The 144,179-nt window shown below is 40.0% G+C and overlaps 6 protein-coding genes, 1 long non-coding RNA gene and 1 other non-coding gene across 8 annotated transcripts; 4 read left to right on the top strand and 4 right to left on the bottom strand.

Moving 5' to 3' along the window:
* Positions 1–33,481: 33,481 nt before the first annotated feature.
* LOC135477155 (interleukin-17A-like) lies at positions 33,482–34,322 on the top strand. The gene is made up of 2 exons (XM_064757311.1): positions 33,482–33,487; positions 33,804–34,322. Exons 1-2 carry the CDS (start codon positions 33,482–33,484, stop codon positions 34,320–34,322), a joined length of 525 nt encoding a protein of 174 aa, XP_064613381.1.
* Positions 34,323–34,638: 316 nt separating this feature from the next.
* LOC135477297 (U6 spliceosomal RNA) lies at positions 34,639–34,745 on the top strand. Its single transcript, XR_010445184.1, has one exon. It is a non-coding gene; the product is annotated as a U6 spliceosomal RNA (small nuclear RNA).
* Positions 34,746–45,152: 10,407 nt separating this feature from the next.
* On the top strand, positions 45,153–54,309 carry LOC135476109 (uncharacterized). The gene is made up of 4 exons (XR_010445095.1): positions 45,153–45,248; positions 46,656–46,766; positions 52,588–52,673; positions 54,106–54,309. It is a non-coding gene; the product is annotated as an uncharacterized LOC135476109 (long non-coding RNA).
* A 19,194-nt stretch (positions 54,310–73,503) lies between these two features.
* LOC135477154 (uncharacterized) lies at positions 73,504–74,142 on the bottom strand. Its single transcript, XM_064757310.1, has one exon. The coding sequence runs from the start codon at positions 74,140–74,142 to the stop codon at positions 73,504–73,506; it is 639 nt and encodes a 212-aa protein (XP_064613380.1).
* A 1,363-nt stretch (positions 74,143–75,505) lies between these two features.
* Positions 75,506–75,859, bottom strand: LOC135477153 (uncharacterized). The gene has a single exon (XM_064757309.1). The coding sequence runs from the start codon at positions 75,857–75,859 to the stop codon at positions 75,506–75,508; it is 354 nt and encodes a 117-aa protein (XP_064613379.1).
* A 10,156-nt stretch (positions 75,860–86,015) lies between these two features.
* LOC135477152 (uncharacterized) lies at positions 86,016–90,283 on the bottom strand. The gene is made up of 3 exons (XM_064757308.1): positions 90,121–90,283; positions 87,710–87,916; positions 86,016–87,058 (listed from the first exon to the last, which is right to left on the bottom strand). Exons 1-3 carry the CDS (start codon positions 90,281–90,283, stop codon positions 86,016–86,018), a joined length of 1,413 nt encoding a protein of 470 aa, XP_064613378.1.
* A 10,221-nt stretch (positions 90,284–100,504) lies between these two features.
* Positions 100,505–104,883, bottom strand: LOC135477151 (uncharacterized). The gene is made up of 3 exons (XM_064757307.1): positions 104,721–104,883; positions 102,396–102,602; positions 100,505–101,655 (listed from the first exon to the last, which is right to left on the bottom strand). The coding sequence occupies exons 1-3, from the start codon at positions 104,881–104,883 to the stop codon at positions 100,607–100,609; spliced, it is 1,419 nt and encodes a 472-aa protein (XP_064613377.1). The 3' UTR covers positions 100,505–100,606.
* A 15,089-nt stretch (positions 104,884–119,972) lies between these two features.
* On the top strand, positions 119,973–136,248 carry LOC135476652 (uncharacterized). Its single transcript, XM_064756751.1, has 8 exons — positions 119,973–120,094; positions 123,254–123,479; positions 124,038–124,165; positions 124,807–124,909; positions 127,189–127,316; positions 128,051–128,150; positions 130,641–131,086; positions 132,640–136,248. The coding sequence occupies exons 1-8, from the start codon at positions 120,028–120,030 to the stop codon at positions 132,726–132,728; spliced, it is 1,287 nt and encodes a 428-aa protein (XP_064612821.1). The 5' UTR covers positions 119,973–120,027; the 3' UTR covers positions 132,729–136,248.
* Positions 136,249–144,179: the final 7,931 nt, after the last annotated feature.

The raw sequence follows: 144,179 nt of genomic DNA, 5'->3' as shown, positions 1-144,179 counted from the left end.
CTTTCTGGAAAAATGTACATTCGCATTAACATTTTGTGTCAAGCATTGAAGTAGCCAGTTATGAAAGGAACTTGTTAAATTTTGCAAGTGATATGAAACATTTGCGCTTCTGTAGTGATTCCCAAATAAAGGCGGCAGCATTATAGGTGTAATCGAGAATCGGGATCGAGCACGTGAGGAAGTATTCATACCGAAGGCTGATGCGTTAAAAAATTCGGAAGTTATTCAACAAAAGCAACTGGAGAATGTCTCCACTCGTTTTGAACGTTTTGAACATGCCAAGCTGATTGTCATAGGGATTGTGCGAAGCGATGGAGAGGTACGAATCAGACTAGGTCGACGGCTGGTTTGTCTGCATTCTTTGTGGTTTAGGTATCTCACAACCACTCAAGCTGTGAAAGAAATGGCGGGTCTAGGACGCCGATCAGGTTTTCTGTTACTTCGGTTCAGCAGGGGATGTACGCAAGTGCAGCCAACCGACACCGGCTCAAACATCTTTTTGTACTCAAACTCCATGGTTTCATTATTACAACCAATTTTACGGAGAACAGGCGTGTAGTAGAAAATCTTCCTACACTCAGCGAGATTTACTCCATTGGGCATCAAGGAAATACATTTCTCACATTTACAACGCGCCTCAACAATTGTAGCTGGAATGCGATCCGTGTTATGGGTGATGACGTAATAGGAAGGGCAAGTTGACCTGTCCAGGTACTTCTCACTCTGAGTGTTGATCGTCTTAGGACAAATCCGGTCACCAATGAAAATATCCGAGGACTCACGGCTATCCTCTGTGTGTCTGGCGGCCATCTCCTCCGGCTGGAAGAATGGCAGCCCGTACAGCGATGGATGAACGCTGGCTGGCGCTAAGAGTTCTCTCCTTCTTACATCCAAATCTTTCGGTTCTCGGCACTCTTGGATCTTTTTCGAGCTTTTCCGCGAATGACGAATTCTACCTCCGTTAACTAGTGGATATGTCAGCAAAAAGCAACACGCTATGAATAGGGTTTTCATCTGAAAAAAATACAATGAAACATATTGTCATGAAATTACAGGACCCAGGTAGTGTCTTCTAAAGCTATGCGTCGAAACAGACATTCGTATACCAGCCGTCAACCAGTATGGACGTTCCAGAGCAATATTCGCAAGCGACGAACTCCCAAAAGAACGTTTAACACAAACCACCAAAGAACAAAGAAAGTATATAAAGTACGAAAATATGACGTTCATTCAAGTAGGCATGCATTCTAACTTTGTATTTATTTATTTATTTAATTAGTGGTTTACGCTGTACTCGAGAATACTTATACGACAGCGCCCAGCAATATGGTGGGAGGAAACCAGGAAAAAGAAATACATTACCATCTGCGCCAGCACGCAAACCACGCGGCCACTGAGTTCCTACTTAATTTATTTGATTTATTTATTTGATTAATGTTTTACTCCGTACTCAAGAATACTTCACTTATACAACGGCGGCCAGCATTATGGTGGGACGAAACCGGGCAGATCCCGGGGGAGACCCACAACAATCCGCAGGTTGATGCCAGACCTTCCCACGTACGGCCGGAGAGGAAGCCAGCATGAGCTGGACTTGAAGTCACAGCGACCGCATCGGTGAGACGTTCCTGGGTCAATACGCTGCGCTAACGCGCTAACCAAGTGAGGCACGGAGGCCCCAATTCCTGATTAAGCTTACATGTTCATTACATTCACATGGTGCTTTTGTTAAAAACAGTTGAAATCACCAGCGTTACAGACAGGCATATAACTCTATCCGACCTTGGAATTATTCACGGAATAGGTTTTTTAAAAATTAGATGTCATCTTAAATTATCGACTGTCTTCCATGCATCATCAAAAACCTTCTGTCGATAATATGCTGTCACATTAATGTACTTGTTATATAAGTATTTCTGGAGTCAATGCGGTCGCTGTTAGTTTCCTCTCATCATAATGCTTGCCGCCGTCGTATATCAGAAATAAATCTTGATACGGCGTAAAACACTAATCAAATAAATAAGTAAATAAATAAATAAATAAATATAAGTATATCTTACACTTGGATTTAGGAACTGACTAGTGTTTTAGGTTGTATTGAAATGGATCTTGCGACTACCGATTTGGAGTGAGTGGAGTGAGTGCGTGGGGTTTAACATCGTACTTTATCGATTTGGAATGCGCATGTATGATTAGAAGTGTTATACGGATGTCTTAGAAAGACGTAGACTCGCCTATATAGTGATGACTTAACGTTAAGTGACATTTTTCTATCCAAGAAATGAAGTGACATACGTATAATAACCGTGACGCCAAAGTGGTGAACTGTTTTGTCTCTAACTTTGTACGATGCAAGGGATATAAAATTATCAATCAGAAATGTCTTTTCTCCATCTTGTGACAATGTCGCTACGATACTGTCATTTCCGAAAAGAGCCTTCATTCATCATCCTCTCCGGCCGTACGTGTAAAGGTCTGTCAGCAACCTGTGCATGAGCGTGGGTTTCCCCCCGAGCTCTGCCCGTTTCCTCCCACCATAATGACTATATTACTACTAAATAGATAGTCCACCTGTAGACTGTATTACTCCTAAATAGACAGCCCATCTGTAGATGTACTACTGCTGATTGGACAGCCCATCTGTAGAGTGTACTACTGCTAAATAGACAGCCCATCTGTAGACAGTTCTACTGCTAGATAGACGACCATTCCTCTCCGGTCGCAACCTGCGGATGGTTGTGGGTTTTTCCCGGGCTCTGCCCGGTTTCCTCCTAGCATAACGCTGGCCGCCCGTCAAATAAGTGAAATATTTATGAGTACGGTGTAAAACGTCAAATCAAATAAATCAATAAATAAATAGACAGCCCGTCTGTAGAGTGTACTACTGGAAAATAGACAGCGTAACTGTAGATTGTACTACTGCTAAATATACAGCCCATTCTGTATCTGTACTACTGCTAAACGGACAACCCATATTTAGACTGTACTGTTACTAAATAGACAGCCCGTCTGTAGCTGTACTACTGCTAAACGGACAACCCATATTTAGGACTGTACTGTTACTAAATAGACAGCCCATCTGTAGCTGTACTACTGCTAAACGGGTAGCCCATATTTAGACTGTACTGTTGCTAAATAGACAGCCCATCTTGAAACATGCCCGCAACAAATATGCATCTTATGTATGGAAAATCTGTGTATCAGTGACAAATTTTAAGCACGCCCTTTGCACGGGTACTGCGGAAAGACAACGTTCACCCTGACGAAGAAATCGACCAGCTTTGTGATATTATTTTGAAACATAAATAAAGGATTTAATCTCCATATTCACATCAGTTTTTTTTGAGTTTTATTTCAACGAAAAGAATTCAGACGGAGACTGTCTGTGAGATTATATCCCTGTCTAAACAGAAGGCTGTAAATATTATGATCGGATGACAATAAGAGCAAGTCATTAGAAGTCCACATTCACTGTCTAATTTTCCTTTTATATTTTCACCAGCCAATGTGCGAATAGAATGTGACATGTACTCGCCTTTCCCCTGTCTTAGGGATCGGAGGGGGAATCCCCGAAAACGTTTGTTTACCGCAGTGTAGAGTAGCTGTGAGCAGAAGATGCCATCGGGCACTTTACCCAGCAATAAAGAGGTGAAGAAACTATGACTGGAGAAATGATTGAGGGTTTAACGCCATATTAACAAGGCTGAAGTATTTCAGACATATTATGGGGTTAAAAAAAATTGAAACAGAGAGTGTCAATTTGAAGATTTTTCTCACACACTAGAACCAGATGATTAATGATTTTCAGATAATGAATAGCAAGATAGCGAGATAAACTTTCTGGGGAAAATTTAGTTACTTCATTTTTAAATTATTTATTTGATTGGTGTTTTACGTAATACTCAAAAATATTTCTGTTACAACACTTCAGCCAACATTATGGTAAGAGGAAATCGGGCAGAGCCCGTGGGAAAACACACCACCATCCGCAAGTTGCTGGAATGCCTTCCCAGGAGAGGAAGCGAGTATGAGCTGGACTTGAATTCACAGCAACCGCATTGGTTGGAGGCTCCTGAGTCTAACGCTCTCGGCCACGGGGACCCCTTCATACACGTAGTTTTAGCGTCTAATGCTTTTTTATATGTCGGTCACAGGTCAGGTAAAATACCCTACATATTTGGCCTAGTGCACCAACTTGACCCTGAGGGGCTTATATACCCCTTGACACATGTACGATGGAGATACCTTAAACATCCTAAAAATATGCTGATTGCATTAGCCCTCTGCGCAATCTCCTGCACACGTAAACCTGATCGCCACCATCTGAGTAAAACATTCCTGAGCGCGGCGTTTAATACCATTCAAATATATATGAATGACAAAAAAATATCAAAAGATTAAATTCTGAATTAATTCCTAAATAATTTCTAATGTACAGGACCCACACTTTACAGGCCGTCATGCACCAATACTTTCTGAAGGTAACCGACGCTCTGTAATAACCCAAACATTTAGCCTGCAGACACATTCTTTCACAGTGTCAACAACAACGACGCGCGTTCAAATACACGTAAACCTCGGAACTCAAACAGTTGCAAAAACACTTGTGCACTGATGATAGCATAATAAAAGGCTGAAATATTGAGTCGAAATTAAATTTTCGTTTTTTCGGAGTTACACTTGTGTATTACTAACAGCTGTGGCCCGGAAAAGGTAAAGGTTTTGTCATCTAGACATTTAGAATAATAGTATTCATGGGTGGCAAAAACTGGTGTGCCAGGAGCTAACCGAAATCCACAGCACAGGCTGCAGCGACATAACATCGAAGATGTCATAGTCATCGATACGAAATGTTTGAACGTATATGTGCAATGCCAAGTCATCAACACTGCAAGTAAGCATGCATGTTTGCGTTAATTTACATGCTTTTCCTTTCACTGCTGTAGACTTTTAACAATCAGATAGAGATGCAAAGCTTTAAGACAGTGCACTTTCCAGATAATATAAAGTTACTGAAGTATCCTTATATTACTTCTATATCACTTAACCTTGAACAGAATGGCTTTGCATGGATATTGATGCAGCGAATATCTCTAGTGCAGAGGCACTCACGTAGAGTGATGCTGTTTGCTTATTTATCATGGAAAACAACGTGGATTTATCACGCTGGTAAACCATATGTGATAAAGCACCTTAACAGCTGGTGTGCTCGTGATATTATAACGGATTATCCAAACAAATCCCTGATTTTCATCGGTGTTGAAGCACCTGTGATAAAACAACTGTTTAGGTTCAGACTAAGGTACGTCCAGGTAAACATTTCCACTTTCATCCTGATGTTCTTTATTTATCCTCAGCATGCACTTGGATTTGAAAGATGAAACCCCAAATCAGTGAATTGTTACGATGAGGTGAAGAAACAAGTTGTAATGTAAAAGAAGATATTTGAAATAATCTTCTCAGAAATTAGATTTTTTCATCTCCTACCTTAGCTGCTTCCCAATATGCACGTCCGTCCTGTCTGAAGAAATTTCAATAATTTAATTTCTATCATGAAGCAAAATGACTTTGTAAGGGCCCAGACGGAAAAAAAATATTTTCGGCAACAGAATATTGCGTTTGGTAATTCCACGAAAAACGAGTGATCTCGTGACGTGAAATTGAGGCACCGTGTGATCTGTTGACAAACCTATCAGCTGATTGGAGCATTTGTTTCTGTCCATCTTCCTACCTTTATTTATACTTCAATCTTACGTACGACGTGATTTTGCTACTTTATTTCCAGGTAGGTCTTATTCTATAGTGTGTTTTACACACACTGACGCATTTGACGGACAAGGATGTTTGAAAATGCATAAAGAGAGGGTGTGGGGGAGAATGTAAGTGGGGAGGAAGTGAGCTACGTCGGGTCGGGGATTTCACACAACTGGGGTGCCCTGACGAAGAGTTGGGGGTTGGCCGGGGGGAGGGGGAGGGGGGAGTTTGGTTGTTTTGCTTGTTTTGCTTGTTTTGTGTTTTATTTGATGCCCTAAAATTAGCCATCTCGGTTACATGTCTGTGCTTTTGTCACATCGCTGTTAACAAACCGGAAGTGTTAAGTTTGAGCTGGTATGGCGTTTTGGTTACCTGCTTGGGACAATAGCTAAGCATGCGTGTTTAAAAGGCAGAGATTGTCGCGCGTATCAGGTTTCAAAGTTAAATCCATAATGAACAGTTGGTAGAGTCTTAAAGTTTAAAACGTTTCGACTTTGTGTTTTAAGTCGAATGTTTAAACACGGATTAAATTAAATTATGGAACACTGATTCTAAACAAGAAAGTTCATTATCGTCACCGAATTATAGTTTTTTTTGAAAATTGAATCCTTCATATTTTTTCTCTCTCACTATTAGATAGGGCACTATTGTTTATTTTATTACTTACTTGTACTTTCCAATGTTATTTGTATAAAAAAAATGTTTGCCACTTTGCTACTAAGGCCTGTATTCCGCACCACTGAGAAAATTCCACTTCGATTTTGATTGGTCAGTGGCTCTGACTGCAATGCATGACACACTTTGGCGTAGGCTATGACGTGTATTGAGATATCAATTCAAACTTCTTCCCATTGGACTGTGCAAAATCAGGAAGAGGGTCGATTCGTGTGCACGGCTATCTGGCGCTAAAAATATATGGAAGCCGTGACGAAGGCGAAAAGTATTCTTTTGTAATAGAAGAAACGATTCGGGAAAACTGTAATTCCATTTACATAGGCGTATTGGCGGTGCCAATGACGGCCTGTAAATACTTACGAATTTCGGCTCTGCTTAACACAAAAAGTGTTCACCTCTCCACCCGGCTAGCATTATCGTTTTGATATGCATGTGACATAATGTACACATAGTAGGAACTTCCGGGTTTTATGGAGGTGACATATATGTGCATAATGTACCCAGGCTAGCATGCACATAACCTACATAAGTGCCAGGTGAGACAAATTGTAGAGAAGACGAGCAGGATTTTAGTTAAATAAAAACACGATCATTTCAAATACCACTTATATATTATCAATTCCAGTATGGCGGGAAATTACGATAAATTCCATCATGGAGCTGTAGGGATATGTTAAGGACATTTTCATAATGGGTTTGTAACCCATCCAGTCACAAATAGTCCGAAGTCGAATAAACTGCAGTCGTGCATGAAGTCAGAACAGTCCAAAGCCGAATAAACTGCCAGTCGTGCATGAAGTCAGAAACAGTCCAAAGCCGAATAAACTGCCAGTCGTGCATGAAGTCAGACACAGTCCAAAGCCGAATAAACTGCCAGTCGTGCATGAAGTCAGAAACAGTCCGAAGCCGAATAAACTGCCAGTCGTGCATGAAGTCAGAAACAGTCCGAAGCCGAATAAACTGCCAGTCGTGCATAAAGTCAGAAACAGTCCGAAGCCGAATAAACTGCCAGTCGTGCATGAAGTCAGAAACAGTCCGAAGCCGAATAAACTGCCAGTCGTGCATGAAGTCAGAAACAGTCCGAAGCCGAATAAACTGCCAGTCGTGCATGAAGTCAGAAACAGTCCGAAGCCGAATAAACTGCCAGTCGTGCATGAAGTCGGAAACAGTCCGAAGCCGAATAAACTGCCAGTCGTGCATGAAGTCAGACACAGTCCGAAGCCGAATAAACTGCCAGTCGTGCATAAAGTCAGAAACAGTCCGAAGCCGAATAAACTGCCAGTCGTGCATGAAGTCGGAAACAGTCCGAAGCCGAATAAACTGCCAGTCGTGCATGAAGTCAGACACAGTCCGAAGCCGAATAAACTGCCAGTCGTGCATGAAGTCAGAAACAGTCCGAAGCCGAATAAACTGCCAGTCGTGCATGAAGTCGGAAACAGTCCGAAGCCGAATAAACTGCCAGTCGTGCATGAAGTCAGAAACAGTCCGAAGCTGAATAAGTTGATAATCGTCCATTAATAACAAACATCTTACTTATGTAGGGCTTTTAGCTTTTGCGAAAACTGAGAAAAATTGTTGTAAATAAAAAAGACTAAAAAAAGAGTATTTCAGCGCAAACATGGCGAGATCACGTGACATCAGTTCGGCATTATTTCAGTGTTATCACGGCAAGATCATGTGACGTCACTTCGGCCTTATCGGCGTTATCAAGGCGAGATCACGTGTAAGTCAGGAGTGAGTGTGGTTAGCCAAGTTTTTCTGATAAGTCATTAATTAAGCGGCAGAAGAAAAACCCTTTTGTGGCCCAATGAGATTGATGACTAAATCTGAACAAAGGTAAACATAAGTCGAAATACAGTACATGTACGGGGCATGAATTCGCTATATAGCTTTTCTCGCAATGGTTGTTTTTAGCAATAAGCTATAATCAACTATTTCAGCAAATGACAATATCGTTATGGCTAATCCTAATTACACAACAGTGTACGAAGGTCATTAGTCCAGCCAGTTCTTTCTGACATATCATATATGCTCATTTATCGACATTTTTTAATAGGGTAAACATTTTGTGTACTCACTATAGAGTATAGTACACTCCGGGAATATTTATTTATCTTTAGCGTTTTACGCTCTTCTAATAAGCGAAAAGAATTCTAAATGAAAATTACAACCTCTATATAAAATACGAAAATATATTGATACACATATAGAAATAGTTAGCAATTGAGTTTCACTTATGTCTATCCTTTTTTCAAAATTGAACACCCCTCCGTCTTTATATGCACTTTTTATGACAATTACTAGCTTGCCAATCTTTAGGGATTCCCTTCTTTGACTCAGATCATCAAGTGACAACAATAAATGACCATTACTCATCTGACCAATAATACTTCCTTTACTGATTGAGCAACTGACCTACAAAGTCAGTTTACTATGGAATGTGGCTACGTGTTCTGGCACTGCCTCGCTAGGTGTTATTAGTATGTTTCCCTTCTTATCTAACCGGGAAAAGCCGATAAATACAGAACACAGCAAGTACATATTCCTGAACGTCACGCGGCACACACTCCTATAGTTCACCCATTCATAATTCATTCATCCAGCAGTCAAAAAAAAAAAATAAATAAAAAAAGGAACTGGAGTTTTCTTTCTAAATTAATCCCAGGAAGGAACGCCATTATATCTACACCAGCAACACGTGGTCCGCAAAATCTACAAAGCCATTATCTCGTACTAGACAATTTTCAGTCTGGAGATTTGTCATTTACATGCTGAAAGGCGGTGGTTTTACCCCTGGGCACTGTCGTTTCCTCCACCCATAAACATATCTGTGAAAAGTACCGCGTCTAACAGCAGTCAAATGAATATATAAAGAAATAAATATACAAACAAATAAATATAAATACTAATAAATAAATATACAAATAAATAAATACATTAATAAATACATATTATACATGCTGCCTACTTTTCAGTGTACTGTACTATCTCTATACCAGTTTGTACCACAATATATTATAATTTTAATTCTTTATTTGTTTTTTTCCCACACCTCTATAGCCACGAGGGGATCTCCTCGGCATAAAATCAAGGTATATACATAAAATGACATAGAAAACAAAGAGAACAAATGACATGTACATGTACAGAATAAAGTGATGGGAACAAAGAAAGATCAAAATCAAATCATATTACTGCTGGGCTTGGATGGTGAATCTGTTGGACATGATTGTAAAATTATGTACAGATTTTAAGATCTTAAGACTTTAAGATTATTATTCACGCTTAGTTTAGGTGAACCAAACAAGAGTATAGTACAACTAGTCAAAAATACAGAAGGGTGAACTCCAGGAGATATAATTCTAAAGATGCTTTTTAGCATGTGCTTCTTATGAATGGCATCGACAGGGCAGTCAAGGAAATAATGAGATGCATTTTCACATTTATGTTTACATTTACTACATGACTGATCGTCGATAATGTTATATTTGAAGAGGTCACCATGAAGAGCGCTCAGTCCCATTCTCATTCTACAGAGCATAAAAGAGGGAAAGGAGTGAAAGGAATTATACACAGATGTTAGATCACGGTTAATACTGTCTTGAGAGTACAAAAAGTTAACTGTTTCCAGTGAAGAGTTTTGGATATGAACCGGCAATGTTCGCCTGGCTCGACTAATCATACTCAATTTCATATTACTTTTCTTAACTATAGCTCTTACATGCAGCATACATTGGATAAGTTTCGGACTCAGTGCCGTTAAGGCAAACCTAAATTTTTCCGTTGAGGGTTGAGGGGACACTGGTCGATAATTAGAAACGTCATGTCTATCTCCTTTTCTAAATACAGGGCAGACTTGAGAGAGCTTCCACGCTGCTGGAAAGACAGCTGTCCGTAAGGAAATAATTAAAAAGATTTGTTACGGAAGTTGCAATACAATCAGCAGAATTTTTAAGCATGAAGTTGCTTACACCACACTGAGGCTTTCCGTGTATTCAGAGTCTCAAGGGAATTGTTTAATCTCATTTTCACAGTCTGTATACAACTGAGGCGTGATTCTGTAACATACGTAAAAAGATGGTAAATGTACAGATTTCATTATCTACCAGTATGTTTTTGTATCCAGCTGAGGGGCTGGAGAGTTTACCTTTTAAAAAAGTAGAGAAACCCAGTATTGCTTAACGTTTAGAATTATTGGCCTCCCTTCTAGATATATAATATCGAAACTTATCCCCATCTGACACGTGGTCTAATAGTGACTTTCTTATTCGGAATACATTCATTCCAACATGACAAAAACAAACTGTTCTAGATAAACAATTTGTCATTGACAGGAGAGAAAATATGACCAACGGTATCAAATGGTTGCGCAGACCATACAATTCGGCACATTTGAAGTCCCACACATGTCTTACAAAAGCCTTTGGTTTATCGTTACATAAGATGTTTGTAGTACAATAAATAGTACAATGGTGCAATGATTAGCCATTGGTGAGGCAACTCCGTTGTCAATTACATAACCAATACAATCCGTTATAATTAGTTCCAATCCATAAGCATCATCATCAGTATATCGTGAGGGTTCATTAATTAGTTGAAAAAGACTTTTCCCAGCTACCATTACCATAAAGGCTCATTTTCAATTCGCTCATATCGTGGTAACTTTTCCCAGTGTAAACATCTATCATCACTTCTGTCATGAGACTGAAGTTAAATTTTCTTCCAGATTACTTAAAAAAAGCTCATGTAAATGTGCCGGTTGGTTAGGTGGGCGGTAACAGCACGCTTTTGTTATTCTGTTTCACCATTATCCATAACATCTCAGTGCCATTCTTCTAAATCCTTAAATATATGCCCATCATCCTGTACTGATAAATAGTCGCTGTACCTCTGTGTACCACAATATACCATTATCCTGCACTGTGCGAGATAACCTCTGTACCTCTGTGTACCACAATATACCATTATCCTACACTGTACGAGATAACCTCTGTACCAGTGTGACCACAATACACGCTGTCTACTTTCCAGTAGTACAGTCTACAGATGGGCTGTACTATTTATTTTTTTATTTATTTGATTGGTGCTTTACGTCGTGCTCAAGAGTATTTCACTTATACGACCGCGGCCAGCATTATGGTGCGAGGGAACCGCGCAGAGCCCAGGGGAAACCCACAACCATCCGCAGGCTGCTGCCATACCTTCCCATGCATACCTTCTGGAGAGGAAGCCAGCATGAACTGGAACACACAGCGACCACATTGGTGAGAGGCTGCTGGGTCATTACGTTACAGTAACACAGTAACCTACTGAGTCACGGAGGCAACTTGCACTGTACTAGATAATCTCTGTACATCTGTGTACCACAATATACCCCTTATCGCCACTGTACTCGATAACCTGTCAACCAGTGTGTTCCACAATATACCCATTATCTAGCACCGTACTAGATAACGTCTGTACCAGTGTGTACCACAATATACCCATTATCGTGTGCTAGATAGACCCTCTATACTAAAATAATTGTATTATTGTAGAACATATTTTGTACTAGAACTGTGAGGTTTTATAGCAATCCATTAAGATGTATTAGCATCCATTAAGGATTCTTAGGACATATCTATTAAGGTGCATTAGAACATATCCATTAAGGTGCATCAGATCATATCCATTAAGGTGTATTAGATCATATCCATTAAGGTGTATTAGATCATATCCATTAAGGTGTATTAGATCATATCCATTAAGGTGTATTAGATCATATCCATTAAGGTGTATTAGATCATATCCATTAAGGTGTATTAGATCATATCCATTAAGGTGCATCAGATCATATCCATTAAGGTGTATTAGATCATATCCATTAAGGTGTATTAGATCATATCCATTAAGGTGTATTAGATCATATCCATTAAGGTATATTAGAACATATTCTTTAAGGTGTATTAGAACATGTTGCTCACGTCGTTCTACATGATGTTCTCAGTTTAAAAAAAAATTCATGATTTGCTTTCAACATGTACAAAGCAGTCGTTAGGAATTTAAATGCAAAGCGAGACAGTTGATCGCACTGACCGTAGTTTCTGATGCAGTGATGTTTATCCCAGCAGGTTTAGAGATATGCCAAAAACGAAAACAAAATAAAAAACAACAACAGATTACACCATACAAGCTAATGTGACAGGAACAAATACATAGAAAAATGTATCTGACTGCCTGGAAAATCGGACAAGAGCCACAGGATATGCAATCAGGGATAAGAAATTGTGGAAAGGCATGTTGCTTTACTTACACGCTGTTTGACACAAGTGTACTCAGTTGTTACGAACTAATGTCAGACTATAAATCATTCTCCTTCCTTACACGTGATTCTACAAAGTACCCGTTTTTTTTATCAGATATGCATTGTTACGTACATGCATGTACTATAACCATGAATCTAAACAATAATCAAGAGATCCTTGCTCAGGTGAACCACCATAAAAATATTGTCACTGTGGTTAACCTGACTCACACTTCAAAAATGGGGCATTTTTATAAGCTTTTATTGGACCTTTCCCTCAGTTTTCTCTAAATGTCCGTTTCTATAAAATCCCCAACATGACCCAGTTTTTTCTGATAGCGCTGTTAAGAAATTTCGGGGATGGCTGTAGAGGGACACAGTAATAGGGAGAAAAACTGAGCGTGCATACATGTATATTGTGGCACACTAAACACCCTGTAACACAGATTCACACACAGGGTACATGTATGAGAGACACAAACACCCCAAAACACAGATTCACACACAGGGTACATGTAGAGAGACACAAACACCCCGTAACACAGATTCACTCAAAAGGCACATGTATGAGAAACACAAACACCCCGCAACACAAATTCACACATAAGGTACATGTATGACAGACACAAACACCCCGCAACACAAATTCACACACATGGTACATGTATGAGAGACACAAACACCCCAAAACACAGATTCACACACATGGTACATGTATGAGAGACACAAACACCCCAAAACACATATTCACACATAAGGTACATGTACGAGAGACACAAACACCCCGCAACACAAATTCACACACATGGTACATGTATGAGAGACACAAACAAGCCGTAACACAGATTCACACACACAAGGTACATGTATGACAGACACTGTGACAGACTGAAATGACGCCAGAGTTCCATCAATCAACATGACCTGTAACGCAGATTCACACACATGGTACATGTATGAAAGACACAAACACCCCAAAACACAGATTCACACACATGGTACATGTATGAGAGACACAAACACCCCAAAACACATATTCATACACAGGGTACATGTATGAGAGACGCAAACAAGCCGTAACACAGATTCACACACAGGGTACATGTATGAGAGACACAAACACCCCGCAACACAGATTCATACACAGGGTACATGTATGAGAGACGCAAACAAGCCGTAACACAGATTCACACACAAGGTACATGTATGACAGACACTGTGACAGACTGAAATGACGCCAGAGTTCCATCAATCAACATGACCTGTAACGCAGATTCACACACAGGGTACATGTATGAGAGACACAAACACCCCAAAACACAGATTCACACACAGGGTACATGTATGAGAGACACAAACACCCCAAAACACAGATTCACACACAAGGTACATGTATGACAGACACTGTGACGGACTGAAATGACGCCAGAGTTCCATCAATCAACATGACCTGTAACACAGATTCACACACAGGGTACATGTATGACAGACACTGTGACAGACTGAAATGACGCCAGAGTTCCATCAATCAACATGACCTGTAACGCAGATTCACACACAGGGTACATGTATGAGAGACACAAACACCCCGTAACACAGATTCACTCAAAGGGTACATGTATGAGAGACACAAACACCCCAAAACACAGATTCACACACAGGGTACATGTATGAGAGACACAAACACCCCAAAACACAGATTCACACACAAGGTACATGTATGACAGACACTGTGACAGACTGAAATGACGCCAGAGTTCCATCAACCAGGATGATCGCTCAGACTGAAAGCTACTGTACGTTAGTTTCATTGAAACAGGTTAATTGTATATGTGCTGTTTGGATGTCTTCTTTTGCGTTAAAAACAACTTATATGACATAATTTCACGCATGTAGCACCCGTCACAAGACCTGTAGCACCCGTCACGCTGATGGTTTATTTTTTATGTCAAAGCTAATACAATGTTTCCAGTGATGGACTTTAGTAATTGTCTGTCATATTATTTCCTATCAATTGTGTCCAATAATTAATCTGTTCACTTCTTACTCTGAAAAGGCTTTGTCAAACGTATGAATGTCGCTATCTGAACTGTGGAAAACATTGAGAAATTACGATGATCTCTGGTACTGAATACAGTCCTATAGTTTCTATCTCTCGTTCTTTCTATTTGAAAGCAGCTATCTGTGCAACAGTTTTTTCAGGTTACAGTATACATACAGGTTCCTAGCCTGATTCCCCTCACCAACTGACCCATTTTTGACTGGCATATTTACTTCACAGTTCAGTTGTCGTTTTGGGGCATCCCTTCCTTCGTGCGCCTCAAAAGCATGTGTTCAGTATTCAAACTGGGTGTCATACGTGACACGCTACATCGCACTCTCCTATATCCATCCCGGGGACTCCTGTGAATGAGCTGAGTCGTGTGCCAGCGGGACGCGATGACCTAAGAGCTTTTCACCGATGCGCTCGCTGTGAGTTCAAGCCCAGCCCATACAGGATTCCTTTCCGACCGTACGTACGACGGTCTGCAGCAGCGTGCATATGTCCATGTTTAACCCGAGCTCTGCCTAGTTTTCACCTACCAAAATGCTGGTCGTCGCCATATAAGTGAAATGTAATACTGCGATCAAATAAATAAATAAATAATATGTCCAGCCTATTTTTTGGTGAAATCCTTAAGCCAGAGACCTATTTCACAACGAGATTTCGGGCATAAGGCTGAAATTATACTCTTACATATATAAATCAAATCGACAACAGTTTGAGCATTAAAATATACAGGTTATTTAACACTGTGGTAGTAGAGTGCTATTTTGCTGATTTAGTGAGTGAGTGCTTGGGGTTTAACGTCGTACTCAACAATTTTTCAGTCATATGACGACGAGATTTAGTGCTCTGGTAGGTAAATCTGCCATGTCTGAACGTTCCCCTTCATAAATGTAGTTTTATTGAGAAGGAAGGCCTTTAGTAAATGGCCTGTTGAATAGGGATATTTATGTTCTTGTTTTCATCTATTCATGCTGTTTGGTCACCTATACATGGAACTGATACAGTCGTTAGCGTGGGACTGATGGCGTTATGAGAATGGGACTGATGACGTCATCGGCGTGGGGCTTATGACGTTATGAGAATGGGACTGATGACGTCATCGGCGTGGGGCTGATGGCGTTATGAGAATGGGACTGATGACGTCATCGGCGTTGGGCTGATGGCGTTATGAGAATGGGACTGATGACGTCATCGGCGTGGGGCTTATGACGTTATGAGAATGGGACTAATGGCGAACGGCGTGGGCTGATGGCGTTATGAGAATGGGCCTGATTGTGTTATGAGAATGGGACCGATGGCGTTATTAGCGTGAGACTGATGGCGTTATTAGTACGGTAAGAATGGCGTTATTAGTACTGGACTGATGACGTTATGAGAATGGGACTGATGACGTTATTGGCGTGGGACTGATGGCGTTATGAGAATGGGGCTGATGGCGTTATTAGCACGGGACTGACTGGGCTATTAACGTGTGAATGAATGGGTTATTAGTGTGGGACTGATGGAGTTATTAGTTTGGGACTGATGGTGTGATTAGCACGGGACTGATGGCGTTACTAGAGTGAGACTGATGGCGTTATTAGCGTGAGACTGATAGCGTTATTAGTACGATACGAATGGCGTTATTAGTACTGGACTGATAGCGTTATTAAGACGGGACGGATGGCGTTATTAGCGTAAAGCTGATGGCGTTATCAGCGTGGGACGAATGACTATTAGCGTGAGACTGAATGCGTTATAAGTCATTAGCCTGGGACTGGTAGAGTCATTAGCCTCGTGCTGACAACTGCTATACGTGTACTATATTGACTTACAGTGGAATTACTTTCATGGTAGTTATTTTTAAGTCTTTGTTACGGTGCTTAATTTGCCTATAAACAGAAGCTAGACGATCTGCCACTGTCACAACACCTGGTTGATGTAACCACGCAATTCGTTGTAAATGTGATAAGGGAAGGGAGACTGAAAATGCACCTTAGCCCAAACTGACAATACATTATTCTTTAGAAATACACCCATTTTGCCTGATACAATTTTCTAAGGCGTGATGGTAATACTTTTCCTCAATAAGGAACCTGACCCGTCAGAGAAAACCCGGTGCTATCTTCCGTGACGTAATCTGGCACTAAATCGGCCAACGTGAAAATGGGAAAGTAAACGTAAAAGGCAGCGTATCATGACAACAAACGTACACGTAGTCATACACGTATCCGATTAACTTCCCCTCGTTATTAACTGTCCTGCTAAGACATTTTAGAATTGGGAAAACCCGAAAACAGTCCAATGAAACTTTAACAAAAATATTCGTATACTAAATTATTCCTGGTTACAACCAAGAAGGAAAGCACCCGGTGGTCTTTTTCACATGTCCATATTACACTGAATTAATTTCGTTTATAATTGTTAAAGTTCGCACTCAAAAATTGTCACATTATCGACAGCGATCAGTTTTACCCTCGGGTGAAACAGGTGTAGTCTCCCCTAGTGTAATAAAACCCCAAACATAATAATTACTTCACTATGGGTAGCATTTGCTATCCGTAATACATACATTATAAAGTGATGAGTAACCTTCACCTGTGCATTCTGCCGATCATTTATTTGTTTATTCCTCTGATAGGTGTTTTACGCCGTACTCAAAAATATTTCCCTTATACGACGGCGGCCAAGTCAGCAAGCCTTGCATGAGTGGGTAATATACCACAGCAAGCTGAGTGCAATCAAAACATAATCAATTTCTGTCAATTTTAAGAGAAAGTCTGTTGCCTGAGTGATGCTAATATGTATTCTGTTATTATTATTCTGTTACATTGACAGAATAATTTGTTGCAATCAAAGAATACGTTATAACATTCATCTAACAAAAACTTTTTGTTCAGAATATTGGTTTGAGAGTGCCCGTCGGAAGATATTTTAGAGCCGAGCTGACGGTGGCTGGATTCGACCAGTCGACTTCATAAGTCATGTGCTGATGAGGTAAACTGATGGTCTGCACACGTATACTTATAGATTTGATTGGTGTTTTACAACGTACTCAAGAATATTCCACTTATACGGCAGAACTCGGGGGAAACCCAGGACCATCCGCAGGTTGGGGCAGCCCTTCCCACGTACGGCCTGAGAGGAAGCCAGCAAGAGCTGAACTTGGCTGAACTCACAGCAACCGCCTGGGTGAGACATAACTATGTTAACAAGGCCAACAAAAGCTTTATTTTTGTTGCTAATATAGTTCACCTGGCTTCGTAATCTGTTTCAAAATATGCATTAAAGTGTTTACAACTAAATATCAACTGTCATATTTTAATATTTGTTTTAGCTGTAGCCTTTTTTATATGATTCGTTATCCCCTCCGTCTCAGCCCGATGTTTGACCGACAGATGGAGACCGACAGATCAACACTAAAGAAACATTTGTCGGGATTTTTAATGGCTGTTCATAAGTTTTCTATAATTATTAAGGTCATAAAGGAAATTGTGTACAAGGTTTTAATGAAGAATGAAGTGCCATCATTCTGACCGGAAATGCTGGCTGCATTGCGACGGACACAGGGTTCCAGGGTGTCTTCTACCGGCGAGTTTTCTTTTATCCCTGTGCGGCGCACGATGTTCGACGATTTACCCGGTTTGAATATAACCGACTGGTCCTTATTTCTCGGTTTGGATGAACGGTGCATTTGAGTTTATGTACACAGCGCGGCTGGCCTCGTCGCCTGGCATTCTGTTATAAAACCTGTTTTGTGAAATCATAACTACTTTCTGTTCGTTTCAGCGTAGCGAATTAGAATAGCATTGCGCCGCACCAGCTTACTACGTAGCCCCCTCGGCCACGGAGGCCCTATGGGCTGCAGACATCTCGGCCTATAAAAATGATAATACTATATATGCCACATGCCTCATTACGGGCGTCGACCTTCCAAGCGACACTGAATAGCATGTACACATGTGTGAACAAAGGTCAAAAACATTATTCTCATCAGTGCGGTCGCTGTGAGTTCAAGACGAGCTCATGTTTGCTTCGTCTCCCGTCGTACGCCTGAAGGTCTGTCCGGTTTCCTCCCACCATAATGCTGACCGCCGTCGTAAAAGTGATATATTTTTGGGAACGGCGTAAAACACCTATCAAAAAATATAATAATATATACGTAGTTATTGCCATGTTTAACAGTGATTGCCGAATCCCATTATCAATACTTCACTGTACTTGTCATTTCATTTCATCTGCACACGTTGAACTTTTTTGCTATTTTTCATTCTATTCAGTCCACATACTACACGAACATACAATAAACCTCTATCAAAAGGACAATCACATTATTAATCTCGACTGTGTTCATCAGTAAACGTTCTGTACGTGGATCTGCCAGCAAACCTGGGGATTATCGTGGGCTTCCACCTGGTTCTGCCCCTTTCCTACAACCGTAATGCTAGCCGCCCTCATTTTAGCGAAATGTTCGTGGGTACGGTGTATAACACCAATTAAATAAATAAATAAATAAATAAATAAATAAATAAATAAATATTCACAGCTCTTGTCCGCCAATCAGATGTTGGCAATAAAAATTTACATACAGAAAAAACCCCAGATAAAATACAAAAAATTTGCTATTTGGTTAGTATTAAGGTCATATGTGTTTAAGTCAGGAACACTTCGACTGTGTAGAATACCATAGATAAGGCTCACAATGGGAAAATGATAAGCAATTCAGCTAAGTAGACCTTTGGAAAACCACGGGAAACACGGACAATTACTTGACAGTGTGATTTAAAAAATGCTGTGTCAAAAACATCTTACCCATGCACAGGTGAGCTATGTCAACTCGTTTCAGTTCGTTATTAATTGTGAGTTAATTATGTTTGAAACAAAAAAAGGACATGTATTAATTTTTATTATTGCTACACAAGGCTAGGTGTCATGTTGCCATAAACTGCAAATGTTTAAAAAGTAAAAAATTCAGGACATGAAAGAACACAGACTGTGACTCGTACATCCTTCTGCTGTGTAAAATCAGTACACCAATTTTAAAATCTTACAAGAGCAAAAGGTGTTACTTCTGGCTGTGTGTAAAGTTTTGACTTTTGCCTTAAAGACGTTTGATAAATATGCCCCAGGAGTACCCTGTTTGGTTAACTGGGGAGAACGTGAGGTAATGATTTCGTCAGCGCCAGCTACATTCACCTGTAGAGCGTTTGTTGACAACACAGATGACTATAGTGAAGTACATGTAGTGCCTTTCTTCACACGTCCTCCCTAATCACTAATATTACCTATATAACTCGTATTTACCCAGGTGTATCCCTTGTATGAGGAAGCTACTTCCGTTTTCAGACAGGCTTGTAACAGTAAGCTTACAAAACCAACCAGAGACCTATTCGTATTTTATGACATACACCTAGTTTTATAGCTGGTGTTAAGCAATCTAAGACCCTATGTGGTGACCCACACCGCATTCTCTGGGCCTTACACAATAGCGTGAAAAAATGGGGCCGGCGGGGGGTAATCCCTACACGTGTCTCTCCTCGAGATTGGATATCCAGTCAAACAGTTTGATCCAATCTACGTCCGAAGCGCATGCGTGAGATATCTTGACCAAGAAAATAATAGTGGGTGTTGTGTGAGGCGTATACAGCATTTGTGTCATAACATTTACATTATGTGACAGGTCTGTTTTTAGACTGTAAATAAAGAGTTTCTTCATATTACACTATACTAGAGATAAATTTTTAAAGTGTATGTAACAGGTGTATCCTCATCTGCATTATGTTACACATCTGTTTTAGAGAGTGAACAACGGGTTTCTTGACATTACATTAGCAAGTATCTCCACATTTACTTTCTGTTACAGATCAGTTTTTAGAGCTTACATCAGAAGTGTCTCCACATTTACATTCTGTTGCAGTTCTGTTTTTAGAGTTTACATATCAAATTTCTCTACATTTACATTCTGTTGCAGTTCTGTTTTTAGAGTTTACATATCAAATGTCTCCACATTTACATTCTGTTACAGGTCAGTTTTTATAGTTTACATAACAAGTGTCTGCACAAATACATTATGTTACAGATCAGTTTTAGAGTGTAAATAAAAGGTGCTTCCACATTTACATTATGTTACAGACAAGTTTTTAGAGTGTAAATAACATGTGTCTCAACAATTACATTATTTTACGGATACGTTTATAGAGTGTAAACAAAAGTGCTGTCAAAGTTCGAGTGCACAACTCAAATTGTTTTCGTGTGTTAAATGAAGTATGTTTTACGGTATTGACTTATTGGCACTTCTCGAAATCATGCAAAAATTATACAAAAACGTAAAAGAAGAAGGAACACCGTTAGCAACCTCTCATTATAATCGTATAGACACACCGATACTGTGAAGGCATTTTGTATGGCACTGTTGTAGGTCACTTTCATTTGTCGCCGTGTCGAAAACGGCACACTTGTTGACCGCACTATGTACACTGCACGCATCTCTACTGCGCTTCATCTGAAATGAAAAGTGAAGCGAAGCGAATCGGAATAAATACTTGAGGTGTTTTCCAACGTCACGTGTCACATGCATACGGGCAATGTTCACGAAGCCTGCAATTATCAGTGCAAGTATAGATTTCATTGTGACCGCAGGCTGCGAGGACAAACCTACTGAATGTTTTTCTCTGGAAAAGAGACATCATGTGTAATGAAGAGCTCCGAATGACATAGCAATTCCGCACAGACTTAAATTTACTGAAAACCAAGACATAAATGAAAGAATGAATGAATGATAAGGGATTAGAGCCACATCGATATGCTTATTATTTCAGCCATATCGTGGTGAAAACATATTACAACCATGCTGGAAATACAAACAGGAAACAGACGGATAGATGCAGAATACCAACTACAATAAACTACAATCAGATGACATTCAAAAATCACAAAAAATAGTCCTCATACATTATACTTGTAGTTTAGAATATATTTCGCTACATTATCGATTAACTGTACTACTGTCAAATACCGTGCAATTTGCTACTAATTATGCATTTACATGATTAGTTAGAATAAAACCGTAAAATTGATTTAAATTGACAAGGGTCTGTGTTTCACCGGTTATGTTTGACCACTTTCCAGCTATCATACTGTATCATACTGTCGTCGCAGCTTTGGTTTTGCTCTCCATACTGTAACCGCATTTCACCGGTTACGTTTGACCATTTACCAGCTATCATATTGTTGTCGCAGCATGCTGTACGTCCATACATTTTAGCGGAACGACGCAGTGAATCTACGAATTAACAATATCTGTAAATAGACAGCTGAGTGGTGCATGTGCACAGGCTGTATGGGTGCCATGTTGTATTTATTTATTTATTTATTTGTTTATTTGATTGATGTCTTAACACCGTACTCATGACATTTCCACTAACACAACAGTATTCAACTTAATGCTTGAATAAAGCCGGGTTACTTAGGGTATAAACCACTGCTCTTTTATACCCGGTCATTCTCAGAGATTGAAGTCGCAATCGAAACAACACACAAAACAGCTGGATTTGGACACTCCATTTCATTGGTCAACGGGCTGACATTCAGGACGGTTCAACGCTTTAATGATGTCAGAGCCAGCTAGGGCCCGATTCACTCCTGCTAGGAGTTAAACTTATTGTTTGTGACTCCCTTCATAGAAACCGTCAAATATCTTATTACGGTTTATCACGCATATAGGTGAGACGCTTAACAATCTCACCCCCAGGGTTAACTACGTTGAAACATGAGAATGATGTCATCTTATAGATGGCTCTGGGGTAAGCCTAATTCGGTTGTAATAGGCATGTAAAACTTGGATGTCGAGGAACTCATACAAACTGGGAAACCACCTTGCCTGGCTGGAGCGATATGATTGGTCCTGTGTGCAGTTGGAGTGATCTGATTGGCCCTACGTGCAGCAATTACTATTTCTCAGCGCAGGGAACATGCTTCGACTCTCATTACCCACGTCCCTTACCCCAATTACTCTCCAATTAACTCAACGTTTGTTATGTATGCATGTATTCGTGGGGTTTTGCGTCGTACTTGATAATTTTTCACCCAACCAAAGCGATCACATTTTTGATGCATAATACTTCTAACAGCCCTTGCTTTTTTAACTCTTAGTGTACTTTCCATACAGCTACAGGAAACGTATCGGTCTGTGATGAGATTGTCCCTCAGGTGTCCAAGATTTTCCACAAATTGTTGGTGGTAGTTGATTTTACACCTCTAAATGCACACAGGGGTATTTCTTTGATCCACATGCGATAAATTGAAAATTAAAAAACTTTAGTATAGTATATAATGGGATAAATAAATGTTGATAATATAAAGCATATGAAGTGTCCATTTTATTGGACAGTCTATCTTTACGTCTGTAACTTCACAAATGAAATTCAAGATCGCTCGATTTAAATTTTCAGTCATGGAGCATACATCGCTGGAACTACAAATTTGTGATAATTTGTAAGATAACCGAAAACGAATGTCGTCTCATTAAGTTACAATCTCACGCTGCTGTTATCACCCCAGGGTTATGTATGTACTAATTTGATACCATGCAACTTACAACGATATAGAGTGTTGACAAATGCGGCAGCAATCAGATTCCTGCACATGTGGTCAAGACACAGGGGAGAATCACGGGTAAGATATGTACGCATGCGCGAAAAAACGTTCTGCAGTAAACCAACAGTGGTACACACATGTGTTGTACTCTTACAGGCGGCCTTGTTGATGAAAAAAGATCACGGATAAGCGTACCAAAGGAAGTATACTTAAATTCTGGAAACGAAGGAAAATTAAAGCCTGGGAACGAAGAATACGTAGCAAAGTCGGAGCAAAATTAGTCTTGGAACGAAGTACATTTGAACCCATGAAAAGAAGTAAGCTTAAATCCAAGAGACACGAACTAGACTTAAACCCATGAATATTCTTAAGTACGGGTGTAAAACCCAAATCAGAAAAATAAAAAAATACAGCGATGATCCGTCGAGAAACAGACCTCGATGTTACATTAAGTTACATACACTGTAACGCAAAATGTGACCATTTTCCTTACCTTACAAAATGCTCGGATGTAACTGTTCAACTGTTCAAAGTTCAAATCAAGATTTCAGGTGATAGAGAGCTGTGTTTATGGTCCAAACAGATATGCGGATGTCATCTTTTTAAAACATTTTATGGTATTTATAGAAGTACGATGACGTGGACAGTCATCAACAGGTTTTTAAGGGAATTTTACCAAGACACAAGCAGTATGTTGTAAGTTAACTTCTTATTATAACTTTTTATTATTTGAAAATCTTTTCTAAACAACACGAGTTTTTCACTCGTGAAGGAAAGATTGGAACATCAAAGATGGCATTGAAATGGGCATCACGTGGTTTACGTTCCAACCCCATGCAGGTCGAACTTTTCATGAACTTCTGTAAATCACTATCGAGTGGTTCTATGCTCACAGGGGAGTAACACGATCTCTCTGTATCTCTGTATATCATACTAAAGATGAACAAAAACGTATGACATTTTGAGACTGCGTGGTCAGACTTACCTTAATTTTTTTTTAAATTTGTTTTCCATCATTCGTTATAATCCCAATAATTCTCTGTTTATGTTCATAGTTTTTATAATGGGACAAACGAATAAATATACACGTGAACATGTCGAGAGGATCAGAAATCGCGTGTGCTTCATTCGTTTCCCCGCGTCACAAAAACACACATTGTGTAGTTCGCATCAAACACGTTGTCATCGAACACGCGTACACCAACCACGATTACATGAAGTACGTTTACATAAAACACGTTTAGATCAAACACGTATTAATAATGGCTTCGCTAATTAGATTTCGGGGCCTCCGTGGAAGAGGTGGTCAACACGCCAGCACGGCGGAATGGCCCAGGGGACTCTCACCAATGCTGTCACTGTGAGTTTAAGTCCAGCTCATGCGGGCTTCCTCACTGACCGTATGTGATAAGGTCTGCCAGGAACCTACGGATGGTGGTGGGTTTCCCCCGTTCTGTATTGTTTTCTCACACAATAATTTTTTTAGCCTTGTTCACAGCCAACTTCGCTGGCCTCGCTCATTAATCAACAGCCCTGACTAGTTGTATCCCAGGAGGACTTATGATTAAAACAGTTTTTACCCACTTTACATTTATTTATTGAATTTTCTTTTTATTGGCGTTTCACGCCGTACTCAAGAATTTCACTTATACGACGGCGCCAGCATTATGGTGGGAGGAAACCGGGCACAGCCCTTGGGAAACCCACGACCATCCGCAGGTTGGAAGACCTTTCCACGTACGGCCAGAGAGGAAGCCAGCATGAGCTGGACTTGAACACACAGCGACCGCATTGGTGAGAGGCTCCTGGGTCATGACTCTGCGCTATCGCGCTAACCAGCTGAGCTACGGAGGCCCCGCCCCACTTTACGAGGAACTTTTCCGTACCCTTCAGTTTACACGTTAGTATACGTCATAAACTAAATAAAGTTTACGTGGACAAATTAATGGAATTCTAGACACACACTGTACGTGACCTGAAAGCTAGTACACAGGTGCTCGTTTCTGTGGAAAACCCAAGGGATCTCACCATGGAGGTTGTTCGTTTGCTCTGTCATAAATTATTTTTAATACGTCGTAAATACCAACAAAATATAAAAATGCATAAATAACTGGGAGAAGTATGATTTGACAGAGAACAGGAGAAGCTTGCGTATTTATCAAGCAAATAAAATGTTATCAAAGCTGAATACCTAATACATTGGAATGCATAAACATTATTCGTAATAAAGTTGAATGTGCTGTTAATCTGTGACAACAACATGATGTGTCCTATTCAAACTTGACCAGGTCGTTATCAGTTTATAATTTCACAGTGTAGACCGTGTATGGCTAAATGATACGAAATAATAGGTCTGTATGCCAAAGTGACAAAATATGTAGCAAAAGTGAAATACACAATACAGAACACGATAATCTTATATGTGTGAAAGGCATTTAGACATTTTCGTGTTCCTTTTCGATACATAACTGCTAAAACGGCGTTTAATTTAACAACGCCATGTCAGTCGTGTTTAAATTTGAAGCAAATTTTATATTTTATTTTAAATACCAAGTAACTTTCCATGGAAACGAATAGGGATGGAGATAAGGAATTTCTGATGACGGTAACTTTACCCGTGCAATGGAGACACGGGCCCAAGCTGGACTTCCAATTGCTCGAGTATGCTAGTACCTTCTCAAGTTATCGACAGTCCAATCGTCATAGCTAAGACAGGAGGGAGGAATGAGACCGAATCACTTTAGGCGGGGAAGGTTCCACATTTCTTAATTATAAAATGAGGCAGTCTCAGAAATAAAAGCACACAGCAAAAACACATATATTAAAATTATCACTGTGTGTTTCACAGATGCGTTGGTATCCTAAGGCATCTTAGCAAGAGTATAATTATTGTGAAATACTCCATTAAAGCTAAAAAGACATTTGTGTTTACAAACACGGCCATAAGTGTAACACTACTCTTTAAACACACCATTCATGCTATGTACAAGTGTTTAATGGATATTCAAATTTGTTTATCATCCGCTGTGTTCAAAGGAAGGTTAAACAGCCCAGTTTATTTATTTATCTATTTACGTATCTATTAATTTATTTATTTATTTATTTATTTGATTGGTGTTTTACGCCGTACTCAAGAATATTTCACCTATACGACGGCGGAGAGCATTATGGCGAGAGGAAACCTGGTAGAGCCCTTGGAAAACCCACGACCGCAGGTTGCTGGCAGAACTAAACAGCCAAGACAATTGGGACGTTCACAAACAGTAACACTAACCCACCGTATTATGCCAGAAAGTGTAAACCTAACTAGCCCTAATACGGCGACTCAAAACCATTTTCTATATGACATGGACCAATGCAGGCCTAGATCTGTTCAGTTTTTTCTGTCTTCTATATATGAAGCCACTTGTTCGGGCTCGACCAGTAACTGGAACAGAAAACTCCATCAGACATCAGGGATATGCAGCGTGACCCACCCTAAATAGCCTCAATTTACAAACTATTTTACGGTGACTTCACCTGGATTACACTGTTATAAATAGAAACATGTAAGAAAAAATCTCACTGTAAATATATCACACACAGAGCAAATGAATGAGACGTACACGAGAGGTTTTTTTTTTCAAGTTCTTTTCCGCTGTGTTCCTGTGGAGGTTGTACATACAGCACGGTCACTAAATTTTCTTGCTGTTATATTTACTTTAGAGTCTTTCCACGGCTGCAGGGTTATAGTTGTTGTGAAATGTTTTAAGGAACAGGACAACTCTAGGCTTGACGTCACTGCAATGATGTTACACTCTCACCTGAAACACGCAAACTGCCACACGCATGACAAATTACTATGCCTGTATACAAATTTGACTCAACAACCCGTATAAAATTAGCTTTCAACTAACGTCAGTCTTTTCAAATCAGTTTATTTTCAGTATTCATGCGGAAATTTCGGACTCTGTTTTAATAATCAGCGGAAATATCGTAGGAAGCGATACCCTCCAAACAAACTCCTCTTTTCACTTGTTTAAATTTTTAATATCTGCTTAATATGTTCAATGTACAGGGGAATCCCCATCGTCTCTCGCCAGTTGTATTACACCTGAAGTGCCTAAATAACTAACTTCGTATCGTGTGATAAAACAAGTGCTAGGATTCATAACAGCTACAACATTCTGCGAGACATCCAATCCAATTTTTGTCTATAAGAGCTAAGAGACTGGCGGGCATATTATAATAAAGGATGGCCCTTATAGGACCGGTCTGTTGCAATTAGAGACAAACACCAGGCCACAACAGCAACACCTCATTGCAGTTGTGACAAAGGAAGTCGAGAAGCTTTGCACCTCAATAAACGAAACTGACCATAGTTGTGATGGCCAGCTGAAGACATCTTCGTACAGGCACCCTATTTTGTCAGCTTTGTTTTACCCTCTTTTCGTGTGATATGACAAGTGTGTGACTGAAAGTTCCAGGCGAGCACTAAAGCGAGTCTATATCCGTGGTAACGGTGTATAGGTCATAAAATCGACATAAGGTAGCCTACACTGAACAAACTGATATCTTTGTCTGTGTTAGACACTGAAGAGTTATGAAATTCAATGTACTACCACTGTAACTTTCTGAAGAATTCTTGAGTACCGTGTTAAACAACAGTCAAATAAATAAATAATATTACACAAAGCAAGACAAGTTAAAGGTTTCTGTGAATTTGGCACACGTTATGTATTGGCATACATAAACAATTATCGATTTTAATTCAAAGTACATCACGGCGCAATGACTCAGAAGCTCCTTCACCAACGCGGTCGCTGTGAGTTCAAGTTCAGTTCATGCTGGTTTCCACTCCACGGGACAGTCTGGCACAACCCGCACGGTCATGGGTTTTCTCCGTGAAATTACCCGTAATACATGTATACAACACTATTACATTAACGATAGCTATTAATTGCGTAACCTTTTTGTTATATTACACCATGAGTAGTAATTACCCACTTTGTGTCCATTTGATAATAATATTTTTTTGCTTACGTCTACACTAATCTATTTGTGTAAACTGAATCCTGTTTGTAGCCGAGTATCCAGCACCAAGTAGAAGGTCGAATTTCGGCTGGAGTGACTTGAGATCATCCAGACATACATTAATAATATTCCTGAGTACGGCGTATAACAGCTATCAAATAAAAAAAAAATTCATGGGAGGACTTCTGTGATACAATCTAACTTGTATCTTTACTTACTTGAAAGAAAAAAACCCTACAGGATTCGAAATGTATCTCAAAATTCTACGTGATCTGTAATTTCACTTCGTTAATTGCCTGTAATTGCCTGTAATTGCCTGTAATTGCCTGTACTGTGCTTTCACGACGATGGCAAAAATATGGACTTTAAACTTGCCAAGATATAACAAACCTGATCTCATTATAAAGTTTACGCTTATATATGAAGACAAACGTTAACCAATACGAAACTTTCACAGCTGCAGATGCACACACGTGAAAGTTTCAGTAAAACTTTTTTTGTGATCAGCGTCGATCGTCACACAGGTAAATTAGCAAGGTGTCTCGTTTCAGCCCAAAATTGGCGTTTTTATTGGAGAGTGCATTTTTGACGGGTTTTTGCTAAGCAACAATCTCCTCTATGGCCATAAATCTTTTGTTGGCGCTTCGAACAAATTTTACACTTCTAATATGGAAATTCACAAAATTGTGTTGGAATTTTTAAATTTGCCCCTTTTCATCGTATATATACCCCCTCTGGGGCCGATTCTCCACCTTACCACACCAGGTTATTTGACCGGCTGACCGACAGGCAGACAGACAGACTGTAAGGGTACCACTATCGGAAAATTTAGATGAGAAACAACTGGCTTATTAAACTCTCAGATCAGCGATAGGCTTTGCACAAGATCAAACACAAAGACTTGAATAAGTTCAATACACACATTCGAACAAAATAGACAAAAACATACAACCGACAATAATATACAAAACAATACAAATAATTGAGGTATTCCTCAGTCGACGGATGACGGGATGACACTGCCGACACAGCACGCTGACCATGGTTTATTCCCCAATTGCCTGTGAAGGTGTAACTTCTCCGGGCGAACAGGTTGAAGTTAGCGTCCGTGATGCCGAGCTGGCAATGTATGTTTAACTCCTCGGAAATATACACGAAGTCACTTTCAGGGTAAACTGGGATGAAATGTACATACTCGCATAAAGAGGCAATGAGCGATACAAGCTCCAAAATATCGTCTCAGAAAAATAGCAAGTGGTGAAACACAAGCTGACAAAGTCCTACGTACAGAAAATGGAGTACAAATGACGAATGTCGAATGGCGTGAAAGCCGATATCTCCAAACCCAGCAAAATCCTTTACAGTGTATGACAGTAAATATGACTGCTCTCAAGTGGTCTTGAGTAAATGACTGGTCTCAAGTGGACTTGAGTAAATGACTGCTCTCAAGTGGACATGAGTAAATGACTGTGAACTTCACAACTTCGTCGCTAATAGACTAACGTAAAGAAAATTTGGGATGGTTTGATCATAAACATGTTTACACCGATACATATTTCCAGGATGTACACTCTATTTACAATGACACTAAACTCATAAACACCAAAGCCTCGAGAACGCTCGACTGAATCACAGTGCAGGCCAAAACATACACATAGGGGAAAATGTAGATCAGACCATGACAAATAAAAAAAATAAAAAATATATAATACAATGTTTAAAGGCGTGGTTCGTAACACAGACAAATACAGATAAAACAACTTACACACAACTGTCTGTCGCAACTTAAAACAAAGGCAAATTTTCAATAGTTGCGACTTGTCAAAAAAAAATGTCCTGGCCGACTAACCACCCGACCAACCACCCCACCGTCAAACAAACGGATTTACATGAAGAAACTTTGGAAATACCAAACATTTGAAACGTTAAATTTTTGAAAAGTTGAAATTTGGAAAGGTCAAATTTTGAAAATGTTAAACTTTGGAAACGCTAAAATTTGGAAACGTTAATCTTTGGAAAGGTTAATTTTTGGAAACGTTAAATATTGGAAATGTTAAATTTTGAAAATGTTCAACTTTGGAAACGTTGAACTTTGGAAACGTTGAACTTTGGAAACGTTAATCTTTGGAAACGTTAAACTTTGGAAATGTTGAAATTTAGATATGTTAAACTTTGGAAACGTTAAATTTTTGAATGTTAAACCTTGGAAACGTTAAACTTTGGAAATCTTAAATTTTGGGAATGTTAAACTTTGCAAACGTTAATCTTTGGAGATGTTAAGCTTTGGAAACGTTAAATTAAGGAATCATTTAAATTTGATATGGCAATCTCTGGAATAGTTAAATTTTGGAATGTTAAACTTTGCAAACGTTAAACTTTGGAAACGTTAAAATTTGGAAATGTTATAATTTGGACATATTAAACTTTGGAAATAGTAAACTTTGGAATCGTTAAATTTTGGAAACGGTAATTGGGAAACGTTAATCCTTGGAATCGTTAAAACTTGGTATGTTAAACATTTACAATGTTAAACTTTGGATATGTTAAATTTTGGAAACGTGAAAATTTGGAAATATTAAATTTTGCAATTATAAAGCAACCGGAAAGTGTTAACTTTGGAAATTGAAACATTAAGCTTCAATGTATGAAAAAAGAAACTGTCAAATACAGGGCTGAAATCAGGTACATGCTAAAACAGTTTACAAGCTAATTTCTGAAAGAAATGTTGTGTATTTTTGACCGGTTGTTCAAACTGATGTACATATATCAGAAAAATTAAATACGCATATGCTTGGGTATGGGGTATGACTACACCAAAGAAACCAGCATGGCCACTGGTCCTCTTGTTTACAGTTTGCTCACTACATATTTCTTCGTAAAAGCGTCTAAACCAGACATGAGTCTCGAATACGTATGCAGAAAGGGTCATACGGAAGAGAAACAAAAGCTTATGACGATTCATATGTATGCTGCAACATCGCAGACTTTGGTGACGGCAGCCCAGTTATCAGCTCTGTTCGTTTATTTCAGTTTACGACTTAAAGGTATACTTCAAATCCATGCAAGATATTAGGCATTACAACGATTCCAACAAATTGAGTGAAATTTCTGGAGTTTTGAAAAGTTAAAGTATATATATACTTATATATATATATATATATCCTTTCTTGGCTTATTTAAATACGACTGCTACTATGTTTCCCTGTTTAGGGCATAAAGCTGGATTTCTATACCACGGATACTCCGGTCTCCTCCTCTCGTGAAACTAGCTGCCATTGTATAAGTTCAAAAATCTTAGTCTTATTAACTAAAAAGTAAAGCAAACAATAAATAAATAAATCTTCAAACCGGTTGACCCCGTGTATGCCGGAAAAAGTCTCAACTGCATTTCAAATTACTCACAGTCCTCACCCGACTCACCCTACTCACCCAACCCCATCCATCCCCTACCCCAAACCCCACCCCAAACAAAACCAATACGGAGCTTCTAATTTTACAAATCGATATTAATCCCATACTACCATCATGCTCAGCCCCTGATTTCTTTTGGTCGTGTTCACACTTGAAAAAGCTGATAACATGTCGGTTCGACTTGTCAAGCTATCAAGAAACCCTAGAGACTGTAACGGAAATAGATAGGCCAACACTCTGAAGTAAACGATAACGTGACAGTATCTCATAGTACATCTTCTTAAACTTCAAATTCCCCCAATACAAACGGTTGGAAAGAAATGTCCTAAAGTTTTACTTCAATCAAATGTGACCTTTTTAGGTAAAATTTGTGTATTTACTTGATATGCTTGTAGATGAAATTATAATTCACGTATAAAAATTCCCGCGGATTGGTGTGACACGAGAACAAATGATGTACGGAATCTGTGGAATGAGAGACAAAAACTAGAAATGTAAAATTCTGACCAGTTCATGAGGGCAAATACCTGGAAATAACGACCAATCAAAGTGCGCAAAGATAAACCCTTGTTATTTGTTTTTTAGATTTTGCGTCCTCTAAATCCTGTGCAAACTCATAGAAAATCTAAGACAGTATTGTGAGATTGAACCATGACAATGAAAATAAAGTTTCTACCGGAATCATGACTTCTGGTGGAAGGTTGATTATGAAAAAATCCCCTCTAACTCTTTGGGAAGAGTCTAAATATTGCTTAATTACAACGAATGAGTGTATTACTTCAAAATTGCCCACACATTTCCCAGCTTATACGAGTTACATTGAAACAACTTGAAATTCGTATATAAAGGACAAGCGATTTTTAACTCTACCGCTTCTCTCGATTTTCGTTGCCAAGTTTCTTGAACAGAATGACCGGTTTACAACATCAGCGTACCCATCACTGTCAGGTATGAATTTTCTTTAAAAGTCAAATTTCGTTTGTTTCAATTACAATCCATGGGAGAAGAACGGAAATGGTAGCACTAATGCTCTGAGGCCGATTCCTACAAAACCATTTTTGACTTAAGTCAAAATCTGAAGTACGATTTTAGAGCGTCTTTTTGGGCAGTAGAAACTAAAGTTTGGATGACCTCACCAGTGTTACCTTATGAAAAATGTGTCAAAATTTTGACTTCCACTGAAAAAAAATTAAGCATTGTGATGAGATTTTAAATAGCTCAGAAATGGCTTCGTGGAATCGGCCCCTCTCTCCACAAAGAAAGTTTTGACTTAGATCAAATTTGAACATTTATTTAAGCACTTATTGTTGGACCTCAGCATATAAAATATGGAGCAACATAATTATGTTAAGATATTATGTTAAATAAGCCCTAAATTGAACTTTATGGGCAGTAAACTATGCAAGCATTGGAACAATTATATTTTGACTGATGTCAGAAATCGTTTTTTTGAAACCGGCTAAGCTGATTATAGCAATATTTTTTTTACACTTAATCTTGGCCGGTACATAACTTTAAGTCTATATTCATTTTGTCGGAAAAGGACTATATACGCAAATCGATTATCATATAGTGTAAAAGTCATTTATGTATGGGACAATTCACTGATGCATGGAAAATTAAACTACCTCATGAAATATTAAATTTGAAAAAAAGAACAACTGTTCGTTTAAAAAATACACCTTGTATTTGAACAAAACATGTTTTGACATAGCGAATTTATGAAGGTAACTTAACTTCAATCTATGATTTACATTTTTATAATGATATCTCGGTAAAACTCTGCATGTCATATTTGGGGAATATCTTTCATAGTAAAATCTTCATAACAGCTTTTTTGTATGAAATATTTGTCAAATGTTTCCTTGTTTTCAAAAAATGGATTTGAATTGAAGGGAAATTTCAGGTTAAATCTCATGTCATAAGTATCGAGAAAAGACATAAAATTGACGAAATATCGCGAAAAAGCTACCAAAACAAAAGTTCAATAAGTGCCTTACAGCCTTTCTGTTTCCATAACGTTCTGTGTTGTTTTTCTTGTAGGCTAAAGGCCTGTTCCTTCTCTTCCTGGCGAGCCTCGTCCTGGAACTAACATCCGGAAGTTTCCCGCGCAACCTTATCAAGAGACTAGAGATTATGTCCGTGAATACGGATGTCATTCTCCCGGAGACAGGATTTATTGGCCAGTCACACTCGTTCATTCGGAATGTTAGTCAGATCGGTTTGGAACGACAGCCAAGCTCTCACCTGAGCAGACGGTCCATTTGCCCCTGGCATTACGTTAAGAATATCGACCCTACACGCTATCCAGTGGAATTGTTTGAGGCTCGCTGTGACCAGGCAGGGCCGTGTCATTGCGGAGGCGAGGCTCCAGGACGTAGCCGTTCCCGATGCACGGAGGTAGCCCTGCCCCACTTTGTTATCAGGCGAATCAAAAGGGACGGACAGACTGCCCCGGGGTACCGTCTGACCAAAGAACTTCTGGGTGCTGGATGTGCATGCGCAAGTCCGGAAGTACGTGAATCACAGCATTCCCACGGCGGTCTGCACCCGGACCAATAACACCTGTAGACGAAGGGTTATGAACTGTATCCTAGCCATCGGGCTAAATTGTAAATGATACGATAAATATAATTGAAGAAGTTTTCTGAAAGTGGCCCATGGTTGAAAGCTGTTCCGTAAATCTTCTTGGTGTTTGGCCGTTATGATGGGTACCACATCAGAATTGTAAATTAAAACTTCACAGTTTAAATCAAAACCTTTTGTCTTGTTTACTATTGTCGTTTGCGTTGTGGGTAAAATTCCGTTGTCAGCCGATATTTGACTTGTTTGTCACAAAAATCAAGGTGTTGTAGCTATTAGAGCAAAAAAATCCATGGTACTTGCTTCGGCAGTACATATACTAAAATTGGAACGATACAGAGAAGATTAGCATGGCCCCTGCGCAAGGATGGCACGCAAATTCGTGAAGCGTTCCATATTTTTTTCCGCCGTCGTATAAGTGAAATATTCTTGAGTACGGCGTAAAACACCAATCAAATAAATAAATCCCATTGACTGAAAAAAAAAACGAATTTGTTTTTGTTTCGGTTTTCAATAAATGTATCACGCCTTACGATGCTAAAGAGTATCCTGACAACTATATTGGGGTTCAGAGATGTGACTGTACCGGTATAAGTAGAGGAAACACCGCCTCTCTTCAGGTAGTTATTAAAACGCCTGATGTAAAGCTGCAGCCCAGTCAAGTTATTTTTAATCCCGTAAGGTGGTGCTGGTGTGAACCAGGACTTTGATCTATTGCAACAGCCAAATTTATCATCACGCAACTTCTGCAATGTTCCAAAGTATTAGTTTCTAACGTGTTTCATCATTTCTCTCATTCGTGCACGATCTCCTTTCAAATAGCTGCCAATGCGCATGCGTCTCCGGATCACATGATTTGGAAGATGGCGGTCCACAGCCAGATGATAGCAGACATCAAGAGAGGATAAGCTGTTGAATAATGGTGAGACTATCCGTGATTGTATGAGTGAATGTTTGAGTGAGTGCTTGGGGTTTAACGTCGTACTTAACAATTTTTCAGTCATATGACGACAAAGGAATCCTTAGAGTGCATGTAATGTGCCCCCCTTGATGCAGGACGGATTTCCACCGCTCTTTTATCTAGTGCTTCGCTGAGGCGCCTTACCGTAGGCAAGTAATTCGCCCCGCCCGAACTATTATACTGATACGGGTCAACCAGTCATTGCACTATCCCCTTCATGCTGAACGCCAAGCGAGGAAGCCACAGCAGCCTCTTTTCAGGTCTTAGGTTTGACTCGACCCAGGATTGACCCTGGATGTACCGCTCCCGGATCAGACGATCTACCAACTTTGCTATCTGGGGAGATCTGTTTGTATGATGTTCGCTCCACGGATTTCAAACATCGGGATAAAAGGACTTTGGTACAGAAGGGAATCGCTAGCAAACTTGGTCGAACAAGGTTGTTCTCTTTGATGGGTCACCTGCTATTATCATAAACGCCATCTTGCAGATCATGTGATTCGAAAACGCACGCGCATTGCGGACCATTTGAATGAAGATAGCTTTCGTTCGCACCGCACACGGCAAGGCATCGTAGATGAATGAAAGAAATCATCGTTACGTGCTTAATCCACGAATCAATTTTTCCTAAGCACATAGCTCTCGTTTGGGTCGGGCTTAACGTCGTTCTGTCCTTATTGTGACGTCATAATAATGAAATGGGAAACTAACGTTTGACGACATTAAAATGGCGCCAAGGTCCGACTGCCGGGCGTTTGACAGGTCCCCTCATTGACGTCTAACACGATATGAGTGGTCAAAGTCTCGTTACTTGCATCCAGCGTACTCACAGGGAAAATGTATTTGGCAATGACGTTGATATCATAGACATCAGCTAACCGTCGATGCGTCAATTTAGAGGGAGTGAGTTACAGCTGTGTGGTTGAAACACTATCAGTGGGTAAGATATATGAGGTGTGGGCTTAGGCAAGAAATTCGTACACACACACACCACCCCCGGCTCTCACAGTTCGTGGCGCCTGGGTGACAATAAGCCACCGGCGAAGTTTGTGTGACATGTATGACGGATTACGTTGGGTAACGTTCGTTGGCAACTTGTCTTGCTCAGTGTGCTGTGAATAACTGTACTTCACGCGTTGGAATGCTTGCCTATTGCTAGGTAAAACTCACCGCCAAATATTTTCTGACTATATACTTTTAAGCAACATTCAAATAATTGAGCAACGTTTTATGCTGAGGTATGTAGATTTGGCGTTTCTACTTCCACATTCACGAAAACATCTCAAAGCCAGTTGTTTACAGATGAGAAAGAAAATAAGTTCACAGGTTTCTTTTGTAAAAGAAATATACAACTGCATGGTATTTCATGTATGTAAGTTGTGACTGGAGTCTATATTCGTAGCTTGCATTATTCCAATGGTATTGTAACAAGAAAGCAACACTGATCGTATTTGCACTTTTAATATTACCAATCACTACGATGTTTGTAGAGCCCATATCTATAAGGATTTCTTTGATAGGCGTTTAACACCTCACTCAATATTTTTAAATTTTTTTTATATGGAGGCGGCCCGAATTTAACCACCGCCCTTCACCAGGAACATGTCAAGCCTACTGGCTTAAAGCTGCAGCTGAGGAGGCGAAGCGTGTATTAGAAACACGGTGCCTCAGGCAATGGAATTGCACGCATCTGGGATTAGCAGCCAGGCAATGGGAATGCTTGCAGCTGGGATCTGGAAATAAATGGCTGGGAAAATAGCAAGAAGTATTGAGTGGGGTAAAAATTAACAGATTTGGATTCGAATTTTTAGACAGACACACGGACGAATAGTCTAGCTAATATAATAAAACCACTTGTAGTTCAGTAGCCCATGACAATGGCAAGGTTGAGTGATCATACCTACATCAGGTAGAGTGAGTGTTTGGGGTCTCTTTTATCTAGTGTATCACTGAGACGCCTTACCGAAGGCAAGTAAGCCACCCTCCCCCACCAAGCGGACGCTCTGCCAACTGCGACATGGGGCTTGGTACATGAATATGTTGTTGTTGTTGAACGTGCACGATCCCCTTATACACAAATACGTGATAACCTGGGGCTGATTCACGAGGAAGTCAAAATTTGAAATGTGTTTTAAATGCTTGTTTTTTGGACGACGTGAGTTAAAATTTGGAAAACTTAACATGTGTTACGTTACGACAAATATATATATTTTAAATGTGTCTGGTGTCTTCGGCATGGTGTTTTAGTTAGGCAGTACAATAAATATTTATTTTATAACTTACTGTTTCAGATCAAAATCCGTTGAAATTCTCCAATGAGACGAACTAATTGCCTTCCACCATAATGGCATGCAAGAAAAGTTCCTCAGTCACTTTTTAGTCACTTTTACACTTGGCATGCACATCGGTCTCCGCCACTTCTACACAGATCACCTTCATATAAGTGAAAATTCTTGAGTATTACAATAATGAATAATCAGTCTGTCAATTTAATTGGTATAGGAGCGATAAACAATATCTAATCAATCAATGCCTTTCAACAGGTCGGTCATACAGCAGTCAGGCTGTTTAGTCCTCGCTTGAGCTGTCAAGCTTTCTCTTTTAAATTTCAGTTGCACGTAAATTCATGAGCTGTGTTTTCTTTTCAACGACTTAAAATGAAAAAAAAATTTCATCCAGGTCGTGTGTTTAGCTGACATTGTATTGTTGTTTTCATCACTTCTGTGAACGGTTTTATTATTCAGTTTTAAAATGTAGAAGAAAGGTAGAACTTTTCGAAAGAAATTAAAATAGCTATATATAAAGTAAGTTAAGATGTTTACATTTTCTTTTTTTGGAAGTTTTTGCGAGATGGAAAATTAAACAAAGAAAAAAATATTACAGAAATATTACGGATGAAATTTTGATTTCAAAGTTTATCGACTATGTTTCAATACGAAAAGTGCATAAAATTTTCGACAATTAAGAAATTGCTGTGACATTTCGTTTGAGAAATAGTTTTAACTTTTAATTAGCTTAAAATTATGTCACAAAGGACTTAAATTTATAATACTCCATGCTGTTATAAGTACAGAGTAGATGGCGTTAGATAAATTTTGAACCCGCCCTTCCCGCCTACAAGCCTTGATAATGACAGGGTCTTCAGCTTCTGATTTGAAGATAATCGGCGGCCTCGAGTTGTGTCCGGCCAATCAGCGAGCACTCCCTGAACTACTGACGTGTCGATTACAGCCGTTCACCACACAGCGCGGACCTCACAGAGGCTGGGCAGCGACATAATCATACGGCCCTTGTTTTGTCACGTCTGGTAACATATCATCAACGCCCAACGTTCGAGACCCCTGCCTACTGACTGGTACATTGATGACAAGGCTGCAGATCCGACATTGCCTTCTTCAATCGTAGAGACATTAAATTACTGCGGAACATTTTCACTCCGCGACCTGCGTCTTTCGGTTCGCCTTAGTTGAACTCCTCCGTACATAATGTTTAAGATTCCATCAACCCCGAGGGTAACGGTCTTGTTTGGCAGAAAACGTCGTCACCGTGAGAGCAACGTTAATAAACAGGTTTCTTTGTCGACCGGACACCAATCTAACACGTCAACAGAAGAGTTACTGGAAGATCGTCATGTTACCAGCGAAAGCCCAGCAACTTCTGTTCAAATATTTAAGTAACTGACCATTTTTTGTTGTTTTTTTTTCCTCTGCCATGTTTTCATGCTCGATTTTCGTGGACTTCGTCACGTTGATTTCAAGTTATTAAAGGCAACAGTCGCGTGCGCCGAAACTGATTAGCAACAGATGGACGTTGTTTGGGAGCGCCGAAGTTTAACTGAAAGCTAGAATACCAGTGGGCGCTGAGGCAGTAAATGAGCCTATTGAGATAAATAGGTGATCTTTGAGATAAAATATAAACTGCCGAGATCAGCTGCCAGCAGTGTTTGAACAACCGCCTAGATGTCACTGTGCCGTGCATGAGATAGGGAGCTAGTGAAGGTTTCACGTTAGTTAAACTAGCTGATACGTCCTAAGGCTGAGAACCTGGTATCTCTCACACAGCGACATGGACGCAGATTGTTTGCTGAAGGTGGGTATCCACTTCTCATTCTTGTGCCTCAAAAAGAGATAATAGATGTCTGTTTCTGTGGACATGTTGTCAGATGGGGGGTTTTCGTCCACTGAGTTTATCAAAACTCCCTTAATAGATGCGCGAGAAATGTTTCTAAATTTAAAATTGTTGCATATATACTAAAGTTAAAAATCATTGCTGTGTTTGAAACAGTGTATGAAGAAATGTGTGAACTAACGCAAACACAATCGCGTGCCCGTTTAAACTGAGCTTAACAGATCTGGTCACATTCTGTACCCGCTGCACAGTTTACTCACTAAGCACTAATTTGCATTAAACATGCAATAAATTGCAATAGCTACATTTGCAGCACTCTTTACAGTTTACAGTTAATTGTGAAAACATAACCACATAGGTGTCTTTCTGTACATTGTACGGTTAAATATGAAAGCAATAGCCAAATAGCTGGCTTTCTGTACAGTTTACGGTTAAATGTGAAAACAGTAGCCGCATGTGAAACTATTTGTGCAGTTTATGGTTAAATGTGAAAACAGTAGCCGCATGTGAAACTATTTGTGCAGTTTATGGTTAAATGTGAAAGAAATAGCCGGATTTGTATTTTTCTGTACAGTTAATATTAAGTTACGCTAGTTTTGAGACGCAGTCAGTTCATGACCAGAGAAAAACAAAGCCATTTTTTATGGAGTTGTTAAACCCGAAACCCAATCCATGGAGATAAAACCGTTGCAAAGCCAACGGCAGCTGTATTCGAACCCTGTATTCATTCATTCAGTGGCGTGTAGTACCCCTTTCAGATTACTGATGCGCAGTCTGTATATAGCGCACTCTGCGTCATGCTAAGGTAACCACGTCCATTACATCATACGTATATATCTATACAGGTTACTGGGATGGGGCCAAAATAATAGTAATTTCACGCCATCCCTTGACAGAATGACATAACAATTTGTTTTATTTAACCTGGGGTGTGAATCTGAGGGGGACAACATTATGCAGCTCACACAACACATAGACTTGCACAATGTGTCCATATCAACATACACTGTAGGCTATGATACTGACGGAGGAACGGTGATTAAAATGGCTGTATAGATGGAATCTCGAAATGTCAGACACTCTAATTAGAGGTATTAAAGCGATCAGGGTTAGATATCGGGGCATTTGGAATCGTCATCTCGCCTGAATGGGATGAGGGTAGGTCTAAATCGGATTACACCAGCCAGTGCGCACCTATATTACACATATCCCGGGCAAGAGCTGTAGAAGACTTCGTCGTTTACATTGACTAAATGCCGCCGGTCTATGCTGAGACATAATTGTTCGCTTATATTTTAGTACCAGTTTAAACGAAACAGTGTTGCGATAAGAGCAGAGTCACCTAACACGCAGCTGCATGCATGCAACAGTGCAGGTTATACGATAATGGACGTCGACATTTCTCACTCTTAGTAATACATACAGATGGCATTTCTCCAATTTCGTTCATTGATAAACTAAATGTAGGCATTTTCCCGTATTTTGTTTGATTTTCTCTTCGATTTGAAATCACTCATGACACTGTTCCTGCAAAGCTATGTTTTCCATCTATTCAGGAATTTGTAACTAATTAATATGACCGTGGTCAAGTTTATTTATTTATTTATTTCATTGGTGTTTCACGCCGTACTCAAGAATATTTCACGACGGCGGCCAGCATTATGGTGGGAGAAAACCGGGAAGATCCAAGGGGAAATCCACGACTATCCACAGGTTCCCGCCAGACCTTCCAACGTTCGGTTGGAGAATGATCAGTTTTATGGTTGAGAGAAACCGAAGTTTGCTATGAGGAAACCACTATCGTTATATGATCGAAATATTATTAAAACGACGTAAAATCTAAATCTATCAATCAATAAATCAATCAATGAACTAATCAGAGTTTCTGTTTCATTCCCCGTATTTCAGCTGGTATACTATGCTCTTGGTGCCGTCTTCAGTCTGGTCTCTGTCAACGGTTGTATGGACCCTCCAAATCTCTACCAACGCTTTCCCAGTCCAATTCATCGCTACTTCTCACACGCCAAGCCAAAGACCATCGAAACAGTGGGTGGACTGCCCGTCAGTGTCAACAACAACATCGCCAAACTCCTGGCCAGCTTTGGCCGCCGCAGTTTTGCGAAGCGTCAAAACACGGGCTGCGGGCCGAGTTCCCGCACGTGGCAAGGCGGTGACGTTGAGGACAGAGCGCTGTGCAACTGGCGTTACGTCCCCAGGTTCAACAACAGTCGGTATCCGAATATCGTGTTGGAGGCGGAGACGTCTTGCAGGGAGTGCTCCAGCTTCTTTTTCGACCAAACACTTCCGCTGGGTAAATGTGAACCGGTCTACCGAAGCTTTCCTGTCCTGGAACGCACCGGCTGCGAGGATGGCATCTACAAATACGACACGACATACGTCAGCGTCAAAGTTGCGTTCGTCTGCACGCGTCCGCGCATGGCGTCAGCGCCAGCAATCGTTGACAATGGCGTGGATATAAGCTTTCTGACAAGGAGGTGACGATATTGATACCGTATCGGATGACAGAACGCCCTGTATGTATGGATTAAGCTGACAGTTTGCGTATCTCTTTACAACTGAATGGATACACATACTTGCTTTTCTTTAATTTGAGCAATAGTAAGCATGATACTTTTAAGCTTCGCATCGCATATAGAAATAACCTGTATTTGTTTTTTTGTTTTTTTTCTCCTTTGGTCTTTACTTCTATCTTGTTATTTTCTTGAAAAGTAACAAATAACAAACTTTGTAACTAATGCTAACGTATAGCTTTCCGCCGTGTCATTCGCCACAGCACAGTGTGAAATTATGGGAACTGGACTGTACATGTATCTAATTAAAGATCGTATACTGGTGATACTGGGCAAAAAAAAAATCAGCGCACATCCAAACGAAGTTTAGATATTCTTTTGAAATAGTCCAAATAATGGCCTTACATCGCCAGTGTACGCCTTTCCGTTCAAAATCGGTAATAAAATACCTAAATTTTCTAAAGCTGGTTGCATAATATTTTTCAGCACTTCAGAATCATTATAACTGGTACAGATAAGAGTCTGATATTTGTGGAAAGGCAAAAATTTGTGACATTCTTGGTAAATAGAGAAAAGTCAATTTAACGAGAGAATATGAAGGCCCGATTTCATAAAGCCATTTATGACTTAAGTCAGAATTTAAAACCTCTGAACAATGCTTACTTTTTGGTCCTTGAAGTAAAAATTTGGTCCCTTCTGTCTTTAGCCAATAGTGATCAAATTTACAACATTTCTAAAGCCGGGAAAAAGATTTATAATCGTATTTCAATTAGTGACTTAAGTCAGAAATGGCTTTGTGAAATTAGCCCCAGAGAGGTTGGCCTATCCTCTTTTGATAATAATAAGACGCTCTGTAGGGATACTCAAGGAGATCCAAACTGTAGTAATAACTGCTCGTTCCTGCATAAACAAGGATTCGTCAGCTGGACTAAGCATCTCTGAAGACTGGAACCGATTAAAGCCATTTCTGACTTTGCCAAGATTTAAAAATGAATGATGCTTAGATTGTTAGTTTTTTTAACTGGAAATTCAAATTTGGATGCATTTGTCTTAAGATAACATTCATGAAGGGGGCGAAATTTTATTTTCTTATGGCCAAATGTAAGCTTTAAGATCGTATTTCAAATTTTGACTTAAGGCAGAAATGGTTTTGTGGAATTGGCCCCTGGAGGTGATTTTGCATTGTGTTTATTTTATTATTTATTAAATGTGATGACAACAAAGCATTTTGAGGAACTCTAAACCAGTTACGTCTACATTAACCGCAAGTATCATCACTGCACTTATTGTTTTACCTAATTCTGCTTAAACCATGGTGGTAGAGGACGTGTAATTTAGCACTATTTAAGAATTTCCATGAACAGTTACAATAAAACCCTAACTGAGGTAAACTGACAAGACACCGCACTTCACCGGTTACCGGAAATCATTTGCCAACTATCCTACTGTCTGGTTTTACTCTCCACCCTGTACTCTTTTGTAATGCACGTGAACTGTTGAATTGTTTTATGGGCACAAAATACACCTATAAGTATGACGTATTACAAAAAGAACTAAAGAGTACATAGCTTTTGGACGCCTTTCTTTAGAACAGATAGGACAGATAAGACTTTACGAGTTGTTACAGACAATGTTTTAAGGTAAAGAGTGGCCATTGCACTGTTTGCTATGATTCCAGAAAATCTGTGCTCCATCTATTGTATTAACGGCTCATGAAACATACTATAATAAATGATAATCTGAATGTAACGTTCTAAACATTAATAAAATAAACACTTTTGTAAGAATTGCCTTTTCATATTCTGAATCTATTCACGTGCATGAGAGCATGAGAGAAATTACACACCCTCATGATCTCTGACCTAGAAGTTAATGTTGAGTTTAGTTCAGTTCTCTTGGATCTTAACGTTGGTTTCATCATTTTGGGCCATGTACCAATGTCGTGTGTATTCTTACAACATGTTGTTCTAAGTGCTGCTTCACTGAAACAATGTATCAGATATCACAGACATGACACCATACCATGTCACAGAACTCTGATCCCAGGTCTACCAGTGCTGAAGCTGATGTGGACGACACGATTGGAAATGTTAACATATCCTTATTTAGTGGAAACATTTGGAAGATTCCAATTCGCCGTCAACGCAACAGCTCTTAAGAGGTGAATGCTATGAACATCGTAGCATGATCTCGAGTACAAACTAAACACGTTGTGCCCAGTTTTGAAAAGCGTCGACCAGAAAGCCTGTGAGTTGTTTATACTGTTATACTGTTTACATGTATATAAGGAGATTACACAAACATTTTGACTCGGTGTTGGAGTAGGTCAGATTATTTTGATTAACAACCACTGATTGGCTTTATTTACATATTCCTTTATATATAATAGTGCCTAAAGTTTGAACGAAGTGGCTACTTTGATGCGAGCGTGAAGATCGATAACTAATGTAAACATTTAAAACTAAGCGGCTCGGTTCGCACATTGCAAAGTCTGTAAGCAGCGTATGAATGGTCGGGGGTGTCATCCGGGCCCTGTCCGGTTTGCTCCCACCATACTGCTGGCTACTTTCGTAAAAGTGGAATATTCTTGAGTAGGACGTAAAATTCCAATCAAAGTAAAACTAAACGTTTGCTATAATAGTTAATAGATGGTATGATGATTTGCATTGTTTAAAATAATATAGCATAATGATGCATACATAAGCGTGTAGCCTGTTTGGGTAAATCTTATGAAAGGGCTATTGGCCGATTCATAAGGACGTCAATAGGAAGGTGGCATATTTCTTAATCCCGTAATTCTACTGCCAAGCGTTTGACAGACCTTCGTTGTTGACAACAGGTGACACTGCGGCGATTTAGGACCTCCACGTCATAAGTCTTTGGTTACACGACGTCAGATATGTTGCTTACTACTCACTGTGAGGTCGCGCTATAAAAGCTGAAGTGGAACGTTAAACGTCAGCAGAAATGACGTCGGAATTATACTGGCATCCAATTATTGCGTCGGTACGTTTTGCAAACTTGAAGATTGTCGAAATGACGTTGGTTTATCGGTATCTATGAGCGACGCTAACAATATTATTACACTGACGTCAAAACGTTTTTCCACTATGACGTGTTCCAAACGCCTCTAGTGAGGCAGCGCAACGGTAAACCGTTTCATTTTATTTTCGTTCATCTCTTGGGAAGGTTGTGTAGTAAATAGGGCAACGGAATCGCAGACTGAAGTAGCTAACGCTGACAGCAAAGGCCCGGCAGTGAAATGGACACCGACAGAGATAGGGGGTAAGAAAATCGGGCACCAGGTTTGAGACGTATGCTGCATTAAATGGATTTTTATTTACGATAATTTGTTTGACTTCAACGCCGCCCTACACTGCAGAGGAGTTACTCCAGTGTACTCAGCAACTGCAATATATAACTACCAGAGGAGGAAGTTATATCCCACACATGTATAGAGGCGTTTATGATTGATCAAACACCGACAATGTACATTTCAACTCAAAAACTTCGATTGGATTTACAGGTCGAGATAACCGTGCAGAGATCTGAGTGACAAAATCAACGTTCTTCGTCGAGATCGTGAAAAATCTCGATTAAAAATTAAACGCGCAGTTGAGCTTCGCATTGACTGATTGATTGATTGGTGGATCGATGAATCGATTGATTGATTGATTAATTGATTAGCACATTTATCATACTTATTTGTGCGCGGGGATGGGGTAATTGAGTTAATAGCAGGTGGATTAGGTTACGTGATCTCATTCCTCTTTTCTCATTTAATCGGTCTATCGGCGGCAGGAGTGAGACGCTATAGCTCTGTCATTTTGCATTGCCCTTGTCACAAATACTATAGATGTCGCTCAGTGTACTGGGTGCACGCCCGTGCATTATAGCATACTTTCAAAGCACTAAATTCGCGATTTCATACCCAGAGTAATGAGAAAGGCGCAGATGACGGTACTTCTCCAGATGACATTTTTTTGGGGGCTATCATACATGCGGATAGCTCATATTAGGGTTAAGGATTTCGTTAAGTGACAGTTTCGTCTATAACCACTGAAGGTTGTGAAAACGCAAAGGGATCGGTGTTTTAATTTAGTTTCGAATCAGATATGGATATGAACTAAACTTGGACTGTACACACCAGTGGAATAATGTGCCATCATTTTGAACTGATAAACATCACAGACACAAAATATTTTCTTTACCTTATTGTTGCCTAAGGCCATACCTAATAATTGTTTGCTCATAGAGTCTTATAGATAGCGGAAACCGGAATTTCCGTGTTAAGCCTCCGACCTTTGGCAAATTACTGACAAACTTCGCCAGGTGTAACGTTTTCAGATATGCACACATCATGGACTGTAACTGGCATGCAACGAACGTGAGTCTGCGCAAACGACCGCCAGAACATCATCATCGACATTTAGGGTCATGGAACTTTGGGAGCCAGACATTTAATAAATATCGCTATGGAAACGCACCTGCAAATGGAACATTTTGTCACATCTAACTTGTGTCGATGATTTATCTCCAAAAGGAGAAACATTAGGTGTCTTTAGTATATATGCTTACCATATCCAGACAAAATTATTACATATCTTCCCCGGCCAGTAATAATGCATTCAAACGAACTTCATTGTGTTACATAACGTGCATAAATCCAGCTCTCCTTGTTTTTATTCACAGCGGTGAATTCCGCCTCTACCCAGCATGGCACAGCAAGGGAAAAAGACCCTTATCAACATCCGTCAAACCGCCTTGGGTATCTGGTCCGAAAACTGCCGGAACAAGCCGAACGTAAGTGAAACATGATACGGGAGACGTAGTGGGATCGCTCATACGTTCGATTTGCCCAAGCCTTTCCTTTTCCCCAATCCCCACTATAAAAGAATATAAAAAAATGTTATAAAAACATAGGTGTTTTTGAGTTAGAGGAGCAGACAATCTATTAAAGGAGTGATGTTTAGCTCCTTTAATATAGCACACCACACTTTCCTAAAACTTGTTTGCATGCACGCTGCTTTCGTGCTTCTTTCACAAGTTCTTACTGAAAGACTTTGTACAGTAAAAACCGGTCTGACCCTTTATGAATTGTGCCATGACACTGCTCGTGATCCCCGTGTCAACCCACAGCCTCTTATCATTATATCCACCCACACTGCACGGACTATGTGCTTTCGACTCTATGTTGACACCTCATGTTAATTACATCCACTTACCTTGTCGTATGACTTGTAGAAAATCCTACACAGCTGTATGGTTAATTTTAGCTTTTTGTGTATATATTGTGGCTCTTTTACAAATCGGCTTTTCACTTGTTTGTATTCGTTATGTATTTTTTAAAATGTATTACTTCTCTATGTGTACCTTACACCTATAATTAACACTCATCCTGGCTTTTTTATGTGGAAAAATTGTACAGAATGATTCGCATATTACTCAACTAAATATGGATAATGACACAGACTCTTTTATGCCTGTTCCACCTCACAATACATTCTCCCACCTGCCATTCCATGATGTTCCCTACATAACACCTACTTCATCATCAACTCGACGTTAAACTCGACGCGCTCACTCACTCACTCATCATCAACTGCCTCGTCCACCGTCCCAACATATAATCTTTATATAATTGACCAGATGTGCTTCCATCCAATTGAACTGAATGACTATGATGCACCTAAAACACATATTGATGACAACGAACATGACATTGCCCACTGGGGTAATTTAGACTTTCACATGTCCAACTACTATAGCCCTAAAAGTTTTACTCAACACCTAGAAACCCTTGATTATGATTATCAAATCAGTTTTCAACCTTTCATTTAAATGCCCGTAGCATAAAAAAAAATTATGACGAAATTATATGCTTTATCCATACTCTCAATCTTAACTTTTCAGCTCTTCGATTTTCGGAAAGTTGGCTCAGCCCGTTAACCGAACGCTTATATTCTATGCCAGGCTACACTTTATCTTCTGCCTCCCGAGATAAACGGAAGAGAGGAGGTGTTGCACTCTATGATAATAGCTCTTTTGAGTCTTGCAAAATACGCGATGATCTTTCTTTTCGATGAAGATTACGGATATGAGTCTTTATTTGTGGATTTCGCTGCTCCGTCAAATGTCTATGTTGTTGGAATTATTTATCGCCCTTCAGGCAAAAACGTGTGCCTTTTTTAATGAAAAACTATACACAGCCCGTCGTAATATACCCGCAAACAAAAATGTATTGTCTTGGGTGACTTCAGTATATATTTATTCAAGTGTGATAGCGCTTTACCATCAAAAGATTTTTTTGATGAAGTTTCATTACCTTTTTCTTTCCATTACAAAACCTACTCGAGTATGTTCTCGCTCTGCTACCCTTATAGATGACACCTTCACAAACTTGCTTGCTCAATGCAATTTCTCCGGTATATTTTTAACAGATATCTCTGACCATTTCCTTATATTCAATATCTTCTCGACTAATGCTTTTTCGAAAGAAACATCAACTTAATCTTTTCGAAAAAAGACTCCAGGACAAGTCAATCTGTTTAAAGAAAATGTTTAAAATATAGACTGGCATGATGTTCTATCATCGGATAGTGTTAATGAGGCTTTATCCTGTTTTACTGGGAAATTATCCATAACACACGGCACGCGCTTTCCTGTTGTGACCATAGACAGCCCATCGAAACATACTCGCAAACCTTGGGTCACATGAGGTATTTTACAGTCTGTATTCGAAAAGAACAAACTTTATCGGAAGTATTTGAAATCTACTGATTTACCGACACGCGTCAAATATAGGACGTACAGGAACAAACTGAACAACTTGATCCGTTTTTCGCGAAAGGATTACTTCGAAATAGAAACTAAACAACTAAAATCTCAATACAAAAGGAACTTGGAAAGTATTGAATGATCTAAATGGACGTGGTAAATGCAAGAACATGCCTAAATGTTTTAATATTGATAGGTTATCTGTTTCAGATAAAAGTGTCATTTCCAATAGATTTAATGACTTTTTTCGACTATGGCTTCCAGCTCAGATACCCCCAAGCCCTAAACTTTTTTTCAGATTTTCTAGGTGAGCCTGAAGAAGAAAACTTTCAATTTTCTCCTGTCTCGCCTGGTCTCCTTGAAACCACTGTAGACAGTTTAAAGTCATCAGCTCCAGGCTTAGATGATATTTGCATGTCTGATCTCAAACTTGTGGCAAAAGATATTTCAGCTCCCCTTGCACATATAGTTAATGTGTCCCTTATGTCGGGTTGTATGCCGTCTACGTTGAAATCTTAAAAAAATACCCCAATTTTTAAATGTCGTGACGCCAATGACATCACAACCTACCGTCCTATCTCTGTATTACATAGTCTGAGCAAAATAATGGAAAAAATAGTTGTAAACATGATGAATGATTTTCTGACAACCAATGACATCATTTCGCCCAAACAATTTTGTTTTAAAACCGGGCACTCTACCACCCACGCGGTGTGCACTCCATACAACTACCTGGTAGTTGCCAAAGACGCCTAACAACATTCTATCGTGTCTTTCCTTGACCTGTCAAAAGCTTTTGACACTGTCAACCACAAAATTCTTCTACAAAAACTCGAATACTATGGGTTTCGAGCTCACAGCGCTCAGTGGTTCGAGAACTATCTATCTGGGCGACCCAATCAGTTCACTTTGAGGGAAATATGTCAACAGACCGTAAGGTAAATTGTGGTGTTCCCAGGGCCCATTCTCGGTCCTATATTATTTTTATTGCACGTTAATGACATCACACCATCATCAGACATTCTGGATTTTACATTATTTGCTGATGATACAAGTGTCTGCGCTTATGCGCCTACAAGCGCCTAGGATGTATCCACTATAGTTGTCTGTAGAGTTGCATAAAATTTCCGACTGACTGACAGCTAACCGCTTGTCCCTTAATATTAGTAAAACATATGCATGCACATAAATGTATCCAAAAATAAGGCACTTCCGCCACTGCTTTATTTGCATGGTGTTGAAATAGCCAGCCTTCAAGAACACACGTTCTTGGGGGTTTATTTTAATTCAAGGCTGTCTTGGACATCGCATATTAACTTTGTTAGTAATTTGCACATTCGAGCAAATGTCAACAAAAAACACTGCCCATTTTGTACTACTCTCTGATATTCCCTTATCTTTCCTATGCAAATGTTTTAGGGGGTAACCCATACATCTCCATCCCTTAGTAATTCTTCAGAAACGCATCATCCGCCTCATCACTTTCTCACAAAGACTGGATCATGCGGCTCCAATATTTAAGAACCTCAAAATCCTCCCGCTTGCACAAATACACAGATACTCATCCTTGCTACTCGTACATAAATTCACTCACCAATCACCCTCTCTTCCTCACAAATTTCAACAGCTACTCAAAAGACAATCTGACGTTCACAGTTACCCAACCAGATCCTATTATTTCAATCTCCATGTACCTTTTCTAACTTCAAATCTATCCACACTTTCCATCAGATCATAAACCCCAAGGGAGTGGAATAGGCTTCCTCCAAATCTCAAAGTAATGAGTGTCAAGTCTTTATTCAAATCCAGATTAAAAGAGTTTTTAATTAACAATATTTGATCCACATTAGTCCACGAGACGGAAGGTGTCACAAAATATTATTTAACACTATTGTATAGTTAACTTAGGTTTTTGTAGTGTCACATTTCTATGTTAATTTTTTTTTTAAATAGACAAATCACATGACCTTCAGTGCCATGTGTTACGCCTCATTAAGAAAGATTGGACATTTTTCTTTGTTGTTATTCTTCGTTTTAAAGCAAAAACAAAAAGATGCCTGGTGACAAAACAGGGTCCAGGCAGGATTATTCTGAAATCTTAATTAGTAGAGATGAGTGAATTTGCCCTTTTCCTTTTTCTTTTATTCATATGCAGGAATGAGTCATAAATAGATTTAACCTAGATCTGAGATCTGTTTCATTCTTCCCAGATTAGCTTTCAGAAATACAGATCTGTACTCTTCTATTTACTAACCTGGAACTCGGACCTTCCGCAAGTGCTTTCCTCAACATGTCAAAGCTGTACGCTATAAAAACATGTTTCCTGTAATCTTCAGAATTTCTTACTTCATATCACCTAGTTGTTAGTCAATAATAAAGATCATAACGTCACAATTTACACAAATGAACCTTTAAGACAAACTCCGCTAACCACCATTTTCAATAAACTCGTGGAATGATTTGATTGAAACCAATGAGATGAACACCATCTAAATTGTTTGGGAGTCTTAACTTTAATTTATGTGTTAATAAGGAACAGAAATGATCTATAATCACTTATTTTGTGAAAAAAAGATGGTTTTGATTTTGGGAAGAGCAGTCCAGTACATCCTAACAACCGAGTCACGTGATTTGAAAACGGCGACTTACGAAGTTCTGATGCTGTCCGAGTGGTGCGTCGGTTATATTTGTGTTATTTGCAGTGTTATGGCCTTTATCATTCCCACATAATGGGGTGATATGAATTCAGAATTACTTTAAGGTCACGGTTTAATGAATGTCACGGCTCAGAGAATTTAATGTGGAAGCTAAGCTGGGAATAATTTAACCATGCTTTTTCCAGGTAGCATTATCGTCATATATCCGGCATACTTTAGAAATGTGTCATATAAAAAATTCTCAGCTAACGGGTGTAATATACGCTGAAGGCGTTTGGCTTTGGATAGGCACTTCTTAAAAATATCGGTAAATTTGGTGACACATCACTTCAGTAGGCTTGTACGTTATAACTTCAAACTAAAATGGATACACTGATTCTGGCTTAAAGTCTTCAAGTTTGCACTTGTAACTTCTAACTAAATGTCTGTAATAGGTGTTACAATACTTCAATATGTTACGCCTGGGAAATTTGTGCACGCTTTGCATACATCAGACCCTAGATAGTCAACTGGTAAAATTGGCCTAATATCCGAAATTCCCAAAGTTCCCCAACACCAGTTTCGTTAATGAAATTTGCATCACACTTTATTAAATATATACATATAATTTTAACAGAAATGCCTGGAAGTAGAAGAAATCAGTTGTTTTCATTGATGTCAGAAAAACATATATGTTTGTGTATATCTGATGCGTCAAATCCTGTACATAGCCCACGACAATTTGTAACACAATGAACATAGTATGAGATATGCTAAGAACCACAATGGGTTACACACCGGTGAACTGTGGGAACTATGGTCGTTGACCTAGTAGATAGCGTTCTAGAGCATAACAATGATCCAGGAGCCCCTCACCAATGGAGTTGGGGTGAGTTCAAGTCCAGCTCAGACTGGTCATGCTGGTCGTACTGATCCGACAGTAACCTGCGAATGGTCGTGGGTTTCGTCCGGCCTGTGCGGTGTTTCCTCCAACCATAATGGTGGCAGCCATCGTGTAAGTGAAATATCCTATAGCACTAATCAAATAGCAAATACTGCAAAATTGCTGTAAATAATATTATGGTGATGAAATTTATCACCGGGTAAACCACCAATTTGGTAACTCAAGAAATATTTGTGTGTTGATGTAGGTCTACATATACCACGCCTGATTTTCACCATTTTTCTCTGTCATGTTTTCTTTTCCCCAGCGAACAACCATCTAGTCCCATTATCTCTTACATCCCTCGTCGAAGTTAAATGACTTCCGGAATACAGACTGCATATTACATACTTGGTGAGTGGTCATACATGCTCATTCCTTACAGCGCATGCGTCGCTCTCTACGTTCGCTTTACATCACTGCCACCACTAACAAATTTTATACAGAAATCTTGAACACCGCCAAAGCCGCTGGGGTATAGGTGATGAGACAGGAGGTGATGTTTATTTCCATGAATACTTGATACACATGCGTTCAGTTTGCTGAAAGTATACACAAAACCATGCCAATGTTTTAGTGATGGCTACTGATTATAGGTTTGCGCGATGACATGCGTGAAGAGGTTAAGCCTAGAGGTCAAACTTGTCTGATGGTGGCAGTGCATGATGCAATGCCTGTGCAGAGTGCGGCACATGCGCTGCAAGAAGTAAGGCATATAGGTCCACGAATGATGGGCTCAATACGGTGGGGCTCACCATGAAGCCTGACAAAGGGAAGCAAATCCTAATCTTATCAAACAGCGGTGCCCTTTATCGACTTGAACATACATGATCACTGGCATTGTCTATGAAATAAATGACATTGTCGTTAAAGTTTGGAGTGACCAATATACTCTTCCACGAGGTACGAGATTTGCCTCCCTTTGTCGAGGACGAGGCGGCGTATGTCGTTAGTATAGAACGCCATTGTGTTATGGCCGACGTAACATTACGATCCCTTTTAGAAACAGCATGTGAAGCTTTTTTTGTCTGTTGTATTCACATAAAGTTGTCTAATTTTACGCCACTTAGAGACAAATGACATCACCTATCGCTGAATCAGACCTATAGCAAGAAACGGCGGTCTACTCTCAAAATCGTTTGACATCATTTTAGTAAACTACGCCTGACGTAACTTGCATGACAATGTAAAGCGGAAAGATACGTCACCATTGTAAATGCGCCTGATGCAACATTGCCGCAGTTTTGTGGAAAGGGACCCAGTGACGTCATATCTATCTAATTAAACCTGACGTCACATTCCGAATATGGTGACGTTATGTCAGATAAGTTGGGCAGAAACATCTAAAAGTTTAAACAGTCATACATATTAGATGTGTCATCGTGGTTGCTTACACAAGTCTTCTGTTACAGGTATTAGGCCTACTTGCAGATATTCCTCTCCCAACAGGTGTCGTTGCAGTGAAGCTGGACTTCCACGTCATAAGTGTTTCTTTGTGTGACGTCAAGCATGTTTCTTGTTACAGTTTCATTTATGACGTATATAATCTACTGCTTGTGACGTCGCGCTGTTGTTGCCCACGTACAGTGTTTATCGTCACTAAAATGACGCAATGTATCGCAAATCCGAATTCTGCCGGAAAACCTATTGCACGGCGTCCTATGCCGCGTGTGACCATCTTAATGCAAACATTTCTGAAAATTCTCTTGTTTTTTTCACACAAATTCACACAAATTGTGCGGTGTTAAATGTTATAATACTGTGAGTCTTTCTTCTTTGATTTCAGACAAGCTGGTCGCAGTCGTTTTGCACACAATGGGTAGTTATTATGAAGACGTTTTCGGGAATTTGACCCGGCGGCAAGATACAGTTCCGTGACTGATTTTAGACCTCTATTTCTTCGCACGCCTTTTCCATATATTTTTTTTTATAACTTGAAACCACAAAATCATGTTTAAACATTTCATGCATGTATCTGTCAGTGCAAATAAAACACACATATGCACATATTACTGAAATGGCAAAATACGAGCCGTGTTGATGTTGCATTTGTTCATGAATGTTTGCTGTTGCATGTAAGTAAAAGTAGTATATTATGGAGGCGTAAAACGGGTGTTTGAAGTAAAAGGAAAATAAAAACTTGGCTCTGTAATAGTCCGAGTGGATATTAAGATGATATTACGGAGTACCAGATAGTATTGCTGGGTGCGATAAAATATAACAGTCTTCAAGACGGTATTGCGGTGTCCGAGATGGTATTTCGGGGTCCGAGATTGTATTGCGGTGTGTCGAGTAGCATTAGGCCCACCGGGTCTGAGACTGTATTACATCATCCGAGATGGTACTCCATCTCGGGGGTCCGAAATGATAAAGTGGGGTCCCAGATGGTATCACAGGGATCGAGATGCTATTGCAATGTGCGGTATGATATTACGAGGTGCGAGATGGTATTACGAGGTCTCAAATAGTATAGCGGAGCCCGAGATGGTATTACTGGGACTGAGATGGTTTTACGGGGGCCTGAGATGGTATTACAGGGGTCTGAATTGGTACTGCAGGGTGTGGGACTGTAATAGGGAGTCCGAGATGATATTGCTGGAATCGATTTCACGAAGATATAATATCTGACTCGTCTAAACTAAAACACGCTTCCCAATATTTGTAGCGTTTGGCACAAGAAGTTTAAATTTTGAACCATTTATCTTAAATAAACACTACTATCAGGGTAGGTCTTCGATTTACAACAGAAAAAAATAGATCTGGCACCAACTTAAAGAAATGTTATCAATCAATTACCCTTCCAAAAATAACCCATTTAGGGATGATCTTGCGAAACAGTGTAAAATGCTTGATAAAAAAAAACCAAGGCAGTTCAGAATGGTATTTGCTGATCTGTTCAGCATGGATCTAGTTTTCTTGTTTACATATCGTTGGATTTATGAAGGAATACATCACTAGTATTCAGTAGTGGCTGGTGAGAGAAAAATGGACGTAATATTACATCGCCTGATTTGTAAAGGCTGAGGTAATCGCACATTGGTTAACAAAGCTATCTGCCATCCCATAATCAAGGTGAGTGGGGCTTAAAGCTGAGTGCCATCATGTAACTGAGGTGAGCGCAAATTGGTTGACAAAGCTGTCCGCCCTCGCATAACCAAGGTGAGCTGGGCTATGTTAGTAAATCTGTCCTCCATTGCATAATCAGGGTGAGCGAGGCTTGGCTGATGAAGCTGTCCACCATCGCATAACCGAGGGTAAACGGGGCTTGGTTAATAAAGCTGACGGCCATCGTATAACTGAGGTGAACGGGGCTTGGTTAATAAAGCTGATTGCCATCGTATAACCGAGGTAAACAGGCTTGGTTAATAAAGCTGATTGCCATCGTATAACCGAGGTAAACAAGCTTGGTTAATAAAGCTGACGGCCATCGTATAACCGAGGTGAACAGGCTTGGTTGATAAAGCTGATTGCCATCGTATAACCGAGGTGAACAGGCTTGGTTGATAAAGCTGACGGCCATCGTATAACCGAGGTGAACAGGCTTGGTTAATAAAGCTGTCCACCATCGCATAACCGAGGGTGAACGGGGCTTGGTTAATAAAGCTGATTGCCATCGTATAACCGATGTGAACAGGCTTGGTTAATAAAGCTGATTGCTATCGTATAACCGAGGTAAACAGGCTTGGTTAATAAAGCTGACGGCCATCGTATAACCGAGGTGAACAGGCTTGGTTGATAAAGCTGATTGCCATCGTATAACCGAGGTGAACAGGCTTGGTTGATAAAGCTGTCCACCATCGCATAACCGAGGGTAAACGGGGCTTGGTTAATAAAGCTGACGGCCATCGTATAACTGAGGTGAACGGGACTTGGTTAATAAAGCTGATTGCCATTGTATAACCGAGGTGAACAGGCTTGGTTGATAAGGCTGTCCACCATCGCATAACCGAGGGTAAACGGGGCTTGGTTAATAAAGCTGACGGCCATCGTATAACTGAGGTGAACGGGGCTTGGTTAATAAAGCTGATTGCCATCGTATAACCGAGGTAAACAGGCTTGGTTAATCAAGCTGACGGCCATCGTATAACCGAGGTGAACAGGCTTGTTTAATAAAGCTGATTGCCATCGCATAACCGAGGTGAACAGGCTTGGTTAATAAAGCTGATTGCCATCGTATAACCGAAGTAAACAGGCTTGGTTAATAAAGCTGATTGCCATCGTATAACCGAGGTAAACAAGCTTGGTTAATAAAGCTGACGGCCATCGTATAACCGAGGTGAACAGGCTTGGTTGATAAAGCTGATTGCCATCGTATAACCGAGGTGAACAGGCTTGGTTGATAAAGCTGACGGCCATCGTATAACCGAGGTGAACAGGCTTGGTTAATAAAGCTGTCCACCATCGCATAACCGAGGGTAAACGGGGCTTGGTTAATAAAGCTGACGGCCATCGTATGAGGTGAACGGGGCTTGGTTAATAAAGCTGATTGCCATCGTATAACCGAGGTGAACAGGCTTGGTTAATAAAGCTGATTGCCATCGTATAACCGAGGTAAACAGGCTTGGTTAATAAAGCTGACGGCCATCGTATAACCGAGGTGAACAGGCTTGGTTGATAAAGCTGATTGCCATCGTATAACCGAAGTGAACAGGCTTGGTTGATAAAGCTGTCCACCATCGCATAACCGAGGGTAAACGGGGCTTGGTTAATAAAGCTGACGGCCATCGTATAACTGAGGTGAACGGGGCTTGGTTAATAAAGCTGATTGCCATCGTATAACCGAGGTAAACAGGCTTGGTTAATAAAGCTGATTGCCATCGTATAACCGAGGTGAACGGGGCTTGTTTAATAAAGCTGATTGCCATGGTATAACCGAGGTGAACAGGCTTGGTTGATAAAGCTGTCCACCATCGCATAACCGAGGGTAAACGGGGCTTGGTTAATAAAGCTGACGGCCATCGTATAACTGAGGTGAACGGGGCTTGGTTAATAAAGCTGATTGCCATCTTATAACCGAGGTAAACAGGCTTGGTTAATAAAGCTGATTGCCATCGTATAACCGAGGTGAACAGGCTTGGTTAATAAAGCTGATTGCCATCGTATAACCGAGGTGAACAGGCTTGGTTGATAAAGCTGTCCACCATCGCATAACCGAGGGTAAACGGGGCTTGGTTAATAAAGCTGACGGCCATCGTATAACTGAGGTGAGCGGTGCTTGGTTAATAAAGCTGACGGCCATCGTATAACCGAGGTAAACAGGCTTAGTTAATAAAGCTGACGGCCATCGTATAACCGAGGTGAACAGGCTAGGTTAATAAAGCTGATTGCCATCGTATAACCGAGGTGAACAGGCTAGGTTAATAAAGCTGATTGCCATCGTATAACCGAGCTAAACATGCTTGGTTAATAAAGCTGATTGCCATCGTATAACCGAGCTAAACAGGCTTGGTTAATAAAGCTGACAGCCATCGTATAACCGAGGTGAACAGGCTTGGCTGATAAGGCTGTCCACCATCGCATAACCGAAGTAAACGGGGCTTGGATAATAAAGCTGACATCCATTGTATAACCGAGATGAACGGGCGTGGTTAATAAAGCTGTCCCCCATCGCATAACCGAGATGAACGGGCATGGCTAATAAAGCTGTCCGCTATCGCATAACCGAGATGAACGGGCTTGGAAAATAAAGCATTCGCATAACCAAGGTGAATGAGGCTTTGATGATAAAGCTGTCACTACAATTAAAGTTATCGGGGCTTGGTTGATAAAGCTCTCCGCCATTGCATAACCAAGGTGAGCGGGACTTGACTGATAAAGCTGAGCGCCTTCGTTTACCCGAGGTGAACGAGGGTTGAATGATTAAGCTGTCCGCCATCGTACAACCAAGCTGAGCGGGGCTGAAAGCTGAGTGACACGATAAAGCTGTCCACCATCTCATAACCAAGGTGAGCAAAGTTTATAGCTTGGTAGCTATAGTCTGGTGGACAGGACTTGGTAATAAAGCTGATTGTCATTCGTATAACCGAGGTGAGCGGGGCTTGGTTGATAAAGCCATCGCGTAACTGAAAAACTTCAAAGCCCCACCGTAACCCCCAAAATACAGGTAAATAAGTTAATGTAAACGGGGACGACTTTGTTTTGATTTAGAACTGTCTTGAGAAAAGTTATCAGAGCGCATCATTTTATCAGAATTTTATTAATTCTCAGCTAAACTCACTGGGTTAGGGTTTCAAGAAGGATTCGGGCTAGTCCAGACGCTTGAATCGACTGGCATGAAGGTTCAAGTACACATAACTGCTATTGTTTCCGAGGCTGTCTTCAAATCAGGACACCCATCAGGACACCCATGCATGGATCAAAGCTATGGAGAATCCTCACTGACTTGGCTCTAAAGTGTACAACTATATCGGCACTATCGCTGACCGATCCCACCCCTGACCTATATCTGAGATCTGTTTCATTCTTCCCAGATTAGCTTTCAGAAATACAGATTTGTACTCTTCGATTTACTAACGTGCAGCTCGGTCTTTCCGCGTGTGCTGTCCTCAACATGTCAAAGCTGTGCGCTACTAAAACATGTTTTGTAATCCATATCACCTTCATAACACCTAGTTATTCGTGAGTAATAATGATCATAACGTCACAATTAACACAATGTATCTGTTACATCGCCAACTAGCCAAACTTCGATAGCCTCCATTTTTAATTTGAGTCGGCCGCACTCGGCATCATCCGGAAAAAGACGAACTCGTGGAATGATCGGATTAAAACCAATGAGATGTACATCCAAAGGGCTTTTGTGAAATTGATTTACTGGTCGCCTTTCTCACACTTTTCCATAGGCACAAAAGACACCTCTTTCCTTTAGGAACTTCTCCGGTTCACAAAACGTTCAGATTCTCAGCTTCCTCCTTCATTCGTCTACTCTATATTAATTTTTTATGACACTTTTTTTCAGACGCCCATGTTATAGTGAATGAGATCAAAATAGTTGCCTAACATTTTTGACAGGTCACATGATACAGTTGGACTTTCTACTTTCAACGATGAAAGAGTTCGAACTCGAAACTTCCCTTGTTAATAAATATGTAAATATTGCCGATTCTGTTCAGGTCGTCTGCATAAAGCTACACGCAGCTATGTTGTCAGTCTAACGGCAAAATGTAATCGTTATAATATTATAAAAATGCTAAGGAATAGATCACTGGTATATCAGTGCTGGAAAGATTATCTGTCAGTGTTATCTGTCAAAAGCAATCTGATTATATTGTCGTGACGTCAGTAGAGTTAGATCGTAAAGTTGCATTCTATAGGATTGTTTGCTGTTTGTGATCGTCACACTTGGATTATCTTGCGATTCCTGGGAAAATTTACTCCGGTTTGGAATAATCAAGTTTTACCTAATTATTTTTATCGCGTAGGACAAATATCTACATGTATTCTGTATTTTCCCTATAAAAGAAGGTGATTTTCCATCAACTTTTCCAGTATTCTTTTCTATTCATTATGCCACACAACAGCTTGAAATATTTTAAACTCTATGAGTAAATATAACTGAAAAAAAAACCAAACCCTTCCTAACGCAGTGCACTTACTACCTGTGTCTGATCCACAAGTTTCACTGAAAATCCACATATTGTGCAACTCTCCTGAGAAAGATGTATTTATGAATGATCTTGCTCCCTGGATGCCGTTGGCTACTTTTGAGGTCACGTCACTACGGCTACGTACGCTTGTGATGAACACTGCATATATACCCATTACACAGTAATTTTTTAGCAAAATTCCCCTGGCGATTCAAGACTATATAAACTGCACCAAAGTTTGTGAAAAATAGCGATAACGACAGAAAAGTTCATTTGTAATTAATTTTGACCTGTCACATGCATGCAAAAATGAGTTTTCTTCAGTGCCGGAACAAGTGCAGCCTGATTAAGGTAAGTACCACACTCGTTCATTTTTAACAACTCGCTCAGTTGCTTTAACTGACAAGTTTTCGGCATTTTTAGTTTGACTCCAGATAGAATAAATAACGTTATACGAAGCGCCATAAGGTGACAGTATTTACTCAGAAAATAATTTGTATAAAGATTTTTACAATTGTAGGTACATTTCACGACATTTGTTTTTGTCTTATCGTATTCGAGATTTACACAGAGCCTCATATTATATTTTAAAAAAAAATGATTCCCGACATATTTTGTCTGAATTAACTGTTATGAATTACACTTCATATACTAGAAAAGAATAAGAAAAAAAATAATCTGTACGTGTAAAGATTGTCAGATTGATCGACTGACGGGAGTTTAACGGCGTACTCAAGAATTTTTCACTTATAGGACGGTAGTCACAGTTATGGAACACTGGAGTACCCGGGGGCAACCACCGTAAACTTTCCCACAAACAACGTACAGTTATGCATATCATATTGTTAGAGGACAACTGGTTAGCAACAAAGGATGCCGTCGACTACGTATTGTCACCAAGGTTGCATGAATGTACAAATTCCTTTTGAAGGCCTGATTTGAACCCGAGCCCCGTGTGTTCAGGGATTGAAAGGCAAGCACAATTCAACTGAAATCTCCCGATGGCAATATATTTACAGTGTTGAATCCTTGATACGTCATGTGGCTTAGACAGTGGAAGGTTAGAGAGCAAAATGGATGGAAATGTATATGCTCATGAGGCACACGGGGCGCGGGTGTTGAATTTTCATTTGACAAAGGGTTTTAGTGTTATGAGTTAAGTGTTATATTTAACACTTCAAAGATTACGATTAGTGACCGCACTTTATATAAGAGATACATGGAGGTTTTACTAATTGTCAAGTGTTCACATTCCAGCTTCATTACAAACTGATTCATCAACACTTTAAACCTACGCTTGAAACAGAGTTTAAAAATTTATTACTTTTAATGAAGTTGGAATGTGGAGAACTTGAAAGAGTGTTAAAACATTCAGACTTTAATATTACAGTGTTAAATGGAACATTTTAATTTGATTTATTTATTTCATCGGTGTTTTACGCTGTACTTAAGAATATTTCACTTTTACGACGGCGACTAGCATTATGGTGGCAGGAAACCCCACGGCCATCAGCAAATTGCTAGAGACCTTCCAACTTAGGGCCGGAAACAAGAGTGTTACTTACGCTAAAGGGTCGCTGGCGCTCATATGGCCGATTATATACGGCGTCCAAGTCATGTAAATCTTGAAAATTGCTTAGGAACTTGTCAAAGGTTTCCTCCAAAAATGTGTTGATTTCAATAAGTTCCAAAACCTGTCGCTCGCGAGGTGGGCGTTAGATCATTCCGATGCTTTGATGCACACTAGTAAGATATTCACACAATGATCAACATTCCGGACGGGCCAAATCTGTGCTCTCTGTTAAAAACCTATTCATTTCTGCCTTTGCGGTGATGATTTAAGGGCAAACTGGTAATGTAGAACTCCCATGTTACACGGGAACAAAGATCAGATCGGCTTACGCACGAATCGCCATGGCCCCCATTCTAAATTATACCTATGTCTGTTTTAGATTGTACTGTGTATCACCGTCATCTGGATGCCAGTGGCGGGCCAAAAAACGGAGTGCAAGGAACCCCCTGAGGGTTCCGTCCCTGAAGGCCTCATGGTCGATTTCAACAAAGTCCCCCGGGATTTCATCAACGTTAGTATCTTTCCACTCGACACTGACTGTCGGATCGACCTGACCAAAACACAAGTACGCTTCCGAAATCTGTGTCCTTTTGTGAACGTACAGAACTACGACGAAAATCGACGTCCGTCGACCATACTGGAAACGCAATGCTGTACGTCAAAGAGTCATCCGGGATTCAACCCCGCAGATAGCGTGCTTCATTGTCTGACCGACCGAGACGTGCTTGGGAAGAGACTTGTGAAAAAAATCTGCGAACCGGTCGTCACCCACAGGATGGTGGTGCGACGAACTGGGTGTTCAGAGACAGACGGGGTGTACGAGTACAGTAAAGTCTTGGAACCAGTGCAAGTAGGGTGTTCTTGTACTTACTCTCACTTAGAAGCGACCGAGAGCGTGGTCAAGGGTATTTTCAGACCCTCCCCGGAAACCTAGGCTGACATGACCTGCACAGAAAGGTACTAAAAATATGAATGCAACCAGCCCCGTGGTTTTCTTCAGCAAAAACAACCATTCTTTAAGAGCATATAATTTGTGACAACTGTACGTATACATGCATAGCTTTAGGCCAAATCGTGGCAGCTGTAAGTTTCTGCCATTCTAGTGTCTAGAATGGCGAGTTTTCCCACATTTTCGTGGTGTTAAAAACTTTAAAATCCATAAATCTCTGCAGGTTACAACAAGCAAAGAAATTCTGCTTTAGCATGATGTAGAAGTCAACGGTAATATACTAAACAAACTGTGCTTGCTTACGGAGTTTAACTTCCCATGCGGTTTTGGTGCAAATCAGTCCCACTGTGGGACTGCCACACGTCAATATCCTAAACAACAATTTTATCCGTTCATTTTAAAACATCTCACAGTCTGCGCAAATTAAAGGGAAGGCAAAAAAAGCCCGTTTACGCGACAGAAAGAGCGAAGAAGACATTTTTCTTACCCGAAAGTCAGACCATGCTGTGGAGCAATACCGAAGATGTTCGCTGTAGAATGAAACTGTTGTTGTTGTCTGGCCTGTATTCAAGATATAAAGATGAAGATGGTTGAGAGAGACTATTAAAAGACGCACAGTTGTATGTGTGGCCTATTATTTTGCCTTCTATACCACTATTGATCACAATCTACCAGTATTATAGCGTTTGGTCTTCACCGTGGAGCTAATCTTTTCTAGTCATTAGTTACATCAGTGATTTATAAGATTTGTATTTTTACGTTTTATTTAAATTCGTAACAACTGTACTAAATTCTGAGAGCATGCGTGTAATAACTTTGGATATATGTAACTCTAAAGACGGATGTTTTATCCCGACTTGTCCATATTAGAGCCATCTATCACAAAACTTCCTAAATCAGTTTTTTGTAACTTTTCTCGTAAATGGCATCTTCTTATGGCACTGTAACCTAGACAACGTATTTTACGAAAAAGTTTTGGGTACTAACAATGCGACAGACAATCCATGACTTAATTAAGGCTGCAAAGAATGTCCCCGGTGAAATGCTATTTAAAAGCACTGCTGAAGTTTAGTGCTTTAAATACAGATGTGCAAAGTTTTGAAAACACTTGTTTCAGGGCCCAGCATTTGTGTATTAGAGACGTTGCTCTCTGTTTTATTCTTTTTTTCAGGGAGGAACTGGATTTCTCAAAATAATTTAAAGACATACCTTATGCTATTACAAGGATAGTTGAAATTAATGAGACATTTGCCTTTTCCTTTAAAAGTCTTGCTTACGAATTGTAATGAATTCGATTTAATTGATATTCAACTAGTGTCTTAATATATGTCCTGTTATATTATTTATTTTTAGCTGTTGAGGATTGGTTTAAATCATGTGCGAATAGAATGATGTTCTTGTGGGGAATCCCCTTTTGTCATCTATGTCTGACATCGTTAAAACGATCATATCTATATCTGCAGGTATATTTATGGTTAACCAGGTGTGAAACGTTTGCGGTGTATTTGATAGTTATGTCAACCGAAGCGTGACGCTTGTGTGTCTTGATATTAATAAGTGAGAGAACATACATGCAAACCTTGTATCCGTTTGTTCTTTTAACCAGTCATATGTTATGTTGTACCTGTCCTGGAGTGTCACACATTTCCGCAGATTTATCACCTGGTTTTCTCAGGTGTGCACGCCATATCACATTGGTCCCTCATGTTGTACCTATAAGTCCGGGAATGCTAGCGAGCCTGCGTCTAAGTGTACAATGAGTATACTTCTCATGTAAGTAAATATGGACAGACCATCCTGTGGCGTTCTGCTTCACGATTGTGTCTAATTCCGCTCAACACAAGGCTATGATCCATGTGTTCATCGTGTTGAATTAGTTCATGGATATATGAACAGTTGCAATCAAAGCGCAACTGAGATACATATTTTGTTGTCGACAACTAGCATTTTACAGGAGTTGAATACTGATTTCACTAGTCGTCTAGAACATAGACGTCTTTTCAACATCATTGAAAACTCTTGACTGTTTCTCTTTGCATCATTCCGTTCTATCTTCGTGCTCTATATACATTCATAGTGCTTTGTCGGTTTGTGTTATATGTTGTTTTGGGGAAATGGGCCAGCAACTGTTGACCTAGAACATCATTTTTGGTTGACGACTGGTATACGAATGTCTGTTTCGGCGCATAGATTCGCATATCCGTTACGCGATTACCCTTTTTCAGAAATAGAAATTAACTGTCGATGACTTTCCAAACTGGAATGTGTATCTCAGTGTACCAGCATCGTTCTGTATGTATGAATGTAGCCACAGACCCCCATTAGTTTTCCATGAGCGACAATGTTAACGTTCAGCGCTGTAGCTCAGTCCCAAACATTCCATGACCAATAAGCTTTGGTGGATACCTGGACCAGCCTGTGAGAAAGAAGCCATAAAAATCTTGACATAGGTTAACCGTCAAAATCTGGACATTTCTGTGTCGGCTGCTGGGAGGGGGGGGGGGGGGGGGGGGCTAGCAACGCCAAGGGACGTCACTCGCGGCCTCATCACCACCTGTCTCCTTGTGTCCTCTCTCTCAGAATTTCAAACTTTCATCATTAAAACTCAAACCTACCCAAAACTCAGACAATTTCCATCATTTTGATACAAAGTATGCACCTGTAAACCAAAAACGGCAGGCTGGCAGCAAAAAAAGACTTTACACCCTAAAATACACAGAATTACATTAGTCCCTACCGAAAAACGGAAGTTGTAACGGGGGTCTGTGTCCTATCACACCAGCCAACTTTTATCAAAATCAATAATTTTTGCGCCACATAATTCCTACTACCTCTCAACCTCACACACAAAGTTAGGGCTTGATACATGCAAAAACTTTTGAGTAGCAGGAATTTAGCTTGGGGTACCCCTATCTTGGAAATGCGTCTGTTTGTCCGCTCTCAAACACGAAGTTCAAAGGTCTGTAGTGCACATACCGTTCAAAATATCTCAACCAGGTCAAATGTTTTGGAAAGCTGGAATGTATATCTGCAAGAAAAATGAAAAAGTTTCAATGACTAAGTATTTTACATTTTCCAATAACAAACATTTAGAAAATTAGGAATTTTCAAGAAGATTTTCTTGTATACAGCAGTGCTAAGAAAATAGTTAAAGACCAAAAGTGTCAAAATATACCATGGCGTAGTACCGAACCAATAACGAGGATTCTAGGTCGGCCAAGGGAGTGGAGGACTGCATTCGATTGGTCAGGCCTTTGAAGAAGCTGAACGGCTAGCGGACCCCACTCACCTTGGTAGATCCCAGTGTAATATATGCATAAATCAGGCAAAGTTCACTAAAGCCATGTTTAAGAGACACGGTCTAAAGAGGGAAAACCAACAAGAAAGATCAAAAGGTTTTGAACTAGGATGTGAAAGCTATGTGTAGCTGTCTATTTTCTCAACTTGCGTGTGAGGACATTGGAAACATAAAAAAAAAATCCCAGCTGCCCAGGGAGGTGGATGCCACAATGGGCCAGATACTACAACAAAATCTGCTTGAGGTGTCGCAGGAACAGCGTACCATGTTCTGGCGAAGAAGCAGACAACTAGTGGGGCAGAGACTCATTTTCACAAGGGCAAGATTCCAACAGATCACACTTATATGGATTCTAGATAGTTGAAATTGACCATTTTTGTTCCATCGCCAGACATAATGTGTGATTGCACATGTAACTTGTCAGAGAAATTAATACACACATGTAATGACAACTACGTGCCTGCAGTCGTTTTTTTAAGTTTAAAGAGGAAAATTAACCTTGTCCACTTGAAGCCTATGCCCTTAGACAGCAGCCAGTGTTGCAGCACAGATGCCTGTTTTTGATGTTTTGTGACTGCAGGGTTATTTGGTGCACATTTACCTAGTGTGTTGTGGCAAACATGGGAGGAACCTGACTTGGTTTGTAAATTAAATACATGCTGGCCTCTCTACTACTCTAGCCAAGTAAAAAAAATCTGCCGATGTGTTTTTATCCACTTGTGTGAGGCTGGGCCCTTATATGTGATGCAAGGCCTCATTGACCATCCTTAATCACACACCCTATCTACCAGCCACATACTCCAATTTCATTCAAAGCACTCAAATATTGCATTATTTATACAATGTCAGCCCCAAAAGAGACATTTTTAAAACCAGGAACAGTGAAACGTTGTCGGTGTTTGTCCCAGCCTGCTCATAAACCTGTACTACCCTTGACCACAGAGCGTTTTAGCCGATTTTTAGACAAGATAGATATGTGGGGAAAATATAGAACTAAAAAGCTTTAAAACAGCTCAGTCAAGGTCCATATCAATGCAAACTACATCACAGATGTACCCACCAAATATTATCAGGCTGCTGCGAAATCTGAGCGCACAGTGAAAATGAGCTAAAAGGGAATTGGGGTTGGGACTTTTCATATACCATCGCGATGTGTGGGATCTGACTGTACACAGTACAGGCCTGTCCATTCTTCGCCTTGAATGTAATTCGGGAAAAACCTCTGTAGTCTTTCGTTTCTTCCAACCTTTACAATGACGTTAGAGTGGATAACCTGTGACGTAGTACCCTCGCATGGCGGCAGACCAATGATCACTTCAGCATGCAAGATTTTTCTGCTTTTCGGCTAAATACAATCACTGTAAAAAATACACAATAAGAAGAAAATGTTGTGAAAAATATAAAAAAGAGAATAATTTATCATAAAAAAAGACCAGAATGTACGATGAATGGAGATGAGGATTGTTTAATTACTGGTACCACATATGCGCAAGCAGTTTTTTCTTTCATCAAGTATAAGAACAAGCATACTTAGGCTGGCGTCATAGTAGCCAAAAGTATCGTTAAAAGAAGAAAACAAATCCGTCCTACAGCCTCTAGGTCAAATGAACTCAGCTTTAACTTTAATGGTAACAGATTTCATCATCTTTTTTAAAATTTCTTTCCTATTAAACATAAGTCAGCTTACATGCAAAATAACTTTGCTGATAAGAATCCAACCTAAATTGCGGAAAATTAAAATAAGACAAGTTTGTAGGAAAAAAAGTTCCCCGAAGCATTAGACAGTGTTTGTTTTTTTATCTACACCACGGAGCGAAATTCAAATAATGATAAATGTAAAATGTTAAAAAAATTCGAGAAATGAAACCAAAACGAAAAAAAAATGATCTTATAAGTGTAACTGTTACTTCAAGCAAACTGTCCCCGCCCATTAGAGAGCTCCGGTATTAATTAATTGGGAAAATCATTAGAGTCACACCTGCTTATGTATTTATTTATTTAAATGTAGCTTAACGTCATACTTAAAGATTTTCACATATACAATAGCGGCTAGTTTGTGGGCGGAGGAAAGTGTAGTGCCCATCGTGAACCATCTGGTATCGAACTTTGACATGTTTCTCACAGGTGAGACAATTTTCTAGACAATTTGTCTTCAACGAAAGCTAAACTCTGCAAACGGCCAAATGGACGTCATCAACCTCTTACTGTCATCAAAGCCCCAAGAGCAGTGAAAGTAGGGAAATGTACAATTTTCCTGTCGCAGACCGGGCTGGAGTGTGAATCTCGTATCTCCTGGCGATAAACAAGAAGGTGCTCCAAACCTCGTACTAAGTTCACCCGAGACACCTGCGTCGTTGGTCGTATCTATAGCCTTTAGTGCGTGTAGCTAGACTAATGGCTTAATGCATGCACAAATACATCGTAGCTGCAATCGATTCTAAACCCAACCACAGAGTTTACAATTGAATGTAAAAATAAGTTACGCTGCTTGCACAAAGGGGTTCCAATCGCGATCGTGGGCCAAATCTGGCTCACGATATACAGGTGGTGTGTAAAACTGGACATTGTACCAGTAAATGGCTTTTCTTGCCTTCATTTTCAAAAGAGTTCTACATCATAATGACTCAGCAGATAGTAGCAACATGCGAAAAAAAAACCTCTCTTAGCATCGTTTTGAGATAAATTAAACTGCACATCTGTAAACTGAGTCGGAAATTACCCACTATTTGTACTTTACGTTAATTTTGAGGGAGATCGTAACAATTTCCTACAGGGTCGACCCGATTGTAATTTTTAGTTGTAAAATAAGACCACGATCCCTTTGTGCAAGAGACTGTAAATTTTAAGCTAAGGCTACGACGTGATTTTAGTTATTTACAAGCAACTTAGGCCTACGGTCCCATTGTGGAAGCGGCCATTGATCTGGCTGGCTAGTTTTAAGGCCAAACTCAGACAGGTGTCGTTTTATCTCAAAGAAAATATTTGGTTAGCGAATAAAGCTTTTTGTCTTAGATTTTGAGAGGTAGCTTACAATCTTTAGTCACGTCCGGAGAATCATTAGGTTTATTGATCTTTGCTTATGAACTGTGTCAAAAACGAAAATGAAGAAGAACATATGGAATTATTTGTTTCAAGTTTTTTTGTATTTTGAAATAAATGTATCAATAATCATATTTTCAATTAATCAGACTTCTGCAGAGGAGCCACATATCCGCTAACGACTTTTAGGTCTCCTGATTACGGTAGTGGGCTAAGTGAACCCTATCCATCTGACAGACCCTGTCGGCTACGGGGTCTTTTTAAACAGATTACAGGCACGGAAGCCGGGTTATTGTAGACATTTTACAGCAGTTGTTTACAGACAGATGTAAACAATCAAATTTTACTAGCTTTTGTTTCTTTTTCTTCATTTACTAGGACATTAGACTTTTTTCTCCCCGATATTAAAAAGTGTTCTATATATATATAGCCTAACTACTCTATTTCTATGGCGAAATAATCAGAACGTGAAGGTTACAAAAAAGAAAACAATCAAGTAAGATTACAGCTTGGATTATTTAATTCTCCTGAGGTTATGCAAATAAGCGAGATAGGAAATTACAGTGCACATGATACACGTCCGCTTCTAGGGTAGATAAACAACGCAAAGCGTTATCAGCCTCAGGGTACCTGGAATCAGAAATCCGTGACCACATTCGTTTTTCCAGAAGCAATTCTATATATATATATATATATATATTAGGGTATAGGGTTAGGATGATAGGAACCCTTGCAACTAGATGGAGAACCCGGTGAGGCAGTCGTGAGGGGTGTAAATTTTTTCATACAGATTTAACCAGACAATTTCTTTTTTATATTTTGCCAAGTTATATATTAACTTCGTGTTATGGCGCCTACCGATAACGGGTTGTTGCATCTACAGAGCCGATGTACAGGTTCGACCGGGCGTGGTTATCCAGGGGTTATCCTTGTCGCCCGTGAAGGTGAGAAGGATGAACAGACACCCATATTTCCGTCAATGGTCCCTTTACTGATGGCTGGCTGTTGGTCCGCACCGTGAACTCTCAATGTACATGCAAGCCTCCGACGATGGTAGACGGCCTGCCAGGCCGAAAAGACTCTTTCAACTACATATTAAAGCGTATCTCTTTCTCTTTCGTGTTCTAAATGGTGCCTCGTAGTTCAGCCCATCTTTCGTGGCTCACCAGCTTATATCTATCCCGTCTGCTATGACAGGAATTTTGGAATGTTCCCGATGCGGCTAATCTTACCTAGCCACTAAAACAAATAGTACAATGCTTTGGATACACTTAATAACAACCCATCGCCCACAAGCCATATACCCCAAAACAGTACAGCTCTAACTGTAAAGTAATTCCGGATGTATACATTGTTGTTTGACTTTAGTGCAAGCAGCTCAAGAGCGAGCGGTATTTACAGAACTGACAACAAGCCCCGAACGTTTGTGTACTTTACAAACATAACGATCCATGCACCTAACGTCATGCAGCTATAACAAGACTGAAGTGATACGTAATCCATTTATTTTACATGTGTTTTTATTGTTTGTTTTTCTTTTTGATTGGTATTTTACGTCGTACTCAACAATACTTCACTTTTATGACGTCGGCCAGCATCATGGTGGGTAGAGCAAGGCGGAAACTCACGACCATCGGCAGAGTACTGGAAAACCTCCCCATGTACGGCCGGAGATGAAGCCAGCATGAGCTGGACTTGAACTCAAATCGACCGCAATGGTAAAGGGTTCTTTGCGTTGCGCTGGCGTGCAAACTTCCCCGGCCACCGAGGCCCCCGTTTACACATTTAGCTATGGTGCAGGCGTTTATTTATTTATTCATTTCACTTGTGTTTATCGACATAATAAAGAATTTTCACATAAGGTAGACAGTGCAAACGGACACAGGTACACTGAAAGCGCAATAATTCCGAAATTCTCTGTATATGGCTGGGATCTAACCTAAAACAAGTTTATCCTTGCGAGCGCAAAGCAAACATTGTATGCACTCAGATACAAGCCTCTCCCTTCTATATTTACACCTGCTCATAGACTGAAATACCATAGTGTACACGTAAATAATGTTTCACTCACTTCCTAAGCAGCCGGTCCAACCCTAACACTACCACGCCAATATTATTGGCCCAGTCACAAAGATGTCGTACGTGTACGATAATCGACACATACAGGACATTGGCGCGGTAACAGTTGGGGGTATAAAATATAGTACGATAAATGTACGAAAAAAAAAAGTCGTACGCCGTTTTGTGAAACTGGTCCCTTGTCAGTCAAATAAATGTGGTTTAAAATTATTGAAATTAATGACCACGGCTTGATCCGTAAATAGAGCTCCTTATATAGGTACAAATAAGACCCTGTATTATGAGAAGTTTTACGTCATTCAAAAGTAGGGTGAAAACGAGAAAGGATTAAATTTAAAAAGAAATGGAATCATTGTTAAGGTAACATTTGTATAGGCTGTTATATACCCTCGTTTATTTTTAGGTAAAAAATAATCTAATAACCTTCAATATATTATACATACAGTTAACATCGATTCTTAGACTAATAATTTTTACATTGACAATTGATGGAATTCAAATGAAACCTGAAAATTTACACGCATTAGTAAAATTAGAGAACACCAAGCTGTGGAACATGAAAACACTATGCTGTAGGCCTACAAGTGTTTAGCTTGGGTATAAGGCCTGATATTCTATCAGGCTCGTGAAAATATTCATCTTCAAGACAAAATATCAGGCCGTATGGCCCTCTGTAAATATATACGTGAAAATGTCTAATGTGTGCGGTTGCATTCCCAGCCTATTCGATCGAATGCACCGGCTTATCCAAGGCAGACTGACCAATCAGAAGCATAGAACTTTATCTGAATCGTGACAAGAACTAAAATCAGTAGATACCACAATCTTGCGATGCTGTAGTTATATACGCTGCATTCCTTTCCTCTGCAGCCCACTGCCCTCACTAGCCACACAGCTCGTATCGTCGATGCGAACGGGACCAAGTCTGTACCGTTCGAAGTGCCTGACAATTTGACGGCGTTCGCATTTGTCCAATGGTGTGGCGGCTTTTACTAAATCCACTGTAATATAGGGTAATATACTACATGTACACCTCATAATATACAACGCAGATATAATATATACACATATATAAATAGGCCCACTTCTACATGCATGGACGTATAAATAACCAGTTAATAATAATTCTGCATTGTTGAAGAATAAATAACTTATATCCAAAAGGTATAGCTTGTTGGTATCCTTTCCAGATAAGAAACTTTGTCCGTCAGCTTCTCATGCGAATCTAAAACCTGGCACATGTGGCCGAGTTCAGCTGGAGTTCAGACTTCCTGGAGCGAAGTATAAACATTAGCAGTAGGCCTATATGTCAACGATGACGGCGAACTATAGGCCAACATGTACATTATAGGATAGCTCACTCAGGATCGTGGCCCAGTTTCACAAGAAATGGATTTATTGAGAACAGGCGCAAGTGAACAGTAGATCGTTGCTTTTCCCTTTAATGTTTAGTAACCGCTTAATTTTATAAGCTTTCACTCTACCTCTGCATCCATCAACATACAAGAGAAGAGCTACAACACCTTTTCAAGTCCAATCGAAGACTTATAAACCAAGGGAGACTATTTTTCCTTAGACCCGCATATCGGTCGTCATTCCAGATCACGCGCCTTTCTACGTGATACTATAGTACCGAGACAAAGTTCGTGTATAGAGATTTCCCCCAGAATTTGGTGACAATTGTTGATACAGGAGCATCAGATATTTAAAAAGTATTTTTCGATTCTTTGAGCCTAAATCTGTATCAGTGATTTAAAATCAAGCAACTATCTGCCTCTGAAACAATCATAAACATTCAAATTAAAAATGATGTATTTACTCACATATTAGCTAATGAATATTAAGTTATTCAACATGGCGGCGCTCAGGAAAGACAGCATGAAAAGAGAGTTCGAAGAAGTAATCGCGTGTGCCCAGACAAGCGGTGGCGCTTCTGTAGAGTTAAGGGCAAAGCAGGTCACAGCTGTCCCTGCGGCATGTGAAAAAAGAGATGTCACTGCAGTCTAATCGACTGGGTATGGTAAAAGTCTTGTATATCAGCTTATGCCTTAAGTCATCCAGCGTCGAGAACACAGTGAAGAATTCCCGATAATTATTGTCGTATTCCCAATGATTTCTGTTACGCAAAATTAAGTGGTAAATATGTAAATATATTTAAATTGCCATGGTTCAGCTTTAGCACGGGATGAAGACCATAATACCCACTAAGCCTGAAATAGCGCACTGCTCAACAGTTCTTTCCTTCGCCATCGCGTGCAGTTGTTTACATAAGGCAAAAATAGCCATGTCAGATCAGGTGACGTGATGCACGAGCCTCGACGTCGCTACTGTAAAAAGTATGGCCCCCTAGTCTATCAGAGATGTAATCTCAACAGAGAGAGAAGCTACATTTCTATATTAGAATGATCAGTTGTACTTTAGAGTGGCTTCCCTTTGGTTTCTTTCACTGGCGTTTGACGAAACCCATGTCAAAGACTACAGCACAGAAACTTAGCCCAACCGCTAGGACAAAGCTCCAACTAAAACAGGCTTGTCCAAAGCAGTCAGTTTCTCCGATCTCTTGTATATTACTGTCGTAAATTGCTCCAAAGATTTTCTGTACAACAATACCTACTACCCCGCTACCCAGCATGATCCAGCCCCAGTTGCGGCCAAAGTACTTAATGCCAAAAAACTCGTTGGTCATTGTCGGTGTGAGACACCAGGTGGAGCCGTTTGAAAATCCAATTCGAAGGGAAGCGATGGATCAGTGCATCTGTCATGAAACCTACGAACACTTTCGACGTTGTCGCCGACACCGGTACAAGCACGGTAAACAAGGTGCTGTACTGCTCCAGGTTGAAAGATTTTAAGTAAGTTGTTATGTTATTTTGAAACATGAGCTGTAGTGAGGCGCAAAAAATGAACGCCCACAGCAGGAAGTGGAAATCAAAATTTTTTAGGAGCTTCAAGCCGGTTATGTTGACTTCCGGTTTGGATGTTTGCCTGCTTTCGTCACCTTTGATGCCGCCTTTGTCCAACTCGTCGTTGATCACTAACTGCTGGCTTTCCATGCCTTCGTATGGGTGCTTTGTCAAGAAGATGACACCGAAGGCATTAACAACCGCGAAACAAATGGCTGACATCGAGTAGAAACCCTTCAGATCTTGGTTGTCTTGGTCGCCGTGGATGTGACCGTTGACGAAGCATTCGTCATAGATTCGCGCAAATAAAGCAGGCCCGGCGCTAAAGAAAGCAGACAAGATCCCAACGACGGAGCCACGATAGCGCGGGTGGAAATTCTGCATGTTTGGCGACATGTAGGTGAAAAGGGCGCCAAAACCTGAAGAGCAAATAATTAGTATGAATTCATACGGGTAATTAATAAATTTATTAACGATTTTACGTCTCATTTATTTTTTTATTTTTTTTTTTTTGATTGGTGTTTTACGCCGTACTCAAGAATATTTCACTTATACGACGGCGGCCAGCATTATGGTGGGTGGAAAAAGGGGCAGAGCCAGGGGGAAACCCACGACCATCCGCAGGTTGCTGGCAGACCTTCTCACGTACGGCCGCGAGCATGAGCTGGACTTGAACTCACAGCGACCGCATTGGTGAGAGACTCCTGGGTCATTACGCTGCGCTAGCGCTTTAACCGACTGAGCCACGGAGGCCCCACGTCTCATTTAATAACGCTTCATTTTCATTTAAAAAAAGTCAGGGGCGTGTAGTCGGGGGCTTTGTGATCGGGGGCTTGTGGTCGGGGACTTGTGCTCGCGGACTTGTGGTCAGGGGCTTATAATCAATGGCTTGTAGTCGGGGGCTTTGTGATCAGGGGCCTTGTGATCGGGGGCTAGTGGTCAGAGGCTTGTGGTCAGGCACTTATAGTCGGGGGCTTGTGGTCAGGGTCTTGTGGTCGGGGGCCTCTAGTCAGGGGCTTATGGTCAGGGGCTTATGGTCAGGGGCATGTGGTCGGTGGTTTGTGGTCGGGGGTTTGTGGTCAGGGGCTTTGTGATCGGAGGTTTGTGGTCGGGGACTTGTGGTCGGGGACTTGTGGTCGGGGGTTTGTGGTCAGGGGCTTATAATCAGGGGCTTGTGGTCGGGGGCTTTGTGATCGGGGGCCTTGTGATCGGGGGCTAGTGGTCAGGGCTTGTGATCGGGGGGCTTGTGGTCGGGGGTTTGTGGTCGGGGGCTTGTGGTCAGGGACTTGTGGTCAGGGACTTATAGTCGGGGGCTTGTGGTCGGGGACTTGTGGTTACGGACTTGTGGTCAGGGGCTTGTGGTCGGGGGGCTTGTGGTCAGGGGCCTGTAGTCAGGGGCTTATGGTCGGGGGCTTTGTGCTCGCGGACTTGTGGTCAGGGACTTATAATCAGGGGCTTGTGGTCAGGGACTTGTCGTCAGGGACTTATAGTCGAGGGCTTGTGGTCGGGGACTTGTGGTTGCGGACTTGTCGTCAGGGGCTTGTGGTCGGGGGGCTTGTCGTCAGGGGCCTGTAGTCAGGGGCTTATGGTCAGGGGTTTGTGATCAGGGGGCTTGTGGTCGGGGGTTTGTGGTCGGGGGTTTCTGGTCAGGGGCTTTGTGATCGGAGGTTTATGGTCGGGGACTTGTGGTCGGGGACTTGTGGTCGTGGGCTTATGGTCAGGGGCTTGTGGTCAGGGACTTATACTCGGGGGCTTGTGCTCAGGGGCTTGTGATCGGGGGTTTGTGTCGGGGGCTTATGGTCAGGGGTTTGTGTCGGGGACTTGTGGTCGGGGTTTGTGGTCGGGGGTTTGTGGTAGGGGGGCTTGTGGTTGGGGGTTTGTGGTCAAGGGCTTGTGGTCGGGGCTTGTACCGGGGGCTTATGGTCAAGGGCTTGTGGTCGGTGGTTTGTGGTCGGGGGCTTGTGGTCGGGGGACTTGTGGTCGGGGGGCTTGTGGTCGGGGGTTTGTGGTCGGGGGCTTGTGGGCGGGGGTTTGTGGTCGGAGGTTTGTGGTTGGGGCTTATAGTCAGGGGCTTGTGGTCGAGTCTTAATAGCATGAACATGGGGCAAGTCATCGATAATTTTATTTAGTAGTCAAAATCTGTTTCTGCAGTTTCGTGATGTAATCTTAATTGTGGCAAATTGAAAGTGCACAATCTGTTTATTTAGTTTTGGTATTATCTTAAGTGTATCGTTCTGCAAAAAGCACAACTCCACTTTGAACATGCTTAAAATTTTTGTCTTGAAAGTCATCAAAAAATGTTAATTTTAATCTACCTGTAACAATTTTAACACGAGTCTACAGTAAGTCACCAGCAAGTCCATGGAATTTTTCTCCAACTAAAACTACTGACGTAAATAACCTATAATTTCATGGAATTTTCTATCGAGATAAATTTATCAAACGTAGATCACTCGTAAAGTCACTGTTATTTAGCAGCTAACAACTTCTCTTTATTGCAGTTGTACAACAGGACCATAAGTTGAACAAAAATTAAAATTAAATTATTAAATTATTATACATCACATTGCATATGTTCCATTACATTACATTTTTTTATAATCGTGAGTAAGGAATTGCTTCCATGATCAGTGAATTGACTGTTGTATTAATTACATTACCATTTGTCTTTGGTAAGTTATGAAATTCCTGACATTTTCAAAGTTAGTTTTAGTTCTATATATGATAACATTTTAATTGTCTTTCAAGGATACTGCACACTAGTATTTACCAAACACAAGGATACTGCACACTAGTATTTACCAAACACAATGAAATACACTGCCATCAATCCGCTTTTGCTGTTGTAGAAGGCTTGCACGAATGTGGTGCTCCATAGCAACATGGCACCCAGAACGGTGAAAAATAGTGCGGCAGCGGAAGTCCAGCGTGGTCCAAGCATCTCGTGAAGCATTCCTGCCGGAAATCCGATGGAAATGCCAAAATTTCCCATGGAGGCTAGCAACTCAACTGAAACACAAATGACACAGTGTATATATCTCATGAGGGTTGACAGTGTTGAGAACAAGTTTTTGATATATGCTATGCATATATACATTTTGGCAATAGCTACAGCACACGCTGTGTCTTGATTGGTTGTGCCGGCATTAGTATTATTTTGTCGTTGCACTGCCTACATGCACCACACACGTCACTTCCGTTTTAGAAATTATTCAGTCAGTTGTTTATATTAAAACTGACTTAAGTGGACACGGGTATTATGTTCATGAAAAAGATGGAAACTGAAATCCAGTCGAAATTCACTGGTCTTGTCTTTTCAACACATGTATCAAATCAAATCAAAAATCGTCAGCGGATGATGGCCTAGATTATGGCAGTGATATTTGAGATAAAGGTATCTGTGAATACACAAGTTTACACTGCCGCCTTATACAGTGAAGCGGGACCTCCGAGGCTCAGTTGGTTAGCGCGCTAGCGCAGCGTATTGACCCAGGAGCCTCTCACCAATGTGGTCGCTGTGAGTTCAAGTCCAGCTCATGCTGGCTTCCTCTCCGGCCGTAAGTGGGAAGGTCTTCCAGCAACCTGCCGATGGTTGTGGGCTTCCGCCGGGCTCTGTCCGGTTTCCTTTCACCATAATGCTGGCCGCCATCGTATGAGTGAAATATTCTTGAGTACGGCGTAAAACACCAATCAAATAAATAAATAAATATACGGCGATGCAGGTCACTCGCTGGAACCTAAACGACCTGGCAGCATACCTGAAAGAATTTGAATAAGTGAAGCAAATGCTCCCGAAATCCAAATTTCGCTTACTGAATGGTCAGATACCACGTGGCTTTATTTACGCCCCACACGCGATATCGTGAACTCTTGTATCGGAAACATACTGCTCGAATTCCGTGTAACGCGTATTAAAATCACTGTGTCTTTGTCTCTTGCCCCACACGCGTGGGCATCCCCCAGAGATTCGTTCACCCGAAACTGAGTGTTAGGGATGATTTGTAGGCACGTTTAAGATGTTTGATCATGATCTCAATATATTTGCACTATCGTTCTTAGTTAAATCTGAAGCCATACAATATTTAATAGATTATCTTCGTGCTACACTAATCCCTGCCTTCATTTGTGTGGACAAACCGAGAAGTACTATACAATCAACACAAATATAAAAGAAGTGCTTGAACAGGAATATTCGTAAAAAACTCATTGAAACTATCAAAAGTAAGAAAGTCAATTTCCACCTATAGGTTAAATGTGTTTAGAGCTTGTAATTAAAACAGGCAGAAATTTTTTGTAAAAATTTAGGAAAAAGGCAACACACACAGTTTAATTAAAACACATTTCCTGTGCCCATGGAAAGTTGGTCTAGTGCTGTAACATTGCATCTGTTAAAATAGCTCCTAGTGATATATTCATTACAGTAATATACATATACATAAACTGCTTGTATAAACGCCATAAATCTTTTAGCTTTTCTGAGATGTTTAGTGCCCATAATTTTTCAGCTATATGTACTGTACAACAGCTACATATTACAGACTCAATCTGTAGGCCTTAATTATTAGGAAATTTCAAAGAAAGCTCGTACCCGATTTCATGAATTCTAACGAACCGAGCATAACGTTAATTTGGATACATACAAACCGACTAATATGTACAACAATCACAATGAACACAGAGTAGTCGGTAATCACAGTTCACAGCACGCTGTGTTGAGTGCTGTGAATTGTGATTACCGACCACTCTGTTTTCATAATGCCATAGCTACTGGGCAAACATGGCGTACATGTATGATAATCGCTCATATAGATATCATACTACAAATGTTCGATAAAAATGTCGTATACCGCTGTGTTAAACTGGACCCAGGATTAGTGCCCTAAAAAGTGAAAATCTGGTGAAAATCAAAGCCACATTTCATAGTGAATACTTACTCTAATTGTTGCGTTAGCAAGTTGTTTAATACTGATAGAAAACATAAATACTTTGTGCCTTTATCTTTATTGTTGAGTATAGTTACGAGCTTTTGTAGATTCCGCACTTTTACAAGCAGTTTTATATTACATGTAAAATTGACACAATATTCTTGCCATGAGTATATGACGTAAAAACCCAATACATAAAATAATAAAAAAATGTAGATGATGTCTACCTGTGGTCTGTGTATAATTAAAGGAGGCCTTGACGGCATTGGAGTAGGCGTTAAACGCGAAGATAAAACTGGCAAAGTTCATTCCAAGACAACCGACCAGAAACACCATGCAACGAAGGAGATCAGACCGTGTGACATGATGTTCCCCCAACACCGATTGGCCTGCAATGAAAAGAAGGGTGTCTTAAATCATATTCATTTGGTTCAAGCAGTTATTTATGACAACAACAATATCAGCTGCCGAGAACCACATTTTCGGTGAAGAGAATCATATTTGCATCCAAGCTGATTACGCGGTTATAACGGACAGTTTATTTAGTAGGCCTGTGGTGGATGAGAATTTCAATAGGTTACCACTTATCCAGAAGTAATCATCTAGCGTCATTGAATTCACACTCGTGCAGGTTACGAGGTTTGTCAAGTTCCTCGGCCCCGTTCTACAAAGCGTGCCTAACTTTTTGAATGGCGCATCTGTTAACCACAGCATGTCACATCCGTATGTGTTAACATGAAAGTAACGCTTCAGCAAATTTGCTCATATCGTATTATCGTTTACGTTTTGAGTACGTTTTGTGTACACGGTAATTTCTCTGAACAAATGCCACAGACAAAAAAGTTGGAATTGGAATGAGGACATAGATATGATTTGAAATAAACCAGCAGCTAGCAGCTGGAATGTGCGAAATTAGTACGTCACTTGAACACCAGGTACGCATTACTAGAGCACTCGATACGGGCACGCATTAACTGGACACCTGGTAGGGGTACGCATTATTGAATATCTGTGATCCACTGACAAGCCGATGGATACATGTACACGCGTCATGCAACTGTCCAGTGCATAAATTTCTATATAACCTCCTACCTGTCAGTTGTGTTCAGTTACGCAAATAGATGAAATACGTTTATAATGACAGTCCTATACACCAAGTATCATTTTGTCCTTCAAAAGTTCTGTTGCTAAGGAGTCAAATGAGAAGGAATGAAGTGAAAAGTTACCTTTCGGCATAGAGTTTAATGTGATGTGCATCAAGAAACTGATTTCCAAGCATCGACAGAAGAATACGACACTTTTCTTATATTAAATATCTGCACAATGTTGTCAGTGGGAACTGTGGATTTCTATTGAGCTTCTGGCCAACAACTGCTGTTTGAAAAACGGCTTTGCAAGTTATAACATGCAAAGTGCAATGGGTAGTGATGTATTTTGTCTGATTTCTTAAGGGGCGATTAACCGCAAAAGCAGTGTTATACGTGTATTGATACTTTTATCTCAGTATAAAAAGGCATGCAGACGGTATGTTAAGATAGTGCATCTTAACAATTTGAGATGACTGATCTACAGGCTATATTATTCAGAGTAAATTGAATAGACATTTTATTTTTCAGCACTGAAGAGACTGACGAAATGCTTCATGCCATTGCCCCAAAGGCTCATATTACCGGTGGTGTACAAAAGTAGAGAGAACTAAGTATAAATCCAACGCCTATCCTCAGGTGATCGATAAATTCCCTGCCGTAAAGCTGCAGCCAAAGTGGCTGGAGCTGGATTGAAATGTGTGACCTCATTAACAGACTTGTCGACTCTTTCACGAAATAACCTATAAATACATCAGTTATTGAACGTTCATGATGAATTCAAAAAATATTGCCAATTCTTATTCTGAGGAATTTTTGTTTTAAAGTTCTTGCCGTTTGAGTAGCTGAAGATGACTCCTGATATTATATCAAATCGAATTTCTAGCCATGTTCCTCATGTTTAATTACTATCTAAACTGTTGTGTTTTATACGTGAATACCGATGTGGATTCCTTTTAAATGAAGCGTTGGCCTCAACGTCTACCCCTGGCCAATGAAATCTTTGTTTCATATTTTCAGGTTTCTTAGTTACGTAGTTGTACACCAAGGGCAGTGGACAACACCGAGAATTGCGGTTTTTCACAGATCTATTTCTTTGAGAAACAAATGTCAGTCTATAGGAGCTGGCATTGTTGTCAGAAAGACGTTGGCTGTTCGCACAAATCGTATTTCGATATAAATGTAGCTTGACATAGTGTTTGATTTCTTAGATTTAAAGGTATAAAAAACACTAAAATGCAGTATTTATCAGAAAATAGACAATTAAACACTTTCCAGGAAAGTAGTTTGATTCATTAGTCTAACGTGCTAAAATGCATTTAAAACATAGGATTATGTGATGGCCTTTTGAGACCTGCGGGGTATCAGTGACATCACAGCAATAGTTTTGGTTTGAAAGGTCCGGTTGTTGAATGCTTTCACAGCTTTAAATGAAGATGCATTCTGAATGATGAAATATAGCAATCTATGTGTGTCAATCTGAAGTGACATCATTGCTTTCAATATGGTTAGAGAAGACCGCAGCAGAATCCAAAGTTTTAAATGCATTTTACTGGGCGGAAAAATATTCTAAAAAAAAAAATTAAACTATTTTCCCGGACAGTATTTAATGGCCTTTCATCTGACATGTACTTCATGCTAGTGTGTTCTTTACCTTTGCATTGCAGCATTATAACGTACGGCATCTTGATAAAATATGGTATCTTAGATCTGGTTACACTTGATAGTGTTAAATTTCCTAAATCTGAATCCAGCATGAAAATACATGTTTCTTAGGTGGGAATGCACCTTGGCTACGTATTATTCCTTAGATACGAACACCAAGACAGTCTATGATTCCTTAGATCTGAATGCAGATTGACACCGCACGGTTAATGCTGACAGAGTAGGGTGTTAATGCAGGTAGTGTGTGTTGCTATTGCGGTCGATGTATGATGTTAATGCAGCCAGTGTAAGGTGTTAATGCAGGAGTGTAGGGTGTTAATGCTTTGTAGGTTTAATGCAGACCCTGTAGGTATTACTGCAGGTAGTGTAGGGTGTTAATACACGCTGTGCAGGGTGTTAATGCAGGCAGTGTAGGGGCGTTGATACAGTCAATGTAAGGTGGTAATGCTGGCGGTGTATGTGTTAATGCAGGAGGTGTAGGGTGTTAATGCAGGCAGAGTGGGGTGTTTTTGCAGGCAGCGTATGGTGTTCAAACAGACAGTACAGGGTGTTAATGCAGGGGGTGTTTGATGTCAATGCAGGCAGTGTATCATGTTAATGGAGGCAATGTATGGTGTTAATGGAAGTAGTGTAGGGTGTTTATGCAGGCAGTCCAGGATGTTAATGCAGGCAGTACATGATGTTAAAGTCGTGCATGCAAAACAAAGCCCACTTACATGTCTAACGGGACACAAGGGGTTTCCAGCATCCACGGTCAGTCTTGGTTTCTGTTGTAGAGAACTAAGTACTGGGTCTATCAGCACAAATAGTATACTGGTTCTTTATAATGCTTCTTACTGATGGCAGTATTAACCGATTGCTTGTGGCAGAATAACACATATACTAGGCTGCGAAACATTTTGATGGGAATCTGTTAATCATCCAGTTTAGAACAGATGTGCAACACGAGGTTTTGAGTAATGACTTTACCTTAAAGCTTTAGCATGCATGTACAGTAATGGTTATTATCTGAAACAGTTAAATTACAAATATAATCAATTTCAAAGGTAGTAAACTATTCCCCGGGGCTCGGCGACAGTTGTCACAGTGTTATTTACTTGATTTTCACCAATATCGCATGCTAATATTTATGTCAAACATGGAAATATTTTTAAATTCCCGGATCTGTGGTTTATCCCGGGCTCTTCACCCATAAAATCTTTTTCAGGGAAGAAAACGCCAAAAGAGTTTCGAGTGTGTCGAATATGGACACGTAAACTAAGGGGCATAACTCACGTCTTCACTAACCAAAACATGGACAAGCTTAGTTGAAGCTAAAGAAGAAGGCATTTGGTCGTGAGATTTCATATTTTTGAATTATTCACAAGTACGTCTACAACTACCCGTCTTTATTGTTAACAACTACCCGTCTTTATTGTTAACTACTACCCGTCTTTATTGTTAACAACTACCCGTTATTATTGTTAACAACTACCCGTCTTTATTGTTAACAACTACCTGTCTTTATTGTTAGCTTAATAGAAAAGCCAACCCCGTGGATTAATTCTGGGTCAGGTCATACACAATCAATGGACACAGGAGCTAGGGTTTCCTGGGTAAAACATGCAGCTTTGGTCATGCTTGAATAAATGTGTAATACCTAAAATTTATCTTAAATGTAGAACAGCACAACCAGGACTTCCCTATCTCTCACATGAAACACTCAGAGACGATTTAAAAAAACACACACACACATATAAAATCTGACTCAACTTAATACACTTGTATTTAACTTTCTCTTGGGGGCCTCCGTGGCTCAGTCGGTTATTGCGCTAGCACAGCGTAATGACCCAGGAGCCTCTCACCAATGCAGTCGCTGTGAGTTCAAGTCCAGCTCATGCTGGCTTCCCTCTCCGGCCGTATGTGGGAAGGTCTGCCAGCAACCTGCGGATCGTCGTGGGTTTCCCCCGGGCTGTGTTCGGTTTCCACCCACCATAATGCTGGCCGTCGTCGTATAAGTGAAATATTCTTGAGTACGGTGTAAAACACCAATCAAAAAAAAAAAATTTTCTCTTAAGTTCCTAAACTTTGTCAAACACGGTAGTTCAGTGAGTGAGCATCTGCGTTGTGAGGAGCTTGTCTCACTTCAATGTTCGCTTCATTGGATCTTTCATCCGACAGCTTCCGCATTCTCTTCCATAGAACTATCAACTATTGGTGACTGCCTCTCAAATTTTCCATTGTATAATTAGTAATATAAAATATTTACAGCATAGAGAGTAAAACCAGAGCAGCCATGACGGTGTGATAGGTGTCATGTATATGGTCAGACGATGGTCACCTAGGCGCATCGCGTATAGGCCTACGCATGTCCAGCTGACACATGCCACCAGGAGTTCGATTCCTATCATTTATTGCACTTTTTTCTGTGCTTAACATGAAGTCATGAGAAAATAATTCAAGCAGACAAAAAAATCTGGGTTTTTTTTGACGTTCTGTCAAGCTATATATTAGATAAATTTCTAACTATAATAAATATCCTTGGATGATGGACAATACAATTCGAAAAACAAAGTTGTTTCGTAAAACCCACTTCTTATTAACCCGACGGGAAGAAACATTAGTGCAGGTATTTCGGAAAAGTATATGACATAAGTCACACGGGTGACTGGTAACGAATATTTTGTGTAACGAGCCTATTTTATTGGATCCATCTAATAAAAAAAATTCAACCACATAGAATTAATCCATTTACACATGTATCTATGGCGCATGCGTTAGTGCTCCTATTATCTATTTATTTATTTCACTTGTGTTTATCCCCATAATAAAGAATTCTGCGCAATCATATGGCCGTAAGTTTTAAAGATAGAAGAGGACGAGTGCTCGGGGTAAAAACCACCATCCTTTGGTATTTACTTGACGAACTTTCCCACGTACGCCGTATGGTAAACACACGATATATTGGTCTTGACTGAGCGGCAGACAGCGCAAACGAACATATGAGTGGTGAAAGCCAGGAAATCGAACCTCTAACACGAGTGCAAGGCGACTGAAATTGATGAGTACGACTTGATCCTTAAATAAAACTCCTTATATTGGGATAAATAAGATCCTAAGGTTTACGTCATTTACAAGTAGAGTGAAAAATTAAAAAAATGAATTAATGTTAAGGTAACATTTGTATAGGCCGCTACATACCATAGTTTATTTTTAGGTAAAAGATAATCTAATAACCTTTAATATATTATACATACAATTAACATCAATTCTTAGACTAATAATTTGTTACATTGACAACTGATGTAATTCAAATGAAAACTGAAAACTTACAGGCATCAGCAAAATTAGATTTATTTATTTATTTGATTGGTGTTTTACGCCGTACTCAAGAATATTTCACTTATACGACGGCGGCCAACTTTATGGTGAGAGGAAACCGGGCAGAGCCCGGGGGAAACCCTCGACCATCCGCAGGTTTTTGGCAGACCTTCACACTTACGGCCGGAGAGTAAGCCAGCATGAGCTGGACTTGAACTCACAGCGACCGCATTGGTGAGAGGCTCCTGGGTCAATACGCTGCGCTAGCGCGCTAACCAACTGAGCCTCGGAGGCCCCCGTAAAATTAGAGAACACCAAACTGTGGGACATAAAAACACTAAGCTGCAGGCCTACAAGCGTTTAGCGTGGGTATTCGGCCTGATATTTTATCAGGCTCGTGAAAATATTAATTTTCGAGACGAAATATCAGGCCGTATGTCCCTCTGTAAATATATACGTCAAAATGTCTAATGTGTGCGGTTGCATTCCCAGCCTATTCGATCGAATGCACCGGCTGACCAATCAGAAGCATAGAACTTTATCTGAATCGTGATAAGCAATAAAATCAGTAGATACCACAACCTTGCAATGCTGTAGTTATATACGCTGCATTCCTTTCCTCTGCAGCGCACTGCCCTCACTAGCCACACAGTTCGTATCGTTGATGCAAACGGGATCAAGTCTGTACCGTTCGAAGTGCCCTACAATTTGACGGCGTTCGCATTTGTCCAATGGTGTGGCGGCTTTTACTAAATCCACTGTAATATAGGGTAATATACTACACGTACACCTCATAATATACAACGCAGATATAATATATACACATATATAAATAGGTCCACTTCTACATGCATGGACGTATAAATAACCAGTTAATAATAATTCTGCATTGTTGAAGAATAAATAACTTATATCCAAAAGGTATAGCTTGTTGGTATCCTTTCCAGATAAGAAACTTTGTCCGTCAGCTTCTCATGCGAATCTAAAACCTGGCACATGTGGCCGAGTTCAGCTGGAGTGTGGACTTCCTGGAACGAAGCATGAACATTAACAGTAGGCCTATATGTCAGCGATGACGGCGAACTATAGGCCAACATGTACATTGAAAGGTAGCTAAAGAAATGGATGCATTGGCAACAACCGGAAATGAACTGTTATCCGTGGCTTTTCTGTTTAATGGTTAGTACCCGCTCAATTTTATTAGGTTTCACCCTGTACGTCTGCGCCCATCAACACACGATTAGAGAGCTGCAGCACTGTCAGGTCCAATTGAAGACTTATTGATCAAGGAAGACTACTGTTCCTTAAACCCGCTTATCGGTTGTACTTCAGAGTGACTTCTTTTTGGTTTCTTCCACTGGCGTTCGACTAAACCCATGTCAAAGACTACAGCACAGAAACTTAGGCCTAGCGCTACGACAAAACTCCACGTAAAACAGGCTTGTCCAAAGCAGTCAGTTTCTCCGATCTCTTGTATATTACTGTCATAAATTGCTCCGAAGATTTTCTGTACAATAAGACCTCCTACCGCATTTCCCAACATGATCCAGCCCCAGTTGCGACCGAAGTACTTAATGCCAAAAAACTCGCTGGTCATTGTCGGTGTGAGACACCAGGTGGCGCCGTTTGGAAATCCAACTCCGAATGTAGCGATAACAAGAACAGTAAAGTTGTTGGCTTTGAATACGCAGACGGCCAAAATCACCGTCTGGAAAACAGTGAACGCCAACAGAAGGACGGCGCGAGGGAAGCGATGGATCAGTGCATCTGACATGAAACCTACGAACACTTTCGACGTTGTCGCCGACACCGGTACAAGCACGGTAAACAAGGTGCTGTACTGCTCCAGGTTGAAAGATTTTAAGTAAGTTGTTATGTTATTTTGAAACATGAGCTGTAGTGAGGCGCAAAAAATGAACGCCCACAGCAGGAAGTGGAAATCAAAATTTTTTAGGAGCTTCAAGCCGGTGATGTTGACTTCCGGTTTGGTTGCTTCTCTGCTCTCGTCGATGTTCCCTTTGACAAGCTCTTCGTTGATCACCAACTGCTGGCTTTCCATGCCTTCGTACGGGTACTTCGTCAAGAAGATGACACCGAGGGCATTAACAACCGCGAAACAAATGGCTGACATCAAGTAGAAACCCTTCAGATCTTGGTTCTCTTCGTCGCCGTGTATGTGACCGTTGACGAAGCATTCGCCATAGATGAGCGCAAACAAGGCAGGCCCGGCGCTGAAGAAAGCATCCAGGATCCCAACGACGGAGCCGCGATAGCGCGGGTGGAAATTCTGCATGTTTGTCATCAGAGACGACATGTAGGTGAAAATGGCGCCAAAACCTGAAGAGCAAATAATTAGTATGAATTCATACGGGTAATTAATTATTTTATGAATGATTTTATGTCGCACTTAATAATACTTAAGTTTCTTCTGAAAAAAACTCCTCCACAAAGCCCACAGCCCATTCTTATTGGTCAACAATTTGTGGTCGGAACTGAGGAATTTTTAAAAGCATGAGCATGGCACAAATCATTGACTAATTTTCTTTAGTAATGAAAGTCTGTTTCTGCAGTTCCGTGATGTGATTTTAATCATGGGTATACCGAAATCTGTTTCTGTAATTTTTGTTTTAGGCCCTTTGAAGTCTGATATTTTCTCGAGTGTATCGTCCGGAAGAACTTACGACACCATTTCGGAACAAATGCCTCAAAGCTTTATGTTTAAAGTTATTTACCAACTAACCACTTTTCCTTACTGTAATTGTACAGCAGGGCTCTAAGCTGAAGAAAAATTAATAACATTATACATTATTTTCTTACTTAAATTCGTGGGTAAATAATTAGTTCGATGATCAGTGAATTGACAGTTGCATTCATTACATTATCATTTATCTTAGGTACGTTATGGAATTCCTGACATGTTTAAGATTGTTTTAATGCTATATATAAGATTTTAATTGTTTTGCAGGAATGCTGTAAACTGGTGTTCACCAAACACAAGGAAATACACTGCCATCAATCCGCTTTTGTTGTTGTAGAAGGCTTGCATGAATGTGGTGCTCCATAGCAACATGGCACCCAGAACGGTGAACAATAGTGCGGCAGCGGAAGTCCAGCGTGATCCAAGCATCTCGTGAAGCATTCCTGCCGGAAATCCGATGGAAATGCCAAAATTACCCATGGAGGCCAGCAACTCAACTGAAACATAAATGACACAGTGTATATATCCCATGAGGGTCGACAGTGTTGAGAAAAAGGTTTTGATATAAGCCATGCATATATATTTTGGCAAATAGCCAGAACACATAATTTGTCTTGACAGGAAGAGTCGTCATTAGTATTATTTTGTCGTTGCACTGCCTATATGCACCGTATACGTCACTTCCGTTTTAGAAATTAGGCAATCAATGATTTATATTAAAACTGACTTAAGTGGACAAGGGTATTATGTTTATGAAAATGATGGAAAACCAACTGAAATTCAGTCGAAATTCATTGGTCTTGTCTTTTCAACACATGTATCAAATCAAATCAAAAATCGTCAGCGGATGATGGCCTAGATTATGGCAGTGATATTTGAGATAAAGATATCTGTGAATACACCAGTTTACACTATCGCCATATATAGTCACCGTCTAGTACCTAAACGACCTGGGAGCATACTGGAAAGAACTTGAATTGATTGGGCTAATGCTCCCATAACCAAGTCCCGAATATTCAATGGTTAGATGCCACAACGTGGCTTTATTTATGACCCAAACACGAAATCGTTAACTCGAATAGATACTACATTACTTCATGTAACGCGTATTATAACCACTGTGTGTTTTTCTTCTGCCCCACACGCGTGTCCATCCCCCAGAGTTTCGTCCACCGGTTTTTTTCTGTTTTTCATTATGATGTCAGTATATTTGCACTGTCGTCTTGAATTAAATCTGAATGTGCAGACAAACTGAGAAGTACTGTACAATTATCATAAAGATACAAGAAGTACAGGACTATTTCTGAAAACGCATTCCAACTATGAAACCAAAAAAGGCAACGTTGTATGTGTTGAGAAAAAATTTTAAAAATGAAGAGATAGACAACACACACAGTTTATTTCAGGCACATTTCCTGTGCCCAAGGAAAGTAGGCCTACGACCCAAACTGAGTTTGTTTTTTGAAGAAATCTATACTGCTGTAACATGACATCTGTTGAAATAGCACCTGAGGATAAATTCATTAAAGTAATCTTCTAAAGCTCTCGTTGTCTGGACTGCAGCTTTAAAGTGCTACTTCAGACTCAAGAGAAACAAGGAGGAAATGGTAAAATGATATGAAGCAAGTCTTTTGGAACTTAGATAACTACATGTTCCAAAGGATACACGATGAATAACATCTGTAACTGAAGAGTAATCAATAACAAAATCTTCGCAATTGCCGTAAATGTTACCTGATGACCAAGAGGTTACGCTGGTCTAACGTCACCGGCGTTAGAAAGTACATTTTAATTTGTGGCTGTTCGTCACCGAGGGGTGACGCCATGTTTCCTTGTCTGACAATCATTTCAGGCCGATGGGTAAAGTCGTGTGTTTTAGCGTGACGTCACGTCAGGCGAACGTGGAAAAGGCAGAAAATTAACTCAAAATGGCGGTTTAATACGCCATAATTTTTTGTCTAAATTAGGAAAAGAATTCAGATTATCATTAAGTCGTTATCATTTAGCCAATCTCTCAAGACAAATAAGCCTTTGAACTTGAAACAGCTCGGTACCTGTGGGACGAAAGGTAGTGCATAGCGTACTCCTGGCCAAAGTTGTATAAATGAAAAAAGGTCTTTATTTCAGAGTTAAATTTATTTAATTGTTTGATTGGTGTTTCACACCGTACTCCAGAATACTTCATTTATACGACTGTGGACAGCATTATGGTGGAGCAGTCCGTATCAGTATTAGGATAAGTATTCAATATCAATTCTTGTTTCAATTTGCTCAAAATTTTTACATTTTTAAGGCAATAATCCAGGAGCTATGACCACGTGAAAACAGAGTGGTCGGTAATCACAGTTCACAGCACTCAATACTGAGTGTATCCACCGTTAGCATCACAAAGAGCGTTTGATAATGAATACTTACCCTGACTGTTGGGTTAACACGTCATTTAATACTGTGAGAAAATAATATAGAACTACTTCGCGGGTTTAAATTTTTGTTGAGTATAGTTACGAGTTTTTGTAGATTCCGCATTTTGCAAACGCTTTTATATTACATGTACAATGTTTGCCGGATAACTGCAGTAGAACAGTAGTACCTGTGAACTCCTCCCTTCCATCTCCGTGGTTTCGGTATATGTTTTTTGCTATGAGTATATGATGTAAAAACACTGTTAATAAAATAATAAATAAATGAAGATGATGTCTACCTGTGGTCTGTGTATAATTAAAGGAGGCCTTGATGGCGTTGGCGTACGCGTTAAACGCAAAGATAGAACCGGCAACGCCCATTCCAAGACAACCGACAAGAAGCGCCGTGTAACGCAAGAGATCAGTTCGTGTGACACGGGTTAGACACCCACTAGAAGCCATCCCGGGGATTGGGGGAGGTGAATATTTCACTGACGTTCCCCCAAAACCGACTGAACCTCAGGCCTGCAATGAAAAGATTGGGGTCTCACATCGTGTTCATTTATATTCCATTTATTCATGACAACAACAACAATTTCATCAGGCACGAAACCACATTTTCACCAAAGAGAAAATGGTTGCATTCAAGCTGATTACGCGGTCATAACGAACAGTCTGTTTGGAAGGCCTGTCGTGTATGAATATTTCAAAAGGTTACTACTTATCCAGCAGTAATTATCTAGCGTCATTGATTTCACCCCCCTTTAGGTTACGAGGTTTGTCAGGTTCCCCTTCTTCAAAGCGTGCCTCTGTTACAACAGCGTATAAATTCAGTATGCTTTACCATGACAGTTACACTTGAACAAATTTACCCATACTTTGTAGAAGAGGCTTCTTCTAAAGATCTGATGGTTTACTTCGGCCGCTCCAGGCACTCCAGGAACTCCCGCCGTTCTGATTTCCTCCCACATTGAAGCTTGCCCCATCACATATGTAAAATCTCGGCGTTCTAATGCCAATCAATCGGTCAATCGAGTCCATTCGGTGCACACGACAATGCCAACCTCATACAGCTGCATGAACCACAATTTTGGCGAGGACACCATTATTCCAGTTACATCGTTTAAGTTGTGTAGAATACTTCAAGGGCTTTTTGATTATCAACCATCAGCAATTTCACACCTATTCCATACAGTTTACGTGAGCGGCGTAGAGCCAGGAAATTATAGCCCAGTTTCTGTTTTCCTTATATAGCCTTAATCCCAGTTTGTATGTTTTTTTTTAATATGGTCTCCTTTCCTTAGAGCCTAAATATACATTGGTATAAATACAAATGTCTGATAGATTAGACAGAACACTAACAGCACCATACACACCTTAGCCAGGTCTCAAAGTCGGGAGGCCCTGGGATCAGTCACGGGTCAGGTCATACCAAAGACTTTTAAAAATGGTACTTGCTGCTGAATCGTTTGGTGCTTAGCACTGAGAGGTTGGAGCAAGGAAACATGACTGGCTGGCCTGGTGTCAGTATAATGTGGCTGGGTGAGGTGTCATGTCTGGTGTCTTCGGTATGATAATTCAGTGGCAGCAGCCCTTTGGCGGCATGGACTCACCCTGCCACAAGAGCACACAGTACACGTACACACATCTAATGACTCCTCGTTGTCATGGTTGAAAAATTTTGAAGTACGACGTTAAATCCCAAACATACATACATACTTACCTAAGCAAGAATCCAGTGAAATACATTTTTTTCTGGGAGGGGGGGGGGGGTGTAGATATCGTCTCCTTACAATCTATCAAAACAGGGCATCCACACAAATGATAGGTCTGACGCGTGAATGAGATCTCAATACTGCTTAGTCAGGATTCAGCGAAACTTCGCCCTAATTTGCTTTTATTTTATTAAAGATATATTCTTTCGTTATATTAATCCGGTCGATTTATCTATTACCACAATGTGGCTGAAATATTGCCGATGTGGCGTTAAGCCATAATCATTCATTCTGTTTATCTATACATGGCATCTATACAGTGAGTCCCGCGTTTCATGTCTTCTTCATAACATAATTCAGGTTGATCACAGGCCGTAAAGATAACACATCTGTTTTGTTTTGACATGTGTGTAGACAAGTACATGTAGATAAGATGCGTACTTCTATGGACATATGTTAAACCTTTATGACCGAACCACATAGTCCAGTGGATATAGTTCTAGAAAACGTTGAGAGGATGTGTGATTTCCGTGAACACACAATTAGTCTGGGATTTAATCTTTTCCGGGAATATCGGCATCTAAAACCATCCAACTATTGGAACACATATATAATAATACAATATATAAAGCTATATAATATTGCCACATTAAAACAAGTTAACAGCTGTACGACAACTGACCTCACGCCATGAGCAGTGACATGCAGGGTGTCATGCAGGGAGTGGTGATTTCAAGAACATACTGGGCGAAATATTCAAATTTAGATGTTCCATATATACAGAACATATTTGCTGGCCATCTAGCTTGGAAGATGCCATACAACAGTATGCTGGGCTTCATTTTGGTTACTTCTTGGACTTTTCGGTGTGCTGGAATCTACCAATTTACCTGTCTAAGCCCGTGTCAGAGCCCGGGCGTCGTGTGACCTCGTGATCCTTGTGTTACTACCTAACTATAGAGTTGCATTAACACAGATAATCAATTTGGGTACATTTCAACACTACATACCTTATACAGACTCCAATAAGGTTATAAATCCCAGCTTTTTTTTTAAAGATCTCATTTGCTTCTGTTAAAGCCCAACTATCGTTGTGAGCTGTATTGTGGTGATATCATAGGGCGTCCGCGGGCTAAGCTACCAGGTGACTGACTATATACCGATCAGCGCTATTCCGGCACATTCCCGGCTCTGTACCGCGGGTCAAAGGTCGAGTAGAGCGTATAGCCTGGTAGACTCAGTCCAGAGTAACAGTATCTGTTTTATGTTCTCTGTATAAGAAGTAGGTTAGTAGTTTTCACCTGTGCTGATTATAGATGCGCGAGATAGCTGTGAAGAGTCATTTAATCACTTTTAACGGATTTCTACATCACCTTCATCCAGAGGTCATGCATGTAAACCTGACAGGCTTATCGCATAATAATTTGTTTGATCATTGCTTTAATGTTGCGCTCAAAAATATTTCACTTGTACGATATGGCGGTAAATTTTATGGTTGGACTAAAGCGGAGTGTCTGTGGAAAACCACAGACCTTTTGCAAGATACTGACGAACTTTCCCTCGTATGACATATACAGATATGCACACCATATCGGTGTAAGACAAATGGACTTTAGTTAATTTAATCGAATGTTAGACGCAGAAGTCGTCCGCTTATTGTCATGATGAAACCTTAATTTGAGAGTTTTTTGTTTTGAAAGAGTCCCAGTATTTAAAATCTATTTAGGCAAGACTTTTTAGCAACACACGTAAGACAGTTTTTCTGAAACTGTAAATTTGTAAGCTCTTACCAAGAAATGTGTGTGCACATCGTACTTAGTTTTCAGTGATATGACGACGTGGTGTCTTTTGGTGTGTATACATATAGGGTGTCTTTTTATGAAAGAGCGAGTCTATGCTGCCAGAAAACAAATTTCATACATTTACCAAAGACGTTTTCTTCGTATTACCGTTTATGTTTGCTTGCACCGATATAGTAAGTTGTTCCAACATAGTTTAAAGGTGTTTGGTAAAATTTGATCTGCCCAATTAAAAATCGTCACATATATTTGTTTTAGTCTATTTTTAGCTGTCTTAAGTTGTTGGGACGAAGGGCGTTATGGACGACGCGTTATTGTTGTTGTCGTTGACAGGTGTCAGTACCAGGAAGATAGTGGTACGATAATGGCCTTATCTGGCTTACACAGAAATGTGAGTGAGTGAGTCCTTGGAGATTAACGTCGTACGTAACAATTTTTCAGTCATATGACGAGAAAGAAATCCTTAGGGTAAATGTAATGCACCTCCTTGTTGCGGGGCGGATTTCCACCGATCTTTTATCTAGAGCTGCTTCACTGAGACGCCTTACCGAAGGCAAGTAAGCCTGCCCGCCCGAGCCATTATACTGATACGGGTCTACCAGTCGTTGCACGATCCCCTACTGAACATCCAGCAAGAAAGTTACAACTTCCTCTTTACAACTTCGTCTTAGGTTTGACTCGACCCAGGATTGTACACATAAAGATGTAAGGGGAGCAGCTTACAAGTGGTCTCAAGTGAGAACTACTCGAGCTCGACATAGAGATCCGATTTCAAAATCCTGGTGAGTGAAGCAGTTAGTTTTTAAATGGAATCTGCGAAATTAGTACGTCTCTTGAACATCCGGTGCGCATTACTTGAACAGCCGGTTAAGTCTATTTAGAGCCCCACCACACCCACCCAACCCACCCTCCACCCGTCGTGGCAAGCAGTGGAATGAAGTTAAGCAAATGAATAAAATACATAAATTAAGTCATCTTCTAAAGTAGGTCAAGTGAGGAAAAATGAAGGTTTACATTTCTGCATCAAGTTTAATGTGTTGTGCATCAAGACACTGATTTCCAAGCATCAGCAGAAGAATTTGACACTTTTCCTACATTAAATATCAGCAAAATTCCCGAAAATGGAACTTATTTATTTCTATTGACTTTTGGCCCCGCCCTCCTCCCAAAAAATCAATCAAGCACTGCAAAAACAAGAAATAAAATTCTGGATATAACACTGTGAGGGAATACATTTTGTGTGTTTTGTGGGGAAAGCAGATGTTTTTCCTTGAATTATTGATACCGTTAAGCCAATAATCTTGGACTGATAAAACGTCTCTACATCTTCTGTATTGTGAATCTAAACATTGAACCGTTTGCTTTTTGCAGTTAAACAAACTCCCCTTACATCCTCGCATAAAACTATAGACTCATCCAGCGACGAAAACCTGGGCGCATTAGACAACTGCTGTTTAAAAAACGGCTTTGCAAGTTATAACATGCAAAGTGCAATGGGTAGTGATGTATTTTGTCTGATTTATTAAGAGGCGATTAACCGCAAAAGCAGTGTTATACGTGTATTGATATTTTTATCTCAGTATAAAAAGGCATGCAGACGGTCTGTTAAGATATTGCATCTTAACAATTTGAGATGACTGATCTACAGGCTGTTCCGGAACTAACTGGATAGATAAAAGTCTAAATGACGTTGACAGTTTTTTAATATTCGAGTATTAAAATATAAATAGTGTTAAACATATTATTCAGAGTAAATTGAATAGACATTTTATTTTTCAGTACTGAAGAGATTGACGAAATGCTTCAGGCCATTGCTCCAAAGGCTCATATTGCCGGTGATGTACAATAGTAGAGAGAAGTAAGTATAAATCCACCGCCTATCCTCAGGTGCTAGATAAATTCCCTGACGTAAAGCTGCAGCCAAAGTGGCTGGAGCTGGATTGAAAATGTGTGACCTCATTAACAGACTTGTCGACTCTTTCACGAAATAACCTATAAATACATCAGTTATTGAACGTTCATGATGAATTCAAAAAATATTGCCAATTCTTATACTGAGGAATTTTTGTTTTAAAGTTCTTGCCGTTTGACTAGCTGAAGATGACTCCTGATATTATATCAAATCGAATTTCTAGCCATGTTCCTCATGTTTAATTACTATCTAAACTGTTGTGTTTTATACGTGAAATACCGATGTGGATTCCTTTTAAATGAAGCGTTGGCCTCAACGTCTACCCCTGGCCAATGAAATCTCTGTTTCATATTTTCAGGTTTCTTAGTTATGTAGTTGTACACCAAGGACAGTGGACAACACCGAGAATTGCGGTTTTTCACAGATCTATTTCTTTGAGAAACAAATGTCAGTCTATAGGAGCTGGCATTGTTGTCAGAAAGACGTTGGCTGTTCGCACAAATCGTATTTCACAGATATAAATGTAGCTTGACATAATGTTTGATTTCTTAGATTTAAAGGTAAAAAAAACACTAAAATGCAGTATTTATCAGAAAATAGACCATTAAACACTTTCCAGGAAAGTAGTTTGATTCATTAGTCTAACGTACTAAAATGCATTTAAAACATAGGATTATATGATGGCCTTTTGAGACCTACGGGGTATCAGTGACGTCACAACAATAGTTTTGGTTTGAAAGGTCCAGTTGTTGAATGCTTTCACAGCTCTAAATGAAGATGCATTCTGAATGATGAAATATAGCAATCTATGTGTGTCAATCTGAAGTGACATCATTGCTTTCAATATGGTTAGAGAAGGCCGCAGCAGAATCCAAAGTTTTAAATGCATTTTACTGGGCGGAAAAATATTCTAAAAAAAAAAATTAAACTATTTTCCCGGACAGTATTTAATGGCCTTTCATCTGACATGTACTTCATGCTAGTGTGTTCTTTACCTTTGCATTGCAGCATTATAACGTACAGCATCTTGATAAAATATGGTATCTTAGATCTGGTTACACTTGATACTGTTAAATTTCCTAAATCTGAATCTAGCATGAAAATACATGTTTCTTAGGTGTGAATGCACCTTGGCTACGTATTATTCCTTAGATACGAACACCAAGACAGTCCATGATTCCTTAGATCTGAATGCAGATTGACACCGCACGGTTAATGCTGACAGAATAGGGTGTTAATGCAGGCAGAGTGTGTTGCTATTGCGGTCGATGTATGATGTTAGTGCAGCTAGTGTAAGGTGTTATTGCAGGAGTGTAGGGTGTTAATGCAGGCTTTGTAGGTTTAATGCAGACCCTGTAGGTATTACTGCAGGTAGTGTAGGGTGTTAATACACGCTGTGCAGGGTGTTAATGCAGGCAGTGTAGGGCGTTGATACAGTCAATGTAAGGTGGTAATGCTGGCGGTGTATGTTTTAATGCAGGAGGTGTAGGGTGCTAATGCAGGCAGAGTGGGGTGTTTTTGCAGGCAGCGTATGGTGTTCAAACAGACAGTACAGGGTGTTAATGCAGGGGGTGTTTGATGTCAATGCAGGCAGTGTATCATGTTAATGGAGGCAATGTATGGTGTTAATGGAAGTAGTGTAGGGTGTTAATGCAGGCCGTCCAGGATGTTAATGCAGGCAGTACATGATGTTAAAGTCGTGCATGCAAAACAAAGCCCACTTACATGTCTAACGGGACACAAGGGGTTTCCAGCATCCACGGTCAGTCTTGGTTTCTGTTGTAGAGAACTAAGTACTGGGTCTATCAGCACAAATAGTATACTGGTTCTTTATAATGCTTCTTACTGATGGCAGTATTAACCGATTGCTTGTGGCAGAATAACACATATACTAGGCTGCGAAACATTTTGATGGGAATCTGTTAATCATCCAGTTTAGAACAGATGTGCAACACGAGGTTTTGAGTAATGACTTTACCTTAAAGCTTTAGCATGCATGTACAGTAATGGTTATTATCTGAAACAGTTAAATTACAAATATAATCAATTTCAAAGGTAGTAAACTATTCCCCGGGGCTCGGCGACAGTTGTCACAGTGTTATTTACTTGAATTTCATCAATATCGCATGCTAATATTTATGTCAAACATGGAAATATTTTTAAATTCCCGGATCTGTGGTTTATCCCGGGCTCTTCACCCATAAAATCTTTTTCAGGGAAAAAAACGCCAAAAGAGTTTCGAGTGTGTCGAATATGGACACGTAAACTAAGGGGCATAACTCACGTCTTCACTAACCAAAACATGGACAAGCTTAGTTGAAGCTAAAGAAGAAGGCATTTGGTCGTGTGATTTCATATTTTTGAATTATTCACAAGTACGTCTACAACTACCCGTCTTTATTGTTAACAACTACCCGTCTTTATTGTTAACTACTACCCGTCTTTATTGTTAACAACTACCCGCCATTATTGTTAACAACTACCCGTCTTTATTGTTAACAACTACCCGTCTTTATTGTTAACAACTACCTGTCTTTATTGTTAGCTTAATAGAAAAGCCAACCCCGTGGATTAATTCTGGGTCAGGTCATACACAATCAATGGACACAGGAGCTAGGGTTTCCTGGGTAAAACATGCAGCTTTGGTCATGCTTGAATAAATGTGTAATACCTAAAATTTATCTTAAATGTAGAACAGCACAACCAGGACTTCCCTATCTCTCACATTAACCACTCAGAGACGATTAAAAAAAAACACACACACACATAAAATCTGACTCAACTTAATACATTTGTATTTAATTTTCTCTTAAGTTCCTAAACTTTGTCAAACACGGTAGTTCAGTGAGTGAGCATCTGCGTTGTGAGGAGCTTGTCTCACTTCAATGTTCGCTTCATTGGATCTTTCATCCGACAGCTTCCGCATTCTCTTCCATAGAACTATGAACTATTGGTGACTGCCTCTCAAATTTTCCATTGTATAATTAGTAATATAAAATATTTACAGCATAGAGAGTAAAACCAGAGCAGCCATGACGGTGTGATAGGTGTCATGTATATGGTCAGACGATGGTCACCTAGGCGCATCGCGTATAGGCCTACGCATGTCCAGCTGACACATGCCACCAGGAGTTCGATTCCTATCATTTATTGCACTTTTTTCTGTGCTTAACATGAAGTCATGAGAAAATAATTCAAGCAGACAAAAAATCTGGGTTTTTTTTTTTGACGTTCTGTCAAGCTATATATTAGATAAATTTCTAACTATAATAAATATCCTTGGATGATGGACGATACAATTCGAAAAACAAAGTTGTTTCGTAAAACCCACTTTTTATTAACCCGACAGGAAGAAACATTAGTGCAGGTATTTCGGAAAAGTATATGACATAAGTCACACGGGTGAATGGTAACGAATATTTTGTGTAACGAGCCTATTTTATTGGATCCATCTAATAAAAAAAATTCAACCACATAGAATTAATCCATTTACACATGTATCTATGGCGCATGCGTTAATGCTCCCATTATCTATTTATTTATTTCACTTGTGTTTATCGCCATAATATGGCCGTAAGTTTTAAAGATAGAAGAGGACGAGTGCTCGGGGTAAAAACCACCTTCCTTTGGTATTTACTTGACGAACTTTCCCACGTACGCCGTATGGTAAACACACGATATATTGGTCTTGATTGAGCGGCAGACAGCTCAAACGAACACATGAGCGGTGAAAGCCAGGCAATTGAACCTTTAACAAGTGTGTCCACGCGAGTGCAAGGCGACTCAAATTGATGAGTACCACTTGATCCTTAAATAAAACTCCTTATATTGGGATAAATAAGATCCTGTATTATCACGCAAAAGGTTTACGTCATTTACAAGTAGAGTGAAAAATTAAAAAAAATAATTACTGTTAAGGTAACATTTGTATAGGCCGCTACATACCATAGTTTATTTTCAGGTAAAAGATAATCTAATAACCTTTAATATATTATACATACAATTAACATCAATTCTTAGACTAATAATTTTTTACATTGACAATTGATGTAATTCAAATGAAAACTGAAAATTTACAGGCATCAGTAAAATTAGATTTATTTATTTATTTGATTGGTGTTTTACGCCGTACTCAAGAATATTTCACTTATACGACGGCGGCCAACTTTATGGTGAGAGGAAACCGAGCACAGCCCGGGGGAAACCCACGACCATCCGCAGGTTTTTGGCAGACCTTCCCACTTACGGCCGGAGAGTAAGCCAGCATGAGCTGGACTTGAACTCACAGCGACCGCATTGGTGAGAGGCTCCTGGGTCACTACGCTGCGCTAGCGCGCTAACCAACTGAGCCACGGAGGCCCCCGTAAAATTAGAGAACACCAAACTGTGGAACATGAAAACACTAAGCTGCAGGCCTACTAGCGTTTAGCGTGGGTATAAGGCCTGATATTTTATCAGGCTCGTGAAAATATTCATCTTCGAGACGAAAAATCAGGCAGTATGACCCTCTGTAAATATATACGTGAAAATGTCTTATGTGTCAGGTTGCATTCCCAGCCTATTCGATCGAATGCACCGGCTGACCAATCAGAAGCATAGGACTTTCTCTGAATCGTGATAAGCACTAAAATCAGTAGATACCACAACCTTGCAATGCTGTAGTTATATACGCTGCTTTCCTTTCCTCTGCAGCCCACTGCCCTCACTAGCCACACAGCTCGTATCGTTGATGCAAACGGGATCAAGTCTGTACTGTTCGAAGTGCCCGACAATTTGACGGCGTTCGCATTTGTCCAATGCTGTGTCGGGTTTTACTAAATCCACTGTAATATAGGGTAATATACTACACGTACACCTCATAATATACAACGCAGATATAATATATACACATATATAAATAGGCCCACGTGTACATGCATGGACGTATAAATAACCAGTTAATAATAATTCTGCATTGTTGAAGAATAAATAACTTATATCCAAAAGGTATAGCTTGTTGGTATCCTTTCCAGATAAGAAACTTTGTCCGTCAGCTTCTCATGCCAATCTAAAACCTGGCACATGTGGCCGAATTCAGCTGGAGTTCGGACTTCCTGGAGCGAGGCATAAACATTAGCAGTTGGCCTATATGTCAGCGATGACGGCGAACTATAGGCCAACATGTACATTGAAAGGTAGCTAAAGAAATGGATGCATTGGCAACAACCGGAAATGAACTGTCATCCGTGGCTTTTCTGTTTAATGGTTAGTACCCGCTCAATTTTATTAGGTTTCACCCTGTACGTCTGCGCCCATCAACACACGATTAGAGAGCTGCAGCACTGTCAGGTCCAATTGAAGACTTATTGATCAAGGAAGACTACTGTTCCTTAAACCCGCTTATCGGTTGTACTTCAGAGTGACTTCTTTTTGGTTTCTTCCACTGGCGTTCGACTAAACCCATGTCAAAGACTACAGCACAGAAACTTAGTCCTAGCGCTACGACAAAACTCCACGTAAAACAGGCTTGTCCAAAGCAGTCAGTTTCTCCGATCTGGTGAATACTACTGTCATAAATTGCTCCGAAGATTTTCTGTACAATAAGACCTCCTACCGCATTTCCCAACATGATCCAGCCCCAGTTGCGACCGAAGTACTTAATGCCAAAAAACTCGCTGGTCATTGTCGGTGTGAGACACCAGGTGGCGCCGTTTGGAAATCCAACTCCGAATGTAGCGATAACAAGAACAGTAAAGTTGTTGGCTTTGAATACGCAGACGGCCAAAATCACCGTCTGGAAAACAGTGAACGCCAACAGAAGGACGGCGCGAGGGAAGCGATGGATCAGTGCATCTGACATGAAACCTACGAACACTTTCGACGTTGTCGCCGACACCGGTACAAGCACGGTAAACAAGGTGCTGTACTGCTCCAGGTTGAAAGATTTTAAGTAAGTTGTTATGTTATTTTGAAACATGAGCTGTAGTGAGGCGCAAAAAATGAGCGCCCACAGCAGGAAGTGGAAATCAAAATTTTTTAGGAGCTTCAAGCCGGTGATGTTGACTTCCGGTTTGGTTGCTTCTCTGCTCTCGTCGCCGTTGATGTTCCCTTTGACCAGCTCGTCGTTGATCACTAACTGCTGGCTTTCCATGCCATCGTACGGGTACTTCGTCAAGAAGATGACACCGAGGGCATTAACAACCGCGAAACAAATGGCTGACATCAAGTAGAAACCCTTCAGATCTTGGTTCTCTTCGTCGCCGTGTATGTGACCGTTGACGAAGCATTCGCCATAGATGAGCGCAAACAAGGCAGGCCCGGCGCTGAAGAAAGCATCCAGGATCCCAACGACGGAGCCGCGATAGCGCGGGTGGAAATTCTGCATGTTTGTCATCAGAGACGACATGTAGGTGAAAATGGCGCCAAAACCTGAAGAGCAAATAATTAGTATGAATTCATACGGGTAATTAATTATTTTATGAATGATTTTATGTCGCACTTAATAATAATTAAGTTTCTTCTGAAAAAACCGCTCCATAAAGCCCACAGCCCATTCTTATTGGTCAACAGTTTGTGGTCGGAACTGAGGAATTTTTAAAAGAATGAACATGGCACAAATCATTGACTAATTTTCTTTAGTAATGAAAGTCTGTTTGTGCAGTTCCGTGATGTGATTTTAATCATGGGTATACCGAAATCTGTTTCTGTAATTTTTGTTTTAGGCCCTTTGAAGTCTGATATTTTCTCGAGTGTATCGTCCGGAAGAACTTACGACACCATTTCGGAACAAATGCCTCAAAGCTTTATGTTTAAAGTCACCAAAAAAATCTACAGTAGATCACCTGTAATATCGTGGAATTTTCTCCCATTAAAACTACTGTAGTAAATAACGTATAAAGCCAAAGTTATTTACCAACTAACCACTTTTTCTTACTGTAGTTGTACAGCAGGGCTCTAAGCTGAAGAAAGATTAATAACATTATACATTATTTTCTTATTTAAATTCGTGGGTAAATAATTACTTCGATGATCAGTGAATTGACAGTTGCATTCATTACATTATCATTTATCTTAGGTACGTTATGGAATTCCTGACATGTTTAAGATTGTTTTAACGCTATATATAAGATTTTAATTGTTTTGCAGGAATGCTGTAAACTGGTGTTCACCAAACACAAGGAAATACACTGCCATCAATCCGCTTTTGTTGGTGTAGAAGGCTTGCACGAATGTGGTGCTCCATAGCAACATGGCACCCAGAACGGTGAACAATAGTGCGGCAGCGGAAGTCCAGCGTGATCCAAGCATCTCGTGAAGCATTCCTGCCGGAAATCCGATGGAAATGCCAAAATTACCCATGGAGGCCAGCAACTCAACTGAAACATAAATGACACAGTGTATATATCCCATGAGGGTCGACAGTGTTGAGAAAAAGGTTTTGATATAAGCCATGCATATATATTTTGGCAAATAGCCACAACACATAATTTGTCTTGACAGGGAGAGTCGTCATTAGTATTATTTTGTCCTTGCACTGCCTATATGCACCGTATACGTCACTTCCGTTTTAGAAAATTAGGCAATCAATGATTTATATTAAAACTGACTTAAGTGGACAAGGGTATTATGTTTATGAAAATGATGGAAAACCAACTGAAATCCAGTCGAAATTCATTGGTCTTGTCTTTTCAACACATGCATCAAATCAAATCAAAAATCGTCACCGGATGATGGCCTAGATTATGGCAGTGATATTTGAGATAAAGGTATCTGTGAATACACCAGTTCACACTATCGCCATATATAGGCTTTATTTATGACCCAAACACGAAATCGTTAACTCGAATAAATACTACATTACTTCATGTAACGCGTATTAAAACCACTGTGTCTTTTTCTTCTGCCCCACACGCGTGTCAATCCCCCAGAGTTTCGTCCACCGGAGATTGAGTTTTGGGAATGATTTGTAGGCACGTTTTTTCTGTTTTTCATCATGATGTCAGTATATTTGCACTGTAGTCTTGAATTAAATCTGAATGTGCAGACAAACTGAGAAGTATTGTACAATTATCATAAAGATACAAGAAGTACAGGACATAGTTTGAAAACACATTCAAACTATGAAACCAAAAAAGGCAACGTTGTATGTGTTGAGAAAAAATTTTAAAAATGAAGAGATAGACAACACACACAGTTTATTTCAGGCACATTTCCTGTGCCCAAGGAAAGTAGGTCTACAACCCAAACTGAGTTTATTTTTTGAAGAAATCTATACTGCTGTAACATGACATCTGTTGAAATAGCACCTGAGGATAATTTCATTAAAGTAATCTTCTAAAGCTCTCGTTGTCTGGACTGCAGCTTTAAAGTGCTACTTCAGACTCAAGAGAAACAAGGTGGTAATGGTAAAATGATATGAAGCAAATCTTTTGGAACTTAGATGACTACATGTTTCAAAGGATACACGATGAATAGCATCTGTAACTGAAGAGTAATCAATAACAAAATCTTCGCAATTGTCGTAAATGTTACCTGATGACCAAGAGGTTACGCTGGTCTAACATCACCGGCGTTAGAAAGTACATTTTAATTTGTGGCTGTTCGTCACCGAGGGGTGACGCCATGTTTCCTTGTCTGACAATCATTTCAGGCCGATGGGTAAAGCCGTGTGTTTTAGCGTGACGTCAAGTCAGGCGAACGTGGAAAAGGCAGAAAATTAACTCAAAATGGCGGTTTAATACGCCATAGTTTTTGTTTAAATTAGGAAAGGAATTCAGATTATAATTAAGTCGTTATCATTTAGCCAATCTCTTAAGACAAATAAGCCTTTGAACTTGAAACAGCTCGGTACCTGTGGGACGAAAGGTAGTGCATAGCGTACTCCTGGCCAAAGTTGTATAAATGAAAAAAGGCCTTTATTTCAGAGTTAAATTTATTTAATTGTGTGATTGGTGTTTCACACCGTACTCCAGAATACTTCACTTATACGACTGTGGACAGCATTATGGTGGAGCAGTCTGTATCAGTATTAGGGTAAGTATTCAATATCAATTCTTACTTCAATTTGCTCAAAATTTTTACATTTTTAAGGCAATAATCCAGGAGCTATGACCACGTGTAAAGAGAGTGGTCGGTAATCGCAGTTCACAGCACTCAATACTGAGTGTATCCACCGTTAGCATCACGAGCGTTTGATAATGAATACTTACCCTGACTGTTGGGTTAACACGTCATTTAATACTGTGAGAAAATAATATAGAACTACTTCGCGGGTTTAAATTTTTGTTGAGTATAGTTACGAGTTTTTGTAGATTCCGCATTTTGCAAACGCTTTTTTATTACATGTACAATGTTTGCCGGATAACTGCAGTAGAACAGTAGTACCTGTGAACTCCTCCCTTCCATCTCTCTGGTTTCGGTATATGTTTTTGCTATGAGTATATGATGTAAAAACACTGTTAACAAAATAATAAATAAATGAAGATGATGTCTACCTGTGGTCTGTGTATAATTAAAGGAGGCCTTGATGGCGTTGGCGTACGCGTTAAACGCAAAGATAGAACCGGCAACGCCCATTCCAAGACAACCGACAAGAAGCGCCGTGTAACGCAAGAGATCAGTCCGTGTGACACGGGTTAGACACCCACTAGAAGCCATCCCGGGGATTGGGGGAGGTGAATATTTCACTGACGTTCCCCCAAAACCGACTGAACCTCAGGCCTGCAATGAAAAGATTGGGGTCCTACATCGTGTTCATTTATATTCCATTTATTCATGACAACAACAACAATTTCATCAGGCACGAAACCACATTTTCCACCAAAGAGAAAATGGTTGCATTCAAGCTGATTACGCGGTCATAATGAACAGTCTGTTTGGAAGGCCTGTCGTGTATGAATATTTCAAAAGGTTACTACTTATCCAGCAGTAATTATCTAGCGTCATTGATTTCACCCCTCTTTAGGTTACGAGGTTTGTCAGGTTCCCCTTCTTCAAAGCGTGCCTCTGTTACAACAGTGTATAAATTCAGTATGCTTTACCATGACAGTTACACTTGAACAAATTTACTCATACTTTGTAGAAGAGGCTTCTTCTAAAGATCTGATGGTTTACTTCGGCCGCTCCAGGCACTCCAGGAACTCCCGCCGTTCTGATTTCCTCCCACATTGAAGCTTGCCCCATCACATACGTAAAAACTCGGCGTTCTAATAATCAATCGGTCAATCGAGCCCATTCGGTGCACACGACAATGCCAACCTCATACAGCTGCATGAACCACAATTTTGGCGAGGACACCATTATTCCAGTTACATCGTTTAAGTTGTGTAGAATACTTCAAGGGCTTTTTGATTATCAACCATCAGCAATTTCACACTTATTCCATACAGTTTACGTGAGCGGCGTAGAGCCAGGAAATTATAGCCCAGTTTCTGTTTTCCTTATATAGCCTTAATCCCAGTTTGTATGTTTTTTTTTTTTTTAATATGTCTCCTTTCCTTAGAGCCTAAATATACATTGGTATAAATACAAATGTCTGATAGATTAGACAGAACACTAACAGCACCATACACACCTTAGCCAGGTCTCAAAGTCGGGAGGCCCTGGGATCAGTCACGGGTCAGGTCATACCAAAGACTTTTAAAAATGGTACTTGCTGCTGAATTGTTTAGCACTGAGAGGTTGGAGCAAGGAAACATGACTGGCTGGCCAGGTGTCAGTATAATGTGGCTGGGTGAGGTGTCATGTCTGGTGTCTTCGGTATGATAATTCAGTGGCAGCAGCCCTTTGGCGGCATGGACTCACCCTGCCACAAGAGCACACAGTACATGTACGCACATCTAATGACTCCTCGTTGTCATGATTGAAAAATTTTGAAGTACGACGTTAAATCCCAAACATACATACATACTTACCTAAGCAAGAATCCAGTGAAATACATTTTTTTCTGGGAGGGGGGGGGGGGTGTAGATATCGTCTCCTTACAATCTATCAAAACAGGGCATCCACACAAATGATAGGTCTGACGCGTGAATGACATCCCAATACTGCTTAGTCAGTATACAGTGAAACTTCGCCCTAATTTGCTTTTATTTTATTAAAGATATATTCTTTCGTTATATTAATCCGGTCGATTTATCTATTACCACAATATGGCTGAAATATTGGCGATGTGGCGTTAAGCCATAATCATTCATTCTGTTTATCTATACATGGCATCTATACAGAGTCCCGCGTTTCATATCTTCTTCATCACATAATTCAGGTTGATCACAGGCCGTTGAAAGATAACACATCTGTTTTGTTTTGACATGTGTGTAGACAAGTACATGTAGATAAGATGCGTACTTCTATGGACATATGTTAAACCTTTATGATCGAACCACATAGTCCAGTGGGTATAGTTCTAGAAAACGTTGAGAGGATGTGTGATTTCCGTGAACACACAATTAGTCTGGGATTTAATCTTTTCCGGGAATATCAGAATCTAAAACCATCCAACTATTGGAACACATATATAATAATACAATATATAAAGCTATATAATATTGCCACATTAAATCAGGTTAACAGCTTACGACAACTGACCTCACGCCATGAGCAGTGACATGCAGGGTGTCATGCAGGGAGTGGTGATTTCAAGAACATACTGAGCGAAATATTCAAATTTAGATGTTCCATATATACAGAACATATTTGCTGACCATCTAGCTTGGAAGATGCCATACAACAGTACGCTGGACTTCATTTTGGTTACTTCTTGGACTTTTCGGTGTGCTGGAATCTACCAATTTACCTGTCTAAGCCCGTGTCAGAACCCGGGCGTCGTGTGACCTCGTGATCCTTGTGTTACTACCTAACTATAGAGATGCATTAACACAGATAATCAATTTGGTTACATTTCAACACTACATACCTTATACAGACTCCAATGAGATTATAAATCCCAGCTGTTTTTTAAAGATCTCATTTGATTCTGTTAAAGCCCAACTATCGTTGTGAGCTGTATTGTGGTGATATCATAGGGCGTCCGCGGGCTAAGCTACCAGGTGACTGACTACATACCGATCAGCGCTATTCCAGCACATTCCCGGCTCTGTACCGCGGGTCAAAGGTAGAGTAGAGCGTATAGCCTGGTAGACTCAGTCCAGAGTAACAGTATCTGTTTTATGTTCTCTGTATAAGAAATGGGTTAGTAGTTTTCACCTGTGCTGATTATAGATGCGGGAGATAGCCGTGAAGAGTCATTTAATCACTTTTAACGGATTTGTACATCACCTTCATCATGTATGTAAACCTGACAGGCTTATCGCATAATAATTTGTTTGATCATTGCTTTAATGTTGCGCTCATTAAACTTGTACGATATGGCGGTAAATTTTATGGTTGGACTAAAGCGGAGTGTCTGTGGAAAACCACAGACCTTTGGCAAGATACTGACGAACTTTCCCTCGTATGACATATACAGATATGCACACCATATCGGTGTAAGACAAATGGACTTTAGTTAATTTAATCGAATGTTAGACGCAGAAGTCGTCCGCTTATTGTCATGATGAAACCCTATTTTGAGAGTTTTTTGTTCTGAAAGAGTCCCAGTATTTAAAACCTGTTTAGGCAAGACTTTTTAGCAGCACACGTAAGACAGTTTTTCTGAAAACTGTAAATTTGTAAGCTCTTACCAAGAAATGTGTGTTCACATCGTACTTAGTTTTCAGTGATATGACGACGTGGTGTCTTTTGGTGTGTATACATATAGGGTGTCTTTTCGTGAAAGAGCGAGTCTATGCTGCCAGAAAACAAATTTCATACATTTACCACACACGTTTTCTTCGTATTACCGTTTATGTTTGCTTGCACCGATTTAGTAAGTTGTTCTAACATAGTTTAAAGGTGTTTGGTAAAATTTGATCTGCCCAATTAAAAATCGTCACATATATTTGTTTTAGTCTATTTTTAGCTGTCTTAAGTTGTTGGGACGAAGGGCGTTATGGGCGACGCGTTATTGTTGTTGTCGTTGACAGGTGTCAGTACCAGGAAGATAGTGAGTGAGTCCTTGGAGATTAACGTCGTACGTAGCAATTTTTCAGTCATATGACGAGAAAGAAATCCTTAGGGTAAATGTAATGCACCTCCTTGTTGCGGGACGGATTTCCACCGATCTTTTATCTAGAGCTGCTTCACTGAGACGCCTTACCGAAGGCAAGTAAGCCTGCTCGCCCGAGCCATTATACTGATACGGGTCTACCAGTCGTTGCACGATCCCCTACATACTGAACATCCAGCAAGAAAGTTACAACTTCCTCTTTACAACTTCGTCTTGGGTTTGACTCGACCCAGGATTGTACACATAAAGATGTAAGGGGAGCAGCTTACAAGTGGTCTCAAGTGAGAACGACTCGAGCTCGACATAGAGATCCGATCTCAAAATCCTGGTGAGTGAAGCAGTTAGTTTTTAAATGGAATCTGCGAAATTAGTACGTCTCTTGAACATCCGGTATGCATTACTTGAACAGCCGGTTAAGTCTATTTAGAGCCCCACCACACCCACCCAACCCACCCTCCACCCGTCGTGGCAAGCAGTGGAATGAAGTTAAGCAAATGAATAAAATACATAAATTAAGTCATCTTCTAAAGTAGGTCAAGTGAGGAAAAATGAAGGTTTACATTTCTGCATCAAGTTTAATGTGTTGTGCATCAAGACACTGATTTCCAAGCATCAGCAGAAGAATTTGACACTTTTCCTACATTAAATATCAGCAAAATTCCCGAAAATGGAACTTATTTATTTCTATTGACTTTTGGCCCCGCCTTCCTCCCAACAAATCAATCAAGCACTGCAAAAACAAGAAATAAAATTCTGGATATAACACTGTGAGGGAATACATTTTGTGTGTTTTGTGGGGAGAGCAGATGTTTTTCCTTGAATTATTGATACCGTTAAGCCAATAATCTTGGACTGATAAAACGTCTCTACATCTTCTGTATTGTGAATCTAAACATTGAACCGTTTGCTTTTTGCAGTTAAACAAACTCCCCTTACATCCTCGCATAAAACTATAGACTCATCCAGCGACGAAAACCTGGGCGCATTAGACAACTGCTGTTTAAAAAACGGCTTTGCAAGTTATAACATGCAAAGTGCAATGGGTAGTGATGTATTTTGTCTGATTTATTAAGAGGCGATTAACCGCAAAAGCAGTGTTATACGTGTATTGATGTTTTTATCTCGGTATAACAAAGCAGATGGTGCATTCTAACAATTTGAGATGACTAAAGTTCAGGCTGTAACTGGATAGATAACAGTCTAAATGACGTTGACAGTTTTTTAATATTAGGATATTAAAATATAAATAGTGTTAAAAATACTATTCAGAGTAAATTGGATAGACATTTTATTTTTCAGCACTGAAGAGACTGACGAAATGCTTCAGGCCATTGCCCCAATGGATCATAACGTCGTTGGTGTACAAATGTAGACACAACTGAGTATAAATCCACAGCCCTTCGCAAAGTACTAGATAGATTCCCTGACATAAAGCTGCAGCCAAAGTGACCAGAGCTGGATTGGAAAATGTGTGACCTCATTAATACACTTATCGACTCTTTCACGAAATAATCTATAAATACATCAGTCACTGGCCGTTCATGATGAATAAAAAAATATTGTCAGTTGTTGTATCAAGGAGAAGAGAAATTTTTGCCGTTTGTGTAACTGAAGATGACTTCTGCCATTATTTTCAAAACTTACAAACCTGTCTCGAATGTTCAGGTTTGTCAGTTACGTAGTTGTACAACAGGGGCAGTGGCCAACACCGAGAACCACAGTTTCCTCCATTGAAAATATTCGTATTGTTTTTTTATAGATTTATTTTAAAATGTTCACAAATATATATGATTTTTACTACACATAACCAGTTCTCTGAAAAAAAGAGAGGACTTGGCCTTGTTGTCAGAAAAAAGTCGGCAGTTCACACAAACCGCATTTCATAGACATAAATGTAGCTGACATCGTGTTTGATTTCCTACATTTAAATGCAGCTTGGTAACTAAAATCTGCTTAAACTTGAGGGTGTAACGTTTCTTAAGTGTGTGATGTTAATGCAGGCAGTGTATGCTGTTAATGCAGGCAGTGTATGATGTTTATTAAGGCAGTGTGTAATGTTAATGCAGGCAGTGTGTGATGTCTATGTTGGCAGTGTGTGATGTGGATGCTGGCAATGTGTAATGTTAATGCAGGCAGAGTGTGACGTCAATGCAAACAGGGTGTGATGTTAATGCAGACAGTATGGTGTTAGTGCAAGCAGTGTGTGACGTTATTGCAGGCAGTGAATGATGTTAATGCTGGCAGTGTGTGATGCTAATGCAGGCAGTGTGTGATGGTAATGCAGGCAGTTTATGATGTTAATGAAGGAATTGTGTGACACTAATGCAGGCAGTGTTTCATGTCAATGCAGGCAGTGTGTGATGCTAATGCAAGCAGTGTTGGATGTTCATGCAGGAAGTGTATGATGTTAATGCAGGCAGTGTATGATGCTAATGCAGGCAGTGTATGATGTTTATTCAGGCTAATGCAGGCAGTGTGTGATGTTGATGCGGGCAATGTGTGATGTTGTTGCTGGCAATATGTGATGTCAATGCAGGCAGAGTGTGACGTCAATGCAAACAGTATGTGATGTCAATGTAGACAGTATGATGTTAGTGCAAGCATCGTGTGATGTTAATACAGGCAGTGTGTAATGTTAATGCAGGCAGTGTATGATGATAATGCAGACAGTGTTTGATGTTAATGCAGGCAGTGTGTGATGCTAATGCAGGCAGTATGTGATGCTAATGCAGGCAGTTTATGATGTTAATGAAGAAAGTGTGTGGTATTTATGCAGGCAGTGTGTGATGCTAATGCAGGCAGTGTGTGATGCTAATGCAGGCAGTGTGTGATGATAATGCAGGCAGTGTGTGATGTTAATACAGGCAGTGTTTGATGTTCAAGCAGGTAGTGTATGATGTTAACACAGGCAGTGTGTGATGATAATGCAGGCAGTGTGTGATGTTAATGCAGGCAGTGTGTGATGTTAATACAGGCAGTGTGTGATGATAATGCAGGCAGTGTGTGATGTTAATACAGTCAGTGTTTGATGTTCAAGCAGGTAGTGTATGATGTTAAAGCAGGCAGTGTGTGATGTTAATACAGGCAGTGTTTGATGTTCCAACAGGCAGTGTATGATGATAATGCAGGCAGTATGTGATGCTAATGCAGGCAGTGTATGATGTTAAAGCAGGCAGTGTATGACGTTTATTCAGGCAGTATGTGATGGTAATGCAGGCAGTGTGTGATGTTAATGCTGGCAATGTGTGTTCTGTTGATAATGGCAATGTCTGATGTTAATGCAGGCAGAGTGTGACGTCAATGCAAACAGTGTGTGATGCTAATGCAGAGAGTATGATGTTAATGCAGGAAGTTTGTGATGTTAATGCAGGCAATGTGTGATGATAATGCAGGCAACGTGTGATGTTAATGCAGGTAGTGTGTGATGTTAATGCAGGCAGTGTGTGATATTAATGCAAGCAGTGTGTGATGTTAATGCAGGCAATGTGTTATGCTAATGCAGGCAGTGTGTGATGTTAATACAGGCAGTGTTTGATGCTCAAGCAGGCAGTGTGTGATGTTAATACAGGCAGTATGTGATGCTAATGCAGGCAGTGTTTGATGTTCAAGCAGGCAGTGTGTGATGTTAATACAGGCAGTATGTGATGCTAATGTAGTCAGTGTATGATGTTAATACAGGCAGTGTTTGATGTTAATGCTGACAGTGCGTGATGCTAATGCTGGCAGTGTGTGATGATAATGCAGGCAGTGTATGATGTTTATTCAGGTAGTGTGTGATGTTATTGCTGGCAGTGTGTGATGCTAATGCAGGCAGTGTGTGGTGTTAATGCAGGCAGTGTATGATGTTTATTCTGGCAGTGTGTGATGTTAATGCTGGCAGTGTGCGATGTCAGTGCAGGCAGTGTATGATGTTAATGTCGTGCATGTATATGCACAGAATGCGAAAACAAAGTCCACTTACATGTCTAACAGGGGACACAACTTGAGCGCCCTTCGCGGAAGTCTACAGCATTTACGCCTGACTAACCGTGGCGACTGTCGTCAGTCTTGGTTTCCGTCACAGAGACCTGTGGACTCGATCTTGTTAACATCAATAGTTCAATCATACTAGATCTTTTCATGGTTGTCTTAACCGACTTTTCGTGACAGAATAACACATATGCTAGCCACGGCAACTGACCCGTAGTTTGATTGGAAACTGTCAATCATCCAGACTAGGACAGATGTGTAGCGCAGAGTTTTGAGTAAGGACTTTACTTTATAGCTTTGGGACATTAACTCTCCTCTTAAGAGGACGGTAGAGTCAACCCAGGGGATTTCGATCTTTATCATGCATGTGCAGTAATGATTATTATCTAAAACAGTTAAATTACAAATTTAACAAATTTCAAAGGCAGGAAATTGTTCCTGGGGTCAATTAGCGGTCAGAGGAGATCACAATCTTAATTACTAGTCTTTCATCAATATTGCGTCAAAGGTGTAAATATTAGTGACTTGACTGGTTCCACAAAGTCTTCAAAGTCCGGTTCTGGAAAATGAAACCTATATACATTTGTTCTCCGAAAACACTAATCCGGTGTTCAAAATTTTAATTTATAAAGCCCGGAAATAAGCTCTAAAATGGTTTTTTTGTCTTAGGTCAGAAGTGGCTTTGTGGAAAAGGTGTCCGGTCTGGCGTTCTCCAGGTATCAAAACTGTTCCAGGTAAGAAAGAGTTCCAGGTGCGTCGAATACGGATACCTAGACTAAGGGGCATAGCTCACGCCTTCACCAACCAAAACATGGACAAGTCAAGGCAACGAGCACACTAGCATGAAGTACATGTCACATGAAAGACTATTAAATATTATCCGGTAAAATAGTTTGATTTATTTTTTAAGAAACCTTGGCTTCTACTGTGGCATTTTCTGACCATATTGTGACCGGCGATGTCACTTTTTGCCACTTGACACACATTGATTGCTATATTTCATCATTCAAAGAGATCTTAACTTAGAGCTATGAATGCATTCAACAAATATATATTGAAACAGACCATTTCAAGTCAAAAATCTTGCTGTGACGTCACTGATACAGACTATCATAGAATCCTATTTTTTAGGTGCATTTCAGTCGGTTAAAAAATTCTAACGAAATAAATCAAGCTATTTTCCAGGAGAGTGTTTAATGGCATTTCATTTGATAAAAACTTTATTTTAGTGTTTTCTCAGCCTTTGAAGGCATTTTGCTGTTTTGTTTTTATGTCTTACTTATTCACAGTTACGAATACCCCGTCTTCATACGTACCATTAGCTTTAAAAGACAACAAATGACCAAATTTTTATGACGCTGCATAACGTACATATCGCAGTTCAATCATAAACAAAAGCGCTCGTGGAGAAAATCGAAAGCATTTCCATGTTATTTTAACCAATTAGACGCGAGTTATTTCTATAATCAGAGAATGCAAGTGTTTCCACTGACACTGACACTATTTGTCTTTTATTTTTGTGAGTGACACACCATCCTGTTGCCTGTCTCAAGGCATTTCCCCTGGCCAAGTAAGAATCACAGATTAAAAGGTCATTTATATTTACCAACCACATCAGAACAAATTGGCTTTGGCCGTTTATGTTTCTTTCAACCCCTCTACCCAAATAACCAGAGTTATATTACGTTACCGGGTATGTCTTCTCTTGTCATTTACACTATATTGTTGGCATCCAGCTCAACTGTACGGCAAATGCCAAAACGCTTTCGTATGGTGAATGTTTTTATCTCTTCCACAGTATAAAAACATTTCACGTAACAGCATGCCTATAATACGGAACCATGGACGGGATATGTGCAAAAAAGTGAATACAACAAAGAATTAATAATTAGTTATAATAACCCAAAAAGCCTTTTTCAAGGCAGATTCTAAACAGGAATGGGGAAAACTCATCATTTTCACAGTAAAGATAAAAAATTGTCTTGTTAATGGTGTAAAAAAAGAAAATTTTTATTAGGGAGGTGGGAGGGGGCAGAGTTTTTGAAGGTTTATAGGTAAAAAACGTTGCCACACGAACAACTTTCGGCGATCTTCAAATGTAAGTTTTATGGGCAACTCCTCCAGAAACAAAATCCATGAAGTCGGCTTGACAACACAGTGGGATGTTAAAGAGTTTCTGGACCCAGTGGTTTAATCCTGGGTGAGATCCTTCAGAATCAGTGGGCAGAGGAGATAGGGTTTCCTGCGGATAACCTGCGGCTTCCTTCATGCTTGAATACATGTGTCATACTTAAAATTCATCTTAGATGTAGAACAACGAAACCAAAACATCCCTATCTCTCACGCGAACCAATCAGAGACGCCCATTTAACAATTAACCCCTATTAAAAATTAGCAAATTTGGTAGTTATGTAATATTACTCTCAGCCAAAAAGAAAAGGCCGAGTACTGGATAAGCTGGAGTCACAATGCTATGACTAGTTGAACCGTGTGATGTTTATCATTTGGCCAGACAGAGTATCTGATTTGTAATACTTGATGACACAACTCAAAGCATTTTAACTTTCATTTATGTCAACTTTTTGGTCTCGTCGAGATCATCGGGGTGACAGTGAGTGAAGAAAAACCCACTCATAAAATCTGTTTCAACATAATACATTGTATTTCCGTTTCTCTAAAGTTTCCCAAACTTTGTCAAACGTGGTAGTTTAGTGGTGGCAGCGATGTAAACTGAGTGAGCTGTCTCACTTCAATACAATGTATGCTCATTGGAAATTTCATCCGACAGCTATCGGATTCTCTTGAATAGAACAATGGACTACCGGAGACTGCCTCTCAAATTTTCGCTTGTTGAGTAGTAATATAAAATACTTACAGCATAGCGAGTAAAACCAGAGCAGCTACGGTGGTAACTGGCAGGCATTTGGTCAGACGATAGGCGGAGGCGGGACATTGTACACAGTACTGGTCAGTGTAGCTTATTTTTTGGTAGATCACTTCGATTTACGGTAAAAACGTGAAAAAGTGTACAAACTAATTTCTCATACTTACTTACATCGCTGTGGATGATAGCAATAAGGTCTCCTAAGCATAACGCGCACATGTACATGTCCGCCCATGTTGGTTTTGTACAAGGGTTCAGCTCTGCAAAGTATAGGCTATTTGACACACGCCAGCTGTACGCTTTGTTGATCTGCTTTCGAGGTGATATGTTCCACGACTCTATTCCTTGGTGATCTGGGTTGAATGTTTTTTGGGGATTTTTTTTTTGGAAAGTGGCCTTGCGATCACTGACCTGGAACAACTTTTATGACTGACATTTAGTACCTGAATGTATGGATGCATAACTGAAGAGAGACAGCGTTCTAATAACAAGTGTTATCATGAATTGAAATGGATAAGTTATAGAATTACGTAACGCTTGGCAACTATAGCGAAACTATACGTGAATCCTGGTTAAGAGCACAGGCGGTCCCCTCGCTATCATGTTATGCATAGCGGAAGTATAAGGCTGAAAGTTAGAATTGTTACACATTTTTACTTAATTGACTGGTGCATAGCTGCGTGCTCAAGGATTTTTCACAAGTTACATTTGTGGTGCAATGATTTTCCCCACTTTACAGCATCTAATGCAAAAAAAGAAGATATTTCAACGTGACTAGAGTAGGATACCAGTTTTCTTTTTTATAACCTATCATACTTGCCATATAACAGGAGAAGACGAGTAAAACAGAACTGAAAAAAGAAGTAACCTTATGAGTGTGTCAGCCGTTGCCACTCACTGCTTTAGTCTGTTTCGCTTGTTGAGGCGCACAGTTTTTGGCAATGGGGGCCGATTCCCCGCCTTACCATACCAGGCCCTTTTTCTTCATTTGGCACACGGCAGTTTATTTCTTCGTTGTGCAAGGTTCTTTTGGTTTTATTTTATACACAACTACAAAACTGAATAGCAAGAAAACGATTAAAGGCGGGCCCAATAGATTCATAGAACACCCTATCAATTTAAACACATGACAAACAAAAACACACATAATTTTCCACATCATTTTAAACACATGACAAACAAAACACACATAATTTTCTATAAAAATATTTCAAAAACACAACAATTACACACCATGCCCTGGATGTAGCCGTATTATCCTCTAGCTTACTAGGGGCATCCGTGGCTCAGTTGGTTAGGGAGCTAGCGCAGCGTAATGACCCAGGAATCTCTCACCAATGCGGTCGCTGTGAGTTCAAGTCCAGCTCATGTTGGCTTTCTCTCCGGCCGTCTGTGGGAAGGTCTGTCAGCTACCTGCGGATAGTCGTGGGTTTCCCCCGGGTTCTGCCTCGTTTCCACCCACCATAATGCTGGCCGCCGTCGTATAAGTGAAATATTCTTGAGTACGGCGTAAAACACCAATCAAAAAAAAAAATCTAGCTTACTATCTGGGATCCAGTTAATCATGACAAGCTAAAATTAACGACCACCAGAAAAACCATCTTTTAGGAAGCGGAGTGGAAAATGTAGCCTAAAATTGTTTGACCTGAATTTTTAGACGCAAACATTTCAGTAGTTAACTTTTTCGGTGTATGCATTCTTTGAAATTTCTTGCTGCCACTATGAACGATGCTCCGAAGTATTATCTGAAGCGATGTGCAGCCATTCCTTAACAACAGTCTCACACATTTATATGTTATATTAAATACAAATCTCCGAAAAATTATTTACCACACATGTCCTTAATTCTCATTTATTCTCGGCACTGAACAGAAAGTTTGTAGATGCCCGAACTCTCTCTGTTGGTGAGACTGGCCCGAGAGATAAAACGGCTGGTAGAGCATCCACTTCGGGAGCGGTAGATCCAGGATCAAGCCTGGGTCGAGTCACACCTAAGACCTTAAAAGAGGAAGTTGTAACTTATAGTGCAACGACTGGTTGACCCGTATCAGTATCGGGGCGGCTTACTTGCCTTCGGTAAGGCGTCTCAGTGAAACAGAACTAGATAAAATAGCGGTGGAAATCCGTCCTGCAACAAGGAGGCACATCACATACACCCTAAGGATTCCTTCGTTGTCATATGACTGAAAAATTGTTGAGTACGACGCTAAATCCCAAGCACTCACTCACTCTCTGTTCGTGAGACCGTCGTAACAGTAAGAGGTCTTTGACGCTCCTGTCGCCGCTCACGCACTATATAGTGTTGAGAACACTTGTCTTGTAACAATATCGCGTCGTGCATACCTGTCCCACTTGGGAAAGTTCGTCAGTGATTCCATTGTCTTCCATTTACATGTATTAAACTAACCGTCATTGTATCATTAGAACATTCATGAGTAAATAAATTGAAAGAAGTCACTTTACGTAAAGACATAGCTCATAGCCACCCTTCGTTCTAATATTGGTTTTATAATTAATTTCCCTACAGTTTTTGTTGTAATACCTTGTTTTACATACGTCAGCCAACTTATGCATCAACTGTCAGTTCCCTTCCAATACAATTAAACAACGGTTAGGCACACACTCTAAACGCTAGGCTATTGAACTAACAGAATGCTGTGCGTTTGGACTGATGGCAGAATGGAATATGCTGTTGCTACCAACAATTATGGTATATATCACAGATTCCAAAAGAGTATGTTTATTTGTGTGACGGGGAATGATGCCGTCCACATCACATTGCTGTGTTACAAGAAACATAAAGCAATCACTCCAAAAATATACATGTAATGCTGTGTTAAATTTAACATAGTTGTCTCTAAAATGTAAGTTAGCCCATCAACATTGTATACCGCCCTGTCTGATAAGGGGAGGCCAGGAAGTTAGCCAAGTGGTCACAGTTTTCTTCCGTCACAATCTAACCTGACAGAAAAGTGAGAAGCTGACTAGCTATATGGTGGAGTGAAAGGGTTCATAACGAGGAACGCAACCCACACTGGTAACTCTCTGAATTACCTTTACATCACAGCCAGTACTAGACAAGCTTCACCGTTGGGGTCTTTGCATGCGACGCATATAGGCTTGTTTAGGTACTAATGCCCTTGTGCGCACCTATGCTCATTAATAACACTGTTTCAGGTTAGAATTTATGTTGTGCAAACTTAAAAGTTCAACAGAATGGATATTTTTTCATACACAGTTTATAGTTTTTCTGACATCACTTCCTGCCTAATAACCGTGACCCCTGTGACCTTGGTGTTGCTCAATACTTCTGTACAAAGTTTGTTGCTGGGAACAATGATGTAAAGCAGAGCAAGCAACAGAGTGGTACATGCGCTGTAAATAGAATGCCCTAGGTCAAATGCCATAGGCTGTCTTTGTTCTCATAACTAGCGTGAAATGACTGATCCACAGAGAAAGTTAACCACGCCCACAACACACATGCATCATGTATATATTTGTTAGTCTCCGAACTGTTACATGTATATCGGCAGCATTTGTTGCTAAGCTGTCATACCCCAAAACGTATACACTAACACAACTGACTCACACGGGTAGTTTATTTTGCTCATGACTTAATTTGGAATCCATTTAAAAAATCATTGTTATGCATACTTTTTTCACAACCAAACCGATGTTTTTGCTTTAAACTGCTCTTTCACAATCAGTGTGGCTTTGCACTGTTAACCCAATCGCTGGTTCAACAAACGTGCCGGATATTTGCTAATAGAACAACTGGTGTCTCAATGGCTAAACGTTGGCTAAGCGACCTCCTGCAGAATTAGTGTCACGGGTTTTCAGACAGGAAGGCCCATTGAATCCCCACTCTTGTTTAGCAGTGTTTCACAGACAACGCTAGCTCCACCAATGTTGTCCGTCTGCACCGTTTACTTGGAGCGTCCATCTTGGTTGACGGCTGGTATACGAATGTCCGTTTCGACACATTCATCGAGCTTTCTAATAGCCTAAAGGTATAATTTTGGAGCCATGGCATTCAGTCGGTCAGTTGATCAGTTCTGTGTTCGGATGTCATTTTATTATACTTTCATAAATGTGGTGTCTGCCTGCTGGCCATTCGTTAGCATGGAACTCAGAGAACCATAAATGTGGTGTCTGCCTGCTGGCCATTCATTGGTATGGAACTCAAAGAACCATAAATGTGGTGTCTGCCTGCTGGCCATTCGTTAGCATGGAACTCAGAGAACCATAAATATGATGTCGGCTGTTGTTCATTCATTAGTCTTGAGGAAGGCAATAAAACACAATGAAATAAATAAATGAATTAAAACCGTAACTAAAGAGTAACAGCTGGATTCGACCTCTTTAACCACGTGTTGGTCACGTGAGGAGTACACTATAGCTACTTGAGCTAGGTATTTTCCATTTTAGAGCACCATTCTCGGTTATACTTTGATAGGAAGTGTACACTAGGGTGAACATCCACTCTGTTTCCTCGAATTTCCTTAACAAACAGCCAGGCGCAGACGATGTATCCGCCTCTGTGACGCGAGTCTGTTGTGAGGCAAGAGTCTGTTGTTTGCTGATAAGCCTAGTTTATGCCTCCCCCTCCCCTTCCCCCTTACCCCTCACACCTCACAATACCGCACCCTGAGCTTCATGTAAGTACCGTTTCCGCCGGACAGCTGAGCATCATGGATATGTGATAAAATAATACATTGTACATTTGCGGAATTTTCGTTTTATTCTGTTATGTTGGAGACCTATTGCGATTTGGTCTGTTCCCTCGTATTTCTATTTGGGCTTCTCTAACAAAAGACTTCAGGGCCCTCTAGCAACCGTCAGGATGATCTCCCTTAAGGTCGCTCTTCTGCTTTGTGTCCTGATGATGAACAGCGTCACTGGACAATCAGGTATGTTCTCTGAAGTTATTTTGCATCAGTTTAAGCCCATAATTTCTGCCTTGCTATTATTGCATTGGAAATGGACCGGCAAATAGAGTTTTTTAAATACTTATCAAGCAATGCCTGTCACAGCTCCGTATGCGGCATGCTAAACCTGGGAACTTCGTATCAAAAATGTTTATCAGATGTAGCTGTGGCATTTGTTCCAAAAAAAAAAAAAAAAAAAAGCCGCAATGTTTATGAATGTAAGACTGCATTTAAGAAGACGAGGGCTGGGTAAATAGGTGCCGAATCACGCGAGCACAGGAGCACATGACTTTTTCTTAAAGCCTCCGAGCGCTTATACTTTATGTGAACATTATTTTAATCTAACTGAAAATTTTGGCTTAATTTATGTAGTCAACTCTTCTAGGTTCAACCCAATGAAAGGTAGATAAATTTGTGTTAATTTATGTTAATCGAATGCACATTGAATCAATACCGGCCTTGGACAGGGGATTTTGTGAATTCTCCCGTTTTCTCTGTCCATAGCATTCTTTAAATTTTCATTTTAATTTAATTCATCATATAGATACAGACGCATATATTTTTGGAGGGGATAAAGTTTCGAAGAGTTTTTTCTGTCCCAAAATCAGGAAACACTGATAATGACTTGCAATTATACATGCAATTATATCAATAATTCTGATATGCAACAATAAGGTAGAGTAGAACACAGGAATTAAACAGTTAGTTAACAAGTAAATGTTCACTCGGTTTAGATTTAAATAATGATGTAGAATTGATAGACTTCAGACACGAGGACGATTTGTTCCACTCTCACGGACATTTGATTTTTGATGTATGAAGTGATGCTGTGGTACGATAAATTGGTTTGTGAACATTGAAGTCTGGGATTCTAGTTGGGTAATTGTGTACATCCGATTGTCATGTAAAAAATGCTTCCAAAAATACCAGTCGTTACGTGCATGTTTGCATGTTTGTATGTCAAAAAAAGTTCCTCAATACCTCATCAAAGGTCAGTGGTTTTCCATACGCAGACGTTCTGGTTCCTCACTCATATAACTGCTCACTGTCGTGCAAAGTGAACTTTTTTAAATTTGATGTTAAACAACAATCAAATAAATTTTAAAAATAATTAGTCAGATCTGCTGTGATATAGTGCTATGCTACCTACAACGAGACATACCTCTCGTTTTCTTAGAGTAGGCGCCATGTACATGTATAAACAAATCCAGGTTTTCTACCATTGCTGATCTACGGGGAAATTTGTAGAAAAGAAACAGTAAATGTGCCATAAGTTCATCTCTGAATATTTTCTAAATCACACACTAAGTCCATTAAAGGCAAAGAACACAGTAGTATGAAGTACATGGCAGATGAAAGACCATCATATATTGTCCGGGAGAAAAGTTTAATTTAATTTTTTAGAATTTTTCTTTTCGACGAAAAAAGGCACTTAAAATATAGGATTATATGGTGGCCTGTTGGGACCTAGTGGGTTTCAGTGAAGTCACTGCAATATTTTAGGCTTGAAATAGTTCGTTTTAAGGTACATTTGTTGAATGCATTCATAGATCTAAATGAAGATGCATTTTGAGTGATGAAATATAACAATCTATGTATGTCAAGTGGCAAAACGCTGAGGTGGCATCACTGGTTCCATCATGGTAAAAAAAACCCACAGTAGAATCCAAAGTTTTAAATGCATTTTACTAGGTCGAAAAATATTCTAAAAAAAATAAATCACACTATTTTCCCGGACATTGTTTAATGGTATTTTATCTGTCACGTACTCCATGTTAGTGTGTTCTTTGCTTTTAATCTCTAAATAACAAGTAGGGATCGATATATCAAAAATTTCTTTTCGTTCCCTTTTTTGATTTCATGAAATAGGAAACAATCAAAAAGCAATGCACTGGCTCGTGAAATCAAAGTATATATATATATATATATATATATATATATATATATATATATATATATATATATATATATATATATATGTGTATATATATATGTGTGTGTGTGTGTGTGTGTGTGTGTGTGTGTGTGTGTGTGTGTGTGTGTGTGTGTGTGAATGAGCTGATTAAGAAGAAGTTTTCTTACGTAATACGAACGAGCTCAATCTATCTTCACAAGTTAAAACGAATGTTTGGCAGTTAAGCAAGGCAATATGACTTACTTGTTTGTCCGCGGTAGTCTGCACAAAGGAGAACATTGATCTCAGATCGTCTGGCTGCTGGAGACAATAAACCCACTGAGTAATACGCTTTGCCCGATTACAATGTAAATTTAATTCGTAAAGCTTTTGGGAATTATCTGTGTAGGATCCACAGATTTCAGACCCATTAATGTGGTGATGTTTCTTTAAATGGCCATTAGAATAATCTGCATCGATGGAACACTTTACTGCGTCGGCGCAAACCATTCTATGGACTGGAGTCGCCATCCAAACCTACTTGTATGTAAGGAAATATGACCGATGTGCTGTTACCTGCGGTGACGCATGCGCACCAAACGATCAAGAACAAGAACGATAGCACTGCCGCAGCCCAAAACACAAAATCGTTTGACGGCATAAACTTTGCTTTGATAGGCAGTGGATTATATAGGGTTCCAGTAAGGAAACGCATATGCACATTTTTGCAAAAGTTAATCTGCTTTTGAACAATGTAGACTAATTGGGGAGTTTCGAGTTGGAATTATTTTGTCATCAGAGGTAAAACAGTCTTACAGTGTTATGCGACTTCTCAAAAATGTTAGGCAAATTAATGTTGACATTAATTTAATGATCACCTGTCCCACCCTTTTCCAGAGACACGTCTTTCCTTGAGGAACTTATCCAGTTCTCGAACGTTACGATTCTCAGTTTTTTCCATCATTTGTCTACTCTAAATTACTTTTTATGACACTTTTTTCAGACGCTAATGTTATAACGAATGTGATTAAAAATAGTTTTATAACATTTTTGACAGGTCACATGATACAACTGGACTTTCCCTACCTTCATTGATAAAAATGTTCGAACTTGAAACTCCCTCATTAATTTAATACGCGGCCATTTTCAGGGAAAGTTCCTTAGTTAGAGTTAGAAAGTTAGTAATCATAAGAGTAGGCAATATCGTGAATGAAGAATCAATGTTTCTATGAATAAATTCATTATAGGCGTAACTGGAACTAATCAGACAGCCAGGCTCATAACCAAGAGTCAGGGCCTGATCACCCCTACGGCGCAAAGCAGTGGTACAGTTCGAGAAGGCAACTGGACAGCTTCAAGCGAGCACGAGGGTACGACTGACCCTTCCTCCAACTACACGCTGATGCTAGTGTTCGAGGTGCGAAATTTGGTGGATAATCTCCAGAACTTGAACGTTACAGAAGAAGAGTTTGTGTAAGTTGGTGTAACGCCACAAGTTCAAAGCTCTTCCTTTTCTTACCATAGTAAAATGTTCTTCTGCAGAGTATTTGAAGGATTCATAAATCCTTTAGACTCTAGGATTCGGTCCATGCGTCCAAAATGTGCTGATGAGGGCATTAATGGTATTCTGATGTGGAATTTGTCAGAAAATGTGTATATCTGTATATTACTGTACCTTTGTCCATATTTTATACAGTAAAGCAACCAACTCATCCAAAAAACCACTTCAGAACACAAAGAGTATAAGGGCCATATCAAGACTAGACACGAATTGAATCCTTTGAATTATATGACATTGTCTTGTCATTGCCGGAGAGGAAGCCAGCATGAGCTGGACTTGAACTCACAGCGACCGTATTGGTGGGAGGCTTCTTGGTCATTGTGACGCGATGGAGTGCTACCCCACTGGGCCACGGAGGCCCCTACACAGTTCAATTAAGTAAGGTGCATAGAGTCGTATTGGTGCAGTTTTAGATACATTTTTAGTGCTGTGCATGTCAAATGAAGACTAAAATCCACTTTTTTCCGTAGAACGACCTATCAAAAGGTGTTGAACCTCACGTTTGAGATCGATTCGTACTTTGGAGATGATCTATCCAATGATACGGCCCTGATGTACTCAGAGATCAGTGCAGACTTCTTCAATATCACGAGAAAAGGTAGCCTTTATATTTAGTCATAACCGCAAGCCTGGTTTTACTTCAACTGTTAGGTTAATCTTGTCTCACCTTGAATACACCACGCTGGAATACCGTGCCTGATGTTTGAAGTTTACTGAACATCTCCCGTTCTCTAAACAACAAGGGAAGTTAACCCGGTTAAAAAAGTAAGCCTTGGCCCATGTTTCTAAATATGGCGACTTGAGTGATATAGTTATTTATATGATTGGTGTTTTACGCCGTACTCAAGAATATTTCACTGATACGACGGCGGCCAGCGTTGTGGTGGGAGAAACCGGAGAGAGCCCGGGGAAACCCACGACCATCCGCAGGTTGCTGACAGACGTTCCAAGGTACGGCCGGGCTTAAGTGAGTTGTGATGGTCGAAGGGGTACCCCGCTTAAATCTGAGTATTCGATTGCTCAGTCAAATTCAGACACACCTCAGTCGACATTTGGAAGTCTCAACTTTATGTACATGTAGATGACGTCTAAAATAACAGCACAATTTTCGCCGTCGGCACTACAATTTTCGCCGTCGGCACTACAATTTTCCCCATCGGCACTATGTCTCTTTAGATGTGGTAGTTACACCTCAGAACTGTTAGTTCAGAATCACCGATATCTTTTCTCATTTCGCAGAATGTCCCGACTATCAGAAAGTAAAGGAAAATATTGAGAAGTGCCCTAATACGACCCAAAGCATAGAAATTGCGTATGAACAAGGGGATCTTACATTTTGTAGGTAAGTCTTTAGTTATCGCAAAATATGCAGCTGTATGCGCATTACGCAAAACAGTTTCTATGATGTATCTACTTGACCACTACGCCACATGATCTCAAAGCCTCCACCATGTTTGACATGTGAAAGGTATGATGATTTGTGAGAATTGTCTATTATCGCCTATGTTTAAAAGTCTAGATAAAAAGACTTTACAGGGCATCCGCTACGATTAAAATGCCAGATAAAGGGAAAGATATCAGCTATGTTTACAAGGTGCGAGTCGTTTTGACAAGATACTAGTCATTTTCAAAGGCAACAACCCTGTTTACCAGAGACATGACACTTTCACAAATGTCAACCATGCTTACAACATAAATAGACTAAAACATACAGAAAGTAAGACCGGAATGGGAACTGGGAATGGTCACAACTACCTTGTGTAATGAGGTCTCTTGTCAGTTTACCTGAGTTAAGGTTTTATTCTAACCTCCAAGGTGACTTGTAAATTACAATGATGGTCTTGTTGTATTGTGTGTTTTGCGTGGAAAATGGAACAGTCGTTTGTATGATTCACTTTGTTTCAAAGCTGTTTTACCTATTACATGTAGTTTGACAACTTTTGAGATGACGTTGATTTTGTATTGCACATCCTTTGAATTTTACTTTTTAGTGTAATTTTTATTTTATTTCATATTTATTATTGAAATTCCTCAGATTCTTGTATAAATTCGTTTTCATATAGTCGCCAATGTATTACCCCAAAATGTGATCTCCTCAACAAAAACAAATAGTTTAAATAGATTTTTAACGAATTAAAGCGTCGGTTGAGACATGCTGGTTTCAATGCAAATAAATGCAGGTTTTAAATGATTTCAAATAAATTTTAAGTGAATAAATAATTGTGACACCGTCTGTCATCGTTAGGTGAAAGGAGAAGAAAGCATACGAATGATGTCAAAATCAGGTGAAAGCACGTGAAAACCTTATTTGCAAATAATACATGTATGTTCTTGACATTTTTTCGATTTTTTGGAAGGAGTATTGAAAGTATTTTTGTATGACCATTTTTGGGATCACTACTTGGAATATATCGTCTATGCATTATAATGTTTTAAGTGATGATGTGATGTTTTATATCCAAACACATGCATTTATTCTAAATTATGATAATATTTACCAATATATTAAAAAAAAGGAATATGATCAAAATCCAGGTTAAACACATTGTTATGTGAAAAGACCAAATTCTAGAGCAAGTATATTTATTAAACATCATTTACAACATAATCACACAAAGACAATATATACCAAGAGGTGGTCTCAAATACTCACCATACAAAAATCATTTTCAATTGTCTTTTTCTCTTAAAACAAAAATAGAAAAATTGTTTCCATTTACTCACTTTTTGCACTTTTTCATTTGACGCTAACTAGATCTAAAGAACCCACTACTCTAAACTTGTCCTCCGTTCTTCCAATCAAATACCTGCTTTCTAATATGGGAAGGTGTACATGTAGTCGGTTGTTTTGCTGATTTGTGTCTTACGACGTATGCTCAGAGTTGTTGGCTTAAACAAAAGATCGATCTTCGGAATCGTTCGCAGTTGGTGTTGCATAGGATTAAGCTGGCGATGAGACAGCGTAGAGCAATGACTTATGTGAGATTGGGCTTGTAATTGTACGTTTTAATCAAAATAATATCTTTGATATGGGGAATAATTTCTTTTTTCCGTCTTTAGTTTGTTAAAAGTGGAGCCTGTGTAGCTATATTCAGGTATCCTCATATCGTATTATAAAATTATGTATTTATTTTATTTTTATCAATTTGTTTGGTGTTTTACGCCATACCCAAGAATATTTCTCTTACACGACGGCAGCCAACTTTATGGTGGGAGGAAACCGGGCGAAACACACGATCATCCCTTCTCCTTCCCACGTACGGCCGGAGAGAAAGCCAGCATGTGCTGAAATTTCAGCATGCTGAGAAAAAGCTAGCAGGTGCTGAGAGAAAGCCAGCATGTGCTGAAACCTCCGCAAATATAAATAAGAGCTTTAGGGTTTTTTTTCCAAAGGGCTTTAATACCATATTGTAATGTGATACTGTGAAATGATTATGTTAAATACTATTTTGTGCTAAGTTAAAATCGCCTGTATCATAAACCTGTGAATAAATGTATATACATATTATCACTGTTAGGAATGGCTGAAATATTGCCGCTGTGGCGTTCAGCCATAATCATTCATAATTACTATTAATAATAATGCGTGAGCTATGTTCATTGTTTCCACTTTGATCACAGGTCATGGCAACGCAGGCATGGGTGTTTGACTAAAGCAACCGATGCTTTGAAATGCAGTTCCCGTTTATCAGCCACACTAACAAACAGAAACTCCCAGATGGCCAACATCTCAGCACTTTGCTCCAGAAGTAAGTCTACTCAGGCTGTTACCGTCTTAGTCAATCTTTTACAGTGTAACCGTAAGACACCACCTCAGTATATTAAAAAGACCATGACTGTGTAATGATTACGCTCAAAAATTTAATCCGTTAATTTTAACACAAAGTCTAAGTGATGTTTAAATGCATTTTACTATTGCAATAGATTATTCCATTGACTATAACACAGATATTCCATTAATTCAACATAAAGATTGCATTAGTCTCACAGGATATTACGTTGAATATGACGCAATATTATGTTATAATAACAGAGTACATTCAAACATCACACAGACAATAGACTTTCTGTTAAAATTAACACATTAAGTTTTGGTGTGTAGGTCACACGTATCTTGACATAGTCCTTGTCAATTTAGTTCGGTTAGGGTTTTATTCTTACCTTTCTTATGAATAACATTTCGCGATTATGTCAGTGTTTTGTATCAATATAATAAAAGGCACAGACATATTTGTACGACCTATATATAGTCGGACTGTGAATGAATACATGAGTGTAACAGTCCAAAATATTTCAGGCAACGATCATATTACCGCACTATATCACGGCAACGATCATATTACCGCAATATTTCCGGCAACGATCATATTATGCGCAATCTGTTTAATGTCAAACACATTCGTTTTAAGCGCATAAAGCCTGTGATTTATGGATCATCAGAGACTTGCTTGTGCATTATACTTGACGTTTATGCTGTTTTCAGGATGTTCAGACCTCATGGGATTATCACGCCGCTGTATTGAACTGGAATCAGATATAAGGGACCACCAGAAGAACGTAACCTACATGAGACACAAGTGCGAGTAAGTTGTGTTTTGATCTGTTAAACAATAAGTAAGTAACCAATACGCAGCCTTTTCTCTGTAACATGTGAGCAAATTGAAATAAATCTGTGGTGCACGATTTGTAAACTTTTCGAAAGGAACAGAGTTGAGGTACAAACTTGCCAGAAGTTTGGTGGCTTTAAGACATATTTGCAATGTGATAAGTTGTCTGTGTGTCGACTATATGCTAGGTTTTTTTTTTTTTTTGATTGGTGTTTTACGAATAAAAAGAATATTTCACTTATACGACGGCGGCCAGAATTATGGTGGGAGGAAACCGGGCAGAGCCATTGGGAAACCCACGACCATCCGCAGGTTGCTGAGACCTTCCCATGTACGGCCGGAGAGGAAGCCAGCATGAGCTGGACTTGAACTAAGAGCGACCGCATTGGTGAGAGACTCCTGGGTCATTACGCTGCGCTAGCGCGCTAACCAACTGAGCCATGGAGGCCCCGACTATATGCTAGGTACTGGATTTGATTTATATAATAGTTTTTAACTTTCTATCTATCCGTTCTGTTCTCAAGATTTGGTTTTATTTCATGACTATAGGCTATATTCTCCTATTATCGGTTCTGCTTTGTTCCCTATATGTTAGCTCTTTTCCCTAGGCTTTACCTTGGTTGTCTGTATGTTGGCTCTGTTCCCTGGGTGTTGGTTACATACCTTAGGGTGTTGCCTCTCTTCGCTGGTTTGGTTCTAATCACTAGCTGTTGGCTCTGATCCCTAGCTGTGGGCTGTGTTCCATAGATGTTGGCTCTATTCCTCAGGTGTTGTCTCTAGTCCCACATTGTTCGCTCTATTTACTATGTTTTAGCTGTGTACCCTAGATGTTGGCGCTATTCCTTAGGTGTTGGCTCTAGTCCCACAGAGTTGGCTCTACTTCCTATGTTTTGGCTGTGTTCCCTATGTGTTGGCCCTATTTCCTATGTTTTGGCTGTGTTCCCGATGTGTTGGCTCTATTTCTCATGTTTTGACTGTGTTCCCTATGTGTTGGCTCTATTTCCTATGTTTTGGCTGTGTTCCCTATGTGCTGGCCGTATTCCCTATGTTTTGGGTGTGTTCCCTATATGTTGGCTCTATTTCCCATGTTTTGGCTGTGTTCCGTATGTGTTGGCTCTATTTCCTATGTTTTGGCTGTGTTCCCTATGTGTTGGCTCTACTTCCTATGCTTTGGCTGGGTTCCCTATGTGTAGGCTCTACTTCCTATGTTTTGGCTGTGTTCTCTATGTGTTGGCTTCATTTCCTATGCTTTGGCTGTGTTCTCTATGTGTTGGCTCTATTTCCTATGTTTTGGCTGTGTTCTCTATGTATTGGCTTCATTTCCTATACTTTGACTGTGTTCCCTATGTGTTGGCTCTACTTCCTATGTTTTGGCTGTGTTCCCTATGTGTTGGCTTCATTTCCTATGCTTTGGCTGTGTTCCCTATGTGTTGGATCTACTTCCTATGTTTTGGCTGTGTTCCCTATGTGTTGGCTTCATTTCCTATGCTTTGGCTGGGTTCCCTATGTGTTGGATCTACTTCCTATGTTTTGGCTGTGTTCTCTATGTGTTGGCTCTACTTCCTATGTTTTGGCTGTGTTCCCTTTGTGTTGGCTTCATTTCCTATGCTTTGGCTGTGTTCCCTATGTGTTGGCTCTACTAGATGTTGGCTCTGATCCCTAGCTGTGGGCTGTGTTCCATAGATGTTGGCTCTATTCCTCAGGTGTTGTCTCTAGTCCCACAGAGCTGGCTCTACTTCCTATGCTTTGGCTGTGTTCCCTATGTGTTGGCTCTACTTCCTATGTTTTGGCTGTGTTCCCTATGTGTTGGCTCTACTTCCTATGTTTTGGCTGTGTTCCCTATGTGCTGGCTCTATTTCCTATGTTTTGGCTGTGTTCCCTATGCGTTGGCTCTATTGCCCAGATGTTGGTGGTATTTCCTAGATGTTGGATGTATTAACTAGATGTTGACTCTATTTCCCAGATGTTGGTGGTATTTCCTAGATGTTGGATGTATTAACTAGATGTTGGCTTTATTTCCCAGATGTTGGTGGTATTCCCTAGATGTTGATCCATTATCAGAAATTTAAATTGCAAAGACTTTGTGAATGTAGCCCAGTCAAAATCGGGCATATAATTTTGGCATATTGGCATAGTAAAAATAATGTGATAGTTGCTCTGCTAATGTTCTTTTGTCTTCTATATTTAGTATACCTTTAGCCCATTGTATAGTGATAGCGTTATTAGATATATCTTTCTGACACTGCGCGTCTGTATGCGTTTTTTTTTTGTTTTTAAAACGGGGTTTTTAAGTATTTTTCAAATTTTCGCTCTGGTACAGTTTTAACACCACCACCCCATCCTGAACTTTGTCCGATTTCCTTGACCGCCTTGGTATAAATTCACCAAAAGCAATACATGAAAATGTACATGTATACGTCACTGACGTCAAAGGGAAGTGTTTACCTACATATGACTGTTTTTCAGCTCAGCGTTAGCCTCCGGTTGTCTAAACATAAGCGTTACAGAGCCGTGCTCGTTGCTGTGGTCATACATTCAGTCCAAGCATCCAGGCTTCGTACGAGAAATCCTGGATGTTTGCATACCTAAGGCGGCTAAAGAGGAGTCAGTCACAGGTCAACTCCTCACACATACCCGGTCAGTGGCCATTATCACTAACATTACCTACTGGTCAGAGAATGTGACATGGGTAAAGGCCAACCAAAGCATCGCAGTGGAGCCGACACGAGGTCTAAGTTCAGAAACGACTACTTCGTCAGTCGAGATTCCCACGCCTACAAATGAGTTGACACGAAGTACAACAAACACTGCCCCATCCACTACTACAACAAATCTTGAAACACCTGGTCCCAAAGTTCCTTGGCAGCGACCTTACAACTGGATCCCCTGTGCAGAGGACGAGAAAGCAACAGGTAAGGGAGTCCGAGGGTGACAACAAATTGTTTATTAAGTGACACGTGGGAGGTGATGAGAGGTAAGACCAAGGATTGATGAGATGTGCGAGGACATAGCTAAGGACCCATGAGATGTGTAATGACAGGTAAATTGAGTAAACCACAAAGACATAAGTCACCACACAATCACAAAGACATGGGTCACCGCACAACCACAAAGACATATGTCACCACACAACCACAAAGACATATGTCACCACACAGCCACAAAGACTTATGTCACCACACAACCACAAAGACATAGGTCACCACACAACCACAAAGACACAGGTCACCACACAACCACAAAGACATATGTCACCACACAACCACAAAGACATAGGTCACAACACAACCACAAAGACACAGGTCACCACACAGCCACAAAGACACAGTTCACCACACAACCACAAAGACATATGTCACCACACAACCACAAAGACATATGTCACCACACAACCACAAAGACACAGGTCACCACACAGCCACAAAGACTTATGTCACCACACAACCACAAAGACATAGGTCACCACACAACCACAAAGACACAGGTCACCACACAACCACAAAGACATAGGTCACCACACAACCACAAAGACATAGGTCACCACACAACCACAAAGACATAGGTCACCACACAACCACAAAGACATAGGTCACCACACAACCACAAAGACACAGGTCACCACACAACCACAAAGACATAGGTCACCACACAACCACAAAGACACAGGTCACCACACAACCACAAAGACATAGGTCACCACACAACCAAAAAGACATATGTCACCACACAGCCAGAAAGACATAGGTCACCACACAACCACAAAGACATATGTCACCACACAACCAAAAACACTTAGATCACCACACAACCACAAAGACATAGGTCACCACACAACCACAAAGACACAGGTCACCACACAACCAAAAACACTTAGATCACCACACAACCACAAAGACATAGGTCACCACACAACCACAAAGACACAGGTCACCACACAACCACAAAGACACAGTTCACCACACAACCATAAAGACATATGTCACTCCACAGCAATAAAATCATAGGTCACAAACACAACCACAAAGACATAGGTCACCACACAACCACAAAGACACAGTTCACCACACAACCACAAAGACACAGGTCACCACACAACCACAAAGACACAGTTCAGCACACAACCACAAAGACATATGTCACCACACAACCACAAAGACATGGGTCACCACACAACCACGAAGACATATGTCACCACACAACCACAAAGACATATGTCACCACACAACCACGAAGACATAGGTCACCACACAACCACAAAGACATGGGTCACCACACAACCACGAAGACATAGGTCACCACACAACCACAAAGACATAGGTCACCACACAACCACAAAGACACAGGTCACCACACAACCACAAGGACACAGTTCAGCACACAACCACTTATTGCCACGAATGCACATGCCACGAAGAATGATGTCAACAATGAACCGATAACCGAAGTGCGCTTGTTTTTGTTGCAGGTTTGGGCGTGGCCTGCGGTGGATGGTCAGTCTGGTGTTTGCTGATGGAATGGGTTTTTCTTCATGTTGTTATGACCACGTTAATATAAGAGAGGTGAAACCCTTGGCAGACTTGGCGCGCTGGGTGTTGTTACGGACCAACAAACACCAAAAGGCTATATTTTAAGGAAGTGAGTTTAAGGTCAGCTTTCCACGCTATTTGTTACTCGTGTTAAATAGCGGTGTTTATGTTTGTTGGTCATGTCAATAGTGATATTTATGTTGTTGCTCACAGTAAATAGTGGTGTTTATGTTGTTGCTCATAGTAAATAGTGGTGTTTATGTTGTTGCTCATAGTAAAAAGTGGTGTTTATGTTACTCATAGTAAATAGTGGTGTTTATATTGTCGCTCACAGTAAATGGCGTTGTTTATGTTGTTGCTCACAGTAGATAGTGGTGTTTATGCTTGCTGCTCACAGTAAATAATGGTGTTTATATTTGTTGTCACGTAAATAGTGGTGTTTATGTTGTTGCTCTCGAAAAATAGTGATTTTTATGATTGTTGCTCGCAGTAAATAGTGGTGTTTATGTTACTCATAGTAAATAGTGGTGTTTATGTTACTCATAGTAAATAGTGGTGTTTATGTTACTCATAGTAAATAGTGGTGTTTATGTTACTCATAGTAAATAGTGGTGTTTATGTTCTTTCTTACAGTAAATGGCGTTTTTTATGTTGTTGCTCACAGTAAATAGTGGTGTTTATGCTTGCTGCTCACAGTAAATAATGGTGTTTATATTTGTTGTCACGTAAATAGTGGTGTTTATGTTGTTGCTCTCGAAAAATAGTGATTTTTATGATTGTTGCTCGCAGTAAATTGTAATGTTTATATCAGATGTTTGAACACAATGTGGGTCTTCTGGAATTTTGAATGACAATGATGGCAGACATTTTTCAGTTCAAACAAAAAACTGTTCCGAAAGTAGAGCATTAGATGACGAAATATTATGATAGAGGATTTCATTATACGATTAGTTTCAGAAGAGAGCTCGATAAGGTCTCATGTTTTATTCCAGCTTCAGCTGTGTGGCGTGCTGCCTCGGGTCAGATTGTTTGCCAAGTTACTGGAGAACGGCGATTTCTTTTTGCTCACAAACTTTGCCACTGCCGCACAAGTCAGATTTTCTTCAATATGGTAAAAACCTCCAGTTAAATAAATACACCAGTCAAATGACTGAACATCCTCCGTTTGGGGAATCTGACAAGATTGAAGCTTTGTGTTTTATTGTAAATATAAGCGTCAAGTCCGACATTCCTATACCATTCGTAGTCCGTAAAGGACGTTCCAAGTCGATAATCGCAAGATCCATTTCCACAACAACGTTTAACACTAACTCCCGAAGACAAAGGTATGTAAGAAATTATACAAATAAGAAATAAAGCCGGTAACACACAAGAGAGAAGCGGTCTTCAGTTTTCAATGATGCCGGGCAGACAATGAATATTCCAGGCATGAATTCCATACCAAAGTTCAAATTCGTAGTCCGTGAATGAGTTCCATGTCAAATAATAGCTAAACAAGTATCTCAGTCGCGCTTTATTTGCAACTGTTCATAAAGGCATCATGCTGATGTAATTAACATGGCTACCTTTACGGCCCCTAGCCCCAGGTTTAGCGGTATTAGATACAGTTTGAAAATGACGAGCGTTACAGACCCCCAACTGATCAGATTATGATTCACTACGTTATGTACTATGTCTTCATGTTCACGGAGTAAGAAATTCCATTGGTTTCCCGAAACGAAGATATAAAGTTAATGTTTTACCACGGCGAGGCACCGTTGCACAGCCGTGTGTATTGTGGATTGAATACAGCATTGTGCTGTAGATTGAATAGTCTTGTGTGAATGTTTGAATCTTATAAGCATTGTTCTGTAGATTGAATAGTCTTGTGTGAATGTGTGAATTCAATAGGCATTGTGCTGTAGATTGAATAGTCTTGTGTGAATGTGTGAATCTTATCAGCATTGTTCTGTGGATTGAATAGTCTTGTGTGAATGTGTGAATCCTATAAGCATTGTGCTGTAGATTGAATAATCTTGTGTGAATTCAATAAGCATTGTGCTGTAGATTGAATAGTCTTGTTTGAATGTGTGAATTCAATAATCATTGTGTTGTAGATCGAATAGTCTTGTGGGAATGTGTGAATCCAATAAGCATTTTGCTGTGGACTAAGTATATAGCCGTACCGAATGGGTTGAATACAGCATTGTGCTGTAGATTGAATAGTCTTGTGTGAATGTGTGAATCCTATAAGCATTGTTCTGTAGATTGAATAGTCTTGTGTGAATGTGTGAATTCAATAGGCATTGTGCTGTAGATTGAATAGTCTTGTGTGAATGTGTGAATTCAATAATCATTGTGTTGTAGATCGAATAGTCTTGTCTGAATGTGTGAATCCAATAAGCATTTTGCTGTGGACTGAGTATATAGCCGTACCGAATTGGACTGAATACAGCATTGTGCTGTGGAGTAAGAAGCCGCGTCGTGAGAACTGGACGCAGTTTTGTGATGTGGCTTAGCTATAGTCGTGTAATTTTGTATTGAACTCAGTTCAATGCCTTCGATTAACTATTGTCTTGTGTTTAATATTGTGGTGGGTGTAATATAGTCTCGTATTGTGGATTGCATAGTCTTAAATTTTCGCGTGAATTGAATAGTTGCGTGATTTGAATTGATTATAATCCGATGATTGTGATTACATGATTCCCTGTCTTGTGGAGTAAATATTGTTTTGTATTGTTGCATGAAATTTGATCCGGAGCTGTGAACCACATACCATCTTCGCTGTACAATGTATTATCTTGTTTAGGAGTTTATACAAATCTGTTGTGCTGAACTGGATATAGTGATAAAAAGTGGCATTTGTATCTGTCATTTCATAAAGATACATAAAATCGTTTGGGTGCACTCGGATTTGCTGTATGTACATAAAAGACTATGCTTGAAACAAGAAATATTGCATTTTCATAAGGATTTTAAGCTTCTTAATATGTTTTCCACTATTTAATTACGTGTAAGCATCTGTCCGAGCTATGGATTTTGGGACATCGCCTAGCGCGGGGGATAATAAAATTTGTCGTAAACTGTTATTACGGCACACGCTGAATACATTTTTTTTATTTGGTGGGAATTTATCAATTGATTAAAAATGAAATTAAAAAACAGTTAGCATATAACTTTTTATGATAAATAAATGGATTTGCTGAAAGAGGTAAATGATATGGAGCATGACATATTTAGCAATATTTGTGTGCAAAACCTGGAGCATGACATATTTAGCAATATTTGTGTGCAAAACCAGGAAGTGTATATGGATATGATTATTTCAACTGATCATTGCAGTAGTAGTTACACACTGGGTCTGAAATGTGGAGAAATACGTGGATTCGAACATAGCTGTGGATGGTGGTGCGCTATGAGTCTAAGAAAGTATAGATTACAGTGGTCAGCTGTTGATCAAAATACTTCTCCACAGTGTTTGTGATGTCCGTCGATTTGTGTTCAGATTTGTTTGTATTGATTACACTGGTATTTGTGTGAAATAAAATATATAGATTATATATGAAAAATTATGCTGTGTTGTATAATGACGGACTACTGATACATTTTGTGTCGACACTATATGCATGTATACTTTGGATTTAACGTCATACTTAACAATTTTTCAATGAGTCCATGCCGCCAAAGCACTGGCGCCACTTAAGTATCATGCCGAATACACCAAACACCCCACCCGATCACAAAAGAATTTATACTGACAGTGGTCTCACCAGTCCTTCTTTCTTGCTTTAACCTCTCAGTGCTGAGCGCCCAGCGAGGCAGCAACAAGTACCAATTTTTAAGTCTTTGGTATCACCCGACCCAGGTGTGATCCAGGGTCATAGAGGCGGGCGCTCTAACGATCAGGGCACCACATGAAGAATTCCACTGATTCAATCGACAGTGTAGTGATTAATATGTTAATGAGCTTCAGGATTTACTCTTCTGCCGAATAATGCACATGTGGCTAAATCTGTAAGATCCGTTTTTTTACATAATGTGAACGACTTAGGTGGAATATTTAGTTTACTTATTTATGTATTAGACTGGTGTTTCACGTCGTTCTCAAAAATACTTCGGCGGACTGTGTTATGGTGGGTAGAAACCCGGCAGAGCACTGCATGCAGAAACCCACGATCATGTTTACCGTCTCGAGTCTCAGAGTGTGTTTGAGTGGTCTGCTGCTTAAAAAGTTTATCGTTCAATCGCTGGAAAAGAAGAGATGTGTCACAATAACCGGGCTTGGGCAGGGGATTTGTGGACTTTCCCCATCTTCTCAATAAGCAGTGGGGTGAGTGAATGAGTGAGTACTTGGGGGTGTACCTCTTTGTTGCAGGACGGATTTCCACCTCTCTTTCATCTAGTGCTGCTTCACTAAGGTGACTTACCAAAGACTAGTAAGCCGCCCCGCCAGAGCCATTATACTGATACGGGCTAACCTGTCGTTGCTATATCCCTTAGTGCTGAACATCAAGCGAGGAAGTTACAACTCCCTCTGTTTAGGTCTTAGATGTGACCTGACCCAGGAGTGGCCCCGAAGCGATAGTGAGCAATGGATGACTCTCCAGGCGCTTGCCTTCTCTTATAATGCGAACCGTGCGAGTGAAACATTCTTCAATATGGCGTTAATCGACGGTCAACTCGATGGGCACTCATAGAGATCTGAAATAATTCGGACCTAATTTGTGTTGTCTAGTTTTCAATCCTGTCTTTGTCAAAGCGATTTCTGGACAAACTCTGGACAAAGTACTGCTTTCGGCCGAAGTCACCGTTATCCGGGTTATTATACAACCAAACTAAATGAGTGTTGAAAAGGACGTGTTATTTGTCACAAACAGACAGAAAAAAAACGTTATGTTTATTGACTTATGCATTGCACTGAATTCGGAAGAATTAATCGGGTTCAAACCTGATTCAAACGTCAACTGTTTGTTGTTATACAAACTAATTTTAATTGGTCGTTAGCTCTTATCAGAAGCAACCTGTTCCAACCCCTAGCTGTAGCGGAAGTTCTGCTCATATGTCCTGCATCTATTCTTCTCTATACCGGACGTTAACAACTTTCCTAAGACAACTTAACACAGCAATAACACAATTGTGCGATTCTCGAACCCAGTGAGACTTAACATTTAGGGTATACAGAACAGATGTGAGTGTGTATACATGTGTGAACAAAGGCCTGTACCGGAAAGATACAGTTTGACTCCTCGAGTTTTAAATCCGTTTATTTATCACTAATGTTATTCTACCCAGGTGCCCTCTGTACGTCTTGGTGCCGTTATGCATTGTGTGTTCTTCAGCAAATATAGGGCCTTTAAACGTATAGGGGAGTCTTCCATAGACATCGTAAAGAGAAACCTAGGGATAGCTTTATAAGGGATACAGCTTTACATAACTGTAATAAAGCGATACAGCTTTACACAATTGTATGTAGAAATCAATCAACTGATGTCATTGGTAGTTGATGTATGTCAGGTTAGCATTTACATCTATTGCCCACATATACACTTTTGATATGTGTTGAAGAATATAATTCAAGCAAAACACTAAAGCCATACAATAAAATGCATAGGCCCCTACTCTAGCATTTTTTAGCATCTTTAATAAATGAGTTTCGAATTCACATTCTTTTGTTGCTAAAGCCTACTACACTCCTACAGTGTCATGTGACTTGTCAAAAATGTTAGACAAGCTTTACTGACAAATAATTCACCGATCACCTTTCTCACTATGCTCCGGAGGTGCAAACGGAACCTCTTTCTTTCAGGGACATTTTAATTTCACAAATGTTCAGCACCTCAACTTTCTACATCGTAACTTTCTGTAAAACTTTTTTCAGACGACCATGTTAACAGATCACATGACACAGTGGGACATTTTTCTTACCTTCTGCGATAAAAGAGTTCGAACTCGAAACGTCCTTATTAAAGGTTCTTTGCTTAACATCGAAAAATGTATCTTTCTCGCAGCCTTTAAAAATAAATGTTTGATCTTCCCTAGAAGCCCAGTTGTCTTTTTTTTCCCCAAAAGCCCCTAGGGATATCGCCAGAAGCCCCTTAGGATTTGCCCAAAATCTCCGCTGGGTTTCTGCAAAAGCCTGTGGGGTTTCCAACAATTTAAACCTGACAACAGTCTACCATTTTAACAATTTTGACCATGACATGGAACTTCAATGAAACTATTGCAAATAAAAATACATCAATCATATTACAATGGTCACTTGGTCAAGTAAGGCCCATCGCTGGCTTAGATTATTACAGTGCTCGTTGGTAGTTACCATCAGGTCCTTGGCCAATGAGGTCGTCTGCTTTGGGCCTTTAGATCAGAAGGCTGGTCAAATACATTAACCTACCCAAGGTCGATGGTTTACTCCGGGCACTGGATTTTTCCGACGATATACCAGTTCTAACTCCTCAATAAACACCTTTCAAATAAATACGTAAAATTCCTTTATGTTAAGAGTGTTTGATAAAGGCTTAAAACAGTGCTTAGGTAAACAAATGATTCCATTTGTTAAGGTGAAAGTGAAAAGATTTATGTCCTCATTAAACAGTGGCTACAGACAAAGTGTTACAATTGTTTGTGGCACACTGTACATAGATTTCAGACCTACTGGTCAGCTAGTTAGTAAGATCAGCAGTGGCTCAGGCCTCGTTGCCAACAAATAGCCCTCATACACTCAGACAGTTAAATGTGTCCAATACTCATTGGAAGAATTTGTGTGTCACTTTTACATGTGTAATACATGCAGACCATCCCAAGTTAGGACACGGCAACGACTTGATTTAAGAATTCTTCCGTCTAAAGCTAGCTTGCTCCGGAGAACAAGAACAGAGCGTTTCAGGTAGTTGCCCTGTTCACTTAAGTGTCTTCCGGTTTTACTTGAGTTTTTATTTTAAGAGTGACAATGTGTATGACCCAGGCAACAGCCTGTATAACCCAAGCAATAAACCTGTGTGACCCAAGCAACAACCTGTGTGACCCAAGCAACAACCTGTTTGGCCCAGGTAACAACCCGTGTGATGCAGGCAACAACTCGTGTGACCTAAGCAACAACCTGTGTGACCCTGTATACCCAGGCAACAACCTGTATGGCCCAGACAACAACCTGTGTGACTAAGACAACAACCTATGTGATTCGGACAACAACCTGTGTGACTCACACAACAACCTGAGTGACCCAGGCAACAGAATATGTCAAAAGCTTATATGAGCAAGTCAACACGCATGTATAACGTTTAAGAAGCCACTGTTATTGTGTTTTTCTTTTTTTTTCCGTTGTTACTTTCATATTATGATGCTGGTGCTCAATCAAACATGAAATTGAAATTTAATAATACACTAATACATACATTATTATTCTACCGCTTCCACGTTTGCCTGTCTTATAACGTTGTGACGATAGTGCCGCATGTGTTTTTCGCATAATTACGGTCATACTGACAGCTCGTTGGGGCTTCGGCCACGCAAAAATGAAACGAATCCACATCAGCCCGTTTTCATTCAATAATTTATAAATGTTAAATAAGTAAATACTACATGGCTGTATTGGAAAGATTACCTGAGGTGATATATAATGCATATGGAATGTAATGATTTGAGGTGACGCTACAAATTCTTGTTGGAGGCACACTACATGCACTCTAAGGATTCCTTCGTCGTCATATGACTGAAAAATTGTTAAGTACGACGTTAAACCCTAAGCACTCACTCACTCACTAAAATTCTTGTTCTGTGGAAATGTATTGGCAGAAATGTAGATTTGTCCTGTTTTTCTCTAAACTACAAACACTGGCTGCTATTGGCAACTACAGTTATAGTTAACTTACAGCAAATAGGTTGGAGTTTGTACATGGGTCACTATTTATTTTAGACACTTAATCTGTTAAATTTAACAGAAAGTTTGTTATCTGTGTGATGCTAGAATGTAATCTGTTATTACTGAAGATTATTCTGTTAAATATTCCACACATATTCTATGAATTCAACATAGCGGTTCTATTAAACTAACAGGATATTACGTTGAATATGACACAATATTGTGTTGTAGATTTTTTTATAGTGTACATATGCAAGGAGCTGTACTCCTATTCACGTTTGAGAATGTAGTAATCATTCCGAGAATTAACAAATTCTCTGCCATTTTTGTAAACATGTGGAGAATTTATGTGTGGAAACAGACATTGGTATGTCAGCCGTCAACCGAAACGGACGTTCCGGATCAATAGTCATAATGCCAATTCCCAAAGGACCGTTTAACACCAACCGCTAAAGAACATCTATAATCAAATTTCATCAAACAAAACAGGCGGATCACGATTAAGATATTTTGTTCAAAGCATAATAGCATATTTGATCTTTTATCAGTTATTTTTTATTTTCATTTTTTATCAGTTATTTTACAAAATTGTAGACAATATAGATTTATGCACCGCTCAGGTATTTGTAAGACTCAGGTATTTGTAAGACTCGGTATTTGTAAGACTCAGGTATTTGTAAGACTCAGGTATTTGTAAGACTTGTGGCATGATGGAATCAGAATAATCGGCTACACCCTTAAAGGGATACAGAATCGTTTCTGATTGGCTGGTGTCAGAGATAGGCAACTTCAGGCAACTTTTAACCTAGGGTCACTTTTGGGTATTGTAGGCACAATCAAACGTGATCAAGACTTAAAGGTTGACTTTAACCCAAGAAATCCTATTTCCGATTCTGTACCACTTTAAGCAGTCAAACATACATACCCTTATTTTACGGCTGTAAATAAAAGATAAAAGCTAAGGCTGTTAAATCCAACTTCCATGCTAAGAGACAACCATGTTAAGCAAATAATCAGTCAAAGTGCTGTAAATCAGGGGTCGGGGTGCTGTAAATCAAGGGTAGGGGTGCAGTAAATAAGGAATGAAATTTGTCTGGTGGTTTACAGTATCGGTAAAAGCAAAATACACAAAATACACAAAACAATTCCAGATCATTGAAAGATGTTATCAAAATGGAGGTAATCGTGTGATTGTACTTTTTTCATAACAATGCTATAGGTTCTACAATCAATGTCTTCCTGTGCGACGAAAGACAAATTATAAGATGAATCCCAATCGACTGGATCAGAACTTGTTTCCTGAGTTATATGTCTACAAAAAAACTTAAAAGATACTGTATACATAAAACATGCATGCATCTACCTTCTTCATTAAAACGTATCACTAATATAAAAAGGAGCCTTTTGATATGAATGTTATTGCATAACCGTAGTAGGCACCTTACAAAAAAGGAATCTTAGTCGCCCACTAAAAAGGAATAGAGTACTGTATGTGATAGCTGATACCCGTAAATTGTGAATGCCATAATATTGTTCTTTACTTCTTTCATTTATTGGAATTAACGATTGTCACTTTCTAATTATCCACGATGTCACAGAGTTCGAAACTGATCAAAAACCTGATCACGAGTCGTTTTAGGAGATTTCAGATTTAGATTAAGGAGACTTTGAGGATCATTACATAAACAATTCACTCCATATACACGCACAATAGGGCCTGTTGACAGCAGGACAGTTGCATTGTTTCCTGCTGTCAAAGAACAGGGTTCCTCCATGAGGAATTTGTCTTCCAGCACAGTTGTCAGCATCCATTGAGCGTCTCTATACGACAATGCATAGAGTTTACCTTCTTGGGAATCAACCGTCAGAACTACATCTTGAACAGAACACACGGAAGTCAAGGCACCGAAATTAGTGGGTCCGTAACTTTTACAGTCATACCCTTTGATTACTCGAACTTTGTCGTTGTCCCAGGATAGAATTTTAAGGGCTTTGCCATCGGGTACGAAGAGAAATTCTAGCGAGGTGGCGAGATTTCGAGGCTCGTGAAACACTGGAAGGCCAGCGTCACCGAAGCGGAATGTCTTTAGAACCATTCCCTGGAGTGAGATGAGGTCTACAGCTGGAGGCCATTCACAACTTGCTAGTGCAACGAGGCTAAGACGTTTAGGAACATGCGATATGCCTGTGTACTGAGCCCGTGTGGGGATACTATTTACTAGTCTTAGTCTTGGGCTTAAGGAGAGAAAGTATATTTTACAACCATACCCTGTTACAGCCAAACTGGCTTTCCTCTTCATATCTTTGCATGGCGACAGGCCTGAAGGCACAGTAGGCAATAGGACTCGACCGCTCACAGTTCCTGTAGGTCGGCAAACGAATACGTATTTCTCAGATGATTTCAAGCTTGCGATATCTCCGGTTTTCAACACACAAGACATGTCGATGGTACCTTCCATCGCGAGCGTAAACTCTGACTTTCTCTTCAGTTCAAGGACGTTAGCTTCACTTACCTTCGCTTGACATGTAATCGTCAATTTTTCGTACAAATCGTCTTTCGTATTTGGCACTGAATCAACTTTTTCGCGGTATTTTGAATACTCCACCGCTCGATATGGTATTCCGCTTTGGTCATCGCTCGCCACAGCACCAAAAGCTTTTATTGCATTTATTTCCGTACGATCTGTGGATTTATTCAACAAAGATATTTTTCCTAAAATATTTTCTTCAGAACCTAGAAGGCTCCGTACAGAATCGCTAGTATCAAACACAAGTTTTTCCTGCGAAAGTTCTTCGTCGTCTACATGACTATTGGAGAAGACATCTGGTTGTTGCTCTTGTTGTATGTCAAATACACTGACTAACGATGCTAATTCCAAAGGCCCGCCTTTTTTGCTGATCATTTCCAAATGATTCATCGATTCCTCTATCAGAGAATCCTTCATTTTAACACTTTCTTCCTTTTCGCTCAAATCTTTGTCACTTGCAGACACCACTCTACCTAGTTCGTCCTTTAAGTATGCAAAACCTGTATCTAACTTTGCTTGCAGGGTATGTTTTGTGTCCTCTATGTGTTTCTGTATGGCGAAGGCATCCACACTTAAAGCTTGTCGTTGGTGAATGTACCTCCGAAGTTTGACAGCAAGGTGATGGCGAGTCTGATTTAAGCAGGCAAGAATTTCCTGTACTCGAGGTCTTAGAAAGCGATACTCGGCTCCTTCTATTGGACAAACACTCCTGGCACTGACTGTGAGTGGTGTAATGACAAATACGACAAAGCACTTTATTATGTCCAGTGCAGTATAGCTCGATAGCTGCAGAAGGGTGTTCCAAGCACGGTACTCTTCCACATCTGGCGTCCGTCGATAGTTCCAGATTAGTACCTGCCGCAGTTCCATCCGATACCGATTTGGAGCGTGGCAATAACTTGTCATCAGCATGTTGAGTACAGCGTTCATTGGCCATGTCACTATTGCTCCGAGATCTGTCTGGGTAATGGTGATCGACGAGATCTTTTAAACTGTTGACGTAGAAATTGTCGGGCAGAGAGTTCACAAAGTCACTCACACTGCCTTGCAGTGGAATTCCCCCAACTGCTTTTCTACAGGTGGGGCAATGCACTACCCTGTGTGACACTAGGCC

The sequence above is a fragment of the Liolophura sinensis genome, chromosome 10 (genome assembly GCF_032854445.1).
Source record: "Liolophura sinensis isolate JHLJ2023 chromosome 10, CUHK_Ljap_v2, whole genome shotgun sequence".
Taxonomy (NCBI): Eukaryota; Metazoa; Mollusca; class Polyplacophora; order Chitonida; family Chitonidae; genus Liolophura; species Liolophura sinensis.
Note: the sequence above shows the minus strand (reverse complement) of the source record. Positions and strands in the feature narration are given on the sequence as shown.

What these genes read in the sequence shown, in the direction of transcription:
- LOC135477154 (XM_064757310.1), bottom strand. Translation starts at nt 74,142, where the DNA reads ATGTCGCCAAACATGCAGAATTTCCACCCGCGCTATCGTGGCTCCGTC.
- LOC135477153 (XM_064757309.1), bottom strand. Translation starts at nt 75,859, where the DNA reads ATGACTTGCCCCATGTTCATGCTATTAAGACTCGACCACAAGCCCCTG.
- LOC135477152 (XM_064757308.1), bottom strand. Translation starts at nt 90,283, where the DNA reads ATGGCTTCTAGTGGGTGTCTAACCCGTGTCACACGAACTGATCTCTTG. An exon ending in TAATTATACACAGACCACAG is followed by an intron (nt 87,917 to 90,120) that starts GTAGACATCATC and finishes TTTATGTTTCAG; the next exon opens with TTGAGTTGCTGGCCTCCATG. An exon ending in AGTGTATTTCCTTGTGTTTG is followed by an intron (nt 87,059 to 87,709) that starts GTGAACACCAGT and finishes TTTGCTCTTCAG; the next exon opens with GTTTTGGCGCCATTTTCACC.
- LOC135477151 (XM_064757307.1), bottom strand. Translation starts at nt 104,883, where the DNA reads ATGGCTTCTAGTGGGTGTCTAACCCGTGTCACACGGACTGATCTCTTG. An exon ending in TAATTATACACAGACCACAG is followed by an intron (nt 102,603 to 104,720) that starts GTAGACATCATC and finishes TTTATGTTTCAG; the next exon opens with TTGAGTTGCTGGCCTCCATG. An exon ending in AGTGTATTTCCTTGTGTTTG is followed by an intron (nt 101,656 to 102,395) that starts GTGAACACCAGT and finishes TTTGCTCTTCAG; the next exon opens with GTTTTGGCGCCATTTTCACC.
- LOC135476652 (XM_064756751.1), top strand. Translation starts at nt 120,028, where the DNA reads ATGATCTCCCTTAAGGTCGCTCTTCTGCTTTGTGTCCTGATGATGAAC. An exon ending in GTTACAGAAGAAGAGTTTGT is followed by an intron (nt 123,480 to 124,037) that starts GTAAGTTGGTGT and finishes TTTTTTCCGTAG; the next exon opens with AACGACCTATCAAAAGGTGT. An exon ending in GGGGATCTTACATTTTGTAG is followed by an intron (nt 124,910 to 127,188) that starts GTAAGTCTTTAG and finishes CTTTGATCACAG; the next exon opens with GTCATGGCAACGCAGGCATG.